Source organism: Pan paniscus, chromosome 1, assembly GCF_029289425.2.
Source record: "Pan paniscus chromosome 1, NHGRI_mPanPan1-v2.0_pri, whole genome shotgun sequence".
In the NCBI taxonomy this organism is placed as follows: domain Eukaryota; kingdom Metazoa; phylum Chordata; class Mammalia; order Primates; family Hominidae; genus Pan; species Pan paniscus.
In genome coordinates, this window is record NC_073249.2 from 79,199,562 (window position 1) to 79,343,740 (window position 144,179).

Genomic DNA, 144,179 nt, shown 5'->3' on the forward strand with positions numbered 1-144,179 from the left:
TCAAGTTTAAAAAGCTGAGCTTCAGGCTTCAGACAAAAAAGATTTGGAAGAAGAAGATTTGATTAATTTGAGCCAATTTTTTTTCCCCTGCCCTCGTATGATAAAAATTCCCCTGGCTGGGATACAAGAGGCGATTCTAAGGCAAAGCAAGATGGTTAGATGCCGCTGAGTTCCTGGGAAGGGGCTCCTGCACTCTTCTGCTGCCCCTCCCCTTGCTGAGCCCTGGCCTGTGTGTGGGTTTTTCAGGTTCTGAGAATCAGGAGACCTGTGGCTTATTTCCTTGTTGGAATCTAGGAGATGGCAAACCTCAGAGAAATCCTCTATACTCAGCATTGGATCAGAGGAGCTGCCTGGTACATCTAGAGCAGAAGCGTCTAGGGTTTCCTCAGAGAGTTTTCTGTAATCTCAGAGTGGTAAGGGAGGTGAGCCTATTATTTTCTGGGACCTTGAGATGAGTGTAGAAGTGGCTGAGAGAGACCCAGACCTAGAGGAATCCTGCAGTCTGGTCTAAGGGATAATGAAGATGTAATCCACATGGGAATGGACTGAGTACTGGGTACCAGTGGTACCATCTACAGCTTAAAGGATGCAAGCCTGGAAAGATAACAACCAACAACCAAACCTGAGACACACCAAGGACCTTGAGTCATTCTGGGAAAGCAGCTTGGATACCCTCCGGGTAGCAATCTGAGCATGTTAGGCCCACAGCTCTCTACTCTTTGCACTGAATACTTCCCCAAATGGAGACTCTGATTAGATAGTTTAGACATCATTTAGATATGGCACACACCTCTATGGGGCAGAGTTCCTGCTAATCACTCTAAGGATGGCTGGCCTCCCTTTTGGGTCAGCCTATATTTCACTGCCTGAAAGAACTTGCTGGAGTTCCTGATTCAACCCACTATGGCATATCAGTTTTTTTTTTTCTTTTAATTATTTTTTTGAGTCAGAGTCTCTCTCTGTCACCCAGGCTGGAGTGCGGTGGCATGATCTGGGTTTACTGCAACCTCCGCCTGTAGGGTTCAAGCAATTCTTGTGTCTCAGCCTTCTGAGTAGCTGGGATTACAGAGGCACACCACCACACTTGGCTAAATTTTTTGTGTTTTTAGTAGAGACAGGGTTTCACCATGTTGGCCAGGCTGGTCTCGAACTCCTGACCTCAGGTGATCCACCTGCCTCAGCCTCCCAAAGTGCTGGGACTATAGGCATGAACAACTGTGACTGCCCAGCATGTCAGTTATTTATTGCTGCATTAAAAAACACCCAACACTTAATGTCTTTAAACAACAACCATTTTATTTGCTTCTGATCGTGGGGATAGAACAGAAGAACTGCCCATTTGATCCTAGCCCAATTCGCTGACGCACAGAATGGTGAGAAAATAAAATGGTTGTTGTTTTAAGCAACTCTTTTTCCTCAAAGTCATGCTGAGACATGGTTTTTATAGAGTGAAGTCATGCTTTTTAGGTGTATAGTTTTATGTAAGCCGTTGAGTTTTGGGGAAGAATTGGTACCTAGAACTGAGATGCTATTGTAACAAAAATCTAAAACATATGTCTTTGGCTTTGGGACCAGGTAGCAGATAGAGGCTGCAAAAGCTGTGGGGAAACCGCTTACAGAAAGATGGAAAGTGGGCAGCCCATATTATCCAATGGTGGAACAACTGGCAAAAAATAACGCCCATGATAACTCAGAAAATAGAAAATATGCCTAATGAATTTCTGGCAAAGGAGATTTCTAGACGGAATATTGATCATTTGAGTGCTTCTAGATGCATATCATAAGGTACCATGAGAAAGATACTACAAAAACAGACAAAAATGTTTCAGTTTGCAAGCAGAATTTAAAGAAAATAGAGAGGGCTAAGACTTACTGGGTTGGAAAATAAAACTGTTTCTCATCCTTAGCCTTGCCAGCTGCTAGAAGATTGTGAAAGTAAGAAACAGGCTCAGGGTAAATTACACCAAGGGTGTGACTATAAGATCTTTTGTTAAGACCTCAAAAATATTTAAGGTGGTGATGCCTTGAACTTCTCAGCCAGACAAAAGGGCTTCTAAGAAGCTTAGTGGCTATATTAGTCAGCTTAGGCTACCATAATAAAATACCACAGGCTGGGTGGCTTAAACAACAAAAATTCATTTCTCACAGTGCTGGAGGCTAGAAAAATCTAAGATCAAGGTTCTGGCCAATTTGATTTCTGTTGAGCGCCCTCTTCCTGGCTTGCAGATGGCCATCCTTTCACTATGTCCTCATGTGGGGAGGTGTGTGTGAGCTCTCTGGTGTCTCTTTTTATAAGGATACTAATCCTATAGATCAACGCCCAGCCCTTATGACCGCATTTAAACTTAATTACCTCCTTACAGGCTCTATCTCCAAATATAGTCACATTGGGGATTAGGGATTCAACATGTGAATTTTGGTGGAACACAGCTCAGTCTACAGTGGAGGTATTGTTTCACAGCTGCCTAAAATAAATATGTCTTTGGGGTTATGAATGAACCCCACCAAGACTCTCTTTTAGTCCATTTTCTTTTCTTTTCTTTTTTGTTTAAGATGAAGTCTTACTCTGTCGCCCAGGTTGGAGTGCAGTGGTGCGATCTCGGTTCACTGCAAACTCCGTCTCCTGGGTTCAAGTGATTCCCTTGCCTCAGCCTCCTGAGTAGCTGGGATTACAGGCATGTGCCACCACGCCCAACTAATCTTTTGTATTTTTAGTAGAGATGGGGTTTCATCATCTTGGTCAGGCTAGTCTCGAACTCCTGACCTCATGATCCGCCTGCCTTGGCCTCCCAAAGTGCTGGGATTACAGGTGTGAGCCACCATGCCCAGCCATAGTCTGTTCACATACTACTATAAAGAACTGACTAAGACTGGGCAATTTATAAAAGAAAGAGGTTTAATTGACTCACAATTCAGCATAGTTGGGGAGGCCTCAGGAAACTGACAATCATGGCAGAAGGTAAAGGGGAAGCAAGGCACCTTCTTCACAAGGCAGCAGGAAGGAGATGTGCCAAGCGAAAGGGGAAGAGCCCCTTATAAAACCATCAGATCTCATGAGAACTCACTCATTGTCACAAGAACAGTATGGGAGGAACTGCCCCCATGATCCAGTTACTGCCAACTGGTCTCTCCCTTGACACATGGGGAAAATAAGGATTATAATTCAAGATGAGATTTGGATGGAGACATAATGCCTAACCATATCAGATTCAAAGACAATCTACCAAATTTTAAAAGAGTTGTATTGACAAAGCACCACCTGCTTGAACTAAAAGAGGAGACTTTACAAAATGAAAAGAGGCCTCAGGACCATCAAAAGTTTTTATGGTCAGGAAGCTGGCTGAGAAAGTTACTAAGTTGCAAACATGGATCATTCCTTGAGGAAAAAACAAAAACAAAAACAAAAAACAGATAGCTCAGAGTGCAGAGCCAAGAATTGCGGAAAACCTAGAACTAGGTAACCACTCCCAGAAAGCAGAATTAAACCCAAATTACACTCACTGTCTCCAGAAAAGAGAGTCCTGACAATATGTCCCAGGCTAGATTTCAGGATGCTTCCCATTTGCTTCCTGTTCCTCTTCTTCTTTTTGTTGTTGCTATTTTATTTTTTCAGACTGCATCTTAGTCTGTTGCCCAGGCTGGAGTGCAGTGGTGCAATCATAGCTCACTGCAACCTTAAATTATGGGCTCAAGCAATACTCTTGCTTCAGCCTCTTGAATATCTAGGACTACGTGTGTGCCACTATGCCCGGATAGTTTTATTATTTTAAAAACTTTCTGTAGAGATGAGTTCTCACTATGTTGCCCAGGCAAATTCATGGCCCCAAGTAATTCTTCTGCCTCAGCCTCCCAAAGTGCAAGTAATACAAGTGTGAGCCACCATGCCCAACTACCTTTCCTTTTAAAAAGGGACTGTCTCCTGACGCTATCCTATTCCCCTCACCACTGTATATTGAAGTGTGGTGAGGACAGGTAAATTTTCATTTTAGTTCACAAGTTTTTAGACTAAGAGGAGTCACGTTGGCAGTTCGAAACCTGAGGTGCCTCATTCACATCTGGACTTGATTAGATGATGAAATCCTGGACTCCACATCTGAAACCAGAATGGGATGGATGAGACTTTTTGGGGAGGCGGTGAATACATTTTTGTATTTGTAATGGATGTAAATGATTGTAACAAGGCAGCTGACTGTGGTAAATTGTTTGCAAAGATCACAACAATCCCTCTCATTCCTATATGAATGCCCCTTTGCAATGTGACTTTCCTACTCCTCCCATCAAGTTGTCAAGACTGTTTGTTCACCACTTGAATCTTGGCCAGTCCTATGACTTGCTTTCATCAGTGGACTGCAGCAAGTAATGTGATATGACTTCAAGAAGCCCTGCATCTCCTACTGTTGCCATCTTGGAACCCTGGGACCTCCATGAATAGAAGCCTGAGCTAGCTCCTTGAGACTGGGAGACTAAATGGAAAAAAAGATCTAGGTGACAGGCATCACCAACAGCCAGAATGTGAATGAGGCTGCCTTGGATCATCCAGCCCTAGGAAAGCCACCTGACTACTGCAATCACATGAGTGATCCCCAGCAAGATCAGCAGAACTTTCCAGCTGAATCTAGACCAAATTGCTGACCCACAGAACCATGAGCAAATAAAAGTGGTTATTGTGTCAAGACACTAAGTTATGAAGTGGTTTGTTATGCAGCCATAAACAACAGATATATGTGGCTAGAATGGCATAGTTGGTTTCCCTTCTCTAACAGCATGTTGCACCAGCAATAGGAACAGGACAGGTTGGGGTAATTTTCCTCAAATGGAGATTATCATGGTATAGGCAAAGGCTTCAGGAACTCATTTCTCAGCTCATGCACTAGGATATGATTTCAGGATGTCCTCAAGTCCTCTCCAGGCACACCATTCCCCAGTTCTCTCACCTGCTCTCTGATGCTTGGCATTTCTTTAGCTAGGGGCTAAAAGTTATACTACACAAATTAAAATACATTACTTTAAAATATTCCACTACATTAAAATGCAAACACTCTTGGGAGAAGTGATCTACTAACTTAAAATTTCCCCAAGATTCAAGTAACTGTCTTCAGATCTTCTCCAAAGAGCATATTTTGAAAGAAAGAGCACTGGTGCCCTGAAAGAGGGCTTAGGCTAAGAGAAGCCATTGTTTGCCTAGACTTTTGTCTAGAATACAGACCTGTCTTGTGCCATGGGAGACTAGTAGGACCACAGGAGACCTTGCCGTCTTCATTTCGTATCTTCTGAAGTGGTCAGACAGACACATGGAGAGGAATACAGCAATAAGACACCTGCTTCTATCTGCAGGGCTTTCCAGTGTCTCTGTCAGAGTTGGGTACTTCTTGTCCCATCTTATGGCTACTGGGAATCTCATTTTTCATCCTGTTGAAACACCTGGCACCACCATAGTGTGCAGTTTAGTTGATCACTAGTTCTAGGGTCCTCCCTCTCTTCCACCAACAGCCATGCCTACTGGTAATTTCTGAGGGAAATGCACATGAGGTGAATGAACCACAATATGGGAAATGACCCAACATGCTTCAGGGCTAAGCAACTGTAATCATAATTCTACCAGACTGTACTTCCATATTTATGGCTACTGATTTTTCAAGTTTGTGTCTGGACTGCCTGGTTTTTGCTTGGTTACAGATATGAGATAGTTAATTCTGCAATTTTAAATTTAGTGAAAGCTCTGGCATAAATACACAGCTTCAGAATGCTGGATACAACTAATGGCCACATGTACTATACACATGGTAATATTACCCAACGACTGAAATAATGGCTCATGAAATGACTCTTCTAACTCCAATTGTTCATTTCCTTCTCATTCTCCCTCTAACAGCAGTGACACTGTACATTGCAGGGTTATTTCACTCCTCAGCTGAACCTTTGGCCTAGTGACTTATCCCTTGAGGCATGCTATAATCACTAAGAAATGTTATCCCTGTCACATCTTATTGCTTAATTATGGTTCTATTTTAGGCTCATGGAATCATTTGGCTTGGAAAGACCTCCCTTATATGTGATCTTTGAACAAGCCTCCATGTTGAGTTATCCTTGAGCTCACATTGTCTGTTCCATTTACATCTTGTTCTGACTTAAGCAATACTTATTGCCCCTTGGTTCCACAACACCCTGAAAAATTGTAATGAGTGCTAACATTTATGCTGTTTTTCATCTAAAGAGATACCATCAACCCTCAGTCAGAAAGGTCTGTTCTTAAAGTAATTTTTCCCAATACTTGATGGAGTTTTGCACTGATGAATCCCAATGGGTCCCCTATTTTAAATCAGTGACAGTCTAAAACCTTCCCTCTTTCCAATTCACTCTTGTCCTGGGGACTGTTCTTTTCAAACTCAAAATCTGCACATATTGTCTTTTTTTTTCTTTTTTTGACAGGGTCTCACTGTGTTGCCCAGGCTGGAGTGCAGTGGCATGATTTTGGCTCACTGCAACCTCTGCCTCCCAGGCTCAATTGATCCTCTACCCCAGCCTCCCAAGTAGCCGGGACCACAAGTGCACACCATCATGTTTGGCTAATTTTTTGTATTTTTGGTAGAGATGGGATTTTGCCACATTGTCCAGGCTGGGCTTGACCTCCTGAGCTCAAGTTATTCGCCCACTTCAGCCTCCCAAAGCGCTGGGATTACATACACTGTGTTAACATAGATATTTTTGTTTTTTGTTTTGGTTGTATATGTGTTGCTCCATAGTACTAAAGGCGAACTGAAAGATATGGTAGGTCCTAGGCACATGCATAGATTGCAAAACTGGATAGAATAAAATTAAGAGTGTTTTACAAATTTGGGACTTCTGGAGGATACATCCATGTTCAATGTTCCAATCACTTAGTTTGCTTTCCATTAAGACATTGTTTCATATCAACCTGTTTTATGAGTGTAAATCCTATTGCTTCAATTAAAGTATAAGCTTCTGAAGAACAAAAGGCAGAGATCATATGCCTCTTACATAGCTCTGTCCCTATAGATAGCTATACTCAGTTGTTTGATCAATTGCATAAATAAATGATATTGTATTTTCAAGACAGCTGTTTGGCTTTAGAAGCTTGCACAAATAGCCTGACATTAAGATAAAGCCAGATTGGAGAACAGTGTCCTGCTTCATCCCACCAGAGAATAGTTCAAATCAGGCCTAGGATAGATCTATGTTGAGAAAGGGTATAATTACCCTGATCCAGAGTGGCCCCAGGTCTTGCCTGGCAGACTGAGTTACATCTATCAGGGCCTTTTAAAGGCTGACTTGGTTCCTTAGAAATATAAAACTCAAAACATCATTTATAAAGGTCACTGGGAATGGCCTGGGTCAGAATAACTTGAGTTCATTTTGTGCCAATGCCATGAAGAGGAAGTTGCTGAATATTTAGATAAGTTCCTTGAGAGTACTATGTTGCTAAATGCAAACAAAGAATGAGAAGTTTATAGCTGAATTTTTACTCTATAATTCAAATGCCAATCCAGCAATGAAATATGCTGTAGGAATTCCAGTAAGAGATTATCATCTGACTTGGAAACCAGCTGTCCTCAGTGAGTACAAAGATTTACCACCTGCAAGTGCTGTAATTCAGCAGAACTATGCGGAGGTGAAAAACTCAAGTTTTTATTTAAGTGCAATGAGGACTGTGCTTTAAGAAATTTTGCTTCTCTGAAACCCCCCAAAAATGGCCCTAAAGAAAGGAATAGAAAATCAAAGTATAAAAACCCTTCTATTCAGGAATTTAAGTTTACCCAAGTAAATGTATACTTTAAGTGAGAATTACTACAATTTGGTAAAGATTATCTTTTAAATAGAACAAGTGTGATAACACAAAGGAATTGGCCCCTAGGTTACTTTTCACATCATTAGGAATCCTGATACACCTTTGCTCTAACAATTTGAGAAGTGGAAGCAAGGAGAGTAGTTTAACCCGAGGAGGGACAGCTCTATAAAATGCTGCAATAAACTCATGGCAGTAATTTTGAACCAGTAATTTCCTTCACAGAAATTAACAATTATTGTGTATTTGTGAATTTATATATCAAAGCCCTTCAAATGTACTGTATTTTATTTTAAATATGTCTGTGTCAGGGCGATCCTGGAAAAGCCAGTGCATATGGTCTTCATACCAATGAACCCTCACTTCTCATTCGCTCTTGTTCCTCCCACAGATGGGATACAGCTGCCTTTGTATAAAACTGATGCAATATGATTTTGTCACTTATATCATCACCTGAGCACTCTGATACCACCCTAGGAAAGCCAAGCAAGATAACATTTTTTCAAAATAATGGGTTCAGTGGACCTTTTACAGCCACATTTGAAAGCACTTTTCTCTCCCTCTCCCTCTCTCTCTCACACACACACACACACACACACACACACACACACACTCTTCCTCAATGGGTTATAGAGCAAAGTTTGCAAGTGGAGGGATGCAGTGCAGTGAACTTCACAGCCTGAAATATGTAAGTGACACATCTGTAATATGGAACTGCAACTTTACTAGCACTTTAAATTTCAAATGAGCCAGCTGGCCAAGCTGCTACTGAAATCTTTGGCTCTCAAATTCTTCACTATAAAATAAAACGAGGCTGGGCGAGGGGGCTCACGCCTGTAATCCCAGCATTTTGGGATGCTGAGGAGGATCACCTGAGGTCAGGAGTTTGAGACCAGCCTCGCCAACACGGTGAAGCCTCGTCTCTACTAAAAATAGAAAAATTAGCCAGGTGTGGTGGCAGGCACCTGTAATCCCAGTTACTTGGGAGGCTGAGGCAGAAGAATTGCTTGAACCTGGGAGGTGGAAGTTGCGGTGAGCCGAGATCGTGCCACTGCACTCCAACCTGGGCGGCAGAGTGAGACTCCATCTCAAAAAAATAAAAGATTAAATTAGATTATCTCTGAGGTCTCATCTAACTTATATTTTTTTCATGGTTCTCATTTCTTCATATATCTTTGAAGGGTTTAGACTGAGAATTAAGATTGCACATGCCTGCATTTAACCAATATTATAAAACCTCACTGATAATGAATTTTCCTTAACAGAGGCTTAATAAAAGTAAATAACTGTATGTACCACAAGGAGATCCAAGATGCATTATTGTCACACAATGCTTAATACATACTAAACTGTTTGAAATTTTTTTAAGGTAAATGAAAGACACTATAAGTACATCAGACTTGTTTATTCCTTAGAAAAAGAAGTGTGTTAGACAATGAAACTGTTGGCTTTTATGTATTTCATAAATAAAAGCACAACTATCTAGAAATGCTTCTGTTTAGAGAAGTCAGTAGTAAAATGTTATACTTTCAACTCAAATTACATAATATAAAAATATAAAGCTCATCTATATTACCAGAAGATAATACCCTCAAACAAACCCATTTAAAAACAGGATGTCCCTAAGTTTTTCAGAAACTTTTATGGATACAATCTTATACTTGTGCTTATGTTCTCTGATAATAATTCTTTTTTAAAAAAAAAAAGTCCTCAAAGGTAATATTTTTACTTTTTGGAATTTCTGATAAATCATAATGTGATATTCACAGACTTTGTGAGAAAATTACAATATTTATTTACACATTTACATATAGCACAATGTATTGGTCAAGTACTAGTAACAGGCAATTAACAAACTAATAAGAAAATCAGCATTTTAACAATTTAAATGCTTCATGACAGGGTAATTCATGTCCAACATATCAAACACATATTTATAGATAACTTTAGAAAGAAAATACATAATTTTTTTGAGAATCACAAGTAGCAATGATATTTTCTATATTATTTTCAGCCTCACTTTAGAAATGTTTTAATTGTCTAAATTTAATCAATTCATCAATTAAAGGAAAGACAATAAAATAGTAAAATTATGTGTTTATATATGTGTGTGTGTGTTTCAAATAACAAAACGCAGGTTGTAAACTAAAATCATTGGAAGGCAAATTGAAGACAAAAGTGATGCTGGTTTAAGTTGTCTGGTTCTTCACATAAATTCCAGTTTCCAAGTTGTGTTTTACAACTCTAGTAATATCCAGATAGATAATTCAACCCGCAACTTTTTTCTTCTATTCCTGTTTTTCTCTTGTTCACACTGTAATTTTTGTCTTTTTACTGATACTGATTAAATAAAATAGGACTTCCAGTCTTAATACGTCTCCCAGGAGAAGTGAAATGAGTTTAACTAGGTATTGAGTATCATTTTCCATTTTACTTTTCTATATTTATCTGATCTAAAAACACTCCAACCATGTAGTTTTTCTTCCATCCTTTTAAGTCACTTACTTTCAGTAAAAAGGGTAAGCGGAAGACTGAAAGAACTGGGCCAAAATCAAGGTGAAACATACCCCTAGAAATACAGTTATCATAATTTTGGATTTTAGAATGGCCAAACATATTAATTTACTAAAACTAATCATGAATTCAAAAATCAGCATTGTTTTAAAGAGGTTTTTATTGGAGGTCAGGGCATGATCTACTGCAAAAAGTATACTTTACTCAATACCATATTAGCTCAAAAGAATACCAGAACTTCATGTGGCCAAAGCAGCTGAAATGTCATTACCTTCTTGATTTGGGCAGTTTGGACTAAGAAAGGGGATGCTACTGGAATTTCCACACTGTTCATCTACCTTTGGGGAAACAGCTTGTTCTTGACACTTTTTGTTCTCTTTAGCAAATTCTAATGTCACACTCTCCTCCGCAGGCTGAAATGGCCTCTCTAAACGAACCACTGGTCTCCTTGATTCTACTTCTTGTTCGTGTAGCAATCTCTCGACCTCCACCTCAAGCTCCAAAATCTCTTCATCGGCTTCTACATCTAGTTGTTGCATCAACTCCTCCAACTTCTTGGCCTTTCGGAGCTCATTTTGCTGTATGATCGTACAAAGGTGTTCAGTGAGTTGCTCTTTTATCTCAGTCTTGCGCTGTATATCTAGCTTTGCTGCAATGTACTCTGCTTCAGCCCTGTCAAACCGCTTCCTGTAAGGATGTGTATAAAGATAGGTCCATCAGTTTTCCATTGAAGAAGATATTCAAAAGAGGATCTAGAAACAATAACTCAACTCCAAAATTGGGAAAAAATATATAATGAAGATACGGATATTACTACTTTACAAACACTTGTCTACATGTTGGCCAGACTAGGCTATGGCTGCTGAAACTTTCACAGTATCCTTACTTGAATTCACCTAATGAAAACATGTTATTCTGCACGAATGTTTTCTTTACAAAGCTGTTTTTGAGTGAAGGCAGGCTAAAAGGTTAATTCAGTGGTATGCTAGTTCTGGGGTGGGAGGATGGGGAGCCCTGATTTGTAGCGTTCACATTTCCATGGGATAATTACTACCACCCTGTCCAATTTCAAGCCACCAACGTGATATTACTGAATGCAGAACTGGGAAGAGATACACAAAATCCACATGAACCAGGGTAAGCTAGCTTCAGCACACAGCTGGTTAAATTTATGAGAAGACAGACAAGAGATGGAGAAAGTGGAAAATTGTTCTCTTGATTAATAAATTAGAAAAAAAGAAAAATTCTGATGGAGAAAGATACGGACAGTGGTCGGGAGATGAATATAAATGGAACAGAGCACACCCAGCAAAATGATACTGGGTGAGGGCAAGAAGTAAACATCAAGTAGAAAACCTCAGGATAGCTATATGCAGGATTTCTCAACCTTGGTGCTACTGACAATTTGGGCCATATAATTATTTGTTGTGAGAAGCTGTCCTGCACTGTAAGATGCTAAACAGCATCACTGGCTTCTACCCATTAGTTGCCAGTAATTCCCAAAATTTATGACAACCAAAAATGTCCCCAGGCATTGCCAAATGTCCCTTATTGGACAAAAATGCTCCCAGTTGAGAATCCTTGGGTTAAGTTGTTCTCACTCTCTCCACTACTCCTCTTACACTCTTACTAGGAAATTTTACATAGTTACACATGTATAAACTCTGTTGACAGGTAATCTTATGTGAAGTCTTATGTGAAATAGGGCAATTCTACTAGAGAAGTCACCTTGCAATCTCACTTTTTTTCTTCTGCATTAGGTCAGTACAAAAAGAAGAGTTATCGTGTCTTAATTTATTGTCTTTTGCCTTTTCTATAAAATTTGTTTTCTTTTTGCAACAAGAGGGTCCTTCCTCTCTTGCAAGAAAAAAGATTGATTTCCAACTAGTTCTTTAATTTCATTACCATTAGCAGTTGTGAAGGCCATGCTGCTTTACCTGTTATGAGTGCCTACCATCAACTTAGTGTAATAAGTAGCTTCTAGTACAAGAGTTATAGCAAAAAAGAAACAGGTATATCTCCTAATTTAGGATTCTCTGTCTTGGAAGAAAATACAGTGAAAATAATAAATGGCTTTCATTTTAGAAAACCCAGGGTTCAAAACCTTCCTGACATTTACCATGTGTACCCGTTTCGGTCAAGGCTTCTTGTGGATACAAAGAACAGATATCCAGTCAAACTAGCTCAGGTAAAAATTGGGTTTTATTGTAGGATACACGAGGCAATTTCATAGACATGTCATCAGAATCAAAGGCTATTCTTTTCAATGCTTAGAAGCAACACATTTTCTCTCATTTCAGCTTTCCTATCATATTCACAGGCCAATATGGCCACCACCTGCACTCTGTATCAAATTCACTCCACCCAATCTCTCAGTGATCCAATTCCACACTCTCAGAGGAGAACATAGGTTTGCCCGGCTCATCTCAGTTTAAACAGAACTCTTAGTGTCAGGCCATGCCGTGAACCACTATTTAGCCTATGGATTAAATGTACTGGAGTCGGTAGCCCATCACTATTCTAATTAGGTATGCCCCAGGTCAGCATCCTGAGTCCAAAACACAGCCAGGTTCCTCTGGAAGGGGTTGGGGAAGAGGCATGCAATAACTGAAAATTCCAGCAGAGTGACTCTGAGCAGTTACTTAAGCTGAGTCTTGGTCTACCTGTAAAACAATGATGATAATAATACCTCATAGGAGTTTTGAGGATTAAACAGTATAAATGGGGCAAGCTTCCAGTTTTGTGCCTGGTAGGTGCTCAAGAAACAGAACTTCTCATTTAGAACACCAGAATCAAAAAGTACTGTTAATATATTAGTAAGCATGAATCTAAAATTAAGATTACGGAAAATTTAGGGACCTGGTATTTATACTTGAAAACTCATTTACATAATGTTAATTTATCCTATTTCCTTTTTTAACTGTAAATATAGTAAATGTAAAAATGAGAGCACCCATTATCTTTCAATAACCCTCTATGTTAAAAGAATTGTTCTAAAGGAACTCTACTGGATACCTAGTTCCCTTATCTCCATACTTTATAACATATCCTGTTCATGTAATGTTCTTGCAACAAGACAAGAGTTCTGACATTCTCTATAGGTGTATGAATACCCTGCCCTGACCCTGCCTCAAACCTCCCTTTTCTGCAAGTCTGTGGTCTCCTTCAGCCAGTCAAAGTCAATCAGTAGAGATTTACAGTCTGGATTCATGAATACTGAATTGAAATTAACATTTGCAAACAGGTCCCTTGGTTTCCATTGATCTATCACCCTGGATAAATCACTGAAGATTTGTATTTTGTTTATTTATTTAAAGTCCTTCTGGCCAGAAATACGAATATATATTCTCCTACAGAGTGATTTAATGTTTAAAATATTGATTAGTTTCACAAACTGCACTACCAGCCTATGGTCAGGTGGGTAATACCAAATTAGTGTATGATGACATTCTGGAACAAAATAATAAGAGCATTATACATAACACAGTAAGACAGAGTGAACTGGAAATGTAATTATAGAACTGTTTTGTTATTTTAAAGGGGGATGGAATGAATTAATGAATGTTATTTTTAAAGGATTCTAGAAATTGTCTCTTTGTTTTGGTATCCCCTGAAATGTTTAAAAACTCAACCATTAACCCTCAGTATACCACTGGGTTCCACGGGTCCATTTTTAGTTTTTCAGTTCCTTTTCTGAGCAGTTCTCACTATTTGTATAAATTAGCATTTCACAATTTTTATCTTTTCTTAAGTCTTTCAAATAATGAGAAAATTTACTTATTTAAAAAAACAGAATAAAATAAATTATATTTTGCAATTACCAGAGAGGTCCAAAGAACCCTTTCATAAATCTAAGATATATTATAGGATTATTGCAGTATTTTCATATTTCCTGTATCTTGAAACATTTTGCCATTTCATCATCCTAGGAATTATTTCATCATTACTTATCAATTATTCCCTTTTGTAATAAAAAGAAATTAAAATAAGAAAACGATCTGAAAGGATGATGCAATAACTTATCATTGTTGAGCTTCTTTACTGTGCTGTACAAAGTATCATGTCACCTCCAGAAAGTATAAAAGAAGACTGAAAACACCATTTTTGTAACCTGTTTTTAGTTTTCATTTTCTGCCTATCCAGTATTTGCAAATAGAGACGACTGACAGAGGAAGACATTTTGCCACTGTTAAAGAAATCAAAAGATGAATGGTGTGGTAGGCTAAAAAATGGCCTCCCAAAGATATTCACTTCCTAATTCCTGGGACCTGTGAATATTACTTTCTATGACAAATGAGTGAAAATTACCTTATATGGAAAAAGATGTGATTAAGATAAAGGTTTTGAGAGGAGTTTATTCCAGATTATCCAGCTGGACCCTAAGTGTAATCACATGCATCTTTTTAAGAGAAAGGCAGAGGAAGTTTAGAGAGAGAAGAAAAAGTAACATAACTATGGAGGCACAGAATGGCATGGCGTGGCCACAAGCCAAGGGATGCCCACAGCCACCAGAAGCTGGAAGAGGCAAGAAATGGATACCTAGAGTCTCTGAAGAAATCACAAATCTGACACCTTGATTTTGGATATGTGGCCTCCAGAAATGAAAGAGAAGTAATTTCTGTTGTTTTAAGTCACCCAGTTTGGATTACTTGTTATGGTAGTCTTAGGAAACTAATACAAATGCAGAGACACATTCTAGAGTCTAGATGATAAAATCGATCATATGTGAAATCTCAGATGAGTCTTCAGCAAAACATATCCTAGGTGAATTTTCTCAAACTTAAGAATCAGTCAGTAAAAAATATATTTCTAAGCATAGAAAGGAAAAATGATTTTATCATAGAGTTAATCATTTCAGCAGGGAGAACATACACCCAATATTTTACAAGTATCTAGACTATCCTGTGTTGCTACAAGGATGTAACTATACTCTCTCAGCTTTTTATGTTTGTGAGTCAAACATTACTTGATACAAAGACGGTTACCATGCTTACATTCTTATTAAAATTTTAAAGTTGTTTTACACAATCCCTTTTAATCTTACTTTTAAAAATTACTCATAAAGTGATTTAAAAATATTCGTCTGTGGGTGTATGTTTGCATGTATGAGGGTGTCTATGAAACCTAGATGGTCAATAGTGATTTAAAAAAATGTTCTACATGCAGCCACTCTGGATTTTATAAACTGGTCTGCACAGCATATGGCAACATTGTAATCCCAGTGGTGAACAGTAGCAGTAGCAGCAGTAGCAGCAGTAGCAGCAGTAGCAGCAGTAGCAGCAGTAGCAGCAGTAGCAGCAGTAGCAGCAGTAGCAGCAGCAGCAGCAGCAGCAGCAGCAACTCTCTCAAATTGGCTCAAAGTGCTAGTCTTCTCAGAGGTGTCTACCCAAACACTGCTCTACAGAAGCCAATTTTAAAGCAAGTTCTGGCCTATTCACTATCCAAGAACCTTTTGTGGACATAGCACTGTACCAAATACTATAGAACTAAGATATCATTTTTATTAAAAAAAGAAAAAACAAGGAAATCTCCCATAAAAACTGACTGTCCTAGGGATTATCTTTCACTTCAAATCTGGACCATAATATTATTTTACCAATCTGTAATTTCTCAATAACCACAAATGCAAGTTTAGAAAATAATACCTTAATCTTACACATGAACAAGACACACTACGGTTCTAGTCACCAAAGTCTTTGTTTCCCTTTGACTCAATGCAAGAGCTTCGGCTTTTGAAAATAGCAGCACATGGCCAGGCGTGGTGGCTCACACCTGTAATCCCAGAACTTTGGGAGGCCGAGGCAGGCGGATCACCTGAGGTCAAGAGTTGGAGACCAACCTGGCCAACATGGTGAAACCCCGTCTCTATTAAAAATACAAAAAATTAGCCAGGTGTGGTGGCGGGCACCTATAGTTGGGCTACTCAGGAGGCTGAGGCAGGAGGATCGCTTGAATCTGGGAGGCGGAGGTTGGAGTGAGCCAAAATCGCACCACTGCACTCCAGCCTGGGCAATAAGAGTGATACTCCGTCTCAAAAACCTAAAAATAAAAACAAAAATAGTGGCACACAACATCTACTTACATTCAACTACATCAATATTAGTACCATGAGAAACTGTCATCTGTAACTTACTAAAGATTTAAAAATTTACTAAAATTTCATTTAGGATACTTATAGACTATAGGATGTTTTCTCCTTTAGTAATCCCACCTTCTTTGTTGTGGTTCTTAGAAGGCTAAAACTATGACATTTCTTATATAATACTGAATATGAAAAGGCATCTTCCTCCAGTTTCCACTAGGACAAAATTAAAATCAAATTACTTTTCTTTCTTTTTTTTTTTTTGAGATGGAGTCTCGCTCTGTTGCCCAGGCTGGAGTGCAGTGGCGCAATCTTAGCTCACTGCAAGATCCACCTCCCGGGTTCACGCCATTCTCCTGCTTCAGCCTCCTGAGTAGCTGGGACTATAGGCGCCCACCACCACGCCCAGCTAATTTTTTGTATTTTTAGTAGAGATGAAGTTTCACCGTGTCAGCCAGGATGGTCTTGAACTCCTGACCTCGTGATCCACCTGCCTTGGCCTCCCAAAATGCTGAGATTACAGGCGTGAGCCACCGTGCCCGGCCTCAAATTTCAACTGAGGTACCTAGTACTTCTACCTTATAATATGAATTATTCATATAAAAGGCTACAAAGGCATAAAAATGTTCCTCTGGCAAACTTATGTTACAGAGAATAAAATGTGCTACAAAACAAGGCTTAGTTTAATCTTAAATAAAATCTCTGTTACCTCCCTTAATGACCTTATTAATGGAAATCCGGAACCTCTGGTTATCAGCTACTGACGGCATTCTTTTAAGTAGTTAATTAATAAAGACAACTCTAAGTCTAATAGCATATGGTCCAACAACAATTACAAAAGTCACAAGGACAACCACAAGACTCTTTCTTAAACACTCAACAGTTTATTAAAAACCACCATCAAGCATTTCCACTTTAATAAATTGTTATATAAACATTCTGATGTTGTGGTTTACCCTGGCCTAATGAGGCATTCTGATTGATTTCTAGTGTAACAGAGAAAGATAGAAAACTGAGTCATTAACACAGCATTCCCTTGTGAAAAAAGACAAACCAGGATGATTAAAGCAATGTTGAAAGGGCTGAAAACCCTGAAATTGGACATATTTTTTTGCCCTTTTATCTGTCTGCAAAGTCCATGTAATTCATTACATGTGTTAGTTCATTTTAAAAACACTCCATGGTATTTTTTCTCTTTTAAAAAATGCCAATGGTTGAAACCAAGGAAACATATATTAAACCATTTCATACAGAGTATAATTGAAAAGAAAAAAAAGAGAAAATATTTCAAATTTCCAAGACAGAGGATATGCTTAAAATATTCATAAGCTTTTAAAAACTAAACTAGATCCTCTTACTCTGATGAAAGCTAAAGTGAGGACTAGACTTCAATCCTATAGGACCATATCAGATATCAAAAATTTTAATGGAAAGAACACAGACTTGGTGTCAGAGTAACAGTTTTGGGCAAACCACTCAGATATTTACTTTGCTAGATGCTGAAAGATGAGCAAAAACACTTCCAAACATTAAATAGCTGAGGGTTCCGCAGCAAAGACTAAAACGTAAATAAATAATGCAAGAACTGCTCTAATGGCACACGAACAAGGTTAACTAGTAGGGCAGAGTTAAGGAAGACTTCACTGAAGAGGAGACACTTGAATTAGCACAAAAGAGGAATAAATACAGCACTGAATGGGGTTGTTTTGAGGCTTCAATGATGATATACATAAAAGCCCCTGGAACACCTGGCAATAAACATTAATTAAATCATACTCCTTGTTCAGATTCAATTTCCCCAACTCACCGAGCGTATGAATAGTCTAAGCTGGCCTGATCAATCCGGTTCCTGAGAATTCCAATGTCAGCTGATACCATGTCATCTAAAGCCTGCAACTCCTTCTGGATCCGCTTTAGTTTCATGGTCTCTGCCTGAGTTCTTCTGGATCTAGAAAATCAGGTATGTGAGTGGGAAAATAAGAACATTTTAAAACCATGTGTCCATATACAATGTAAGTGAAAAAGCAAGATACTGCATATACATTTATAATTTATATTTTAAAAGTTAGAAAAAAATCTGAAAAATTGAAATAAAGTAAAAGCTGGTTAACATTTGAGTTTTTGAAATTTTATATTTGCATGTTTCATAAAGTAACAAATAAGTCTAAAAAAACTCAGCAAATAGTTCATTTTAGATTGCTATTCATTCTGTAAAGAGAACAAACACTAAAGGAATATATCTGTATTCCCTTTACATTGAAACATTCAACAGAGCTTTCCAAATTTCTAGTCTTTAATTCTTCTTCTTGCTAAGCCCATTTTCATTTGTCTGATACTTACCTGACATTAAGAACAGATAGATGTCTATACTAAACCACACCTCTTTATATATCTGAGAACATCCACTTAGTTTTAACTTTCTTGGGACCCATTTCCCCAAACTTTTATTGCTTTGATTCTTGTTCTCTAGGAAAACTACTAGTTACCAAAATTCTTTATGGAGCTGAACATCAAAACACTCATTTTCCTTATTTAAAAGCACATCCAACCTCATCATTTCTCAATCCCCTCTCCCAAGTACAATATATACTTAAGAAAGGGAACAAGCAAGTAAAAAAGCAACCCTTTAATCATGATTTCACTCATTTCAAATTTTCACACACATTGTGAAGGAAGAAGAAAAATCCCCACATAAATCCACCATGTTACATAGCATATTCTCTTGATTTCTACTCTTAGGCATTTACCCTTCCTTTCTGCCTACAAAACTTCACTTAACAGTATGATTCTTTTACGTCAAGTACTTCATTGTCCATTTATTAATAGTTCAAACATGTTGTATTTCCTTACACTTCTGTTTATACTGGTGCTGTCTAAAATCAAAAGCACTTATGAGAAGAACTGCTGAGCCTGTACATCTTTTTGTAAAACCACAGAAAACAGCCTTCCCATCTCTTAGAAATTGAAGACTACTAAAATGCTTTAACTATTTTTAAATAATCACTTACCAAAAAAAAAAAAAGAGGGCACTACTCTTTTATCTGCTGGTTTTTTCCTTTGAAACATAGTAACTCAGTGAGTTGCATTATTTCCCATGCTTCAAGAAAGATCAAGGTGTACCAGTAGTAGAAAAAGAAAAATCACCATTTCTCAACTACACTCACTCCTCTGGCAGACAAAATTCTGAACTACTCTTATACCCATCACCTTCTTCCCTCTTCTCCTGCCCCTACACATACTCCAGCTTCAAGCAGTAACAGTTTGACAGACTTTTCTGGAAGTCTAAAAAGAAAATATACTTCCTTGCATTTAGTTTTCACTATTCACAACCACTGATTTATTGACTAAGTTTAGTTTCCTAAGGCCACAGGAGATTAGACAGAAACTACAAAATCAGCAAGAGTGGTGGGGGATGGGAAGAATGATTCCAATGGGAATGTTGTTGTGTGGGGCTGGTACAATGCAGTAAATGTGAAGGGGCTGCTGATAGACACTGGAAGGTGAAAGAAAAATTGAATCTCATACAGTGCTCATAATAATGACCCTGAGTCATCAATAAAAAGTTAAACTATATCATGTATCTTCTACTTGTGAAGGCGGGGCAAATTATTTAAGAAAAATGCCCACAGGAAATACAATTAAGATTCATGGGAGTATGTCACTTATGTAGAAAACCTTATTCCTCTCTACACATCAAATGATTAAGGCCTCCCCACATAAAAATTAAAACTTGCATTTGTTGCTAATTTACATATACTGATAGCTATTTACTGCTTCCCTTATGAATGTGTAGATGGTTAAAACTGGGAGCACTAATGAAGGTCTTTAAGTTTTAACTGCAACTATATTTACAAATTTAATATGCTCTATGCTTAAAAAGTTCTCTTTAATAAATTATAACTAGTATTTCAGTATCACTTATAAAGCATAATTTGTTTAGTTAGTCTTAAAAGTAATGGTTGAAGAAAAAATATCAGTTTATTAAAAGAGACATGGGAAAACAAATATAACGCATGACACAACTGGTTACAGGTTACAAACAGCCTCTCCTGGTTCAGGTGCCTCACCTTTCTGCAATAGCTTTAGCCAAAAGAGCTTTTTTACGTTTATTTTTCTCTTCCATTAGCCGTTGTTCTTGTTGGAGGACTTCCCAACGAGATTTTTCTTGCCTAGGGGGCAAAAAAAGCATAAAAATGAGTTTATGAAAGAAAAAGAAACTGCTACCCTATCCAACACCTTACCAGTCTCAGACCTCTAAGTATAAAATTTAATCAAGAAGATTTATGTATATGTTCTTTCAAAAGTCCTCTTAAAAGAAACCCATCTGCAGTTCATTATTTTGCTCTAATGGGAACAAAGACTACGATCTAAAGTAAAGAGGCTTACATAAATTGGACCTCTGAAATCCATTATATATATAATCTAGGAATCCACAAACTGGAAGCCAGAATACTGTGGCATGTGTTTAGGAGTACAAAGAAATTTGTGTAAGTTAATTATGTATTATATGCAGAATGGAGATTAATAAAAATTGGTCTGTAGCTGATGTCATATTATTTATACCTTTTAGAGTTTTCTATAGTCTCCACCACCTTAACATGTTTCAGACAATAACCAATGTTTATTTCATATATTAATATTTTCTTTCAATTTGCTCACTTTTTCCCAACTCTTAAGACTTTTTTTTTGTCTTTCTTTTTTCCTTTTTGTGGAGAACAGGGTGTCGCTATATTACCCAGTCAGGTCTCGAACTCCTAGGCTCAAGCTATCCTCCCGCCTCTGCCTCCCTAAGTGCTGGGATTACAGGTGTGAGCCACTGTGCCCAGCCCAACTTGGACATTTTTAAACAAAGTAAAACACTAAGAGCTAAGACTGGAATGCTGGGCTAAAGAAAAAAATTCAAAGATGTGAAAACATGTATTGTCCTACAATCTGTCCAATTCTAAAATAAATACATTAAAATTTCCCATAAAGTCATGAGCTTGATGTCAACTCAAATTAAACAAGGTATTGGCAAAGCTATTTATTCCTATTACTGTCACTTCTTACAGCCATTATATCACATACCTCTATTCCCAAATCTAGTAGCCACTTCCAAAATTGTCCTTCTCTCTCCATTTCTACACCTTCCACCTTAGTGCTGGGACTGGTCATTTCTCACTTTTACTATTGCAGGCATCTCCTCACCAGGCGCCTTAGTTCCACAGCTCACCCTGCACTCTCTTGCATATGATCTACAATATTGACACCTGGGATTTCTCTAACCTTTATTTTGATTGCGGCCTTTAGCCCTCAGAGAGCTTCATGGTAACTTGCTGCATTAGTGAACTTGCTAGGAAGGAAGGCATCCCCTGCTTCCGATCCTTTCTCATTTCTTTAATTCTCTACTTATTCATCCCCTGCTTCTGCTTCTGATCCTTCCTCAGTTCTGCTTTTTTTTTTTTTTTTTTTTTTTTTTGGGACAGAATCTTGCTCTGTTGCCCAGGCTGGAATGCAGTGGCATGATCTTGGCTCACTGCAACGTCCACCTCCCAGGTTCAAGCAATTCTTGTGCCTCAGTCTCCCAAGTAGCTGGGACTACAGGCATGCACCACCATGCCCAGCTAATTTTTTTGTATTTTTGGTAGAGACAGGGTTTCCCCATGTTGGCCAAGCTGGTTTCAACTCTTGGCCTCAAGTGATGTGCCTGCCTCAGCCTCCCAAAGTGCTGGGATTATAAGTGTGGGCCACCGCGCCTGTCCTCCTTCCTCATTTCTTTAATTCTCTACTGTTCTCTGGCTTATCCTTTGCCACCTCTCCCAGAGAAATGAGGTATCATCTCTGAACATTCTCTAGGACACAGCTTTCCTTTCTCCTCCTTAAAACCTCAAAATTTCTCCTTTACGTGAATGGTTTGAGGTTACAGGTCTTTTATGAAAATTCTTCCAAGTATCCAAAAAAAGAATAAGTTTCCCTATAACATCCAATCCAAATTGTCCAGCTCAATGTAAACTTACCTCCTATTTGTCTCAGGCCTTTGTTAGTAAACTACACTTAGAGACACTTTAATGTATGCACTTGTTCAATATAGGTTTCATAATTCATGTGGTTTTATAACTCTTGTCAAAATGATTTCTTAGTTGTAAACCCCTAGTGGACAGGAAACATTTTAAATTCACAGGATAGAATCTGGATCAGCAGAGATTAAAAAGATGTCAGAGATTAGAAAAAAAAAAAGATACTTTGAAAAGAACTCAGAAAAGAGAAAACAGAGAAAAATGTCATTCCTTCTCTGTGAGAGATAAATCAGGAGCAAACAAAGAAATAAGAGTATATATTAAAACACAAGCTATCAAATAAAAAATTCTAAGATTTGCAAATCAAAAAATGGCATCTTCCACAAGAACAGTGTAGCTAAATTATGAAGGTTGTTTCTAATACAAAGACAGTAAAGAATAAATAAAAAGAAATCTAATGATGAACTGAGTTATATCATTAGTCCCCTAAATTTCCTACACTCTCTCCTTTGACCATCCCTTCTCGTCTCTCCACAAGTTCCAATTTCTGGGCCAATGGAAATAGTCTGGAAGTTGAAAAAAGGGGTCAATTTGGGCAGAGGCACTATGCATATAAGAACTGCTTCTGAGCTGTGATTGCGCCATTGCACTCCAGCCTGGGCAACAGAGCGAGACTCCATCTCAAAAAAAAAAAGAAAAGAAAAAAAGAACTGCTTCTGCTCAGTGTAAAAGGCATAAACTTTGGATCCAGACAGACTTATATGTAAATCTCAACTCTACTATTTACTAGCAGTGTATTAGCTTTAGGAAGGTTCATCTTTTCTGAGTCCCAAATACCTCATGTATAAAGTTTAAATAATAAACAGGCATTGTAAGGCTGTTATGAAGACTAAAGAACATAAAACATACAGAATGCCTGTGTCCAGCTTATATTTAGGCGGTAGCTATTTTTCAATAGTTTATACATCACATTCCTATGATTGAATGAATATAAAGGAGAGAAAATGTTAAAATAAACAAATTATATTTCCTTAAAGCCCATTGGGAAAAAACGGGTTAAATGAAAAGTCTCATGGACTTTTCATAAAGACTTACTAACAATTCCACTTTCTTTTTCTCCAATTTGCAATCTGGCTTTGGAGGTAGAATCTCAACATTGTTGTGACCATCATGGGAATTCTCAAGTCCCAGTTCCTTTGGCTGACTTTCAATGCCCTGTGGTTGTCCATCACCAACAGGGGAGGTGAGAGTGAAATGACTCGGAAGAGTAGGGGAAGAAAAAGGTGGTTTTTGAACGTTAACTCTCTGTTTTGGTGCTGAAAGCAGCTGCTCTGGAAGTAATGAGGTTGATCCATCTTGAAGCCCAAGTTTTTGGCTTTGCTCTACAAGGGCTTTTTCTCGCTGAAGTTGTTGTCGACTTTTCTTCGCAGGGAGACGTCGCTGTGGTTCAAATGGATCTATGTAAAAGAAAATAGAGGAAAATTGCTTTGTGTGGGCAGCAAATAATTATAATTCCTCTAAGAAAATAAAAAATTAACATTAAACTTTGATAATTCTAGTGGTTCTCCTACCCCATTCTCTATCTTGAAAGTCTAGGGGAAAAACAGCCATCTTCCTGTAGAGTTTCAATAGTTTTCAGATCATAATGTTAATATTTAACAGAAACTGCCCCATCTCTTAATTTATCTTCAGAGAAAGTCCATCAGTGAGTTAGGCCTTAGGTCACAAAGTGAAGTTTCTTTTTCAACTTGATTTCATAGTTGTCAAAAGAAAGCAACTAATTTTGACCAAATCAGGGAGATGACTGAATTATCTGGTTTTAAATTTGATTTATGGTTCTGTCTGCTCTCCTGAAACAAAATGGTGGTTGCATTTTCAAATGGGATTACCCTCTCTTAAATTTTAACAGCTTTTAGGGCAATTTGGTACATATGTGATACATATTCAGATGCTATAACAGGCATGTAATTGAGTGAAGTCTCTTATTTCTAGGAATGCTAGTTAACCTTAAATTGTTGTCTTTCATCCTACAGAACAATCCAAGGTTGTACTCCCCGAAGCCTAGTCAGGCTCTAATCAATGCATTCAAACTGATTTTAATAGTAGCCTCAGTAAAGCAATAGAAGATAAAACAACTGGGGGGAAATATCTTTAAAGTTATAAATAATAACACTTCTATTATACTTTTTGGACTGTCCACGCCAGTGTTAACATCTTAGGGCAGACAATTGGAGAATCTGACTCACATTCATACTATATTTAATAAGATCTATAAATAGCATTCTCTCTTAAATGCCTGGGAAGTGAAGTTATGAGTTCTTGTAAACGAACAACTCAAATGGGACTTTCAAATTTGGCATATTGACTTTTGACGCAAAACAAGCTTATTATTTGAATTTCCCAAAGTATAGTTAAAAGCTCTAGAGTCACAATTCCAGCTTTGCTTCTGCCCAGCTCAGTGACCTCAGGTAAGTCAATTATTTATTCAATACCTTAGTTTCCTCATCTATCAAGCTGGTTGAAAATTAACCTGCTCTACTTAATGCATGAAGTTGGTGTAAGAATTAAATGAGATATGTACAGAAAATATTTTTTAAAAGACTGAAGTACTATCAAAAGCAAATGTTATTGTTGACTTTAGCCAGAAACACAAAGTATCCTGTATCTTGCAACAGGAACACATTCTTGGCTCTGATCTTTATTCACACCATCAAAAAATGTCACTTAGCCTGCTTATCTCCCTGTTGAACTCATTAGCTGAATTATTAATAGTTCCTCTGAAATTCAGGTAGTAACTTCTATTTTATTTTGCATTTTTACAGAACCTACCTATAAGACTGAAAATGCTAATTTTAAACAATAAACAATAAGCAAATCAGGCCACTTAAACACAGAACATACTGCTTCCCACACTCTGTATTAGGGGCTGCAAATATCAAGGAGACTGTGGTGAACTGAAAAGCGTAAGTCTAGTGTAAAGGGGGCAAATTCCGAGTCACCTTTAGTCAACTGCTATCATTAAAAAATGTAGGTCACCATAGCCAGATATTTAGATTTTTATGATTACAATTTAGACTTTTATGTAAAATATCTTGATTTTTAAATGTAGGGAACTGTATCAATCAGGAAAATCTAGATTACGCTGTAGGGGCAAATCTTAGTGGTTTTAAACCACAAAGGTTTATTTTTCATTAATGCCATGTGCCAACTAAAGGCTAACAGAGAGGTTCTGCTGATTAGTCTCTCAAGGCTCTAGGCTGACTGTACAGTCAGTATTCAGTGTTGCTGGCCACCACAACACAGGGAGAAGAGAGAGGTCAGGAAGGTCTTGCTACAGCAATCAACTGCTGACCCAGTAGTGACATAACACTTCTGCTCACAATGCAATGGCTCACCTAGTACACGGACCTACCCCCAAACAAAGGCAACAGGTATAGCTGGCTTAGCAAATAACACAATGATTATCACCATTATTAACTAAAAGAAATGTAAAGATTGGATAAAAGAAAGAGAGACAAAGAAGAAAGAAAGGAATGAAAGAGGGAGGGAGGGAAGAAGGGAAAGAAAGGAAGGCAGGCAGGAAGAAAGGAGGGAAAAAAGAAAGAAGGGGAAAGAAAGGAGGCAAAGCTGAAAAGCCACATACATTTTTGGGTTAAATTAAGCTAATGGGCTACCAGTTTGTGATATATACTCCATATCCTTTATTTAAGCCCTGCTCCCTCCACCTCAGAAAACTATCATTTGAATCATATGTTGATTATTCTCTTCCTTCTCTAATAGTCATATTGCATCTACAAATATTTCTAAAAAGTATTTACTTAGTTGTTTAACTTTACAAGAAGGGTTTTGTGCTGTACGTCTGTTTTACTTAATATTACACTGTCAATAGTCATTCATATTGTCTATGTTGCAGCAGTCATTCATTTTGTTGTATAACATTTCATTGTGTGAATAAACCAGAGTCTATTGATCTTCTTCCACTGATAGACATTTAGGTTGGTTACAGGTTTTTGCTTTTGCAAATTTCAATACTGTGTCTCTTATTTTACATGTACAAGAATTTGCTTTGGATATTATCTAAGAACTACTGAGTCACAAAATATAACTTTAGAAGAAATGTGAAAATGCTTTCCAAAGTGTGCTCCCTCTAGTAATGTATAAGATCCTGTGGATGCACTTTCTCTTCAATATACAATATTGTCAGATGTTTTAATTTTTGTCAATCAAATGGGTATAAAATAGTACCTCACTGTATTCTTGATTTGTAATTCTCTGCTCCTTGGTGGTGATGAGCATCTCTTCATATTTCCTTTTCTAGGAAATATCTATTCATGTCTTTTGTTGACTTTTCTTTTGGCTTGTATTTTTTATATATCAGCAGAAAACAATTAGAAAATACAATTAAAGAGAATATATTTCAATACCAGAAATTATTACTTATCTAGGAACAAATCTAACAAAAAGATGTTTAGTACCTCTATAGGGAAAACTCTAAAATTTTATTGAGAATTTAAACAAGTACTAAATAAATGGAGACATATACCATGTTAGTGGCAATGTTAATAATATGAAGATGAAATTGATCTAAAGATTCAATGCAATTACAATCAAAATTCCAAATGGGTTTTCCATTAAATTTGGTAAAATTATTAAAATTTTTATATGAAAAGATAGAAGGTCAAGAATACTGGCTGGGTGCAGTGGCTCACACCTGTAACTACTATACTAAGTATAGTAAGAAATTAATTTCTTAAGACGTGGAAATGTTGGCTATTAAAAAAAGGTTGACATATTTGAATACATTAAAATTAAGGCCTGGAGTGGTGGCTCATGCCTGTAATCTCAGCACTTGGGAGGCTGAGGGAGAATTTCTTGAACCCAGGAGTTTGAGACCAACCTAGGCAAAATAGCAAGATCCTATCCCTACAGAAAAAAAAAAGAAGAAAAAAAAAAGAAAGAAAACTAGCGTGGTGTAATGGCATACATCTGTAATCCCAGCTACTTGGGAGGCTGAGGCAGGAGGATCGCTTGAGCCCAGGAGTTCAAGGTTATAGTGAGCTATGATCGTGCTACCGCACTTCAGCCTGGGCAACAGAGTGAAAGCCAGTCTCCAAAAATAAAATACTTTGTTCATCAAAAAGATAAAAGTGAAAAGATAACTTAAAAACTGGGAGAAGATATTCATAATGTAACTGGCAAAGAATCAGTATGAAGAATAACTCTTCTGAATAAATAATTTAATTAAAAATTGACAGCATGTGGCTGTACTGTTTTCTTCCAATTTTTCATTATGAAATAGACCATACGTCAAATATATGCATGTGTTACACTCATAAACACACACACTCAGTCTTCCGACCTATATGATTAAAAAGAAAGTTTAAGAAATAAAATATGACCGTAGTAGAAGTAACTACTCTTTAAGGATAGACATAATCCTCCTTTTAGAAGAGAGAATTTATTTCCTGTCTCCCGAGTTATATGACTTGCTTTTGGTAAATAAAAGTAGGAGTGTCACATGTCATTTACTGGTGAAAGGATTTAATTGCCAATGTTCAATTTTCAATCTTCTTTTCTTCCTACTATGGTAAACTCCTACAAGACAGCATCAAAAAACGGAGTGACTGTGCAACACAGTCACCTGCCAAACCCACATTAAACATGAAACTAGAGTGAAAACCAAATCTTTATTTTAAACAATTGACTTATTAGGGCTATTTGTTACTTTAGCTTAACTTGTCTTGACCTGATTTCGTAAATACCAATACCTCTGAAATTCCCTCTCCCTGATCACATTCCCACGCCTCCCCACTATATACAATCATACATCACTTAACAAAGGGATACATTCTAAGAAATGTGTTGTAAGGCAATTTTGTCCTTGTACAAACATCACAGAGTATATTTACACAAACCTAGATGGTACAGCCTACTATATACTTAGGCTATATGGTACAGCCTATTATATACTTAGGCTATATGGTACAGCCTTTTGCTCCTAAGCTCCAAACCTGTACAGTATGTCACTATACTGAAGACTGTAGGCAACTGTAACAATGGTATTTGTGTATCTAAACATAGAAAAAGCATAGTAAAAACAGGGTATTATAATATTACCAGACCATCACCATATATGTGGTCCGCTGCTAACTGAAATACTGTTATTGAGTGCGTGACTGTATATATTATATATACGCTAGCTGATCCTTGGTATATGAGGATAATTGGTTCCGGGATCCCCATGTATACCAAAATCTGTGCATACTCAAGTCCCACAGTTGGCGCTGTGAAGACCACATACACCAAAAGTTGGCCCTCCATATACTCAGGTTTCGCATTCCCCAAATACTGTATTTTTTAAATGCACATTTGTGTATAAGTGAACCATCACAGTTCAAACTGTTGTTCAAGAGCCAAGTGTAATTACATATACTGTATTAACAAACATTTTAATGCATGTGGCTACAGTTAATACTAATATATTCCCACCAGCTGTACAGTAGCCCGCTAGATGAGTATACCACAATTTATTTATCCATTCCCTTGTTAATGGACACTTTGGTTGTTTCCAACTTCTTAATATTATAAACAAGACTATTAACAACGTTCTTGACCATGTTCCTCAATGCCCATACAGGGGTCTCCAGAGTACTACTGTCCTTATTTTTCCTGGCAACCAACTCCATCTTCCTAAATTATTCAATAAATTTTTAAGGATAGAGAACAGCTAGAAATGGCTTTAAAATTAAAGGGCCAAATCCTCTAATTTTACAAATAAGGAATCCAAGGAGAAAAGATTTAGAAGAAGAGCTGGAGTTCTATATGCCAATCACTGTGTTTAGCTACGGGTATACAAGGAGGTTAAGATATTTTCCGTCCTCGAGGTGGTCACGGACTAGCGATTTGGTTTCCACACTACAGTGGGCCTTGAAGTTCAGGTCCTTACCATCCTCTATCTACCCCCGGTTGCAAAGATATTTCAAAATATACTTCTACATAATGAATATGTTGTTTAATTTAGATTTTTATATTAAGTCGTCTTTACCCTGGAAAATGCGCCTCTGCTAACACACAACCTTTGTGAAATCTTCCCAAGCTCCATCCAATCCCCGGCAGAGTGAGGTTCCTCTTGTCTCTGAAGCAAGTTCTTGCAATATCTACTATCACATAACTTTGTGGTTTGTCTCCTCATGAGTCTACTGGAGTCAGACCAGAGGCCAGGGCACTTGTACCCTGTATATCAAAGTATGTGAATGGATGTTAAAAAAACAGAGCAAAAGAATTTGAGTATATCAAGCAACACAGAGTCAGTTAACCACACAGCGTAGCATAACCTTTATGATAGAGTTTTTAAAGTCCCCTGGACCAGTCAAAATGTCCCCAATCGATATAATCTACATTGGCCCTATCTTACTAATTTACTTCTTTTCCCACTTGTCTGCCCTAGATTATTCTCATATTTATGCTAAAAATGCACAAGCTACCAGAGCAACATCCAATTTCCCCACAAACGCTAATAAAAGGTTTACTTCATTTGCTACCGAAATAAAGTATTTGAATTAAGGTACCAAGAGTGATGTACACTTCTTACAGAAATTGTGTGTACTACCACGATAACCATACAGATCACTGCGAAATTTCAACCACAAGCAAAGTGCAATTAATATTACTAAGTTTTCCACCAACAATCAGCAAACTTAATTCAACAAAAAAAAAATTGTACAAACCCATTCAATGATTACTCTATAAAGCCAGAGAGAGAAGCACAAGGTTAGCTTACTCCAAAGTCAGTAAGACTGTATGTATATAAACATATAAAGTCTTCACATCTACCCTCTCAAAGACCCTTTTGGTTTGCTGATTCTCAAAAATTGGGAAGTACTGCAAAAATCATCTGGCAACCAGAAGTGAATGCAACACTCCAGATGAATTGTGAAAAGTACCGAATTTTCGCCTTTATTCAGACGCCTGTGCTCCTTTTTTCCAACCATCTGCTTCTATAAATTCATCACAATTCTAATACGGTGTGCGCCCCTCCTCCTTCCCTTACCCTGACCCTAACCTTCCAACCATTGATTCCTGCAGCAATCTTCCCTAAGGGAGACACCCCGGCTGTAGGCTCACTTCCTCTCCCAAGTCCCATTCCTTTCACAAGAGTCAAATCCCTACAGTGGATTCCTGGACCGTTTTTTCTAAAAGAAGATCCCAGTCCTCTGGCTTGCCCCTCCCGTCGTGACTCCCAGTAAGTCCTCCTCTGAAACCCCCTAATCCAGTCCACATACTTACAGCGCCTTCCGCTAACACAAACGCAGCCGCTTCCACGCCCCCTTCCCCAGCCAAAGCTGCATCTCCGCCTCTTCCCCTTAAGACCCAAGAATTAAACCACTGTAAACCCATCTTGTTACCTTTAGTCTGCTTTAGTCTCCTCAGTTCCTCCTCAGAGAAGCCTGCCCAACCTTGCGCCATCGGCCCGGGCCACCGGCACCCCCAAAAGTGCCCAAATCTTGCAGCCGCGACTGCCAACACTGCTGCCCAGCGCATCCGGGTTTTTCCCCGGCCGCGGCCAATCAGTGCATCGGGCTCCAAACACAAGGCCCTCTATCCCCGGCCTCAGGGTCCGGCTTCCTTCCAGGCTGCCTTCAGCAGTGCCTGACAAACTGCCTAAGGAAACCCTGCCACGCAGACATTCGTTTCCTCTGGCTTGCTTCTACTCTCTCTGTCTCTCTCATTGTTTCTCACTGTTGCTGGTTAATCGCTTCAGGAGCTAAGGGGGGAAATGGCGATGGGGATAAGGGTGGAGATAAACAGGTATTTGGGAAGGAGCTACAAGTCGGTGGCGGAAACGGGAGATCTAAGTGCCTTTGGGGTCCTGTACCTGTGGGGCGGGAGCGGTGCCCTCTGTGGCTCTTAGTGTGCCCTAAAATCCTTGTGTTTTGCTGGGAGTGTGCACAGCGCTGGAGGCCTCCTTCAGATTAACTCAGGAAATGATCAGATTTAGGATTTTGATGATGAAGAAACATTTAAAAGGGGTGGGGTATAATTGATGAAAAGGGAACAGGCATAACCAGGTCTCTCGCAGGCCGGAGCGGCTCTCAGATTTCTTTTGCTTTGGGTTGTTTCCTTTGTGAATAATTACAATATGTAACTTTCCTCCTAAGGGATTTCTTTTTCTTTTTTTCTTACTTTTTTTTTTTTTTTTTTGAGACATAGTTTCGCTCTTGTTGCACAAGCGGGAGTGCAATAGCACGATCTCGGCTCACTGCAACCTCCGCCTCCCGGGTTCAAGCGATTCTCCCGCCTCAGCCTCCCGAGTAGCTGGGATTACAGGCGCCGGCCACCACACCCGGCTAATTTTCTGTATTTTTAGTAGACACGGGGTTTCACCATGTTAGCCAGGCTGGTCTCGAACTCCTGACCTTAGGGGATCCGCCCGCCTCGGCCTTCCAAAGTGTTGGGATTACAAGCGTGAGCCACTGCGCCCGGCCGGGATTTCTTAAAAGTCTCCCCTTTAAATCTGTTTTTCAGAGAAGACATTGTAAAACGTCGGTGCTGGGGGATGGGAAAGCATTTCTTAGGATCCTGCCTGGAGTCCTAATACCGTAATTCGGGTTCTGCCTTGAACACTAACCTGAGATCCCGTTTCCTCATTTGAAATATGGTTGCAAAGATAAAAAGATGCAAGCGTTGTCAAAATACACATAGATAAGGATGATTCAAGAGAGACCTAGTTATACTATTTTTCATGGTTCTCTTTCACTATTTTTGCAGTAAGAACAAAACACCTCATCTTGGCTTACATTTTAAAATACTTTGGCTTTAGTGTGTTGATATTTTTAAACAAAATGAAAGAAAGGAGTAAAGTACAAAATAAAACAAGTCAAGAAAAGTTGAAATGAGTACTTCAGATTTAGTAAGTGATGAAAAGTGAAGGATGTTTGGAATTTCCCATGTAAATCCGAGCTTTTAAAACTTAAAGTGGTTTCTGAAATTTGGGGATGCTGCAGATGCGTCATTTTAAATATGTACTCATTTGTTATAATATTAAACAATCAAAATGCCTGGAGGAGACAGTTACCACCAGTTTCTGAATATAGACTGAATATAGACTACGTACATTCAAGTTATAGATTAACTAGCTCCAAAGTAGACGGGGATCAGTGGCAATCTGGTAGTTAATTCAGTTTCCTAGTTGCAGGCAATCGCCATCTAGTTCATCTAATAACAGTAAACCACCTTGTGTGCCCCATGTTGAATTTTATACATAAATGTTCTTTAGTTCACTCTGGGGGAATTTCAAAAATTATCCGTAATCTTAATAAAGATGTCAATTAGGATATTTTGAAAGGTTTTGCATTGGCCTTTAATGAGAACCAAAGCAAAAGTGACACGTAGTAAAAGATAATAAAATCCGTCTGTATAAAAGTTATAATTTCCAGTTTGCTAGGTTCTAAATCTCCTGTTTGTTGTTTCTGTTGGCTCTCCCTCATGGTGGCTAGTTTCTTCAAATGATGTGTAATATTTAAGTGGGAATTTATCTTCAAAGTTCTCTGTTCTGCAGAAGTCTTCTCTTCCTTGAGTTAAGAAAGTGTCTCTACAGATTGGTTTTATTGGTCCTAAAGTTTCAGTTGTTTTAATCCAGATTTAAGGTAATTTTTTCAGCTTCTACTGTAAATTTGGTTCTTGGGTCCCACCCCCATATATGATATAAGACTCAGGTCTCAGTATTTTTTTAATTGCCTTTATATGTATACAAATTATACACAACTTTATTTCAACAATCTTGTCTTCAAATATGTGAAGGAATCCCAATCCCTAGGATCTATATTTACATAGAATCCCCCTTTCTATATCTCTTTAGCTTTCTTTTAAGTTCTATGATGTATTTTTTGATTATGTAAATAAAAACATGTTATATGTTTTTATGTAAACAAAAAACATAGTAATATTACTCACAGATAGCAAGCCTCCTTACTGCTTTTCCAAAGCAACAGTCTTAAGTTTTTGTGTTTTTTTTTTTTTTTTTTTTAAAGACAGGGTCTCACCCTGTCACCTAGGCTGGAGTGCAGTGGCATGATCTTGGCTCACTGCAACCTCTGTCTCCAGGACTCAAGCGATCCTTCCATGTCTTTGTCTCCAGAGTAGCTGGGGCTATAGGTGCCCACTACCATGCATGGATAATTTTTATATTTTTTTGTGGAGACGAGGTTTGCCATGTTGCTCAGGCTGCTCTCCAACTCCTGAGCTCAAGCGGTCTGCCCAACTGGGCCTCCCACTTGCTGGGATCACAGGCATGAGCCACTGTGCCTGGAGTTTTTCTAACCCTCTGTGATCATATGGTCTGTCTTTTCTAGACTCAGCTTTATTTCAGCAATCTTGTCTTCAAATTATGTGTAGGAATCCCAATCCCCAGGACCTATATCTAGGTAGAGGCCCCCGCTTTCAACATCTTCTTTGCTTTCTTTTAGGCTCTGTGATATATATTTTTTGTTTACATAAATAAGAACATGTTATACAGTATTTAGCATCTTTATGTGTTTATAGAAGGGGACCACCTATGACAATTTAGACAATATCTCCAGTTGATTCTCCATCAGAGCGCCTAGAATATAAAAATGAAGACTAATTGTGTCTGTAGCCTGGTCAAAACAGTAAAATGCTTTCCCAGCACACTTTGAATAAAATCCCAGTTCCTGTATGATCCTACATGATCTCACCCCTGTCTACCTCTCTTATGTGATCATTAGGCTGTCTTTCCCTTTACTCTGCACTCACTATAATCCAGCCAAAATTGGCATTTGTTGGGGTTTTGGAATACACCAGACTCTCTTTTCTACTATCCTCTACTACCTACCCAGGGCTTTCCCAAATGCTGTCCTTTAATTATTATCTTTCCCTTGTCTGGCTGGTTCTTCCTGCTTCTTTACGCTTTGGCCTTAAATATTCACATAGACGTTCTATGACCACCCTATCTAAGTAGCACCCGCCCACTTCTATGTTTTTTATAACTTTTTACAGCACTAATTAAAATTTCTCATCTCTTCTGTCTACAGACTGAGCTCCTTGCTTTACCATCATTTATCCTCGAATGTAAAGTGACCCATCCAATTCCCTTTTTTATACTGCCAGTTGCCTCTCTTCCTTTCCTGTCCCTGCTCCTTTGCCTGACTCTTCATTTCTACCTACGACTTGGGGATATAGGACTGCCTTTCTAACCCTTATGCCTTCCTTACTCAGGATCTGTAAGTAAAAAATCTTTGAATTTACTTCCTATTGTGGTTGTGTATTGAATTTGTGCCTTCCATCTGGAGAACATGGGGCTACCCCAGACCAAGTTTTGCCCTGGAGAAACACAGGTTGGACTCCCAGTGCCAGAGCAGTGGTCAGAAAGGCATTGAGTGGATGTGGGTCAGACAAGAGCCACAAGGGTGTCTGCCAGTATAAAAGAGATCCCCCTGTGAGGGACCCCCTGGTTGTGGGTCAGACAACTAGGATGTCTACCAGGTAAAAGAAGTATCCCATGAAAGGCACTCTGTAAACACCCATATCTAGTTCCCCTTCATTTCCTGTAAGGTCAGGGTTGCTATGGTACTACAACCCCAGTTTAGCTCTGGGCTCTCAAAACAGTAAGTCTTGCACACCTGTCAGATTTACTTTAAAATACGATGCTATTATAAGTAGCGTTATTTTTAATTTCAATTTTTAATTAGTTTGTTATTTATACCTGCTACAGTCTTAATTTTGGTATGCCTTACAAAATTCATATTCTGGAACTTAATCTTCATGTGACAGTATTAAGAGGTGGGGCCTTTAGGAGGTAATTTGATCACGAGGTCAGGGCCCTCATGTATGGGATTAGTCTCCTTATAAAAGAAGCTTGAGGGAGTCAGATTGCCTCTTCCATGTGAATATGGAGCAACAAGATTCCATCTATGAAGCAGAGAGCAAGCCGTTACCAGACACCAAATCTGCCAACACCTTGGTCTTGGACTCCCCAGCCTCTAGAACTGAACAATAAATTTCTGTTGTTTGTAAATTATCTAGTCTAAGGTTTTTTTTATAGTAGCCAAATGAGCTAAGACAATATAGAAATAAAATGGACTCATTGTTGATCTTGTATCCTCTGACCACAATAAACACATATATTAGTTGTAATCGCATTTTTTGGTAGATTTCATTGGATTGTCTACAAAGACAATCATGTCTGCAAATAAACAGTTTTACATCTTTTTTTTTTCTAATCTAGTTGCTTTTTATTTCCTTTTTTGCCTTATTGCACTGGCTAGACCCACCAGTACAATGTTGAATAGAAAAAGCGAGATTGTATACCCTGACTTGATTCTGATCACAAGGGAAAAACATAAAGCCTTTCACCATTAAGCATGATGTTAACTTTAGGTTTTTCATTAATGCCCTTTAACAGCTTATGAAATTCCTTTCTGTTTCTAGTTTTCCGAGAACCTTTCTCAGAATGGATAGTGGATTTTGATGCATGCTTTTTCTGAGTCTATTGAGATGATCATATGATTTTTCTCTTTCATATTGTTAATATAGTCAATTGCATTGAGTGGCCAGTGTTACACTAATCTTGTATTTCTGGGATAAACTCCATTTAGGTATGATATATTATCCTTTTTATATGTTGGGTTTAATTGTTAATATATTTTATTTAGAAATTTTACATATGTTCATGAGGGATATCTGTCTGTAGTTCTGTTTCTTGTAATGTCTTTGTCTGATCTGGGATCAGGGTAATATTCTGACACAATGAGTTGAGAAATAGTCTCTCAAATTTTTTGGCTGACTGTGCTACTGATATTCATTATATACTTGATAGAATTTACCAGTGAAGTCATTTGGAGTTTCCTTTGTGGGAAAGTTTTTAACTTCAAATTTAATAACTTTAATAGATACAGGGCTATTCACATAATCTTCTTGAGTGACTGTGGTGTTTTTTCTCTCAAGATATTTGTCCATTTTATCCAAGTTTTTCAATGTATTGGCATAAAGTTGTTTATAATACTCTTTTATTGCGCAGTAAAGAGTTAACTTAGTGGACTTGGGATGCTCAAACCCTGCACTTGCCCAAGAAAAGACTAGCCTTTGACTGGCTCCTAGGAGATAAGCTCCAAGCTTTTAGAATATCCCACCTAATAAGATCATCTTTATGTACATGGGGCTTTTGGCCTTACCAGATAGTTTATGCTAACAACGTGATTCAGTAAATGGCTGTTTTTGTTTGTTTGTCTTCCTGCGCCATGCTGTATCAGTTTGATGCCTGGAGGGGCTGGAGATTGGGTAGCTAAAGTCAGTTATATGAGTGCTCTCTGCCTATGTGATTGACTCCCAATAAGAATCCTACACGTCAAAGTGAGCTTCCTGGTTAGCAATCAATACTTTGTATGCATTGTCACACATAATTGCTGGGAGAATTAAGTGCTGTCCACACAAATATACTAGGAAAGGACAGCTGTAAGCTCACACCTGATTTCTCCTGGACTCTTCCCTACGTGTCTTTTAATTTTGCTGATTTTAATCTGAATCCTTTCATTGTGATAAACTGTAACTGTGAGTACGACTGCTTTTCTCAGTTCTATGAGTCTTTCTGGCAAATCTTCAAACCTGAGGGTGGCATGGAGACCTCTCATATACTTATCATTCTTTTAATATCTGTAGACTTTGTAGTGATTTCGCTTCTCTACTGATATTGGTAATTTGTGTCTTCTCTCTTTAAAATTTTTTTTGTCACTGTCATTAGAGGTTTATCAGTTTTATTAATTTTTCTCCAAAAAGTTTTTGGTTTTGTTGAACTTTTCTATTGTTTATTGGCTTTCTATTTTATTGATTTCTGTTCTAATCTTTACTGTTGTATTTCTTCCGCTTTCTTTGGATTTCATTTGCTTTTCTTTTCCTAGTTTCTTAGGGTGGAAACTGAGTTCATTAATTTAAAACTTTTCTTCCTTTCTAAATAAGTGCTTAATACAATAAAATTTTCCCTAACTATCACTGTAGCAACATCCCATGAATTTTGATATACTGTGTTTTTATTTTCATTCAATTCAAAATTCCTTTTTATTTCCTCTTGATTTTTTGATTCATGGATTATTTGAGATTTTGTTATTTGGTTTCCAAATATTTTGGAGATTTTCTGGAGAACTTTCTCTTATTGATTCCTATTTTTAGTTCCATGTCATCAAAATTTAATTTGTATAATTTAAATCCTTTTAAATTTATTAAGACTTCTTAAATGTCTCATAATATAGTTTCCCTTTAATTTTTTTTTTTTTTTTTTTTGGAGTTGCGCTCTTGTTGCCCAGGCTAGAGTGCAATGGCATGATCTCAGCTCACCGCAACCTCTGCCTCCCAGGTTCAAGTGATTCTCCTGCCTCAGCCTCCTGAGTAGCTGGGATTACAGGCATGCACCACCATGCCCAGCTAATTTTTGTATTTTTAGTAGAGACGGGGTTTCTCCATGTTGGTCAGGTTGGTCTTGAACCCCCGACCTCAGGTGATCCGCCTGCCTCAGCCTCCCAAGATTAGGTTTTTAAGTCCTCTATAGCCTTACTCATTTTCTGACTCCTTGTACTATTATTTATTGAGAGATGAGAAATATCCTATTATAACTGTAGATTTGTTCATTAATCCTTGCAGTTATCTCAGTTTTGTTTCATGTATCTTGAAACTCTGTTATAATAATAACAGGTGAATAAATGTTTGTGTTTGTATGTCTTCTTGATTCTTAGACTCATTTATCATAATGAAATGATCTTTTTCTTCCCCCTAATTTTGGTCTGAAATCTACTTTATCTGATACTAATATAGCCACTGTAACTTTCTTTTGCTAAATATTAGCCTTGGTATATCTTTTTCCTCTTTCCTTTTTCTAATGACTGTATCTATTTCCTTTATAAACTTATTAGCTATATTCTTTGTTTTGTTATTTTAGTAATTGCTCTAGGGTTTGGTATGTATTTTTAACTTATCATAGTCTATCTTCAGGTAGTATCATACCACATGTACTATAAGAACCTTATAAATATACACCTCTGCTCTTTCTCTCCTGGCCTTTATGCTATTGTTTCATACCTTTCATTTATACGTATGTCTTAAAATCCACACTGCAATGTTATCATTTTTGCTAAAATAGTAAGTTAACTTTTAAACAGATTTAAATAAAAATATATATTTACACATGTAGATAAAATTTCCTGTGTTCTTCACTTCTTTGTGTAGATTCATATTTCCACCAGGCATCATTTTCATTCTACCTGATGGGCTTTTTTTTTTTTTTCTTTTTTAGTATTTCTTGCAGTGTAGGTCTGCTGCTGATTAATTCTTTCAGCTTTCGTCTGTAGGAAAAGTCTTTATTTTGCCTTAGTTTTCGAAAGACATTTCACTAGATATAAAATTCTAGTTTAACTTTTTTTAAAAAATTACTTTATACTCTTCCACTCTTCTAGTTTGCATTGTTTCTGATGAGAAATTTGTATCATCATCACCTTTGCTCCTTCTTACATAATGGGTGTTTTTTCTCTCTCTTTTAAGATTATTACTTTATCACTATTTTTGATCAATTTGAATATGATGTACCATGGTATAGTGTGTAGCTTGCTTGCTTTCTCTTTTTTTTTCTTCTTTTTCTTTCTCTTTCTTTCTGTCTTCCTTTTTTTCTCTCCTTGTCTTTCTTTCCTTTTTTCTTTCTTTCTTTCTTTTTCTCTTCTTTCTTTCATTCTTTCTTTTTGTACTTCGGGTTCTTTGAGATACTTGAATGTCTGGGTTTATAGTTTTCATCAAATTTGAAAGTTTTCTGACCATTATTTCCTTAAAAATATTATTGTTCTCCCTTCCTTTTTCCTCTTCTTTTGGGGCTTCCATTACATGTTAGCTACTTGAAGTTTTCCTGTAGCTCACTGATGGTCATTTCATTTTTAACATCTTTTTCTCTCTCTTTACTTCATTTTGTATAGTTTCTATTGCTACATCTTTAAGTTCACTAATATTTTTAATAATTTTTTCTCTAATGTCTAATCTTTTATTAATTGCATCTAGTATATTTTTTTATTACAGACGTTGTAGTTCTCATCTCAAGATATTCAATTTAGATAGTTTTTATATCTTTGATTATTTAAGGTATTTTTATATCTTTTCAACATATGGAATACAGGAATGACAAATATTAATATCCATGTCTGCTGATTCTAATAACTATGTTAGTTCTAGGTAAGTTTCAATTGATTAATCTTTTTACTCATTATTTTTATTTTCCTACTTCTTTGCATGACTGGCAATCTTTTGTTTGGTTCAAGACATTGTCAGTTTTACCTTGTTGGGTGCTAGCTATTTTTGTTTTCCTATAAATATTTTTGAGCTTTGTTCTGAGATACACTTAAGTTACTTGAAAATAGGCTTATCTTTTTGAGCCTTGATTTTGGAATTTGTGACATAACCAAAGCAATGGTTAGTCAAGGACTAATTATTCGATGATTAGTCAGGGACTAATTATTTCCTGCTACTAATGCAAGAATCTTCTGAATACTCTACCAAATGCTCTGGGAATTGTGAAGGTTTCCAGTCTGATTGATGGGAACAGGCACTATGCCTGGTCTGGTGTTTTTGCATAGTTCTTTCCCTGGTGTTTTATCCCATTTTGTGCTGCCATATCAGAATACTACAGACTGGGTAATTTATAAATAATAGAAATTTATTTCACAGTTCTGGAGGCTGGGAAGTATAAGGTCAAGGTGCCAACAGGTTTGGTGTTGGTAATGGCCTGGTGTTCACTTCCAAGATGGCTGTTAAACATGACGTCCTTTGAAGGGGAGGAACACTGTTCTTCACATGATAGAAGAGTGGAAGGGCCAAGCAAGGGAGAACCCACTCCTGGAAGCCCTTTTATAAAGGCATTAAACCCGCCCATGCAGATGGAGCCCTTGTGACATAATCACCTCTTAAAGGCTGTACCTTCCAAAACCATTTTGTTGGCAATTAAATGTTAACATGTGTTTTGGAAGGGACAAACAGTCAAATCATAGCCTCTGGCTCATGTAGTTTCCTCACTTATATGTGCTGATCACCTTGAGGGAGACTGTCTACTGGTCTCCATGATTCTTCTTCTATGCAGCTCACTCCTTTCTGATACCTCGTCATACAAATTCTAGTTTCCTTGTTCTTTTTGCAGTCTGAGCTTCACCTCCTCAAGTAGGAGTCCTCTAGGATTTGTCCAGTCCCTCCCCTGCCACATGCTTGTGGCCTGAGGACTCTCAAGGCAGTCAACTGGGGAAATCATAGGTCTTGCCTCAATTTTTTTCTCATCTCTTAGAGATCACTGTCCTTGGTTGCCTGATATCCTGTGTCTTGAAAACTATTGTTATTCTATTTGTTTGTTTATTTTGGGTTTAGAAGGAAACATAAATTAAGTCCCTGTTACTTACTCTGTTTTTGTCAAAAGGGCAAGTCCCAGCAAAGTTTCAACTATTATTCCATTTTGTAGATGAGGAAACTGAGGCACCAAGAGATTAAGTTAGTTGTCCAAGCTTTCACAGCTTGTTAGTCATAGAGCTAGAATTCAAATATTAGCTCTTGAATACTTGAGCAGTATAACTTCAGAATTTACAATTTTAACTACTACTATCTACTTTCATATTACTTCTAAGCTTGCTAAGAACTGGGCAAACATTTCATTAAATGTTTATATAGCTCATATGAACAGAATGTGGATGACTAATGGTCCTTAACTCCACATCCCCATGATATTTGCATTTTCAAAAGAATATGCTTATTTATTCAGTATGCTTATTTTTCTATCACATACTATTAAATATATGATAGAAATATGTATTCTAACAAAAATGAGAAATATTTATGAAGTGTAGTAGAAGCTGTTTTTAGTTATTAACTCTCCCAGTTTCCCTCTACCTTGGAATTTTCTGGCTTGGTTTTCCTAAGTTATTCTTAATTTTTGCCAATTTCTCTTAATCCATTCTCAGACTATTACCAATGGATTAAAAGTTTCCCTTTTTTAAACCTTTGTATCCATTCATCAAAGACTGGGAAAATGGTGGTTATTTGTATGTAAATCACTTAAAATGAAGAGCTACAAGTAATTTAACAGCTTGCATTTTCCTTTGGGAAGCATTCAGAGATCTTTTCCATTAGCTTTTGGATTCCAATTTGTTCTTTTTTGTTAGAACTTTTGTCTGTCTCTGAGTGCATAACTATTAGGTAGCCAGGAGAGATATGTGGGAAAGTACTTTTTTTTTTTTTTTTTTTTTTTTTACTGCTGCATTACAGGTAACTAGAAACAGTGCTGGAGATGGTGGCTGAATATTGTTGAATGAATGAGTGGATGGATGGATGAATCAAGCTGGTGGCCAGCTAGAGGAGCCTAAGGGAGACTAGACTAGACTGGGCAAACATACGCTGTAGACAGCATATTCAGACTGAAGTGAATACCCAGCACCCAGGCAATTGAGTCTTGACTATATTGTGTTCTGGCTTTGGGATATGGTTATGTTCTACTTACATTTAAATACAGTTGCATTTTGATTTCATCTAAAATAAGGAAATCATACTGACGACTCAGAAGATACGAGAAAATTGAATTTCTCCTGTCTTTTACTTATGCTGTCTTCACTGGAACATTTCAAATATGTATTTCAATGAAGAGGCAATTCCATTTAAGTGAACTAGTATTTCAAGCATTTTTAAAAAACAAAAACACATAAAAAGGATTAACTAGAACTGCCAGGCAAAATAGCCCTCCTGTTTAATAGTTTCCATCAGTCCTCAGTTTAATTACCACATTATTCTGCCAGCTTTCTCCAGAAATAATTGACTGAATGAAGTCATTTCATTTGATATTTACAAACACTAGACTTGTAAAGGGGGTATCTGTCAATTCCCCCTTGGCTTGGAAATGACTAAGGCTGACCAGGCAGTACACAACTGCTATTTTGGGCTCAGCATATTTTCATAGTCACCAACTCAGTAAGATGATGGGAAGGAAAGAGAGGCAGGTAAAACTTTTGGCATTTGTGCTCAGTTTTCTAATTTTGTAATTTTTGCTGTGAAAAAATGAGGGAGTAAAACCCTGATTTGCTCTAAGACACAAACAGGTTGGAAGTGATGTTTTTGTGTGTGGTTGTTAGAATATCCTGTTAAATTCTGAATAGTCTAGAAGGAATCTGCAAAGCTTTGGGTAGCTATAGTGAAAGCTTAAACTGGCTTATCAATCATGATAAAAATGAATTACAAAGGTCAGTCTGTTAATGTTATTGATTTAATGTTCTGGAATCAAGTGTTCTTCATTTAGATTAAATAATAAAATATTATTTTGAAGGCATAATGTCAAATGGATAGGAGATAAGATGAAGATTAGGCTGGAAATTATTTTATCTCAGGCAGCCAACAGGAAATTTCAAAAGACAAGGCTAATATAAGTGAAGTTTTTAAAGAATTGAAGTAGAACACCAAATCGCGGCACTATAGATTCAGGTTTATAAGTGTCAGTCACTACTACATAGAAAAAAATGATTCAGAAGCTTCTGGTGGTCTTCAGAAGGAATTGCAGTAATATTTACAATGTGATGTTTTCATAGTGACTATTTATAGTCTTAAAATATTGAAGGGTGGGGAGATTGGAAGAAAGACTATTTTGGGTAAGGTGCTAATTTAAGAAAACAACAGAATAGTAGAAGTGATAAACATCTTAAGAGGCATATAAGAAGTGAGATGGGCCAGGTGCGGTGGCTTTTGACTGTAATCCCAGTACTTTGGGAGGCCAAGGCAGGCAATCAACTGAGGTGAGGAGTTCGATACCAGCCTGGCCAACACGGCAAAACCCCATCTCTACTAAAATTAGCCGGGCATGGCAGCGCATGCCTGTAGTACCAGCTAATTGGGAGGCTGAGGCAGGAGAATCGCTTGAACTGGGAGGTGGATGTTGCAGTGAGCCGAGATTGTGCCACTGCATTCTAGCCTGGGCGGCAGAGTGAGACCCTGTCTCAAAAAAAAAAGAGATGGTTGAAGCTAATATAATTATGAAGAGTATGGAAAGAATGAACTCAGATTTATTTCTTATTCGAATCTACATTTCAGCTACACAGGAGTATGAAATCTCTTAAAGAAGAGCCTGAGTAATCCAGAGTATATTTTCATCCATAATATCATCAATAATTTCAGTTCAGTCATCTCAGTGACAACTTAGACATTTGGTGAAAACTCATTTTCATTTTATATGGTAGCAGCAGGTTGTGCAGGACATGAAGGCTATACAGTTTTGTGAGGCCTCCTTAAGTAAAAAGTAAATGCAGCACTGTAAATATACACTGAGTTATTGGGACTAGGAAGCCTGATGAGAGGCCCACAAGCTTGAGCTTTAGTAGCTTCAGGTCAGTCTGCTTCTGGTTAACAAATTCAATTTCATTTATATAGAGTGAAAAGATTCATTGTAAGTAAAGCGTAACTAGAATATGAATGTGGTGGAAAGAGGAGTAGATTGGGATTTAAGACCTGTGTTCTAGCCTAGGTTGACTCATTCATTTTCATTGCTCATTTACTGAATGCAGCATTGTAAAAGGTATTATGGAAGTGGCTGTGAATACAGTGAATACAAAGGTCCGTGCTTCTGGAATAAAGCACTCCATGCCCAATCTGAATTTAGGAAATAGTGTACACTCTACCCTTCTTAGTGACACACTATAGGCTTCGGCATATTAATGGCTCTGAGGGGTTTTACTGTTAATAAAAACAAACACATCATAAACACACAAGGTTTAACTTCATTTATTCCAGTTTTTAGGTTCTTTTCTTTTTTGATTTGTATAACACATACTGACATCACCTAGAAGACATTTTGGAAAATGCTGTTATAAGAAATTTTCTCACTCTGCTTTCTTGACGATTATACCTGTTCTTAGGTTTTCCTCTTTGGTCAAGTAGAAACTCTTGTCAGGTAATGGAATCCATATTCCCAGCAGTGTATTTGAGACAGACCTGTATACTTTGGACTCAGCCAGCAGTTCTTATTAAATGATACCACCCATCAAGCAGATATTGGCTGTGTGGGGTGTGATAGGTGCTTAACTGGGATGTAGGGACTGGCTTTTCACAACCCAGGCTTATTCTTCCTGATTCCTGGGAAGACTTTCCTTTAAGCATTCTTCAGTCGTCTTAAATGAGCTTTCTGCGTTAGTGGTGTTGCCTTCTGTGCTTGTTTATAGAGGTTACTACACTTGGCATGTGGATACCACCCAAGCAGCCTGTGCAGGGGTTGGAGGCTCAAGCAAAAGTAAGATTCTACTCCTTCTTCAGAGTATTTCTGAATGTGGAGGCTGCCTGAAAGAAGGCCTCTTGCCAAATATGGCTTGGAATTTAAACTTAATGCCAGTCATCACACCTTTTTTAGGGTAATTACCACTTAACCAAACATTTCTGAGTTCCTTATAAATTGGCCCCCTCAGTCATTTAACCATTTTAGTAGCTCTTCTCTGAACTCGGTCCAAGTTTTCCACAATTCTGGTAACAAGGGACTCTGCAGGGAATTCCATGTCCAGGTGCGGCAACCTTGCCAGGGCATTTGGTGGAGGGGGGCGAGGGAACAAGAGAAAGATGACAATCATCTAATATCCCTTAGGCTCTCATAAATGTATGGCAGCTTTCCAAATAACAGAGTTGAGCTCACAGTAAATGAGTAGGTGAGTAGACTGGAAATGGCTCCTTCTTTCGTTTAGGTGAAAGAAAAGCCAATGGCCACTGGCCTGCAAACAAGTAGTGATGGTGTGTGTGTGAATTTGAAGAAATCCTTCACTTTTAGGATTAACATTATAGCCGTACTTAATGGTAGGAAATCATTCTAAAGCAAAGGTTGAGAGGTTCTTAACAGGGATATTCCAAGGAAAGGCAATGGCCTAATCCAATGTTACCATTGCCCTTTATTCATCATTGGCGCTGTTTTTATGTAAATAAGGTCAGGAAAGTCTTGTCTATTATTTTTGTTTTTTCAGTATTTGATGAGTCTGAATGAAAATCTGATGAAACAGATGTTACTTGAAGCTGAGTGACTTTCTCAGGGTCAAGCAAATAAGTAAATGGAGGAGCCAGAATTATACCCCAGGTATGTATAGTTTCAAGCCCTGTACTTTTTACTTGACTGTAAACAAACAAAGCAAACAAAACAAAAATATTCCTGCTCGTACATCCTGTGTCTAACACTGGTTCAAAAAGTGAAATGTTAACATTTATTGGCAAGTCTTTTTTTTTTTTTTTCTTAACTTAGTTACTGTCTTACTGTGTCCACATTTAAAAAAAAATTGTGGTCATTAGCTTACCTTTTTTTTTTTTTTTTGATAACTCCCTTTTATACCAAAAAATAAGATTCCAAAGACATCAGCATCTGGTACTCAGGTGAAAGTACATTATGTCTGTTTGTTGGGGTTCTGGGTGACCCTAACAAGGATACTGGTAAAAGATTAAGATTTAAGTTCAAAATCAATAATAAATTCTTGAAAAATATCGGGTACTTTTATTTGTTGATGTTTGGGACATTAAAACAAATATTTAACATCTGATTCCAAAGCTAATTAAATATATGTATAATGGACCACCCTACAAAATACATTAATAAGTTACTTATGCATGGAGCTATGTATCTTTGTGGCCACTAATGTTTAAACCATATTTAAAATGCATAAATATTGTTATAAAACAAAACTAGGCAAGGAGAACCATACCAGAAGGAGTATAATAGTTAACAACAAATATGCTTATGGTTGTAGTATTTTAAAGATACTTTTTGTAATTATGAGAGTTTAAGATTTCAACTGAAATGCAATTATTTCCCACAACCTAGAAAATTACTTGATACTAAGATTCTCAATTCACCATTGCTGGCATGGGATCACATGGCTAGTACTGCTGGAATTGGGCTTTTGTTCTAAGCTCCTTGCTCTATCATAGATTTCTCCCTGATCATCACGGGATGATTGTTTCCTTAACAATAATCCTGTAATCAAGTGAGGCTTTTCAGGGAGTCGAATGCTAATATCAAACTCAGAATTCTTCTTTTCTTCTCTGGTCTAACAACTGTTTGTGCCAGCCTTATCCCACTGTAAAGGTTGAGTTCTGTAGATCCGTATCTACTTTGAACACAGCTGGACTCTCAGATAGTTTGGTCTTTGGGGGCTGATATACCTAAAATAACTATGAATAGTTAAATCTGACCACGTGTGATATGGCAGTTGCCTTTTAATTTTAATGGAATATTTTAGAGCATTTTTATGGAAAAGCTCTTAAAGTTCTTTTTTTCACTACCTTAATGAAAGGGGAAAATGTGTTGCTGTAGCTGTTATTTTTTATAATAAATTTAAAGGAGTTCCTACAAATCTTAACAAGTAAAATCAAATATTTAATGCTTTTGGCAAAATGCCTTTATAAGATTTCCAGAACAAAATAAAATGTTCTGTAGTTAAACTTCTTTGAATAAATTAGACTGAATTTCTAAGGGTACTTACATCATGTATCAATATTTTCAAGTTAATTTGATATAAGGAATCATCAAACAGCATCATTACAGTAGTTACTGTTGCAACTGAAAAGACTTATGCTCACATTTTAAACCAGAACAAAAAGCTAGATTCACAAATATGAATATTCCAGATAGAAACCCAATTGTTTTGCTGTTTTTTTAAACACCACATTTCTTTGATATATGCAAATCAGGATAGCCTCTAATACTAGCTGTTGATATGGGCTACGATTATAAAAGATATTGTGGGCATTCTAACTCTGAGACTTTGTGAAGGCTGGTTCTTTTAGACTAGGGGCAGTGATGTGCTGGTAACGTTTAATAAAAACCTCTCCAGAAAGAAAACAAAAAATTTGATTGTTGGTTTCCATAGTGTAAACGTGAATTGTGGAGTTAAGAAGAGATATGTACAATCACCCCTTACCAGCTGATGCCAATGGCATCAACCAGCTCCAGGAGACTACTGAAGAGGAATGACTTTATATTTGTTAAACATGCAATATGGGAGCAATCAGTTATAAAGGCCCAAATTTAACAGGAAAAAATGTTTAACTGAGTACTCTGGGCATAGACCTTCTGAGACAGTTTTGACAAGATTTAGTCACCTTATCAAATGGAGCATTTTGAAAAAATGCCTAGTCATAAACTTAAGTAGCTGTAGAATCAGTGGCTTGACAAAATGAATAGAAATAGAAAAAATTAAAGGGGTAACTTTATGTTTCTTGTTATTCATAAAGAATTTTTACCATTGCTTTGCTCTGAATGAGGTTTGAGTTGGATCCTTGAAAATCATCATCATTTGTATGATAGTTCTGGGAAAGATGTTTTCCAGGAAAAGTATTTTATTAAAATAATTGTAAATAATATTTATTTTGACAGTTTCTGTTCTTCTGTATTATCTCATTGAATCTGCACAACAACTTTCTTATTATCTGTCCCATTTTTCAGATGAGGAAACTGAGGAACAAATAATTTAAGTAACTTAAATTCCACATCTAGTAATTGGGTTAACCCAGACAGTCTGACTCAAGGGTTTGTGCTGTTAGTCAATACACATTTTTTTTTTTTTTTTTTTTTTTTTTTTTGAGATGGAGTCTCGCTCTGTCACCCAGGCTGGAGGCAGTGGCACGATCTCTGCTCACTGCAAGCTCTGCCACCTCCCGGGTTCACGCCATTCTGCCTCAGCCTCCCGAGTAGCTGGGACTACAGGCGCCTGCCACCATGCCCGGCTAATTTTTTTGTATTTTTCGTAGAGATGGGGTTTCACTGTGTTAGCCAGGATGGTCTCGATCTCCTGACCTCGTGATCCATCCACCTCGGCCTCCCAAAGTGCTGGGATTACAGGCGTGAGCCACGGCACCTGGCCAGTCAATACACTCTTATGCCTCAAATATATTTTTTTAAAGAAACCTAGTCATTACTATAGTTAGCCAATGATTTCATATATTTTAATGTTCTTTACAGTAATTGAAATTATGTAAGATTCTTTCAACATATGTGGATAAGAGACATATTCAGAGGGGTGGACAGTTTGTAAAGGGCACACATTTTAAGGTTAGAATAGTTCTGGGCCAGATAATCTTTAGATTACATTAACAAAATGGAGATTAAATAGTAATGTGGCTAAACTATACTTTGCCTTTAGTTAATAGAAATCATCTGTCAAGAAACTATAAATTTGTACTCTTTATATTGCTGCTTAGGCCAGAAAGAATTTAAGGTGCCTTAAAAATACACAGGCACAAATATATATATATATATTATATATATATATGTATATATACACACGTAAATATATATGCATATGTGTGCAACTATATTATATATATGAAAATAAAGAAATGTAATTTAAGGGAAAATAAGACTAGGAAAAAGAAAACATGGCAGAGAATGAGGGTAGTACACAAACACTATGTTTCTAGGTCTCATATACTTTCTAGAGCTGGATCATAATTTTGCCCTGAATCTTTTCAGAACCAAAACAGAGGGGGGAAATGATATGCAGTGTCATATATATATATATATATATATACACACACATACATACATATATACATATATATACACATACATACATATATATACATATATATGTATATATGTATGTATGTGTATATATATATATTAAAAGTACTTAAGCATAGAAGTTTCTCCCATAAGTGATAATAAAGGTTATATTATGAAATTTAGTAAGCAATGCCCTCAACATATTTAGAGTACAATGCCTGTTTTGCCATTTAAAAAAAATATATAGAGACTGATTGATTAGCATAATTCTATGGCCAAACAGAATGGTCAAATACTGCAGTCCAGGTATGCAAGTAGCAATGGCTTTGTCTGGCTACCTAATGCTAAAATGGATGGGTAGACAGATAATTATGTGCTACACTTGATGGCATATACTTTTAGTCTGGGAATTAATTTCTACTTTTTAATCTGACAGGCTTTTGTTAAAGATTCCAAAAGAAAGATCTTTTTGATTAAAATTGTGGAGCACCTAGAGTTAGCGAGGTATTAGCATGTAATGTAAAAAGAAACAAACTCAAATTGGATAATTTGAGAAAAATTTAATGAAGGGACCATTTACAAAGGTGTGGGCTATGTTAAAGGAAATTAACAAGGAATGATAGCAGCTGCTAGGAACCATGACCACCAAGGCCACAGGAACAAGGAAAGGAAGTGGTAACCAGAATCCAAGAACTTGGTGGCTGTTGCTTCCTGAAGTTGTAGTTGTAGAAGGTACCTTGACAGGAGCTGTGGCCCTCTGTAGAGAAAGTCAGCCACTGCTATCCTGTGGCCTGCCAGGGAGGGAGCTGGAGGAATAAATACCTCATCCTTTTTCTCTTCCTACCTACTTACTCCTGCTGGTGCCTCCCACTAGCCTAACCCAACAGGAAGTCAGAGGGCAAAGCGCCTGATTGAGGTAGCTCATAGAAGTCAGCCTCGCAGGGCACAAAACAGAAAAAAGAAAGATTGTGAATTTATCTGGATGGGCAAATGGAGATTACCTAGCACAATGTATACATTTCTTCATTTTCTTAAAAAAATTTATTTGGAGGAAATTTTAAAAAATAAACAGAAGTACAGGAAATAAAACATAAACCTGTATTGCCAGCACACAGAATATAAACAACTATTAACATTTTTCCCCAATCCCAGCCTCTGGCAACCACTAATTTGATTATTGTTGCTGTAGTTTTGAACTCCCACCAGGAATATATGAGAGTTCTAGTTGCTCCACATCTTTGTCAGCACTTGGTATTATCATTAAAAAGAAATTTAGGCATTTAATAGGTGTATAGTTGTATCTCATTGTGATTTTAATTTGCATTTCCCTAATGGCATCTAATGTTGAGCATCTTTTCATGTGTTTATTTGCCATCTGTATCATTTCTTTGGTGACATGTCTATTCAAATCTTTTTGCCCATTTTTATGCTGGATTGTATATTTTCTTATTATTGAGTTTTGAGGGTTCACTTTTACTTCACAAAAAAGTTACTGACCATCCTTCTTTGAACAAAGTTCAAAGCATGGGCAGGGGCAAGACATATGGGGTACCTACCTCAAGCATTATAACTTTGTAAGCAACAGATGGAGCTTTAGCTATGGAGAAACCTTCAGGGGCCTGAGAGGTCAATAACACCTAAACAATTTGTTTCCAGAGTGAGCCCATTAGGACAGAATTAAAAACAAATAATTCTTTAAGGATAGTATCTTATTCTCTTCGGGCTACTGAAACAAAATACTATAGCCTGGGTGGCTTAAATAACTAACATTTATTCTCACAGTTCTGAAGGTTGGAAGACTGAGATCAGGGTGCCTGTATGGTTGGGATCTTAATAAGCGCCCTCTTCCTGGTTTACAGATGGCTGTCTTCTCCTAGTGTACTCACATGGCAGAGAGAAAGAGAGAGAATCTCCTGTCTCCTGTCTCTTCTTATAAGGGCACTAATCTCATGATTTATTACTCCCAAAGGCCCCCTCTCCAAATCCTATCACACTGAGGACTGGAGTTACAACATATGAGTTTTGGTGGTGGGGGGGTGGGTGGGGGGCACTGAAACATTCAGCCCATAGCAGGTGGCCTTACATTATCTTTTAGATGGCTTCTAGCCAGGCCCTAAAACAACTGTCACAATGGAAGTGAGACGAATAAGTCTCTCCTGGAAAAACATGTCATCCACCCTTTTCCTTTTCTCTCCAAATACATACCACTTTCCCACCGCCATCTAAAATATTCTAATTTACATTTTATTGAAATTTGTACCAAGGCTTTTGTTAATGAACCATTTTCTATTATGAAGGGGCCTTAAAAGGGATGTGATGTACAAAGTACCAAAGCATAGGTCAAATTATTTTTTGACTACGTACCAAACCAGGAAAATTGTATATTTTTAAACAGAAGAAAAAAGAAGAGGAGGAGAAGAGAGGATGAGTTAAGAGGAGAAAATAAACATTTCAAAATCTTATTTCAGTGGTACTTAAAGGATCTCTGTTACTTTCAGAAACTTTTGAGACAGCTTAGGTATTATTTATTTATTTATTTATTTAGTAGCCTGAAGCAACTTTCCTGTCAATGACCTATCTAACCTCTGTCACTAGAAAGCTATGTGCTGGCAAACTGGCCTCTACAGTTCAAGGTTGGAGAACCCCAGCCAATGCCCCGAGGGTGGGACAGAACCTAGGCGCCAAGCAGTATCCTCAGGCTGCAATTTGCTGGACACACAGAGTCCTGTTCTGCAACCTCCCCCTACGTTGTGGGTGAGTGGAACCCATTAACATTTAAAAATATTTGCAGAAATCAGAGGGGGGAAAAGGTATTTCTGGAGGGCCAGTACTCAGTGCACTTTCATGCGTGCCAAAGTTTGCTGGCATGGGTCAGGCTTTGATAGAGAACATCTGGGCGACTGCTGCTGCAGCATGTAGATGGGGCGGAGGGCAGGGAACAAAGGGGGCCTGTGAGAGAATGTTCAAGTGGGGGAAATGCTCTCCACGAAGGAGGCCTTACTTAATGTCTATTCCATGCTCAGCTAGGGGAGGGGAATGAGGAGAGGAATGGAAGGTTTTGCCCTCATGTGGCCTCAATAATGAACACTGGAGACTGAGTGGCAGCATAGAACTGGCTGGTTGGGCTACAGAGACCCTTATTTCCACCACTAGACAGACATGCATCTTAGGGTGAAGATGCAGCCAACAGCAGTCACCACCACCAGTGGCATCCTAATGCTGCTGCTTCTCCTAGAGCCTCTTTGTTGGAACCCAAGGGAACAGAAGACGGATTGGGGAGGATGGAGGATTCTATTTTCAGTGGACACAGATTTGTCATTGTTTCCCCTACTGCCAATTCCATTCATATAAACAAGATTGCATATTTTGAATAGGTATATTTCAAACACAAAAGTGCTTTTATTAACTGAAAGTTAAAGTCAGACTGTTGGAAATTTATCATTTATGAGTAGGATTTTGTATCGGATTCTTATTTATGTATGTCTTACCTTACTCAGTATCCACGTATATGTAAGAAAAGCCATCTTTAGACATTTATCAAATCATACCAATGCTGATGTATGATGGGAACCACTGTAGTTCTTTATAAGAATGAATAAACTAGTACCCCCTTTACTCAGATAATGATTGTGTTATAAGCTAGCCTGTGTTCTCACAAACATGATGTATATATTTCATTTATAATATCTTTCCTTACCTCTTCCCTTTCCTCCCAGCTCATTGCTTACCTTCTGACTCAGCTCTGAAAAACTAGCTCCACATTTTTAATGCTGCCAAGAGCTCCGTTCTCTGTGGATTCATCTAAGACAACAGATATTAACACTAGGATTGTGATGGCAGTGGAGTCAGTACCAACTGACCTAAGTATTCCTAGCCTGTGGAATCTTTAGACTCACTTAATTCATTCAACATATACTTATTAAGTGCCTACTGTGTCATGAACTTCAGGGATATGAAATTCTGCAAGATAGTCTCTGCTTTTCAGTACCAGGAGCTCCAGATATTATACTTGATGTTTCAAATAGTGGATTCTGGGTTGCTTGAAAATCAGTAGGCAGCCTTTTTGTCATTAAATTTCCTTTATTGCTCTGATGCATTTTATTTTATAGTGACTCTGACTACTTCAGATTGTTCACAATATTTTAAAACTTACGTTATTAAGATTGCTCAATTCTGCTATTCAAAAACTGTTAGTAAAATGATAAGGTTACCTTATGGCTTTGAATTTTAGGTGCTTTGGTATCCATGATACATATGTGTATATATAGTCATGCACCGTGCCACGACGTTGCAGTCAACTACAGACCACATGTATGATAGTGCTCTCATGAGATTATAATGCCATATTTTTACTGTCCTTTTTCTATGTTTAGATATATTTAGATATACAAATAATTACCATTGTGTTACAGTTGCCTACAGTATTCAATACAGTCACATGTTGTACAGATTTATAGCCTAAAAGCAATAGGCTATACCATATAGCCTAGGTGTGTAGTAGGCTATACCACTGTTTAAGTCCACTCTATGATGTTCACAAAACAACAAAGCCATCTAATGACATATTTCTGAGAATGTATCCCCATTGCTAAGCAGCTCCTGATTGTGTGTGTGTATATATACATGTGTGTGTGTATATGTGTTCCAAAATCAATTTTATAATTAATATTGGTCCTAAGTTCAGAATTCATTTCAGCTGTTTATGTTAAGAATTACATTTTGCTAGATCATATGGTAGTTTTATTTTTACTTTTTAATTTTACTTTCTCATAATGGCTATACTAAGTTAAATTCCTGCCAACTGTGTGTAACAGTTCTCCTTTCTCTGTATCCTTACCAGTGTTTGTTCTTTTTGTCTCTTTGATAGTAGCCATTCTAACTGGGATAAGTTGATATTTCCCAATGGTTTTGATATGCATTTCCCTGATGATTAGTGATGCTGAACATTTTTTCATATACCTGTTGGTCATTTATATGTCTTCTGATCCAATAATCCCACTACCAGGTATATATCCAAAGGAAAATAAATCTGAATGTTTAAAAAAGATCTGCTTTCCCATATTTATTGCAGCACTATTCATGATAGCCAAAATATGAAATGAACTTATGTGTCCATCAGTAGATCAATGGATAAAGAAAATGTGGCATATGTACAATGGAATCCCATTTAGCCATAAAAATGAACAAAATTGTGCCATTTGCAGCAACGTGCATGAGCTTGGAGGACATTATGTTAAGTGAAATAAGCCAGGCATGGAAAGATAAATACTGTACATTCTCACTTATATCTAGAGGCTTAAAAAGTTGATAAGAAGTCTGGAGTAGAATAGTCATTACTTAGAGGGGGAGAAGGGTAAGGGGGTGGGAAGATAGAAAGAGGTTGGTTAACATGCAAAAACTAGATAGGAGCAATATAGTTCACAGCGCTGTAGGGTGACATAACAACAACTTGTTCTATACTTTCAAATAGTAAGAGAGAAGATTTTGGATGTTCCCAACACAAATGATACATGTTTGAGATGATGGATATGCTAATTACCTCAATTTGGTCATTATACATTGTATACATATGTTGAAGTATCACACTGTACCCCATAAATGTATACAATTATCTGTCAATTAAAATAATAATTTTTTAAAAGAAAAAAATTACATTTTCCCGCTAGTACTTTCACATTCCTAATTATTATTTTTTAATATATTAAGACATTACTTTTAAATTGTTCAAAGACTTTCCCTTTTCCTTTCCCTCCTTTCCACAAGCAGTAAACCAGATCTATCTGAATGACAAATTTATGGTCAGTTACTCCAAGAAAAGCAGTTTTTCAAACTAAAATAGTTGAATATTTCTTAAGATCTATCAAGTATTCTCTCTATACAGTTTGTAATTATAACAAACTATCAGCCTCCTTATTTCAGAAGTAATAGACATCTGGTACTATATATAAATAGAGTCTACAACTCAAACACCAAAATAATGATCTTGACCAATTTTTAGGCTGATAAAAGCGATGATTCCTTTTCTGCAGAAAAGAAATACACATTAAAGCCAACTTTTACCTTCATCCTCAAACAACTATGTATGTGTTAGTCTCTCAGACCACAGTGCAATCAAATGAAAACTCAGGATTGAGAAACTCACTCAAAACCACACAACTACATGGAAACTGAACAACCTGCTCCTGAATGACTACTGGGCAAGTAACAAAATGAAGGCAGAAATAAAGATGTTCTTTGAAACCAATGAGAACAAAGACACAATGTACCAGAATCTCTGGGACATATTTAAAGCAGTGTGTAGAGGGAAATTTATAGCACTAAATGCCCACAGAGAAAGCAGGAAAGATCTAAAATTGACACCTAACATCAAAATTAAAAGAACTAGAGAAGCAAGAGCAAACAAATTCTAAAGCTAGCAGAAGACAAGAAATAACTAAGATTAGAGCAGAACTGAAAGGGATAGAGACACGAAACACCCTTCAAAAAATCAATGAATCCAGGAGCTGGTATTTTGAAAAGATCAACAAAATAGATAGACCACTAGCCAGACTAATAAAGAAGAAAAGAGAGAAGAATGAAATAGATGCAATAAAAAATGATAAAGGGGATATCACCACCGATCCCACAGATATACAAACTACCATCAGAGAATACTATAAACACCTCTACGCAAATAAACTAGAAAATCTAGAAGAAATGGATAAATTCCTGTAAACATACATCCTCCCAAGACAAAACCAGGAAGAATACGAATCCCTGAATAGACCAATAACAAGTTCTGAAATTGAGGCAGTAATTAATAGCCTACCAACAAAAAAACGCCCAGGACCAGATGGACTCACATTGAATTCTACGAGAGGTACAAAGAGGAGCTTGTACCATTCCTTCTGAAACTATTCCAAACAATAGAAAAAGAGGGACACCTCCCTAACTCATTTTATGAGGCCAACATCATGCTGATACCAAAACCTGGCAGAGACAAAACAAAAAAAGAAAATTTCAGGCCAACCTCCTAGATGAACGTTGATGTGAAAATCCCCAATAAAATACTGGCAAATTGAATCCAGCAGCACATCAAAAAGCTTATCCACAATGATCAAGTTGGCTTCATCCCTGGGATGCAAGGCTAGTTCAACATATGCAAATCAATAAACGTAATCTGTCACATAAACAGAACCAATGACAAAACCACATAATTATCTCAATAGATGCAGAAAAGGCCTTTGACAAAATTCAACAGCCCTCATGCTAAAAACTCTCAATAAACAAGTTATTGATGGAATGTATCTCAAAATAATAAGAGCTATTTATGATAAACCCACAGTCAATATCACACTGAATGGGCAGAAACTGGAAGCATTCCCTTTGAAAACTGGCACAAGACAAGGATGCCCTCTCTCACTACTCCTATTCAACATAGTATTGGAAGTTCTGGCCAGGGCAATCAGGCAAGAGAAAGAAATAAAGGGTATTCAAATAGGAAAAGAGGAAGTCAAATTGTCTCTGTTTGCAGATGACATGATTGTATATTTAGAAAACCCCATCGTCTCAGCCCAAAATCTCCTTAAGCTGATAAGCAACTTCAGCAAAGTCTCAGGATACAAGATTAATATGCAAAATTCACAAGCATTCCTACACACCAATAACAGACTAACAGCCAAATCATGAGTGAACTCCCATTCACAACTGCTACAAAGAGAATAAAATATCTAGGAATACAACTTACAAGGGATGTTAAGGACCTCTTCAAGGAGAATTACAAACCACTGCTCAATGAAATAAGAGAGGACACAAACAAATGGAAAAACATTCCATGCTCATGAATAGGAAGAATCAATATCATGAAAATGGCCATACTGCCCAAAGTAATTTATTGATTCAATGCTGTTCCCATCAAGCTACCATTGATTCTCTTCACAGAATTGGAAAAAAAATACTTTAAATTTCATGTGGAACCAAAAAAGGGCCTGCATAGCCAAGACAATCCTAAGCAAAAAGAACAAAGCTGGAGGCATCACGCTACCTGACTTCAAACTCTACTACAATGCTACAGTAACAAAAACAGCATGGTACTAAAACCAAAACAGATATACAGACCAATGGAACAGAATAGAGGCATCAGAAATAATGCCACACATTTTCAATCATCTGATCTTTGAAAAACCTGATAAAAACAAGAAATAGGGAAAGGATTCCCTATTTAATCAATGGTGTTGGGAAAGCTGGCTAGCCATACGCAGAAAGGTGAAACTGGATCCCTTCCTCACACTGTATACAAAAATTAGCTCAAGATGGATTAAAGACTTAAATGTAAGACCTAAAACCATAAAAACCCTAGAAGAAAACCTAGGCAATACCATTCAGGACGTAGGCATGGGCGAAGACTTCATGACTAAAACACCAAAAGCAATGACAATGAAAGCCAAAATTGACAAATGGGATTTAATTAAACTAAAGAGCTTTTGCACAGCAAAAGAAACTATCTTCAGAGTGAACAGGCAACCTACAAAATGGGAGAAATTTTTGCAATCTACCCATCTGACAAAGGGCTAATATCCAGAATTTACAAACAACTTAAACAAATTTAGAAGAAAAAACCCCATCAAAAAGTGTGCAAAGGATATGAACAGACACTTCTCAAAAGAAAACATTTATGCGGCCAAAAAACATATGAATAAAAGCTCGTCATCACTGGTCATTAGAGAAATGCAAATCAAAACCACAATGAGATACCGTCTCATGCCAGTTAGAATGGCGATCATTAAAAAGTCAGAAACAACAAATGCTGGAGAGGATGTGGAGAAATAGGAATGCTTTTACATTGTTGGCGGGAGTGTAAATTAGTTCAACCATTGTGGAAGACAGTGTGACAATTCCTTAAGGATCTAGAACTAGAAATACCATTTGACCCAGCCATCCCTTTACTGGGTATATACCCAAAGGATTATAAATCATTCTGCTATAAAGACACATGCACACGTATTATACCCAAAGGATTATAAATCATTCTGCTATAAAGATACATGCACACGTATGTTTATTGCGGCACTGTTCACAATAGCAAAGACTTGGAACCAACCCAAATGCCCATCAATGATATACTGGATAAAGAAAATATGACACGTATACACCATGGAATACTATGCAGCCATAAAAAGGATGAGCTCATGTCCTTTGCAGGGACATGGATGAAGCTGCAAACCATCATTCTCTGCAAGCGAACACAAGAACAGAAAACCAAACACTGCATATTTCTCACTCATAAGTGGGAGCTGAACAATGAGAACACATGGACACAAGGAGGGGAACATCACACATAGGGGCTTGTCAGGAGGTGGTGGGCTAGGGGAGGGATAGCATTAGGAGAAATACCTAATGTATATGACGGGTTGATGGGTGCAGCAAACCACCATGGTATGTGTATACCTATGTAACAAAACTGCACATTCTGCACTTATATCCCAGAAATTAAAGTATTTTAAAAAGCCATTAAAAAAAAGGAAACTGTACCCTGGGTGACAAGCTCAATTTCTTTTTGAGGTTAAGTTACATTTTTATGAGATGCCTGTCTTTTGGACAAAGACCATTCCTAATATATCTAAATATCAGTATTTTGAGTATTGTAGATACTTAAATGTTAAATAGAACTTGCATTTCTGAAATCAAAACATCATACAAAATGAGAAAATGGGATATTAGTCTTTTATGCCAATAGGTACAGAAATTGACGTCAAAATCCTGAAAATAGTCTCGCAATTTTCTAGCCTATATTGATTGAGAGCAAACCTATATGTAGAATGTTTGTTTCACCTGTCTCAAAAAGTGTTGGGTCCCTTTTATGTTATGTAAAGACTTAAATGCCAGATATAATTCATTAGATTCAAAAGAAAATCTAGAAATTATCATTAAATTCAAGAGTGATTCTCTGAATTCACTCTCCTGAAGCAAATAATTAAGTCTGGACTAAAGCCTTAGAAGATGCTACTCCTATTATATTTTCTTCACCAAGCTAACCATATGAGTCCTTTCAAATTATTTCTCCATTTAAGAGTAGTTCCAGTGCTTTGGATCCATATTATAATTTCTTCCTTAATCTGTATGCAATCTCTAATGACATCTAATATTTGATGTTTTTTTTCCTTCCTTCATTTACTAGAAAAGCACATGGGAACCTGTCCTGGCTTGCAAGGCAATTGAAATGACAAAAACATCCAGTGGTCAGTCTTACAAATGCAATGACTTATTTAAATAGCCAACAGTTACACAGTTGATTTTTAAAGAGGTCTTCTGAGTTTGATGTAGGGACCTGGTGCCAATGAATTCAGCATCTCAAGAGTTAAGTACACCTCATGCAGTTGTTGTCTAGTCATGAGCTGTTCACGGGATAAAACATCTGCATACAGAAAAGGAGTTTAAAGTTGCCCAGCTGGACATGAGGGGAAGACTGTCCTAGCTGCTATAGATGATCCAAAAGCTCTCTTTTCCATGACAGATTTTATAGTCTTATTTTAGCCTATCTCTGGATGAGCTCAGCTGTCTCGTTCAATACTTTATCTGCAGAGCAGCCTTGCTCCGCAGTTTCAGCCAGTCAGTCCTAGCTTTGGCACATATATATTGAGGCTTTATCAATGGCAGTAAACACTGTCTTTATATATCCCTCATGCAAGGTGATGTAACATGTTTACTGAACTGGGCTGCATAAGCATTTCTGCTACACAACTCCACAAACAACCTCCACTGCTGTTTGAGATTCTGAACTGATTATTTGCCACCTACTTGGCCTCGAGGTCACCCTTATTTGAACTATTTTATCAACCAGGACCCAAGAATAGCAAAACCCCAAATTTTTGTCACAACCCACTCAACAATAACCCAGAGCCTAACATCGATGCCATTCAGTTGTTTCATTTGAATCATTCTGCATTCCCATTATATTAATAATATAGGCTGGGCACGGTGGCTTACACCTGTAATCCCAGCACTTTGGGAAGCCGAGGTGGGTGGATCACAAGGTCAGGAGATTGAGACCATCCTGGCCAACATGGTGAAACCCCGTCTCTACTAAAAATACAAAAATAAGCTGGGCGTGGTGGTGCGTCCTGTAGTCCCAGATACTCGGGAGGCTGAGGCAGGAGAATCACTTGAACCAAGGAGGCAGAGGTTGCAGTGAGCTGAGATCATGCCACTGCACTCCAGCCCGGTGACAGAGTGAGACTCCGTCTCAAAAAATAGAATAAAATAAAAAAAATAATATAAACACCGCAGTGGTTCTATTGATGTAAGCTCGAGTATCAGCTGATAATTTTGACAATTTGAATTTGCACTTATAACCATGATCTATCTAAAAGCTTTCCGGAGTCATTCAGAAATTTCGTAGCAGATGAGATATCCAGACTTGCCATTATATAGTTGTTGAGATCTGTACAAATGATCTTGGACTAGTCATTTTGCCCAAAGAAAGGCGACTTTTTCTTTTCTGTAAAGTATTATTTTAATTTAAAAATCTAACATTGATGAAGAAACACATCTAAGAAATTAGATTGAAAACACCTGAGCAGATGTCACAATGATGCAAAGAAATAAAAATCTAATAGAAGGTGCTGAAGTCATATACTTCATAACACAAGGCAACCATACTTTTAATATAATAAAAAACCCTCTGCTTTTATAGTAAAATTGGGCATATCAATACTAGTCTCATTTAAGTGAAAGGTCATTTTAAAAATAGTAATATGTATTAAGTTTACATAAAATTGACAGTAATCAGGGCAATATTTATTTTTCCTTTTAAAATGAATGTAGGATTAGCAGTTATGTAAAGCAGTGAATCCCCCTTTCAGGGATCTCGTTCATCCAAACTAAAGCTATTGCTCCTAATAGAACCAATAACAACAAAGGTCTAATACAGTTACTGCAATAAAGTCTTTGGTGGAACCACTCAAGCTAGTATTCCAATGTTTACAATCTGATTTTTGGGGCTCCATTGACCACAGAGGAGATTAAAGACTACAATTCATCTCCTTCCTGCAACATGCCTCATGGGGAGAATATGTTGTCCCTAGTGATGTTTAAATAGTTCTCCAGCTGATATGTTTCTATAGGTGTTTTTCGACCTTTTTATAACCTCTGCCCTTTTTGGAAAAAGAAAAATCTCCTATTTCTCTGGAAATTATTTTATGCTCTGCCTGCAAAAAGAGAAAACCAAAAAGAGATAAGGAGTGATCATTGCTCTATTTGTTTTCTGGGTTCCTTTACCAGTCGAGAAAATTAACTGAGCCTTTTTCTTTCTGTACCTTTGGGAAAATCCTTTATCATTCTTTTGTTTCTAAATAGTAAAAAAATAGAATGTTGAACATGTTTTATTCAAACTGTATACATTTCCTTCTTAGGTTCTATTGCCTCCCTCTGGACATGCAGCTTGTCCTGAAAAATGGAAATAGCAGTTTCTCAAATGTTTAGGAATAACTAAATTTTGGGAGGCCAGGATATGTTTTTAGCCCTTTCAAGGATAAAAATATGGATTTGGCTTATGTATATGTGAAAATTATAACCTAGTTTCTTATCTATTGAACAAATAGTTTTCAGATAAGATGGGCAACAACTGACTTCAGAAGACAATGAAAAGACTATTGTATCATTCTCCACTTATCCAGCCAAGTACACATGAAGGAATTCCTAAGGGGTATATTGAAACCATTAGTTAGAAATATTCTGAAGGCTATTGTACTTTCACCTTTATTGCCAGAAGACAGACTTTGGGCAGTAACAACTGGTTTGAGATGATTTGCACAGCAACTATATAAATGGAAAGTCCTGGTATCTCATTTGCTACCAAATTTCTGAATGCTTCAGGAAAGTTTATTAATGGAAGATCATGATTACAAGTAACAATTCATATATTAAAAATTATCAGCGATACTTGAGCTTACATCAGTGGAATCACTTGAGTGTTTATGTTGTGCATTGTTCTTTTTGTCTTCTTTAGCTGATAAACTTCTTCATTGTCAGATGATAATACAGTTTGATATCTTTACCCATATTGTTCTTAAAATCATCCCCAGTTATTACTTAAATCTTTTTTTTAAATTCTAGTCCTAACTCCATTTACGTGGTTACTAATAATCATTTACTTAGAAAAAGAGAAGATTTAAATGGAGTTTCTGGACTTGTCATGCCCTCTCACTTATAACGATAGCACACTACTCCTCTGTGCTTAGTACATATAACCTTTTGTAAAACCTTTTGGTCACATCTCCAATCCCCTGAATTAGACGTTTTCTCAACTCTTGCTGTGTGCCAGGCACTAGGTTAAGCATTCACATTCGCCTGCCACTTAATTCCCATAGTAGCCCACTGTCCCACGTACAGAATGTTATCCCCACGTACAGTCAATGTTATCCCCACTTCCCACGTACAGAAACAGGTTCAGAAAGGTTAAGTGACTTGTCCAAAGTCACTCAATTAGTGAGGGATGGAGCCAGAATTCAAACTCAGATCTGTCTGACTAGAAAGCGTCTGGTCTGCAATGTGACTCCATATAGCCTTCAGCAGTAATATCAGACCCTTTATCTTACAGGATCCTGAGGATCCTCACTGAACTACTTCTAGAGCCAATCAATTTATTTCGCCTATCTGGTCTGACTTTTGATAAAGAAATAGTTCACACCCCGTTGAACAATACACAGGTCACATGTTGATGCTCTCATTCATCTCGTTTCCTCTTATCACCCTGATGTAGAGACTATTGCTAAGAAAATCCCTGTTATAGTTTGCTCAGGCCAAACTATGTGGGATGTTGGGATGTCTTCTTTGATCCTGTAGAAGCAGTTTCTCTCCTCTGGAACTTCTGTGGGTAAAATAAGAATAAGATTTCCCTGAACTTAAATATTCAGGGAGCTGCTAATAGACATTAAAATATTGCTATCTGTTATGTGTAAACAAAGTTTACCCATGACCATAATTAACACATCAAAATTCTTGGGTGAGAACAACCTAGAGAGAGCATTGCTGTCACAAGATATGGGGATGATGACCATGTCTCTGGGAGCATTTTTCCACCTTTGAGAATTGAAAAATGTCAGTTGACAGAAATGTAAGACCCCAAGAAAGTTTTGATCATGGCAGGGGAAGCTGTGTATATTAAAATGCACTATCAGGAATTTCTTCAGTGAGGGAAACCAAATTTGAAGATCATCTGGTTTCTCTCAGGTATCTCATTTCCTTTGCACTAGTACCATTTTATCTGGTAGAATTTGGTTCTGGAACTTTCTAATGATGAAATTAACTAGTGTTGCTATGCTCCAGAGCTGAGCGGTAAAATCAAGTTTGTTAATTTGGACCAGTTTCTTTCCTGACAGTACTGGTGGCAAGTTGGTTGAATTTCACAAAATATTAATATATTGAGATTCAGCCAATTTCACAATGAAGGAAGGTATCATTCTTATGTACCGAATGATAAATGTTCTCTGAGAAGATGCAACAGAATAGACATTAGCATAAGACATTTGATGTCCTGGTTTACAGGAAAGACATTTTAAAATGTACAGAGACAAATAGAAACCAAAAGCCAACATTTTATGAATTTAAAATAACTTGTATGTTCTCCCACTTAAAACTAGGTAGCAAATTAAATATTGTCAGCTTGTATCAACAGAGTAGATTCTATTTTTAGAAAGTTCAAATGCTTAGCTTAAACTGAATTATTATTTGAGATATTTAATGAATGAGTTGGTTCATAAAGACTGATAGTATTTTTAAGTAGATGTCAATTATATTGAATCATTACCCGATTGAGTGGTCCTATATTTTTAAATTTATTTGGTTTGCTAATATAGGAAAGATTAGTTTCAGTAGAAGTCTCCTCTACTGAAATAGAGAAATAAGGAAAAGAAGTTGCATAATAATTAGAAATTATTTGTTGGGTTCCAAAGTCTGGAAATGTAATAATTTTTTTTTCCCACCCAGCTCTATATCACTGAATTCTTACTAGATGTGATCACCAGATCTAAGACTACATTGCAGATGGGTATTGCTTTTCCCCAAAGAGTACATTTATTGTTTTGAGTATTCAATATAGCCTTCTTGGAAGTCGTTCTGCTGGACTGTTTCCCTGTTGTACACAATTGGGTTATTTTGAGTTCATAAAAATTGAAGATAGTTCAGTTCATTTCACTGATATTTATGTAATGTCTGTGCTAGAACCTGGGAAAGATACAAAGTTAATACCCATCCTTAAACTTCAAGAAGATACCATCTGGTAAAAATATTTTATTTTTGAATAGTACTATTTGTCTTTTATAATGAATGCTACATGCCGCATCTTCATTTTACTCTAACCATGAAACAGAGCAGATGAGAAAACTGGGCATAGAGAGATTATAGAGTCTTTTTAATGTATCATAGCTCGTTGGTTTAGGAACCAGGGCTAAATCCAGTCTTCTAATTTCTAAACCAGAGAACACAAAAAGTCTGAAAGATGGGCTCTAGTTCTGGGTGTCCTGTTACTAGCTGTGCAACCTTGAATTAATCACTACCTGTGGTGCCTCAGTTTCCCCAGCTATATTATAAGGAGTTGGCATAGATTATTTCTAATATTCATTATGGTTCTAATGTTCCAAGACTGTTTTCCCTAAGAGAGGAAGTGTGACAACCTGAAAGAGAGACCATGCTGTTAAGGCATAGTCTTCTCAACTTTCTCATCCTGGGCTAATCCCCTTCTGCGTCTTTCTGTGAATCGAGAAATAATGATTTTTTTCTAAAAGCATCTGCTTTATCCTCTTTCGTGACATCACTTAATTATGTAGGTCAGTGCTTTTGGCATCTTCTTTAAGACTTCACTGCTATGGTTCCCATTTTTAGGGTCTCTTTTTCAAAACTATATTTGGCCCCTTTGTACATGTTAGAGTTCTATGTATTAGCAAACCCTTTGGACTCTCCTCAGTAGCAGCAACACTTGCTCTCTAAGGACTCATTGTAAAGATTTAATGCCACTTCCACATCATCTTCCATGACCTCATTAAGACTATCCAGTTGTATAAACCATGGAGTGTTGGGAATTTGAGGCCTATCAAGTTCAAGACTAAGGAAATCATGTCCTTTCTCAAATTAGACTCCTTTCCACACACTGTCCATATCACTTCCCACCATCATTTTTCAATATTTTTCTTAACCTGGTGGCAGGGGATTGTACCAAAATCCCTGACACATTCCACCCTCAGCCTCAGTATCCTTGATGAGCTATAAAAGTGGGTGTTACATCCAGTGCATCCTGGATACACATTTACTTTCTGCTTTATCAGCTGCTGTATCATTTTGTGTTGCATGGAAGAAATTTAAAATGTAATGTTTTCTTCCAAGGGCATGTAGTATTTGAATACCATATTCAAATACTATATTCAAATTTGAATACTATAATACAGCAAATTTGATTTATTTTTAGCTTGTTTGTACTGTATGGTTATCTGTGTGATGAACAAGCTGGAGTTTTAATTTTAAATTCTCTGTTGAGTTTCTGCTAAGGAAGAGAGTAAGATGGTCCATGACTGCCTTAAAGCCAGACACAGTTTTTTTCACATGCAATAAATGTGAAGGAAGGTATCTGTTTCCATGAGAGACTGATTCCATCTGCATTAAGAGCAAATTGTCGAAGACATTCACCAATTTCCATTATGAACTTGAGAAGTCCAGGAAATTTCTCTACTGTTGCCTAGTCTGTATTTACTCCCTATTCTAAAAGTTTGGTGCAGGCTACTCACTGCAGCATTTAAGGCAGCTAAATTGACCATGTCTGGAATTTAAAATTCCTTTAGCTACACTCTTATATTTACATAAACTGAGTACCTTATCTATTAATGGTCAGAGACAGCAAGTGTAGTAGAAAAAGCATTGAGGCAATTTATTTAGTCATGGCAATGGGACGTATATGGTGGTGATAGTTGCTCTCTCTCTCTTTCTGTATGTGTGTCTGTGTGTGCATGTAGGGTGAGGGGGTGGAGTTGAAGGGGTACTCACATAGCAAGCAAGCAAAATCTGATAAAAATCCCACTGAAATTATTGCATATCAACTTAGGTGTGTCCCCAGCCTAATTGGGACATATTATGCCCCAATGAGAAAATCTGGCAGCATTGAGTTCTTGGACTCCTTCCTCTGAGAAACTCTTTTGGTTGAGTCTGGTTGATTCCACCTGACAATCACCTTCACAACTCATGTCAGGAGGCACCTCTTTGGTAAAACCTTTCATGACATTTCCAAACTCCAGGAAGAACTAACAGCTTGCATCTCTGTGCTTAGTGTGTTTTACATACTGGTGATAAATACTATAAAGGATGTTTCCAAATCTATCTCTCCAGCTAGATTGTGTGTCATTTGAGGGTAGCAATTCTGTTTATATTTTTTAATAGAGGCAGTGTAGCCAGTTAGGAAGAACCTGATCTTCAAAGCCAAACCCAATTTCAAATTAATTTCACTGCGGTGTGTTGTGTTGCCTTGAATAAAGTACTTAAAGCTTAGCCTCAGTTACCTCATATGTGAAATGTGTCTAGTAATGCCTTTTTTTTTTTTTAATGGAATCTTGCTCTGTCACCCAGGCTAGAGTGCAGTGGCACAATCTCAGCTCACTGTAACCTCCGCCTCCTGGGTTCAAGCGATTCTCCTGCCTCAGCCTCCCAGGTAGCTTGGATTACAGGCATGTGCCACCATACCCGGCTATTTTCGTATTTTTAGTAGAGGTGGGGTTTCACCGTGTTGGGCAGTCTGGTCTCGAACTCCTGACCTCAGGTTATCCGCCCGCCTTGGCCTCCCGAAGTACTGGAATTACAGGTCTGAGCCACTGCGCCTGGCCAGTAATGCCTAATTCTATAGAGCTTTTTGAATAAGTACAAAAAGGTCCTCACATATTTCATTTCCTTGTATCTTAATTAAACACTAGTGCCTACCAGAAACATAGAAACATTCAATATTCTGATGTTCTTGGACCTAGACTGTCCAGGTAACTTAAAGTCTGTTCTCCCTCTTCCAAAAGAAGTTACCGCCTTCTCAGTAAGGATGGCCTGACAGGGGCCTTGGTGATAGCCAGACTTCATCACTGAGTATTTTCAGAGAGACCACAGAGAGTCAACTGTTCAGGAAACTATAAGAAAGGATGCCATCTCTATGTAGAAAGCTAACTCAGATGATCTCATTCATTCAACAGATAGTTTTGGAGTACTTACTGTATGCCTGTCAACTGTGCCAGATGCTATGAAGATTACAAACTAGTGAATGACAAAGATTTTAAAGTTAAATTAATACAAAATTACAACTAAATAAAGTATTATGAAGGAAAGAAATAAGAGCTGAGATCCTGAGTTCTTTTCCAAATCTAACCTATATGATTCAATGTCTACATTTTCATGAAAGTAGAACATTGACCCACAAATTGCAAATGGAAATTCCAACGTCCTTTGTAAATGTGTTCAACTCTACTTATTTAATCTTTTGTTCTGTTCTTCCTGATAGCCCATCTAGTCAAAGTCTTCCTCTGGTGGCACAATCCGCATCCCTGTGTCTATGCAGATGTTGTTTCTTTTACCTGGAACTTACTCCATTCCACAACCTAAAATGTTGTTCATCACCCAGAGCCTAGTTCCCCCACTTGTAAAATGAGCTGGTGAGACTAAATGGTCTTTAAAATTTCTTAGTTCTAGAATACTTTGGTTCATTTAACCTTGCCAGTGAAGGAAGAGGGAAGATTTTGTTCCCTTCATTTTTACTTCTAAATTGCATTTTCTGTGCTTGGTCATCATGATGTATTGTTTTTAGCTTTTCCTCGTATCAGAACTCCAAACAAAAGAAGCTGGAATGTAGGGCATGCATTACATGAAAAGTGAAATGTTTTGAAAGGGCTTTGAAGTGTTGAATAGGAATATTGTATTAAGAACATTCCACTAAATGGAAGAAACCTGGAAACTGGACAAGCTGTGGATGTGCAGATGGTATTACTAACCATCAGTCAAATAGAGAACACAGGCTATTTGTATAGATCGATATGTCATGTCTCTCTATACATTGGGAGGTACCAAGAAGTTGTCAGCAGTTGTTATTTCTGTATGTATTGCCTCCAAGGAGAATAATCAAATTGCCTGTGTTATACAGCCTAGAAATTTCAGTTTAGTCTGTACCAATATGAATGAATCTATTTAAGATGTCTTGTATGAGAAAGGATGCTTTTATAAATGCAAACGGACATAAATGGGTTTGTTTGTGGATGGGTCAGTGAGGGGAGGTGGGAGCAGAGAGGAAGACCCCCTAGCTTAATAGTTCTTTAAAAAATCTTCTTTATTCTAATATTAGACAGTCTACAAACTATAATTATCCAGTGTGCTCCATATCACCCCACGACATTTTACGATTAGAATGTGGGTGAATTGCTCTGCCTCAGCCAACACTAATATTAAAGAACAGCAGAGAGTCCTTTAGGTAAGTCTAAGCATGAATCAGTCAGCTATTGGAGTATTTCAGAGGGGTGTTATTTCTCAGAGATAAGGGAACAAAGAGGTCTTAATATCCGGCTCAGCCAAGGCAGGAAATTGCCTACTTCCTGAGCCAGTGTGGTAGAGGCTGTGGGATGGGAGCCAGATATATTGGAGGGAGGAGGCAAGTAAGTGCTGGAGACCTCAGGATTTTATTGTAGGGCACATGGACTTTGTATGAGAATGTCAAAAACTCATTTTGTCTTTAGCACAGGAAGATGCTTGGCAAAGAGTTAATGACACTAAAGAATTCTTACAAATGTTATGGATGGGTGTTAATTTTCACAGATAGGCATTCATTGTCAGATGTTTATGCTCTCCATTCCTGAAACTCCTCCTGTCTGTGGTATGTGCCAATTTTTTAATTTTAAAGACTATCAATTATCCTGTTAATCTTAAATTCTATTATAAAAGTGTAAAGTACCGGGTTGACCTTACATCCTAGTCCTAATTACATACATATGTTTTTATAGACCCCTATCCAACCCCATTGACACTAACAAACTAGTTTGCAAAGCTCTTAACCTCTCCTGCTTTCTTTCCCTCATTTGTCAATCGAGAGTGTCAAACTAGATGATCTCAAAGGTTCGGATTCTAAAGAAATGTGGCAGAAATTCCATCAAGTACAAGGCTGTATAGTCAGAAAAGGATTTAGAATCCTAGATACTTGAGTTTAAACCTCTGTACCTCCTATTATCAGATGTGTGACATTGTGAACATTCTCTAATCTTCTCAAACTGGTAACAACATTTGTTACTGGGATAATACCTGAATTAAAAAGTTGTCTAGAATTAAATATCATAGGACATTAAAGTGTCTGGCAGACATGTATTTAGTAGTTGTTCCTTTTCCCTTCCTTCTCTTCCTTTAGTGTTACTGGAATTAATGGATTTTACTAGTTTTTATTAGAAAAAGAACCTAGATTCAGATAGTTGTATTAAAAGAACAGAAGAGAAAGGTTAATTTACAGGATCCAAAGATGAGTTGAATTTTAGCAAGCAAAAATCAAGATGAAAGTCTATCTATGCAGGGAATAATGTAATCAAAAGTATAATAGCACTAACAAAAAGGTGTATATGGGGAATACACCATGGTGTCTGTTGATATTGAAATGTAGTGGCTGGAGTTAAAATATGTATTTTATCTATCTTTCTATCAGTTAATTTTTACTCAAATGTTTGTATATTATACACAATGTTCTACATCATTTTCTCTTTTAAAAACATTTTGGTGATCATCTCATATCTATATATGAAAATCTTTTTTATTTCTTATTTACTATTCATAATATACCACTATATGTATACATTATAATTTCTATAAGCAGTATTCTGTTGATGGATATTTAGAAGACTACTATATTTTGCTTTTATAAACAAAGTTGCAATAAATAATCTTGTATACATTTCATTTTTTATATGCATGAGTAAATCTGTAGAGTATATTCTAAATGTGGAATTGCTGGTTAAAGGGTATGTGCACTTATAATTTTGATAGGCATGGTCAGAATGCCCTGCAAACAGATTTTATTTGTTTAAATGTTCACAATCTATGTATAAAAGTGTTTCCTTCAAATCTGAATTTATTTTAATACATTTAAGAGATGTTTATATTTTCTTTCCTATGATCAGTTTGCTCACATTCTCTGCTCATTAATTTACTGAATGGTTGGGTTTTTTCTTATTGATAAGTAGGAGTTCTTTATGTATTAGAGAAATTATATCTTTATTTCTTGTGCAAATATTTTCTCACCATTTTTTCTTGATTTCAATTTTATTGTGAGTGTTGCCATGTAGAATGTTTTCTTTAAATTTTTTGTACCAAGTTTATCAATTTTTCAGTGACCTCTGGATTTTGTTTCTACTTAAATTTTCTCACTTGAAAGAATAAAATATTTTTCATGGCTTTTTTTCTACTACTTTTATGATTGTATTTCTTATACTTCAATATTTGATCAATTTCAGATTTATTCTGGTAAACAATATAAATCTAAATTTATTTTTTTTTCAGGTAGTTACCCAGATTTCCCATAATGTTAGTATATAATCCAAATTTTCAATGCTATTTTGAAATGTTCCTGTATCTTTTACTATGTAATTATATGTATTTGAATCTATTTCTGGAATTTCTTTTCTCTCTCATAAGCTTATCTGTCTATTCATGTACAAGTATCTTTTTTTAAAAAAATCTGTTAAATTTTTAATATATTTATAATATGTATTAAAATGTGATAGAATAGCTTCCTTTTCTTGATTCAGTTTTTCAGAAATTTTCTGGCAATTTTTACTTGCTTATTTTTCTGATGATCTTTAGAGATTAGCTTAGTCTTATCAACCCTCTCAAACAAATATATCAAATTTATAAATTAAGTGAAATTGACACTTTCATATTTTGGGGGTATTTCTTTGCGAATACATGGTATTCCTTCCCAGTTGTTTAAATGTGTATGTGTTCATGTGTGTTCATGCTATGTGTATATGTGAATATATGTGTATATTTTGTGACTCAGGAGCATTTAAAAATTTTCTTCACTTCTTCTTATTTATTTCTGGTTAAGTGTCTTCCTACGTTTTTGTTGTTTTCAGATTTGATCTAATAAGAACACAGCTTCATGCCCAGGAATTACATATAAAACAGGTGTCTTAGTAGAGTTGAAATGAATAGTTTGTAATAAAGGAAGGAAACAAATCTAGTTTAAACAGGTAGAAAGATACTTAAACAGACCCATACAAGACAAACACAAAAATTACATTTGATACTCATGAAAAGGGGTAATACTAAAATACCCCAGGTCACCCACTAGATTGGCAAAGATCATAAAGTTAATAGCATACTGTGCCGATGAGGGTAAGTGACAGGCATTCTTATACATAATTAGTAGGTGGGTACATTGTTAAACCTCACTGGAGGGCAATATTGTGATAGCTACCGCAGGAGACCAGAATATGCCACCTAAAAAAATGTTTCTTAAGAATTAGATGGTATCTCACTCTGTTCCCCAGGCTAAACTGCAGTGGCATGGCAGTTCACTGTGGCCTTGAACTCCTGGGCTCAAGGGATCCTTCCACCTCAGCCTCCCAGGTAGCAGGGACTATAGGGGTAAACCACCACACCTCGCCTTTTAAAGAAATCTTACACACAGGAGGAGCTCTGTAAACAGAGTAGAAGTTTACCTGTATGCTTTTGTTAGGGAAATTGACATGTATATAGGAAATGCCCGTTGGTAAAAGCATCTCCTCTCTGTACCAGGAAGAGAAAGATGAAATCACTAGAAACCATCATCAGTGGAGAAGGCACTAACTTAAATCTGCACAGTAACCTTACTCTTGTTTTACCAAGTTTTTTTTCTGTGCATCTCCCCATAATAGGCCTTCCCCCATACCCTTCTTTCTTTGTTTCAGTTGAAGATGATGCCTGAACTTAAAGCTACTTCTTAGGAAAATTATTCATTCACTGAGTGGCTCCCACTTATACATGAGGTATACATGTTAATAAACTTCAGTTTATTTTTCTCTTGTAAATCTGTCTTTTGTTAAGGGGTCTGTTTCAACTAAGAACCTTAGAGGGGTGAAGAAAAAAGTTATTTTTCTTCCCTACCCAACTCTTTGAGTTTAAATGGCCTAATGTTCAGAGGCTTAAATCAAGTCTGAAGTCCTCCCTCCCTGTCTTACACTTGTTTAATAAAAAGAAAGCTACTGTTGCATTAAGGGCCAAATACTTTAGGCTATTATTTTTATTAATGTTTTAAAAATTTCTTCTCATGCAGTCACCCTGCAGTAAGCTATTGAGTTTCTGTCAAATAAACAGCAGTAGGAAAAAACTGTAAAGAAAACTGAAATGAGAATAGTCTGTGTTGGTGTTGCTGGTTTTCAACTTTGTTTTCTAAAACGTAACCTGTAGCAAAATGGGAATATTGGGCTTTTACCATTACTTTCTCTTTGCTGATTAAATGCAAGAATGACTGGATGCTGCATAAAAATATGCTTACGTTTATGTAAGCTGTTTATGTTTACATTTAGGAAATCCTGGAAGAAGGCTTTTTAGGAAAGGTGGAGGATGCAAACAGTGGGTTAAGAGTAGCTTTAGGTACCTGGGAATATTAACACAAAATTCCATTAAAAAATAAATATTGGTAGGGGTAAAGGGTGAGCTGCTTTTAATATTTTGAATTAATATAAAGGATACATTATTATTGACGACAAATAACAATTACAAAGCATTTTTTTTCAACTTTTATCTTAGGTTCGGGGGTACATGTACTGGTTTGTTATACGGGTAAATTGAGTGTTGTGGGGGTTTGGTATACAGGTTATTTAGTCACTCAGATAATAAGCATAGTACCTGGTAAGTAGTTTTTGGATCCTCACCCACCTCCCACCCTCCACACTCAGTAGGTTCCAGTGTCTATTGTTCCTTTCTTTACGCCCATGTCTACTCAGTGTTTACCTCCCACTTACAAGTGATAACATGCAGTATTTGGTTTTCTGTTCCTGCATTAATTTGCTTATGATAATGGCCTCTAGCTCCATCCATGTTGCTGCAAAGGACATGATCTCTTTCTTTTTTTATGGTTGTATAGTATTTGATAGTGTATAGGTACCACATTTTCTTTATCCAGTTCTCTGTTGATGGGCATCTAGGTTGATTCCATGTCTTTGCTATTGTGAATAGTGCAGTGTTGAACGTATATGTGCATGTGTCTTTATGGTAGAATGATTTATATTCCTTTGGGCATATACCCAGTAATGGGATGGGTGGGTCAAATGGTTGTTCTGTTTTTAGTTCTTTGAGAAATCTCCAGACTGCTTTCCACAGTGGCTGAGCTAATTTACATTCCCACCAACAGTGTATAAATTTTCCCTTTTCTCTGCAACCTCGACTGCATCTATTATTTGTTGTTTTTTTAATAATAGCCATAATTCTGACGGGTATGAGATGGCATCTCATTTGTTTTTGATATTTATTTCTCTACTGATTAGTGATGTTGAACATTTTTTCATATACTTGTTGGACATGTGTATGTCTTCTTTTTTTGTTGTTTGTTTGTTTCTTTGAGATGGAGTTTCACTGTTGCCCAGGCTGGAGTGCAATGGTGCAATCTCAGCTCACTGCAACCTCTGCCTCCTGGGTTCAAGTGATTCTCCTGTCTCAGCCTTCCGAATAGCCGGGATTACAGGTGCCTGCCACCATGCCCAGCTCATTTTTTCTATTTTTATTAGAGAAGGGGTTTCACTATGTTGGCCAGGCTGGTTTCAAGTTCCTGACCTCAGGTGATCCACCTGCCTCGGCATCCCAAAGTGCTGGGATTATAGGCGTGAGCCACCACGCTCAGTCTTATGTCTTCTTTTTAGAAGTTTAGAAGTGTCTGTTCATGTTCTTCACTCCTTTATTCCCCCCGTCTTTTTTCTTTCTTTCTTTTTTGAGACAGAGTCTCCCTCTGTCACTGAGGCTGGAGTGCAGTGGCATGATCTCGGCTCACCACAACCTCCACCTCCCGGGTTCAAGCAATTCTTCTCCCTCACCCTCCCGAGTAGCTGGAATTAGAGGCACACACCACCACGTCCAGCTAAATTTTTTTTTTTTTTTTTGAGACAGAGTCTCGCTCTTTCACCCAGGCCGGACTGCAGTGGCGCTATCTTGGTTCACTGCAAGCTCTGCCTCCCGGGTTCACACCATTCTCCTGCCTCAGCCTCCTGAGTAGCTGGGACTACAGGTGGCTGACACTGCGCCTGGCTATTTTTTTTTTTTTTTTTTAGTAGAGACGGTTTCACCAGCTATTTTTTTTTTTTTTTTAATTTTTTGTAGAGATGGGGTTTCACCATGTTGGCCAGGCTGGTCTTGAACTCCTGACCTCAAGTGATCTGCCTGCCTCGGCCTTCCAAAGTGCTGGGATTACCAGCATGAGGCACCATACAAAGGAACTATAGTGGCAGCCACCAGGAAGCACCCTAGTTGGGCATCTGAGACTGTGCTGAAAGTAGGCATGGCCAGGCAGGGACTCTGCGAGAGGGCGACAGACAAGAGGGTGCTCAGATCAGACTGGCTGCATCCCACAGGCAAGAAAGCCTTTTTCTGTCGAAGTCTGACAGTCAACAAAGACCAAAGCCACCTAGAGGAGTGCGATGAGCCTTAGGGGATAGGCCTCCCTGGCCATGTCCCACTGCAGCTATTCCCACACCAAACCCTCTGGGCTCCCTGTAGGCTGGAGTTCTGTCCCTGCCATCTCTCCAAACAGCTCTCCCTGTCAGCTCAAATGTCCATGGGGGTCTCAGGGTCTCTGCAGCTAGGATTCCAGAGGTCTGTGGCAAGAGTGGGTCACTCCTCATCTGTTCAACTCACTTCTGCCCCAGAAGCTGCTGGGGGCCAGAAAGGAGTCATGGTGCTCAGCAGCCCGATGCAGGGTTCCCAGCTTCCTCCCACTTCAACCCAGGGTCTGCATCCTCCCTCTGTCCACTCCAAATGCCTTCCCTCCAAAGATCTGCTTGGAGTGTGCCAGTCTTCTTGATGGTCTTGTCATTCCATGGTAGATGCTCTTCCTGGCAGCATCTAGTTGGCCACCTTGGCTAGAATCCCTACAAAGCTATTTTATTAGGTGAGTTGGGTGAGAACCTATTTAAAGATGTTGTTGAAAGATACCAGAATATGCCACCTCAAAATATGACTCTGTTACATAGAATATTCTGAGCTAAAGACAGTTGAGAATCTGCAGGTATAGGAAGAGCTCTTACCTTCCCCTAAATGCCTAACAATAGAATATAAATCTCCCCTTTTGTGAAGGATGTTTACATTTATAAAAGAAGTTTCCATTTGTAAAGATGTCTTCCTACCAGGAAGAAAGCTAATCCTGGAGACAACTGTTATCACCAGAGAGATCTTATCTGCATAACAAGACAAACCTTATTTACCATAATATCCTCCTCTCACCTTCCCTGCACAGAGCCCCAAACACCTTTTGTTTTGGTTAGCCTAAGATGGTACATAAGCCTCAATCATCTGGTTGTGTAGCAACCTGATGGGTTCTTGCCTACTGCCCAGAAAAGCCAATTCACTGAGAACAGCAGTATTGCAGCAAGGAAAGAGTTTAATAATCACAGGGCCAGCCAAGTCAGAGGAGGAGAGGTATTTCTTAAATCCATCTCCCTAAAACTTCAGAGGCTAGGGTTTTTAAGGATATTTTAGCAAGCAGGGGGCTGGGGGAATTGAAACAATAATTGGCTAGGGATGAAATCACAGCGGTGTCTAAACTGTCTTTGTGTGGCTGAGTCACTTCCAAAAACGGGCCTCAGGACCAAGTTTTGTCTCTTGGTCTGTCAAAATGCTAAATCTGAAAAATGTCTCAAAGACCAGTTTTTTAGTTTTCACAATAATGACGTTATTTATAGAGTAGTTGGAGAAGTTATAATTTCTTTCTTTTTTTTTTTTTTTGAGATGAAGTCTCACTCTGTCGCCAGGCTGGAGTGCAGTGGCATGATCTCGGCACACTGCAACCTCCGCCTCCCAGCCTCCTGAGTAGCTAGGACTATAGGCGCACGCCACCATGCCCAGCTAATTTTTGTATTTTTGGTAGAGACGGGGTTTCACCATATTGGCCAGGATGGTCTCAATCTCTTGACCTCATGATCCACCCGCTTCGGCCTCCCAAAGTGCTGGGATTACAGGCATAAGTCACTGCGCCCGGCCATTATAAACTTTTTGACTTCCAGTTATGTGACTCTGGGGTCATAAGCAACTTATAGAAAAGTAAACTAAGGAATGGCAGGTTATTGTTTAACAACATATATATATATATATAATAATGATATATATATATAACAATGATATATATATATAAAATAATGATATATACATATATACAGTGTCTTGCTGGAGTGTAGTGGCACAGTCAGCTCACTGCAGCCTCAAACTCCCAGGCTCAAGTGATCCTTCTGCCTCAGCCTCCTAAGTAGCTGAGACTACAGATGTGTGCCATCATGCCTGGCTAATTGTGTTTTTAATCTTTATTTTTGTAGAGATAGGGACTTAAGCAAAGTTTAAGTGCCTACAATAATTCTAACCTAGTCTTATGAAGTCAGCTTTAATCTCCAAACAAGGAGGGTGTACAGATTATTCAGGACTTTGTGTTCTTGTGAATATATGGTTCTTTTAATATTATGAAATATCACTCTTTATTGCTCTATATTTTTCTCATCTTAAACTCTACTTTGATATCACTTTAGTCACACCAGCTCTCTTTTGGCTAATGTTCACTTAGCATGTCTTTTTTACATTCTTTAAAATACTATATATTTTTATATTTATGGTGTGCTTTTTATAAGCAGCCATAATTGTATTTTTTTAAAAATGTGAACTGGAAGTCTTGTTAACTGAAGTGTTTCATCCATTTACGTAAAATGCAATTACTGATGTAGTTGGGTTTAGTCTCCCATATTGCTGTTTGTTTTCTATTTTTCCCTTGTTTTTGTTCCTTTATTATACTTGCTTTGTAATAATAAAATACTTTTTATATTTCATTTTTTCTCCTCTGGTAGGCTTTTGTTATGCTTTTTAATATAATTGCTTTAGTGGATACGCTAAAAATTATAAGACACATGCTAACTTATTATGGTCTATCTTAATACCTTTTTGGCTTTTCCAACAATGTAAAACATCTAGAACAGTATATATCTATTACCCTCTACTCCACCTTTGCCATTTTTGCTATTGTCATATGCTTCTACATGTGATAATCCCCATAAAATACTGCAATTGTTCTTGCTTTAAACAGTCAATACTTTATATTTATCTACATATTTACCTTTCACAAAGATGTTCATTGCTTCTTGCACTTTCAAATTTTATTATTTTCTTTCAGTCTAGAACATGTTCTTTTATATTTCTTGCAGTGAAGATCTGTTGGTTGTGAATTGTGTCAGCCTTGGGTGTGTGTGTGTTTCAGCACTTCATTAGTTTTATCTTCTATTAGTTATTTTTTCTTCATACTAGAACTAAATATGTCTTCTTCAATCTAAGCTCTTTTCCATAATAAGTCTTTATAAGCTAGAAAACTTTCTACTGGAAAACTGATATAACTTATGTGGCTATTTTCAGATTGAGGTATCCATTCTTTGCTTTTCCTTCCACCCTAAGCATGGTCTTGCCCATTATTCCACAGGTAGGCAGGGAAGAGAAACAAATCAAAGACATATGAAAGTGCTGAGGAATATACAAGCATTCTCCAAAAACAAAGTGAAGTTATTAGAATCATATTAGTACTAGAAATCAGTCTCTTTGAGACATTAATACCTTTTTCAATCTTACTTTTGTACTCTGCATTTTTTCTTCCAATGTTCCTGTCTTATAATTTTATTCTATATGATTCATTTGGTGCTGTGGCAGTTTTCAAGTCTAAATTGGAAAATAGCCTCTTCTGGGTTTCTAGTTACAGTTACAAAAGCCAAATTTAAAACATGTGATTAGTGGAACCATGTCATATGCATATTTAACTCAGTCAACCATACATGCTGTACCAACTTAAAATGAAGAACACTTTGAACAGGGTGGAAGATTTTACCCACCATTTTCCTCAATGAACACATGAACCAGACAGTGTGAATTAGGACACATGAATCTGTCCTTGGTTCAGATGATCTGGGTTCCTATATGCCTCTGCTGATGTGAGTATCTTACCTCTCTGATTTCAGAGCCTGACCCCCGACAGAGCACAACACCATCATAAAAACACATTTACAGTTAGGTAGGTACTCTTTTAAATCCTACTATAAAATCCCCCAATTACCCAGTAGCATTTGCTGCCATATCATTTGGCCATCACAAATAATTTTCTCATAGAAGTGTGATTTAATTGGAGGCTATCTGCAACAACATGAAATGTATCCTTAAGACTTTATTATTAAATGGGCTGGGCGTGGTGGCTCATGCTTGTAATCCGAGCACTTTTGGAGGCTGAGGCGGGTGGATCACTTGAGGTCTGGAGTTCGAGACCAGCTTGGCCAACATGGTGAACCCTCATCTCTACTAAAAAACAAATAAATAAATTAGCCAGGCATTGTGGCACACACCTGTAATCCCAACTATTCAGGAGGCTGAGACAGGAGAATCGCTTGAACGTGGGAGGGGGAGGTTGCAGTGAGCTGAGATGATGCCACTGCGCTCCAGCCTGGGTGACAGAGCGAGACACTAGCTCAAAAAAATAAGACTTTATTATTAAGTGCCCCTAATGATTACCACCTTTTCTTTCACAGATATCATGAAGTAGGGTCACCGTTTAGCCAAGGAGAAAGACACAGAAAATAATGGGCAATATATAATACTCCATAAAAAGTACTATGCTAGAGACATGCACAAGTGCTTTATAAAGAAGGAATCTTAGTGCAAAGTGCCCAGAAATTAATAAGTAGGCAAATGGATTGAAGAAAATATTATAACCAATAGGAATAACAAGGACAAAGACTGTAAAACATCAAATTATGTGGCAGGTTTTTAAGGTGCAAGATATTTGTTATAGTTTAAAACCCAGAATATGCTGATGATAACAAAGGTTGGGAAGGAAGGTTATATTACAAAGTGAATTAAAATACTATTCCAGGAAATTTGGACCTGATCCTCTTGTTACAAAAAGTCATCTTCTGGTTTTGTTCTTGTACATCCCTTGTGAGAAAATATGACCCAGTTAATTTTGGACTTCTGCACACGTACCAGAGATAGGGCTTGAGTTTAGATGTCCCAACTGAAATTCTGCACTCTTTCTACTTCATTCTATTGCTTTTCATGGATAGGATACCAAGTCACTTTTTATATCTACGGATAAGGCTAGTCTTGTTATTATTTGCTCACTACTGCTCTGGTAGTGATCATCTGTCCTCCCCCATTTTATGGGATAGTCTGAACTCTGACAGTGAATCTGGGCCTTTCTTTCATTTGGAGCTTAAGATGGTGGCAAGTCTACAAAGTTGTCAAAAGCAGACACTTGGAATGTAGAATTACAGGGCTGCGAAACTGATGTGGAAAATTCAAAACACCCTGCACTTAACACAATGCCAGAGCTGATTAGTGCAGTTTATTGCTAAACCCCAAGGGACACCTGAAGGCTTTTACCTTCAGTCTAGAACCCCTGGCCTGAGTGAAGGTGTAATGCTGCGTTAGTTCCACACTCTTTCTATTAGAGCTTACTCAAAGCTGCCGACACCAGATGTGTTACAAACAAACGTTAATTCTCCTCCGGCATCTGGATCGTATGTACAATAAGGGGCAAGATTTATGCCCTGCTGAAGCATTCCCCGGTTTTTAGCACAGAAGTGATTGAACTCCAGATGTTAACAAGATGCAGCGACCTTTTAGTATTATTAAAAACATGATTTCTTGTTTTGCTCATGACAAAAACCATTGGATTAACTTATTAGAAGTGGAGCTGCTGTCCTGCTCATTGGAAGCTGTGTCTACTTTAGCTATTGGAGCTTGTCGTCAAAGATTTTATGAAGAAAGAATGACTCATCAACTCCTAAAATCATCAACTTTTAAAGTTTCTTTCAAAATCGTGGGTTACAAAGATAGAAATTCTCTGAGAACTGCAAATAGATTCAGAAAAGAATGTAAGTTAAAACAAGTGTTTGTATGAATTAATCAAATGAGCATCTGTTCCCTTTCAATAATTTTATTGTTATTGAGAAACATGGAACTGTAACCTAAAAGCCTTAGAGCTAGAATTGTTCTTCAAATGTTATCTCTTCTGCCCTGTCCTCCTTTAGCCCTTCTCTTTCTCTACTTTCAGAAAGGCAGAGAATAATCTCATTTTAAAGTCAAGCAAATGGGAGCAAAAAAGATCCAATACTTTGATATTTACTGTCTCAAAATTACTAGTGAACTCACTGAATTCAGATCAGCTATTTTAAAAGTACGGTATCCTCAATGATAAAATGCACTTTGCCCATAGTTTATTCTTCCATAGTTGGAATGAGTCTTAAATTCAATGTGAATGTTTAATGTTTGCTTATTTATTGTGCCTAAAGTTGTTATTTATAGTGCATATGACAGTCAATGGCATCTTAAAATAAGAAAGTATGTTAACTTTTGATTTCATTAAACAAAAAATAATAAACAATCATCTAGAATTTTTACTACTATCATAATCAGGGAATCTATGAAAAGTGTTATCCTGATCAGAAAATGCCTTCTTTTGGAGATACTCATGTTATGGTGTTCTCAGCCTTACCTATTCAGGATGAAGGAGGCACTAAGATGATTTTAATATAAAACTTTAGCATAGAAAATGTAATTATGTTAAATAGTTTTTATTAATCATAAATTTAGCCTACTATTTACAATATAGCTTTCAAGAATTTGTGGACTTAATATCTAAATGGTTTATGAATTGTAAGACCTTAAGTTTTCACTCTGCTTCAATTTCTTTGGTTATTTATTCTGTTCTGTTGTTTGCCATGATACACTTCATTATTTCCTTATGTCTCTTGGGGTGACTTTGGACAGTATAATAAATATACCTGTAACATATGTAAATAAAGAATAGTGAGCACCAGTATTTGTTCCTGCTCCCAAGTGGCTCCTGAGGGAGGATGAGCTAAATAGGTGTGCAGCGGACCACTCTCTCCATGGACCTCCAGAATCCTGGCTGCAGGAGACCTGCCAGCAACCCCCATGGACATTTAAGCTGGCAGAGAGAATGGCTTGGAGAGTTAGCAGGGACAGGATTACAGTCTGCAAGGAACCCACAGGGTTTGGCATGGGAATGGCTGCAGTGGAGCATGGCCAGAGATGCCCACGCCTCAAGGCTTGCCATGTTCCTCTAGGAGGCTTTGGTCTTTGTTGACTGCTGTACCTGGACAGAGCGGGGATATTTTGCCTGTGGGACAGGGCCAATCTGATCTGACGACTCTCCTGTCTGCCACCAGCCTCTCCCGGAGTTCCTGCCTGGCTGAACTTGTTTGCAGTGCAGCTTCAGATTCCCAAACAGGGTGCTTCTTGGTGGCCACTGACATAGTGAGATGACCCTGCCTAATCATCAGAGAGCTTTTGAAGATGTGCCTCTGCCAGCATGCACCTGCCTGCAGCTGCACTCTACTGATTTGCCATAACACACTTGTCTGTAGCCTCCCATGACTGCTTTGCTGGCATGCACCCTGGTGCCACTGCCCTAAGTGCTTTGTCTGACACTCCCCATCGGAGTGCTATTGCCAGTAGACAGGGAGTACCTCAGTCCCTCCAGCAGAGCAGTTGCTTAACTTTGAGGAGTCTGAGAAAAAAAGCTGTGGGCCTGATCCCAGGCCCCCAGGTATACAGCATGCAGCTCAGAAGTGCTGAGCTGAGGCTTGGCCCCCTGAAATCATTCAGAAATGAAGCCAGTTGACTAAACCCAGCTTAAAACCACAGTCAAACCCTCAAGGGCATCAGAGAATATAAAAGCAAAAAGCCCTATTGAAAAGAAAGCAATGCAAAGATTAAAGGAATATCAGCCCACAGAGATGAGAAAGAATCAACATAAAAGCTCTGGTAACTGTAAAAGCCAGAATGTCTTCTTACCTCCACATGACTGCACTAGCTCCCTAGCAATGGTTCTTAACCTGATTTAAATGGCTGAATAGACTGACATAGAATTCAGAATCTGGATGGCATTGAAGCTTGTTGAGATTCAGGAGAAAGTTGAAACCCAATCCAAGGAATCTAAGGAATCCAGTAAAACTATTCAAGAACTGAAAGACAAAATAGCCATCTTAAGAAAGAACCAAACTAATTGAATAGAGCTGAAAAACTCACACAAGAATTTTGTAATACAATTGGAAGTATTAATAGTAGAATACAGCAAGCTGAGGAAAGAATCTCAGAGCTTGAAGATTGGGTCCTCCAATCAACTCAGTCATATAAAAATAAAGAAAAAATAATTTAAAAAATGAACAAAACCTCAGAGAAATATGGGATTATATAAAGAGACCAAACCTATGATTCATTGGTATCCCTGAAAGAGAGGGATACAGAGGAAGCAACTTGGAAAGCATGTTTGAGGACATTTTCCATGAAAATTTTCCCAGCCTTGCTGGAGAGAATGATATTAAAATTCAAGAAAAAGATCCAAAGAAACACAATCAGAAATGACAAAGGGGACAATCCTACTGATCCTACAGAAATAAAAAAAAAACCCTCAGAGATATGAACATCTCTGTGCACACAAACTAGAAAACCTAGAAGAAATGGATGAATTACTGGACACATACAACCTCCCAAGATTGAACCAGGAAGAAATTGAAACCCTGAACAGATCAATAGAGTTCAGAAATTAAATCAGTAATAAAAAACCTATCAACCAAAAAGAGTCCCTAACCAGATAGCTTCATAGATGAATTCTGTTAGATGTATAAAGAGCTGATACCAATCCCACTGAAACTATTTCAAAAATTGGAGTAGGATACACTCCTCCCTAACTCATTCTATGAAGCCAGCATCATTCTGATACCAAAACCTGGTAGAGACACAACAAAAAAAGAAAACTTCAGGCCAATATCCCTGATGAATGCAGATGCAAAAATTCTCAACAAAATACTAGCAAACCACATCCAGCAGCATATCAAAAAGCTAATCCACCATGATCAAGTAGACTTTATTCCTGGGATGCAAGGTTGGGTCAACATATGTAAATCAATAAATGTGATATATCACATAAACAGCTAAAAACAAAAACCACATGATCATCTCAATAGAATGTTGAATTTCAATAAAATTCAACATCCCTTTATGTTAAAAACCCTCAACAAACTAGGCATTGAAGATACATATCTCAAAATAATAAGAGCCATCTATGACAAACCTACAAGCAATATCATACTGATAGGGCAAAAGCTGGAAGCATTCCCTTTGAGAACATGAAGAAGACAAAGATGCCCACTCTCATCACTCTTGCTTGACATAGTTCTGGAAATCCTAACCAGAGTGATCAGGCAAGAGATGAATAAAAGGCATCCAAATAGGAAGAGAAGTCAAACTGTCTTTGCAGATGATATGATTTTATAAGTAGGAAACTTGATAGTTTCTGCCCAAAAGCTTCTATATCTGATAAACAACTTTGGCAATGTTTCAGAATACAAAATCAATGTACAAAAATCAGTAGCATTTCTATACATCAACAATGTCCAAGCTGAGAACCAAATCAAGAATGCAATCCCATTCACAATGGCCACAAAAGTAATAAAATACCTTGGAATACAGTTAACAAGGGAAATGAAAGATCTCCATAATGAGAATTTTAAAACTGCTGAAAGAAGTCAGAGATGACACAAACAAATGGAAAAACATTCTATGCTCACAGATAGGAAGAGTCACTATTGTTAAAATGGGCATACTGCCCAAAGCAATCTACACATTTAATGCTATTCTTATCAAACTACCAAAAACATTTGCCTCGAATTAGAAAAAACTATTCAAAAATTCATATGGAATCAAAATAAAGCCTGAATAACCAAAGCAACCCTAAGTGAAAAGAATAAAGCTGGAGGCATCACATTGCCTGACTTCAAACTAAACTACAAGACTATGGTAACAAAAACAGCATGGTACTGGTACAAAAACAGACACACAGACAAGTGGAACAGCTTAGAGAACCCAGAAATAAAGCTGCACATCTATAATACAGCCATCTGATCTTTGACAAAGGTTACAATAACAAGAAATGGGGAAAGGACTCCTTATTTAATAATGGGTGTTGGGATAACTGGCTAGCCATGTCAGGAGATTGAAACTAGACCCTGTCCTTTTACTATGTACAGAAATCACTCAAGATGGATTAAAGATTTAAATGTAAAACCTAAAGCCACAAACCCTGGAAGAAAATGTAGGAAATACTATTCTGGACATAGGCCCTGGCAGAGATTTCATGATGAAAACTACAAAAACTATTGTAACAAAAACAAAAATTGACAATGGGACCTAACTAAACTAAAGAGTTTCTGTACAGCAAAAGACACTATCAACAGACTAAACAGACAGCCTACAGAATAGGACAAAATATTTGCAAACTTTGCATCTGACAATGATGCAAAGTGCTTGGATTACAGGCGTGAGCCACTGTGCCCAGACATCTTGCCCCAATTTGTAATGGGCTAATTAATTAAAATATATCTTCCAAGCAAATCATCTTGAAATAAGAATCATAGTATTAGTTTGTCCTTGTGACTCATCTTTCAAGCAGAATTTTTATAAGTAAAATTCCAGAAAAGTAGGGGCTGCATATAAATAACTTCTTCCTGTATCCTGTAACCTAAGCCAATATTGCTTTCTAGAAATCTTTCACAAGGAACTGATACAAGTGTGGACAAAGCTTTATGTATAGAGGTGATGACTGGAATGTTATTTCTAAAAATGATAAACTGAAAATCTAAATACCAAACTATAAGACAAATTTTTATTAAAATAATAAAGGATCATAGGGATCATTAAGCTAGTAAATTTCTGCAAATAATTACTGATGGTATGCATCAAGTGCTTATAAATGGTACAGGTAGAGAAATAGGCATCAAATAATACATAGAATAGAATCTTGAATGTGAATTAGAAATTTGATAAAATTAGGAGTAATTATAACAAAATTGGATGACAGATTTATAGACTTTTAAATAGATTTTTCTTTAAAATCAGCATTATTGGAATATAAATTACATACAATAAAATGCACATATATTAGGTGAACAATTAATAAGTATTGGCAAACATATAAACTCATATAACAATCACTTGAATTGATAAAGAATATTTTCATCACCCCCAAAAGTTCCCTTATGCCCATTTGCTGTCAGCATCCCTTCCTTTACTCAGTAAAGTATCTACTGACCTTCTTTCTGTCACTATGTATGTCTTGCCTATTCTAGATGTCATATAATGCAATGTGTAACAGTATAATGGAATGCAAATACAGTATAACAGTATGTACTGTTTTGTTTTTAACTTTCTTCAGTCAACATAATATTGTTGAACCTTAACCTTGCTGTTGCATATGTCAGCAGTTCATTTCTTTCTTTCTTTTTTTTTTTTTTTTCCTTTGGCTAAGTAGCATTCGTAGTTTGTTTAGCCTTTTATCTGTTAATGGAACTTTAGGTTTTTTCCAGGTTGGAACCATCATGAATAAAGCCGTTATGAGCATTGGTATACAGATTTTTTTTGTGAATATATGTTTTCCGTTTTCATGGGTAAATACCAAGAAATGAAATCACTGGGCCAAACGGTAAGCATACTTTAATTTGACACAAATTGCTAAACTCTTTTCCAAAATGGTGTATCTTTTACACTTCCATCATCAATGTATAAAAATTTCCCTTACTTTTTATTCATAACAACAATGAATACTGACAGTTTAAATACCTTTAGCCATTCTAAATGCCTGTCTAGTAATATCTCATTGTGGGCTTGATTTTTGTATTTCCTTGATTACAGATTATATGGACCATCTTTCCCCCTATTTATTTACTATTTATACATTTTCTTTTGCAAGAAATTGGTCAAATCTTTTGCCCATTTTCAAAAAATTGGGTTGCTTCTTTTCTTATTATAGAGTAGCAAAAATTTTATATGTATATATTTTGGATACAAGCCTTTTATCAAATATATGTATTACAGATATCCCCCCACATCCCTGTCTATGGCTTGCATTTTAATTTCCTAATTTTCTCTTTTGGAGAGTTAAAAAATTTTTTTTGATAAAGTCAAATGTATTGTTTTTTCCCTGTTATGTTTTAAAAAGTTTGTCTTCTTGGTCAATCTAGCCAGATGTCTATATTTTATTGATCTTTTAAAAGTAAGTATCTTTTAGATATTTGGTTTTTCTCTGATTTTTTTCTTCTCTATTCCATTGAGTTTTGCTCTTGCCTTTATTATTTTCTTTTTTCTATTTTATGCTTAATAGTGTAATTGATTTCTAGCTTCTTAGAATGAAAACTCAGATCACTGATATTACATATTCTTTTTTAATACAAGCATTAAAACTATAAATTTATCTTCAGGCAATCACTTAGCTGTATCCCATAAATTTTGATATGTTGTGTTTTCGTTTTCATACAATTTGAAATATTATCTTATTTGCCTTCAGATTTTTTTCTTTCATTCATGGGTTATTGAGAAGTATATTGTTTAATTTCTAAGAATATGGAGATTTTTCATATATCTTTGTGTTATTAGTTTCTTATTTAAATTTGTTGAGGTCAGAGGGCATACTACATATGATTTGAATCCATTCAACTTATTTAGACTTGTTTTATGTCTCAGTATATGGTCTATCTTGGTAAATGTCCAATTTGCATGTGAAAAAAGTCTATCCTGCCATTGTTGGTATATGTCAATTAGGTGTCACATTGGTTGATAGTGTTCAAGTTTTCTAGACTGATTTTCTGTCAACCTGTTTTATTACTAGGAGAGATGTGTTATTACATCCAACTATAATTGTGGGCTTTTCCATTTCTCCTGTCATTTTTATTAGTTTTTATTTTATGTATTTTTGAAGCTGTATTATAAAGTGCATACACATTTAGGATTGTTACATCTTTTCGATGAATTGGCTCTTTTGTCATTATGAAATGGCCTTGTTATTCCTGATAGTATTTCTTGTTCTCAACTACATTTTGCCTGATATTAATATAGCCATATAAGCTTTCTCTTTAGTGTTTCTGTGGTATCTTTTTCTATTCTTTCAATCTTAACCTCTGTATATTCTTATATTTAAAGTGTTTTTTTTTTTAGACAACATAGAGTTGTGTTTTGCTTTTTTATCCAATGTGACAATCTCTGCCTTTTAATTGAGATGTTTAGGTCATCTAAACAGTGTAATTATCAATTGATAATTGATAATTATTGAGTGTAATTATCAATACAGTTAAGTTTAATCCTTTCATCATATTTGTTTACTATCCTAAATATTTCTTCATTTTTCCTGTTTATATATTTTTACCATTTTCATGGCTTTTTTGGTCTTAATTGAGTATATTTAAATATTCTATTTCCTTTTTTTTGCTTATTATCAATGTGGTCTTTTTTTGTAGTGATTACTCAAGTTTTATAATAAGCATCTTTAACTTCTTTAAGTCTGCCTTCAAATAATATACTACTTCATGTATAATGTAAGACTCTTACTACCATACAACTTTATTTGCATAAAATTATGTCATAATTGTGCTAATATTGTCATAGATTATATTTTTACACACATTAGCCTTCAATACATTGTTGTTACTGTTCTAAACAGATTTTAAAAAGTAAAGTAAGTTACAGTTAAATAAAGATTTCTCATATTTATCCACATATACCATTTTCAGGGCTTTTCATTTTTGTTATAAATCCAAGTTTCCATCTGATATTCCTTTGGTCCTAAAGAACTTCCAAAGACATTTCTTTTAATTAATGTTTTCTAGTGACAAATTCTCTCAGCTTTTGTTTGTATTTAAATGCTTTTAGGTCATGTCCATGTTTGAAGGATATTTTTTCTGTATATTAGCTTCTAGGTTGACACTTTTTATATCCAGCACTTTAAAGGCGCTGTTTCATTGTATTCTTGCTTTTTTATTTCTGAGAAGCCATTAATCATTCCTACATTTGTTTCTCTGAATTTAATGGGTCTCTTTATTTCTGGCTGCTTTTAATATTTTCTTTTTATTACAGATTTTCAGTAATTTGATAATGATAGGACTTCCTGTGGTTCTGTTTGTTTTTATTTTGCTTCTTGAATGCATGGGCATTTTCGATATATGGGTTATAGTTTTCATCAAATTGGGAAACTTCTGATTTTACGTATTCAAATAGTTTTTCTCCTGGGAATCCATTTACATGTATGTTAAACTATGTGATATTGTTCCACAGTCACTGAGTCTCATCTTTTTCTTTAGCTTTTTTTCTCTGTGTGCTATAGTTTGGATAGTTTCTCTTGCTATGTCTTCAAATTCATTGATCTTTTCTTCTGTAATGTCTAATTGGCTGCTATTCCAGTCTAGTGAAGTTCTGGACATGAACTTCAGTTTTAGAAGTTCAGTTTCACTCTTCTTTAGTTTAGATTTCTCTTGTTCTTATGTTCATGCTTTACTAACTTCATGATCCTATTTATTATAGCTGCTTGAATATCCTTGTATACTAATTCTACCATCTCTATCATTGCTGCATCTGTTTCTATCAATTCATTGTTATTTTGGTTATGGTCATAATTCCTGGCCTATTGCATATTTAGTATTTTTTGATTGGTTGCTGACCAATGTGAATATTACATTGAAGAGTCTGTGTATTTTGTTTACTTCCTTTTGAAGAGTGTTAACTCTTGTTTTGAGTGCCAGCTAGATAAATTGAGGTTTCATTTAATTTTTTCAGGCTTATTTTTAAACTTTCTCAGTGCAGGTCTAGAGTTGCCTGTCTTCTGGAGCTAGTTTAGTCCTACAACTAAGGTGCAATATTTCTTGAGTCTCTGTTGTATGGTACAGATGTTCTAAAAAGTCTCTTCCCTCTGGATGACTGGAATTTCAAATGTGGTCTCAAAAGTGTTTTCACGGAGACAGCTGGGGAATTGTAGAGCTCACTTCACTTTCCTACTCTCTTGTAGAGAATATAGTCATGTATCTGAAAAGAATTGTTTCTTATATTTTGTCGAGTTTCTAGTTGTTTATAAGAAGACAAATCAGGTAAATGTTATTCTGTCACTGCCAGGAAAGTAAATTTGGTCATAATATTATTAAAAAGATACTTTTTTATAGACTTTTAATTTTCAACAATTAACATGTATTATTCAACAAATATACACAATATTATTGTGTGAATTTCCTTATTTTTTCTGTAACAATTGAGGCTTTGAAGAATACAAATTTATTACCTTAGAATTCTGTAGGTCAGAAGTCCAGCAAAGTCCTACTGGACTAAAATTAAGGTGTTGAATGGGCTGCATATCTTTTAGGGGTTCTAGGGGAGAATCTGTTTATTTGCTTTTACAGGTTGCCTGCATTCCTTGGCTCATAGCCACTTTTTAAATCTTCAAATTAAGAGGCATAGCATCTTCAAATCTCTAACTCTGACTTTCTTGTCGTCTTTCACTTAAAAGAACCTGTGATTATAGTAAGCTCAACTGGATAATCCAGTGTCATCTTCCATCGCAAGATCCTTAAATTTATCATCTTTGCAGACCCTTTTACAATGTAAAGTAGCATATTCAAGGTCCCAGGGGCTAGGAAATAGACATCTTTGGGGAACCATTATTCTGCTGACCACAATTATTAAAGTTTTTGTTGTGAATTATTGGGAGAATACATCATCATTCTTAGAATGTACTATAAGAAGAGATAATCTATTGATATACACCCCACATGATCTGAAAGACACTACAACACTTAGGCTTTGATAACACCTAAGCAAATTTAACTATTCACTTTTCTAAGGCCGTGTAAACTTGATATGCCTGCTTATGTCACAGTGGATAATGCCTAGTCCACAAGGTAGATAGCATATTTGCAGACTGTTGGAATTTGCTAAATATAGCCCTAACTTTTGTTTCCAGGTCTCTGAATTTCTCTAACCTACCCTTGATTTATTGAGACATCTCTAAGTATATCTGACAGTAGTAATTTTTAGAGCTATTACTACTCCCCAAGTACTGTGCTGAAAATTTTATTCTTAAAAGTTATAATAGCAAAATATTCTTCTTGTGACATTCTATATCTGTAGGTAGGACCATGTTTTTCTGAACTGAGGCTTAAAACCGTAGTCTCTTTTGTCTGATTTTTATCCTGATTTTTACTTTATCCACTGAATCAATTGTCAGATTTTGTAGACTTTTTCCCTAAGAAATCTCCCTAAAAATTTCTCATACGCTTGTTTCATTTTAATTCCCACAGCCATAACTGTATTTCAGGCTCTTGTTCCTGTATTTGAATGATCACAAATGTCTCCTAATGAGCCTCCTTGCTTTTATTCTTTTTCCAAACCACCATTGCTAGATGAGTCTTCCAAAAGATGCATTCTTACTAAAATATTTTTTAGACTTTCCTCAATTTCTATTGGATGAAAATTTAACTTTTCATTATGATATAAAAAAAACCACACTTTCATTTTAACAATTTAATTCCTCCATGTCTTATCACAAACTCAACTTCCTTTTATTTTGCTCCCTTTAACCATTCTAGTTTTCATCAACATTAATAAATTTTTATGGTGGTCTTTTGTGGAAATCTTTTAGCAATTTATTAAACTATGATTTATCTTTATCAAATGATTTATCTTTCTGTAATTATATACCTTCTATGTTTTATACTCCAACTAAATTTTTGAAGGGCAGAATTCATGTTTTGTAGGTCTTTGAATCCTTTACAATATCTGGAACTAGTATTTAATACACGTCTACTTGTGGGTAAAGGAGAATGGGATTCAAGTCTACATTTTTTTCCAGGGTTTCTTCTGGTGGAGACAGGGGTGGTCATATGAAATAATCAATGTTTCCTAATAAGTAAGTTTCAATAATACCTAGTGTGCATATTGTTTTTAATTTTTAAAAAAACTAGCATTTTGTTTTTGTATCTTCATAACCATTCTTTAGGGTTAGGATAGATATCCCCATTTTAGCAACTATGTGATCTCCATAAAGCAGTTCAATTCATGATGAACAGAGCCAGGTCTCCTTACTCCCACTTCTATGTTCTTCTATTCTACTCTCTGATCTCTCAGAATTTCTTATTTTATTTAAATATTTTAAGTCTCCATGCAACAACCTTAGTAACCACACAGACTATGTTGATCATTTTTCTCTAAAACTTACCTCATTCTTTTGGTTCTCTTTTGGCAGAATAATCTTCCTGTAGCTTATGAATCAAATCTACTTTGTTTTTACAGTAGAATCTAAAAGACTCCTTACTATTTTTACTACACAGCCTTGTATTCTCCATTCCTCTGTTTCAGTTTACTTTTTTTTTTTTGTATAATACAAACCAAGAAATGCAAAGTATATTTGGATTGTCTTAAAATTCTCCCAGATACCTCCGTAGTTGACTCATTGTTAAACCCCATGGTAACTCCAGTTTGTTTGGCTAAACTCAGGACTGGGATTTGGGGAATTATAATTATTATGGCTCATCTTAGGATCCCAGGCCAAGTATTTCACTTTTCTTTGCTTTAGTTGCTTAATCAGCAAAAGGTAAAATCTATTGTGTGTAACCAGAAGGTCGAATACAAAGGATAGAAAAAGTTGCATGCAGTTTGTGAGCATAGGATACATATAAAAGCTAAGTATAGTCATCTCAACTGCCACAGGGGAATAGCGTTTTAGATCTTTCTCCCAGGAGCTCCAGCAGTAAATACATATCGCAGCCCCATTTTCCACACCAACTCACATAATACATTTTTAAATAATAAAACTGAGAGATTTCAGGATCTCACATATTGAGATATTTCAAGATGTCAATAATATTAGTGATGATGATGATGGTGATGATGAAAATGGTAGTTACAAATTGTTGGGCCTTGTGTACCATGTTTTGGGATTTATTGTCAAAAGTGTCTTTATACAAATCGGTGAGGTATATATTCTTATATCCCTTCTACAAAAAAACAAAAACAACTGAGGCTCAGTCAGCATAAGTAGTTTCTTTGAAGTCACAGAACTAGTGAGAGGCAGAGCCAATCTTCATCTCTATGACCCCAAGTTTGAGCTCATAACCAGCATGCTGTACCACTTCTACTACCAAGGCACTAGGTACACAGCAGTGAGCTGTGAAGAGGGAACTACTCTTGTTCTTGTGACAGTCTGACTCATTTTATAGTGACTAATTTAACTCGTTAAGGTAATGATATGTTAAGAGAATATGCGTTAGAAAATAACGGTAAGTTTTAGCTTACTTATATTTTGGTTTAAGTATATGATCCTATACTCTCTTTGCTGGTCTTCCTTCCTTCCTTTTTCCTTCTTTCATTCCTTCCTTCTTTCTCCTTACCTTTCCCTTCTTCCCTCCTCACTTTTTTCTGCCAATTTAATGGCTTTGGACTTCATCTGTAATACAAGAAGTATTTATTAAATTATGGTTTACTTCCAACACCTTTTCACCAAGTCTCCATTATATTGTAGCAATGTTTTGGAAATGTTCAGGACAAACTCATGACTTTCTTGACGTGGCATCTGATTTGAGATAATCTCAAGTATTAGGCAATTGGTTACTAATATTAGAACTTTTATCTAAGCAGGTGTTCCCCAAGTTCATTGGTATTGAAGCAGAGTTTAAGACATTTTAGCAACACAACAGGGAATCTGCTTTGCTCTTACAACAGAACCTAACCTTCATCTCTTGGCTGTAGGGAAGAGACTTGGCACACACAACTGCACACAGGATAGGCAGTCACCCAGATGGCTCAGAGATATTTATATATTCATTACATATTAATTGGCCTCCTCTCTTGTTGAGGTATCAAGACTTTTGGCTCTTTTTAGATCCTACCAACCTATTCATTCATTCCATAACTAAGCAGAAGGCATGGGAGTGAACAAACATATAAAACTCCCTAATTTCATGGGGCTTATACAATATGTGTATGTTATCCATATTTGACAATCTTCTTTTTTTTTCTTCTTTTTAATCTTATTTTTATTGCCCTTTTCCTTTCCCCAAATTTTTTCTTTTTTTTTTAATTATACTTTAAGTTTTAGGGTACATGTGCACAATGTGCAGGTTTGTTACATATGTATACATGTGCCATGTTGGTGTGCTGCACCCATTAACTCGTCATTTAACATTAGGTATATCTCCTAATGCTATCCCTCCCCACTCCCCCCACTCCAAAACAGGCCCCGGTGTGTGATGTTCCCCTTCCTGTGTCCATGTGTTCTCATTGTTCAATTCCCACCTATGAGTGAGAACATGCGGTGTTTGGTTTTTTGTCCTTGCGATAGTTTGCTGAGAATGATAGTTTCCAGCTTCATCCATGTCCCTACAAAGGACAGGAACTTATCATTTTTTATGGTTGCATAGTATTCCATGGTGTATATGTGCCACATTTTCTTAATCCAGTATATCATTGTTGGACATTTGGGTTGGTTCCAAGTCTGCTATTGTGAATAGTGCCACAATAAACATACATGTGCATGTGTCTTTATAGCAGCATGATTTATAATTCTTTGGGTATATACCAAGTAATGGGATGGCTGGGTCAAATGGTATTTCTAGTTCTAGATCTCTAAGGAATCGCCACACTGACTTCTACAATGGTTGAACTAGTTTACAGTCCCACCAACAGTGTAAAAGTGTTCCTATTTCTCCATATCCTCTCCAGCACCTGTTGTTCCCTGACTTTTTAATGATCGCCATTCTAACTGGTGTGAGATGGTATCTCATTGTGGCTTTGATTTGCATTTCTCTGATGGCCAGTGATGATGAGCATTTTTTCATGTGTCTTTTGGCTGCATAAATATCTTCTTTTGAGAAGTGTCTGTTCCTATGCTTCACCCACTTTTTGATGGGGTTGTTTGTTTTTTTTCTTGTAAATTTGTTTGAGTTCCTTGTAGATTCTGGATATTAGCCCTTTGTCAGATGAGTTGATTGCAAAAATTTTCTCCCATTCTGTAGGTTGCCTGTTCACTCTGATGGTAGTTTCTTTTGCTGTGCAGAAGCTCTTTAGTTTAACTAGATCCCATTTGTCAATTTTGGCTGTTGTTGCCATTGCTTTTGGTGTTTTAGACATGAAGTCCTTGCCTATGCCTATGTCCTGAATGGTATTGCCTAGGTTTTCTTCTAGGGTTTTTATGGTTTTAGGTCTAACATTTAAGTCTTTAATCCATCTTGAATTAATTTTGTATAAGGTGTAAGGAAGGGATCCAGTTTCAACTTCCTACATATAGCTAGCTAGTTTTCCCAGCACCATTTATTAAATAGGGAATCATTTCCCCATTTCCTGTTTTTGTCAGGTTTGTCAAAGATCAGATGGTTGTAGATATGTGGCATTATTTCTGAGGGCTCTGTTCTGTTCCATCAGTCTATATCTCTGTTTTGGTACCAGAACCATGCTGTTTTGGTTACTGTAGCCTTGTAGTATAGTTTGAAGTCAGGTAGCGTGATGCCTCCAGCTTTGTTCTTTTGGCTTAGGATTGACTTGGCAATGCAGGCTCTTTTTTGGTTCCATATGAACTTTAAAGTAGTTTTTTCCAATTCTGTGAAGAAAGTCATTGGTAGCTTGATGGGGATGGCATTGAATCTATAAATTACCTTGGGCAGTATGGCCATTTTCACGATATTGATTCTTCCTACCCATGAGCATGGAATGTTCTTCCATTTGTTTGTAACCTCTTTTATTTCCTTGAGCAGTGGTTTGTAGTTCTCCTTGAAGAGGTCCTTCACATCCCTTGTAAGTCAGATTCAAAGGTATTTTATTCTCTTTGAAGCAATTGTGAATGGGAGTTCACTCATGATTTGGCTTTCTGTTTGTCTGTTATTGGTGTATAAGAATGTTTGTGATTTTTGCACATTGATTTTGTATCCTGAGACTTTGCTGAAGTTGCTTATCAGCTTAAGGAGATTTTGGGCTGAGACAATGGGGTTTTCTAGATATACAATCATGTCATCTGCAAACAGGGACAATTTGACTTCCTCTTTTCCTACTTGAATACCCTTTATTTCCTTCTCCTGCCTGACTGCCCTGGCCAGAACTTCCAACACTATGTTGAATAGGAGTGGTGAGAGAGGGCATCCCTGTCTTGTGCCAGTTTTCAAAGGGAATGCTTCCAGTTTTTGCCCATTCGGTATCATATTAGCTGTGGGTTTGTCATAGATAGCTCTTATTATTTTGAGATACGTCCCATCAATACCTAATTTATTGAGAGTCTTTAGCATGAAGCGTTGTTGAATTTTGTCAAAGGCCTTTTCTGCATCTATTGAGATAATCATGTGGTTTTTGTCTTTGGTTCTGTTTATATGCTGGATTACGTTTATTGCTTTGCATATGTTGAACCAGCCTTGCATCCCAGGGATGAAGTCCACTTGATCGTGGTGGATAAGCTTTTTGATGTGCTGCTGGATTTGGTTTGCCAGTATTTTATTGAAGATTTTTGCATCGATGTTCATCAGGGATATTGGTCTAAAATTCTCTTTTTTTGTTGTGTCTCTGCCAGGCTTTGGTATCAGGATGATGCTGGCCTCATAAAATGAGTTAGGGAGGAGTCCCTCTTTTTCTGTTGATTGGAATAGTTTCAGAAGGAATGGTACCAGCTCCTCCTTGTACCTCTGGTAGAATTCGGCTGTCAATCCATCTGGTTCTGGACTTTTTTTTGGTTGGTAAGCTATTACTTATTGCCTCAATTTCAGAGCCTGTTATTGTTCTATTCAGAGATTCAACTTCTTCCTGGTTTAGTCTTGGGAGGATGTATGTGTCGAGGAATTTATCCATTTCTTCTAGATTTTCTAGTTTATTTGTGTAGAGGTGTTTATAGTATTCTCTGATGGTAGTTTGTATTTCTGTGGGATCGGTGGTGATATCCCCTTTTTCATTTTTTATTGTGTCTATTTGATTCTTCTCTCTCTCTTTTCTTCTTTATTAGTCTTGCTAGTGGTCTATCAATTTTGTTGATCTTTTCAAAATACCAGCTCCTGGATTCATTGATTTTTTGAAGGGTTTTTCGTGTCTCTATTTCCTTCAGTTCTGCTCTGATCTTAGTTATTTCTTGCCTTCTGCTAGCTTTTGAATGTGTTTGCTCTTGCTTCTCTAGTTCTTTTAATCGTGATGTTAGGGTGTCAATTTTAGAACTTTCCTGTTTTCTTTTGTGGGCATTTAGTGCTATAAATTTCCCTCTACAAACTGCTTTGAATGTGTCCCAGAGATTATGGTATGTTGTGTCTTTGTTCTCATTGGTTTCAAAGAACATCTTTATTTCTGCTTTCATTTTGTTATGTACCCAGTAGTCATTCAGGAGCAGGTTGTTCAGTTTCCATGTAGTTGAGCCGTTTTGAGTGAGTTTCTTAATCCTCCATTCTAGTTTGATTGCACTGTGGTCTGAGAGACAGTTGGTTATCATTTCTGTTCTTTTACATTTGCTGAGGAGTGCTTTATTTCCAACTGTGTGGTCAATTTTGGAATAAGTGCAATGTGGTGCTGAGAAGAATGTATATTCTGTTGATATGGGGTGGAGAGTTCTGTAGATGTCTATTAGGTCTGCTTGGTGCGAGCTGAGTTCAATTCCTGGATATCCTTGTTAACTTTATGTCTTGTTGACCTGTCTAATGTTGGCTGTGGGGTGTTAAAGTCTCCCATTATTTTTGTGTGGGAGTCTAAGTCTCTTTGTAGGTCTCTAAGGACTTGCTTTATGAATCTGGGTGCTCCTGTATTGGGTGCATATATATTTAGGATGGTTAGCTCTTCTTGTTGAATTGATCCCTTTACCATTATGTAATGGCCTTCTTTGTCTCTTTTGATCTTTGTTGGTTTAAAGTCTGTTTTATCAGAGTCTAGGATTGAAACCCCTGCCTTTTTTTGTTTTCCATTTGCTTGGTTGATCTTCCTCTATCCCTTTATTTTGAGCCTATGTGTGTCTCTGCATGTGAGATGGGTTTCCTGAATACAGCACACTGATGGGTCTTGACTCTATCCAACTTGCCAGTCTGTGTCTTTTAATTGGAGCATTTAGCCCATTTACATTTAAGGTTAATATTGCTATGTGTGAATTTGATCATGTCATTATGATGTTAGCTGGTTATTTTGCTCATTAGTTGATGCAGTTTCTTCCTAGCCTCGATGGTCTTTACAATTTGGCATGTTTTTGCAGTGACTGGTACTGGTTGTTCCTTTCCATGTTTAGTGCTTCCTTCAGGAGCTCTTTTAGGGCAGGCCTGGTGGTGACAAAAATCTCTCAGCATTTGCTTGTCTGTAAAGGATTTTATTTCTCCTTCACTTATGAAGCTTAGTTTGGCTGGATATGAAATTCTGAGTTGAAAATTCTTTTCTTTAAGAATGTTGAATATTGGCCCCCACTCTCTTCTGGCTTGTAGAGTTTCTGCTGAGAGATCAGCTGTTAGTCTGATTGGCTTCCCTTTGTGGGTAACCTGACCTTTCTCTCTGGCTGCCCTTAACATTTTTTCCTTCATTTCAACTTTGGTGAATCTGACAATTATGTGTCTTGGAGTTGCTCTTCTCGAGGAGTATCTTTGTGGCATTCTCTGTATTTCCTGAATTTGAATGTTGGCCTGCCTTGCTAGATTGGGGAAGTTCTCCTGGATAATATTCTGCAGAGTGTTTTCCAACTTGGTTCCATTCTCCCCGTCACTTTCAGGTACACCAATCAGACATAGATTTGGTCTTTTCACATAGTCCCATATTTCTTGGAGGCTTTGTTCATTTCTTTTTATTCTTTTTTCTCTAAACTTCTCTTCTCACTTCATTTCATTCATTTGATCTTCCATCACTGATACCGTTTCTTCCAGTTGATTGAATTGGCTACTGAGGCTTGTGCATTCATCATGTAGATCTCGTGCTGTGGTTTTCAGCTCCATCAGGTCCTTTAAGGACTTCTCTGCATTGGTTATTCTAGTTAGCCGTTCGTCTAATCTTTTTTCAACGTTTTTAACTTCTTTGCCATGGGTTCGAACTTCCTCCTTTAGCTCAGAGAAGTTTGATCGTCTGAAGCCTTCTTCTTGCAACTTGTCAAAGTCATTCTCCGTCCAGCTTTGTTCCATTGCTGGTGAGGAGCTGCATTCCTTTGGAGGAGGAGAGGCACTCTGATTTTTAGAATTTTCAGTTTTTCTGCTCTGTTTTTTCCCCATCTTTGCGGTTTTATCTACCTTTGGTCTTTGATGATGGTGACGTACAGATGGGGTTTTGGCATGGATGTCCTTTCTGTTTGTTAGTTTTCCTTCTAACAGTCAGGACCCTCAGCTGCAGGTCTGTTGGAGTTTGCCGGAGGTCCACTCCAGACCCTGTTTGCCTGGGTATCAGCAGCAGTGGCTGCAGAACAGCGAATATTGGTGAACAGCAAATGTTGCTGCCTGATTGTTCCTCTAGAACTTTTGTCTCAGAGGAGTACCTGGCCATGTGAGGTGTCAATCTGCCCCTACTAGGGGATGCCTCCCAGTTAGGCTACTCAGTGGTCAGGGACCCACTTGAGGAGGCAGTCTATCCATTCTCAGATGTCAAGCTGCATGCTGGGAGAAACACTCCTCTCTTCAAAGCTGTCAGACAGGGACATTTAAGTCTGCAGAGGTTTCTGCTGCCTTTTGTTTGACTATGCCCTGCCCCCAGAGGTGGAATCTGCAGAGGCAGGCAAGCCTACTTGAGATGTGGTGGGTTCCACCCAGTTCGAGCTTCCTTGCCGCTTTGTTTACCTGCTCAAGCCTCAGCAATGGTGGGCGACCCTCCCCCAGCCTCACTGCCGCCTTGCAGTTTGAGCTCAGACTGCTGTGCTAGCAATGAGCGATGCTCCGTGAGTGTAGGACCCTCTCAACCAGGCGTGGGATCTAATCTCCTGGTGTGCCGTTTCTAAGACTGTTGGAAAAGTGCAGTATTAGGGTGGGAGTGACCTGATTTTCCAGGTGCCGTCTGTCACCCCTTTCTTTGGCTAGGAAAGGGAATTCCCTGACCCCTTGTGCTTCCTGGGTGAGGCGATGCCTCACCTTGCTTCGGCTCACACTCAGTGTGCTGCACCCACTGTCCTGCACCCACTGTCCAACAATCCCCCATGAGATGAACCCTGTACCTCAGTTGGAAATGCAGAAATCATTCGTCTTCTGTGTCGCTCACGGTGGGAGCTGTATACTGGAGCTGTTCCTAATCGGCCATGTTGGCTAGACCCTGACAATCTTTACATATGCTAATGTAGGCACAGGACTCATGGGATTTGGTGACAAAACTCACATTGATATTTTAGGTTAATTGACATACAAATATTTTTAGTTTGTTACTCTTTGGATAACTTTGTATTTCTCCTTAGATAACTTTGGTTTACCTATGTTTCTCACTTTTACTGTTGTTTTCTTCAAAAACCCAGCACCCCTCCCCAGTTCATTCTTCCCACTCTCATGCTTTAATATTCTTGAGAACCCTCTCAGGTTTCATTTTATAGATGAGGAAATTAAGACTTAAAGAAATTAAATAACTTCCTCAAGTCTACACAGCTGGTAAGTAGTAGATCTGGGATTTTGATTCAGATATATCTGACTCCAAAAATTGCACTGTCAACCACAATTTTATTCTTGCATTATTTTAAAAGTTTCCTCTATGCATATACCATTAAGTACTTAATTACATGGTATTATGACTTCTCTGAGCTAGTCTGTGACTCCTGGCACAGTTCATACTCTGGTCTATAAGCATGGGAATGATGAAGCATATATCATCCTTAATGCTCCTTTCAGTTTATGATGGTTCTGATCCATTGCAAAATTTACAGTTTCTAATACCATTAAGTTTCTAGAGAAAAATAAGCCATTTTTACTGGAGAATCTTTTGGTCTTCTGCTTAACCGTTTCTACTTTGTAGCATACTCAAGCCATCCTGCAGAAACTTTGTTCTGTAAATAACCCTGAAAACTTTGAATGACTGTATATAATTATCACTTGCTAAAGTGAATTTGAAAAATTCTGAAGAATTCCTTTTTCTTGGTGGGGTGGGGAGGGCATATGTGAGCTATCCAAACTGCCAGTGTCCCTGGTCACATCATATATACCTTCTCGCCAGGAACAGATGAATACAAATATTACCATTTCTAATAGCTGTTCTGAACTTACACATATGCTTAATACTGCCTGAGTTGAGGGTAGTGGGATTTGAAAGTGACCTTACATAAACAGACTGAGTTATTTTCAGAGAAATACATGGGGTCAAAGCACACAGGAAGAGTGCATGGTTAGGAAGCATGAGACCCAAGCCTGATTACAGAATCACAAGAAAGAAGAGTGAAGAACAATGTGGTACAATAGAAAGAGCACAACATGAGATTTAGGCCACCTGTTTTACCTTGACAAAGTTAATTAATGTTTCTGTGCCTAGGTTTCCTAATTTATAAAATTTGGTAAATTATACTGTACAGTGACTACATAAGAATTGCCAAGGAGATTCTTGAAAACACAGATTCCCAGTTTCTACTTAAAGATTCTCATTTAGAATATCTGAGGTTGGACTAGGAATCTCTGTATTTTAACCAGTTGCCCAGGTGACTCTATTGCATACTATATTGGAAAAGAGATTGTATGCTAACCACTCATTGATTCTAAAATTCTATGCTTCTATGGACTTTTGATTTTACCCTTATTTTTTTCCTTTTAGGATCCCCATCACAAGGAGGGGAGGGCTACCATCCCAGCTGCAAACTCTCATTCAAGGTTTATGCTGCAGCCAGCAGTGTCCTTGGAGTCTAGTTCAAAGCTGAAGAGAGTGAACCATGGAACTGGGAGCCATTGGCGGAGAGGCTGGCCTGAAGGAAGGGAAGTGTTTCAGCCAGAATGCACTGACGCACAACCAGGAAACCACAAGACTGGTGAGAACCTTTCCAAAACTGAGCTTTATGATCAAAAGAGGTACAGGAAACAGCTCTGCCAAGAGTCCTTTCTGCTCCTGGCTGGAACCCTGAGCTTCTGAGGCTCTCTGAGTCAACTCCCTGAACAGATGCTGTCACCCAAGGAACCATCACTAAAGCATTTTTTTGCTTTGCTCTGAGGTGGCCTCACTGGTGGGTGCAAGTGAGTTACTGTCTCTTTTTCTCTTTCTTGTTTCTTTCTTTTGACAGAAGTTGCCATATGATTACTCAATTCTGAATTTTCAGGGGCCATAGGTTACTGGATTTATGCCCTTTGCCAACTGACTATTGTTTGGTGCTGGGCCTGTATACAAACACGACATCCCCAAACTCTTATCAATACCTAGATCACCTGACGTGAATCTATCAATACCCTGGACTTAACAGGGTGCTGAAGGAAAGAGAACCGGCAATTCCTTCATTTCTTACATCCCAGCCAGTAGTCCTTCTCCCAGGCTAGTCTTCCTTTTGTTTCCCCTAAGAATGACTCAACTAGGAATTGCATTCAGATCCCTGTCACAGATATAAATCTTGTCTGGATACAAGGTCAAAATAATTGTGTTCCTGTGGATTCTTTTTCTTTTTTCAACCAGAGTAACTACCAGTTGCCATGAAATAAATCACATCATCATATGGCAGATCCAGCTAATAGCTGAGACTGGCAGGATAACTGAACCGTGTCCTCAGAGCTAAATGATGGAGAAATTGGACTGGCCATGGAGCACTTCAAATTGATTGCTTAGTAATGGGATATTTTTCCTGGAAAGACAACAGAATACTTCTGAATTGTTGGTTCTGTCATGGGTACAGGCTCCCATGTACAGGAAAATAAAGAAAGTGTGATGAATTTTTCATCTGGCCTTCTGCCTACTTTCTTGCTTTCTGCATGTCTCCATTTTTAGTCTGTAAGCCCTGCCTAGATGACCAATCACTATTGCCCATGTGGCATAAAACCTACAATTTAACTATACTTCTTACGAAACTCTCAGCAAGTATGAGGTAGCCAACAGCTTTTTCAAGATAATGACTGAGTCTTAGCTTAGGTTTCAGTCATTTTAGGAAACATAAAAAATTCAATGGTGGGAGATCATACACCCTCTTCAAAGATGTCAGAGATCAAGTTTTGGGAGAGTCCACACACAAACTCAGCAGTGATGGTAAAATGTATTTTTGAAATATTTCTCCTCTGTGACTGTTATGTGAAGTAAAGCAAACACATTGTGCTGCAGTGTTCTTTGGGACATGCCTTTTTTGGGAAGTGCTAACTTTATACTCTGCTGACACCAAACATTTGAATATAAAACCTTATTTTTTTCTCTCACTCTGCTCCACTTTTGGCTCAGCTTATTCTACCAAAACACACTTCAAAAGACTTCTTTATAGAAAGAATGTTTCAAAAATATAATATTTCCATCTGTTATTTCAATAATACATGCTCTGGGACTCTCTTTATGAACCATTTTCCTTTCTTTGCTCCCATTTAGATGTATAAATATTTGATTCTAAAGCTCTAAGGAATAGTCAGCCAATCGGGTCACTGAATTGTGAACATTCCTAACCCTATAATTTTGTCTGTAGCAGGCACCTCCTGCTGTGGAACTAACTGCTAAGGGATTATAGCAATGTAATCCTCAGACTGTTCCATCTCAAGGTTACTCTGAAGTGGAGGGAAGGAAGCCGTTTTAATTTTGATAAAATAAACTTTATTTTGTAACTTTATTATTTGTTTTTCTTTTTCCTTTCAACACTTCATAATAGATGTGTCTGGTAATTTGAAGTTAGCCTCTCTGGTTGAGGTGCCCTAAACCACCTCGTATTCTTGTAGCTTTCTTAAGAGGCCACACAGCATTTGTTTCTGTCATTACAAAGTGTAGAACTTGAGTTTTTCTACCTCTCATGAGCTGAACCAAGCCACATATGGACTCTTATTAACATGGTCAATTAGGTGCATTCCTAATGGGTGGCAACAGAAGATGCATGGAAAGTGTCATGCCACCCATGTGTGTTTGAAATGTTGGACCATGTGCAAAACTTTAAGTTACTTTTCTGCTTGCTAGGCTTTGCCCACCAGACCTTTATTACAGCAATTATTGAAGCAATTGCATTTAAGGTTACAACATGAATTTCATGGGAACTCCCTGTTCGATATAAATGGAAACATGTTCCTTGGAATAAAATATCTTTATGAGTGAAGTTTAATATATTTTGAATCAGGCCCAAAGAGATCTTTTGCTGTGAGTGAAGAATAAAGTAAAAATTCCATTAATAAAATTTTATGGCTGGATAGGTGGAGAAAAATCTTTTCCACATAAAAATATTTTCATGTTTTTCTCAAATTAAAAAAATGTAAAGTTATTGATAGTCACTTAAAACTACACCTAATTATTAGAATATAGATAGCCAAATATTTCTGGAGACAATAGGGCAAAAAAGTTTTAGAGTTTTAAAATGTCTGTAACTTTGACCAAGAAATTATGCTTTTAGAAGTCTACTCAGGAAATACAACTTGAAATGCTGGATACATTTTAAAAATCATTTTGATGACATTGGAGAGGTATAAGCCAGTCAAAAATTGAGAGTTCAAGATTGTCAAGATGATAAAAGAACCAGGAGAGGAGCCTGAAAATTGGTGCTACCTTTCCTATCCAGGTCAACAAAATTGAGAAACTGAGGGCTGCTGTTGGCAGTTCCATGGGACCGAGGGGAAAAAAATTAGATATTAGAATTGCTGAATGTGTCAGGGACCTGGTAAACAACCAGGTTTTCAGTTGGGATCCCTAAAGGGATACAAATTGGAATTAGTAATGAACAGAATAAGTCCTTCCAGTGACTGAAACAAACTGTCATGTCAGTTTAATCCCTTGTTATATTAAAGCAATCTTCCTAGGCTAATAATACACTGAAAGCAAAATAAATACTCTATGGAGGGAGATAACATCATCAAAAGCATGAAGGTATTGCTAAAATATTTCATATACAATGTTAGCATTTAATAAAATATTACCACACCTTCTAGGAGGCAATGGCAAATGATAAAAACTGAAGAGAAAAAAAAACAGGAAAAAATAAAATAAAACAGACTTATAGGAGAGACATTTATTAGAGTTATCAGACATGGACCTTTAAATAACTTTGATAAATATTCTAACTAAAAGGACAACGTGAAGAGAATTGTATAGAACTGGAATCTAGAAAAACAATGAAATTGGAATTCTAGAGTAGAAATGCAATAACTGAATTTAAAAGTCAATTTAAAAATCAGTGTGTGGGTTTAAGAGCCAATTAGACACAGCCAAAAATAGAATTAGTAAATTAGAAGATAAGTCAGTGAAAATATTCAGAAAAAAGTATAGAGAAACAAAGTAAAGGAAAGCACAGAGGATAAGAGACATATAGGAAATAATGAAAATATCTATCAAATGTGTAATCACAATCTTAGAAGAAGAAAAAGAGAGAGAATGGGGAAGAAGCAATATTGGAAGAGACAATGGCTGATAATTTTCCAAAACTGTTGAAAAACATCAACACATAGATTCAAGAAGAGTTATGAATTCCACATAGAAAACTATGAAGTAAACCACACCATAATAAAGGAACATCATAATAAAGCTCCTAAAAAACAAAGAGAGAGGGTGGCTGGCAAGATGGCTGAATAGGCACAACTCTGGTCTGCAGCTCCCAGCGAGATCAATGCAGAAGGCGGGTGATTTCTGCATTTCCAACTGAGGCACCCAGCTTATCTCATTGGGACTGATTAGACAGTGGGTGCAGCCCATGGAGGGTGAGATGAAGCAGGGTGGGGTGTCACCTCACCCGGGAAGTGCAAGGGGTTGGAGAACTCCCTCCCCTAGCCAAGGGAGCCATGAGGGACCGTGTCATGAGGAATGATGCACTCTGGCCCAGATACTGTGCTTTTCCCATGCTCTTTGTTACCAGCAGACCAGGATATTCCCTTGGGTGCCTATGCCACCAGGGCTCTGGGTTTCAAGCACAAAATTGTGCAGCCGTTTGGGCAAACACCGAGCTAGCTGCAGGAGTTTTTTTTTTTTTTTTTTATGCCCCAGTGGTGCCTGGAATAGCAGCTAGACAGAACTGTTCACTCTCCTGGAAAGGGGGCTGAAGCCAGGGAGATGGGTGGTCTAGCTCAGTGGATCCCACCCCCATGGAGCCCAGCAAGCTAAGATCCACTGGCTTGAAATTCTTGCTGCCAGCACAGCAGTCTGAAGTAGACCTGGGATGCTCAAGCTTGGTGGGGGGCAGGGTGTCGAACATTACTGAGGCTTGAGTAGGCGGTTTACCCCTCACAGTGTAAACAAAGCTGCCTGGAAGTTAGAACTGCAAACAACTTGAAATGCTGAATAAATTTCAGCAGCGCGTCAAAGCTGCTGTAGCCAGACTGCCTCTCTAGATTCCTCCTCTCTGGGCAGAGCACCTCTGAAAGAAAGGCAGTAGCCCCACTCAGGGGTTTATAGTTAAACTCCCATCTCCCTGGGACAGAGCACCTGGGGGAAGGGGTGGCTATGGGCACAGTTTCAGCAGACTTAAACATTCCTGCCTGCAAGCTCTAGAGAGAGAAGCGGATCTCTTAGCACAGTGCTCAAGCTCTGCTAAGAGATAGACTGCCTCCTTAAGTGGGTCCCTGATCCCCATGCCTCCTGACTGGGAGACACCTACCAGCAGGGGTCAGCGGACACCTTATACAGGAGAGCTCTGGCTGGCATCTGGCAGGTACCCCTCTAGGATGAAGTTTCCAGAGGAAGGAACAGACAGCAGTCTTTGCTGTTCTGCAGCCTCCGCTGGTGATACCCAGGCAAACAGGGTATGGAGTGGACCTCCAGCAAACTCCAGCAGACCTGCAGCAGAGAGTCCTGACTGTTAGAAGGAAAACTAACAAACAGAAAGGAATAGCATGAACATCAACAGAAAGGATGTCCAAACAAAAATCCCATCCGAAGGTCACCAACATCAAAGACCAAAGCTAGATAAATCCACAAAGATGAAGAAAAACCAGCGTAAAAAGGTTGAAAATTCCAAAAACCAGAATGCCTCTTCTCCTCCAAAGGATCACAACTCCTCCCCAGCAAGAGAGCAAAGCTGGATGGAGAATGAGTTTGATGAACTGACAGAAGTAGGCTTCAGAAGGTGGGTAATAAGAAGTTCCTCCAAGCTAAAGAAGCATGTTCTAACCAAATGCAAGGAAGCTAAGAACCTTGAAAAAAGGTTAGAGGAATTTTTAACCAGAATAACCAGTTTAGAGAAGAACATAAATGACCTGATGGAGCTGAAAACCTCAGCATGAGAACTTTGTGAAGCATACACAAGTATCAATAGCCAAATTGATCATGCAAAAGAAAGAATATCAGAGATTGAAGATCAACTTAATGAAATAAAGCATGAAGACAAGATTAGAGAAAAAAGAATGAAAAGGAATGAACAAAGCCTCCAAGAAATATGGGATTATGTAAAAAGACCAAATCTACGTATTATTGTTGTACCTGAAAGTGACTGGGAGAATGGAACCAAGTTGGAAAACACTCTTCAGGATATTATTCAGGAGAACTTCTTCAACCTAGCAAGACAGGCCAACATCCAAATTCAGGAAATACAAAAAACACCACTAAGGTTGAAATGAAGGAAAAAAATCAGTGAGTTTCTTAATCCTGAGTTCTGATTTGATTGCATTATGGTCTAACAGCAGATCTCTCAGCAGAAACCCTACAAGCCAGAAGAGAGTGGGGGCCAATATTCAACATTTTTCTTTCTTCCTTTTTTTTTTTTTTTTTTTGAGATGGAGTCTCGCTCTGTCACCCAGGCTGGAGTGCAGTGGTGCAATCTCGGCTCACTGCAAGCTCTGCCTCCTGGGTTCATGCCATTCTCCTGCCTCAGCCTCCTGAGTAGCTGGGACTACAGGCACCCGCCACCAAGCCTGGCTAATTTTTTTTGTATTTTTAGTAGAGACGGGGTTTCACCATGTTAGCCAGGATGGTCTCGATCTCCTGACCTCGTAATCCTCCCACCTGGGCCTCCCAGAGTGCTGGAATTACAGGCGTGAGCCACTGTGCCTGGCCAATATTCAACATTCTTAAAGAAAAGAATTTTCAACCTAGAATTTCATGTCCAGCCAAACTAAGCTTCATAAGTGAAGGAGAAATAAAATCCTTTACAGACAAGCAAATGCTGAGAGATTTTGTAACAATCACGCCTACCTTACAAGAGCTCCTGCAGGAAGCACGAAATATGGAAAGGAAAATCTGGTACCAGCCACTGCAAAAACATACCAAATTAGAAAGACCATCGACACTATGAAGAAACTGCATCAACTAATAGGCAAAACAACCAGTAGCATCACAATGACAGGATCAAATTCACACATAATAATATTAACCTTAAATGTAAACGGGCTAAATGCCCCCCAATTAAAAGACCCAGACTGGCAAATTGGATAGAGTCAAGACCCATCACTGTGCTGTATTCAGGAGACCCATCTCATGTGCAAAGACACAAATAGGCTCAAAATAAAGGGATGGAGGAATATTTACCAAGCAAATGGAAAGCAAAAAAAAAAGCAGGGGTTGCAATCGTAGTCTCTGATAAAACAGACGTTAAACCAGCAAAGATCCAAAAAGACAAAAAAGGGCACTACATAATGGTAAAGGGACCAATGAAACAAGAAGAACTAACTATCCTAAATATATATGCACCCAATACAGGAGCACCCAGATTCATAAAGCAAGTTCTTAGAGACCTACAAAGAGACTTAGACTCCCATACAATAATAATGGGAAATTTTAATACCCCACTGTCAATATTAGACAGATCAATGAGAGAAAATTAACAAGGATATTCAGGAGTTGAACTCAGCTCTCGACCAAGTGGACCTAATAGACATCTGCAGAACTCTCTACCCCAAATCAACAGAATATACATTCTTCTCAGCAACACATAGCACTTATTCCAAAATCAACCACATAACTGGAAGTAAAACACTCCTCAGCAAATGCAAAAGAACAGAAATCATAACAAACAGTCTCTCAGACCACAGTGCAATCAAATTAGAACTCAGGATTAAGAAACTCACTCAAAACCACAGAACAACATGGAAACTGAACAACTTGCTCCTGAATGACTACTGGGTAAATAACGAAATTAAGACAGAAAAAAATAAGTTCTTTGAAACCAATGAAAACAAAGACACAACGTACCAGAATCTCTGGGACCCAGCTAAAGCAGTGTTGAGAGGTAAATTTATAGAACTAAATGCCGACAGGAGAAAGTGGGAAAGATCTAAAATAGACTTCCTAACATTAAAATTAAAAGAACTAGAGAAGCCAGAGCAAACACATTCAAAAGCTAGCAGAAGACAAGAAATAACTCAGATCAGAGCAGAACTGAAGGAGATAGAGACACGAAAAACTCTTCAAAAATCATTGAATCCAGTAGCTGTGTTTTTGAAAAGATTAACAAGATAGACTGCTAGCCAGAATAATAAATAAGAAAGAGAAGAATCAAATAGACACAATAAAAAATGATAAATGGGATATCACCACTGATCCCACAGAAATACAAACTACCATCAGAGAATACTATAAACACGTCTATGCAAATAAACTAGACAATCTAGAAGAAATGGATACATTACCAGACACATATACCCTCCCAAGACTAAACCAGGAAGAAGTTGAATGCCTGAATAGACTAATAACACTTTCTGAATTTGAGGCAATAATTAACAGCTTACCAACCAAAAAAAGCCCAGGCCCAGATGGATTCACAGCCAAATTCTACCAGAGGCACAAAGAGGAGCTGGTACCATTCCTTCTGAAACTATTCCAAACAATAGAAAAAGAGGGACACCTCCCTAACTCATTTTATGAGGCAAGCATCATCATGGCAGAGACACAACAATAAAAGAAAATTTCAGGCCAATATGCCTGATGAACATTGATGCAAAAATACTCAATATAATACTGGCAAACTGAACCCAGCAGCACATCAAAAAGCTTATCCACCATGATCAAGTGGGCTTCATCTCTGGGATGCAAGGCTGGTTCAACATATGCAAATCAATAAATGTAATTCATCACATAAGCAGAACCAATGACAAAAACCATATAATTATCTCAATAGATGCAGAAAAGGCCTTTGACAAAATTCAACATCCCTTCATGCTAAAAAATCTCAATAAACTAGATATTGATAGCATGTATCTCAAAATAATAAGAGCTATTTATGATAAACCCACAGCCAACTTCATACTGAATGGGCAAAAGCTGGAAGCATTCCCTTTGAAAACCGGCACAAGACAAGGATGGCCTCTCTCACCACTCCTATTCAACATAGTATTGGAAGTTTTGGCCTGGACAATCAGGAAAGAGAAAGAAATAAAGAGTATTCATATAGGAAGAGAGAAAGTCAAATTGTCTCTGTTTGCAGATGACATGATTGTGTATTTAGAAAACCCCATCATCTCAGCCAAAAATCTTAAGTTGATAAGCAACTTTGACAAAGTCTCAAGATACAAAGTCAATGTGCAAAAACCACAGGCATTCCTATACACCAATAATAGAGAGCCAAATCTCGAGTGAACTCCCATTCACAATTGATACAAAGAGAATAAAATATCTAGGAATACAACTTACAAAGGATGTGAAGGACCTCTTCAAGGAGAACTACAAACCACTGCTCAAGGAAATAAGAGAGGACACAAACAAATGGAAAAGCATTCCATGCTCATGGATAAGAAGAATCAGTTTCATGAAAATGGCCATACTGCAGCCCAATGTAATTGATAGACTCAATGCTATTCCCATGAAGCTACCATTGACTCTTCACAGAATTAGAAAAAAACTACCTTAAATTTCATATGGAACCAAAAAAGAGCTCATATAGTCAAGACAATCCTAAACAAAAAGAACAAAGCTGGAGGCATCACACCACCTGACTTCAAACTATACTACAAGGCTACAGTAACCAAAACAGCATGGTACTGGTACCAAAACAGAGATATAGACCAATGGAACAGAACAGAGGCCTCAGAAATAACACTACACATCTACAACCATCTGATCTTTGAAAAACCTGAACAAAACAAGTAATAGGGAAAGGATTCCCTATTTAATAAATGGTATTGGGAAAACTGGCTAGCCATATGCAGAAAACTGAATCTGGACCCCTCCCTTACACCTTATACAAAAAATAACTCAAGATGGATGAAATACTTAAACATAAGACCTAAAACCATAAAAACCCTAGAAGAAAACCGTGGCAACACCATTCAGGACAAAGGCATGGGCAAGGACTTCATGGCTAAAACACTTAAAGCAATGGCAACAAAAGCCAAAATTGACAAATGGGATCTAATTAAATGAAAGAGCTTCTGCACAGCAAAAAAAAAAAACTATTATCAGAGTGAACAGGCAACCTACAGAATGGGAGAAAATTTTTGCAATCTATCCATCTGACAAAGGGCTAACATCCAGAATCTACAAGGAACTTCAACAAATTTACAAGAAAAAAGCAATCCCATGAAAAAATGTGCGAAGGATATGAACAGACACTTCTCAAAAGAAGACATTTGTGCAGCCAACAAACATATGAATAAAGGCTCATCATCACTGGTCATTAGAGAAATGCAAATCAAAATTGCAATGAGATACCATCCCACACTAGTTAGAATGGCGATTATTAAAAAGTCAGGAAACAACAGATGCTGAAGAGGATGTGGTGAAATAGGAACAGTTTTACACTGTTGGTGGGAGTGCAAATTATTTCAACCATTGTAGAAGACAGTGTGGCAATTCCTCAAGGATTTAGATCTAGAAATTTCATTTGACCCAGCAATCCCTTTACTGGGTATATACCCAAAGGATTATAAATCATTCTACTATAAAGACACACACACACACACACGTATATTTATTGCAGCACTGTTCACAATAGCAAAGACTTAGAACCAACCCAAATGCCCATCAACAATAGACTGGATAAAGAAAATGTGACACACATACACCATGGAATACTATGCAGCCATAAAAAAGAATGAGTTCATGTCCTTTGCAGGGACATGGATGAAGCTGGAAACCATCATTCTCAGCAAACTAACACAGGAAGAGAGAACCAAACACCGCATGTTCTCACTAGTAAGTGGGAGTTGAACAATGAGAACATATGGACACAGGGAGGGGAGCATCACACACTGCGGCCTGTTGGGGGTGGGGGGCTAGGGGAGGGATAGCATTAGAAGAAATACCTAATGTATATGGTGGGTTGATGGGTGTAGCAAACCACCATGGCACGTGTATACCTATGTAACAAACCCGCACATTCCGCACATGTATCCCAGAACTTAAAGTGTAAAAAGAAAAGAAAAAAAAAAGAAAAAGATGGTTACAATATTCATCAAGGTCATAATGCCCACTTTTGTTGTTGTTGTTGTTGTTGTTTTGAGATGGAGTTTCACTCTTTTTGCCTATGTTGGAGTGCAATGGCACGATCTCGGCTCACTGCAACCTCCACCTCCTGGGTTCAAGCGATTGTCCTTCCTCAGCCTCCCACTAATGCCCACCTTTTAAAGAAATACAATCAAACCCCACATTTAAATACAAGTTATTTACCAAGCAATATAGAGCTCTCTAAAATACACGTACTTCCATTAAAAAAAGAAAAATAACAACAACAAAAAATAAAAAGTATGTATTAGTTTGCTAGTACTGTTATACCAAAGTATCACAGACCTGGAAGCTTGAACAACAGAAATTTATTTTCTCAGATTTCTGGAGGCTAGAAGTTCCAGATCAAGGTTTCAGCAAGGTTTGTCTTTTTTTTGAAGCTTCTGTCTTTTGTTTGTAGTGGCTATCTGCTCCTCCCTGTATCTCCATGTCCTTATCCTTCTATGTGTGTCTATATTCTACTGTCTGATAAGAACACTAGTTATATTGAATTAAGACCCACCCTCATGGCCTCCTTTTAACACAATTACTTCTTAAAGACTTGTGTCTCTAAATAGTCATATTCTGAGATACTGGGGATCAGGATTTCAACATGTAAATTTGGGGGTGGGAGGAGGCAGAGCACAATTCTGCCTATAACCATGTATAAGTGTGATTTTTATGATTCCATGCTTTTATGAATTTTATAAGTGGGATCTAAGTTATGTGTACACATGGGTGTCAAGTGGAATGATAGACACTGCAGACCTGGAAGGGTAGGGAATGGAAGCGGGTTGGATGATGAGAAATTACTTAATGGGTACAGTGTGCATTAACCAGGTGATAGACACACAAAAGCTCTGACTTTACCACTATACAATATATATCCATGTAAAAGAACTGTGCTTTTCCCCTACATATTTATACAAATAAAATTTTTAAGATAGAGGAATTAAAAAATATGTGTCTCAAATGTTTTAACAGTAAGCATTTTGAAAGATTCTGCTAATAGTGTGGCAGGGTTCCCTGGTGAGAGCAAACCGAGATTCATAGTCTGGTGGCTTGTGATGGACCTGTGATCTCTGCAAGTATCTGTTTGCATGAACTGATGTGAGTATAGTCGTCCCTCAGTATTTGTGGGGAATTGGCTCCAGGACCCCTTATAGATACCAAAATCATAGATGCTCAAGTCCCTTATATAAAATGGAATAGTATTTACATATAACCTATGCACATCCTCTTCTATACTTTAAATCATTTCTAGATTACTTATACCCAATAAAAGGTAAGTGCTATATAAAAGTTGTCATACTGTATTTTAAAATTTGCATTATTTTTATTATCGTAGTTATTTTTTATTGTTTTTCCTCAATATATTTTATCTGTGGTTATTTGAATCCAGGTATGCAGAATCCATGAATATGGAGGGCCCATATGTATAGGCTTTTGTGTAGGAGGCAGAGAGAGGAGTTAGGAGTGAGAGCAAAAGTCAGGGTGAACAACAATGGCCAGGACAATGGCATGATGTTTTTTCTTTTCCGTCTGGGCTAATTAACAGTTTTTAGCCTTTTTGTGGAGATACTATAGACCAAACTTCAGGATCTATTTCCCAGAAAGGCTTTTGGGGACTCTGCACACAAGCAGAGCTGCTGTGGGGCCCAGTGACAAAAGGCAACATAGAATAGGAAAGAAGACCTCTCTCTGTGCTTCGTATTATAATGTAGGTCTAGCAGTCTGTGGGACAAAATGTTCATCAGCACAGACTGGTTTGCCTGGTAGGACAGGGCACTGTCAGAACACGCAAATGCGGAGTGCCTTGACAAAGATACTGTCAAAGAAATGTATGAACCTACTGATGTCTCACACACAGAAAAACTTCTCTTGGGATTTTACAGAAACAACTGAGAGAAATTGTGAGGCTTAAAGTACCCAGGAGCAGAAAAAGAAAAGTTCTTTAAAAATTGAGGTTTTTTTTTTTTTTTTGGAGACGAAGTTTCACTCTTGTTGCCCAGGCTGGAGTGCAATGGTGTGATCTCGGCTCACTGAAGCCTCCACCTCCCAGCTTTGAGTGATTCTCCTGTCTCAGCCTCCTGAGTAGCTGGGATTGCAGACACCCGCCACCACACCCAGCTAATTTTTGTGTTTTTAGTAGAGACGAGGTCTCACCATGTAGGCCAGGCTGGTCTCAAAATGCTGACTTCAGGTGATCTGCCTGCCTCAGCCTCCCAAAGGCATGAGGGACTGGGATTACAGGCATGAGCCACCATGCCCAAAGGTGTTGGGATTACAGGCATGAGCCACCACCCCCAGTCAAAAACTGAGTTTTAAAATATCGATGACTTCATTTATGCCTACTATCATTTGGGTTACAATTAGAAACTTATTCTATAAAGGTTTCTAGTTGTCCCTTTGGTAAGTTTTTTTTTCACCATAATATGATGGAGACATGTGACCTCATAATTTTGGCAAATGTTGACTTAAGAATTTTCTTGGAAATCTTTGTGTGTTTGGAAAGGATTTTTAGTGCATTCTGTGCTACATGGCCAGACTTCACTTTCATACCCCGCTTTGAGGTGGAAAGGCTAATTATTTCTCTAGCTGCTAGGAGTGCTGCTAGATAAAAGCATTTATTTGTCTGTCTTCTCTTGGAATTCCTTCATTGATGTCACACCACCTTTCCAAGGAAGCCTTTCTCTAATGAATGGAGGTTATAAAAGCCCTACTTTTAGCTCCAACTTGTAAAACTCTGAAGGAACATTCAGTTTCAGAGCTGCCACTGAGTTCAGATAAACCCTTTGTTGTGACAGCACTTACAGTTCAACAAAAAATAAGCCAAATGTACATAATAACAGAATGAATAAATAAATAGTCCTTCAGTATATAATGGAGTACTAAATAACAATGACAGTAATCAAACTGCAGTTAGATGAATCACCATGGATAAAAATCACTCAATGTAATGTTGAGTAAAAGAAGCAAGACACAAAATGGTATATATTGAATAGGGATGTACTTTTTAAAAACAGATATATATCAACAGATACATAATTAGTTATACATCTGTTGATATATAAGAGTAGAATTGCTAGGTCATAGAGAATATATATGTTCATCTTTAATACATAGTATCAGTTTTCTAAATTTGCTGTACCAATGAAGTACTAAAATGAAGTAGTAAATAGCAATGACGATCAAACTACAGTTGCATGCATCAACATAGATGCATCTCACTCAACGAAATGTTGAGCGAAAGACGCAAGTCACAAAAGGGTATATGTTGAACAGGAGTATACATTTCAAAAACAAGCCTAAATTATCTTTGGTCAGAATTGTTGTTCCCCTTTGTTGGGAGTTGGGGTATAGCATAATAACTAGAAAGACATGCAAGGGAGCTTCTGGGAGTTGTGATGAGTTCTCATTGTTTATCTGTTTCCCCATTGACATGGATGCATTTACTTTGAGAACATTTAAGTTGTACAGTCATACTTCATGTATACTTCTTTCTTTTTTATGAGACGATCTATGAATGCACATGTATACTTCAGTAAAGGAAGGGGGAAAATACTCTGAAGGGACTTTTGCTCACATTATGGGAAAACTACTTTTTTTCCTGTGAAGGGATGAGAAAGGAGTTTGGAAATAGCTCATTTGAGCTTGACTCCCTTAAAAAGAATTTTTAATAATCTGGAGGCTACTCCATGGAAATTGGAGATTTTTAAAAATCAATGTCTACTAGTTATTTCCCTTTTCAATCTTTCTAGATCTAGTTTCCAATCATGACTTCTGATTCTTGAGGCTTTTAGGCTTGAATACTTTTCTTAAATGAGACATTCATTTTATTCATGTTGACTAATGAAGAAAAATGTGGCCATTTACATGTTGCTCAGTGTAGTCTGTGATTTAGAGCACTGGAGAGTCCCAAGGATGGATCATTGTTTGATATATGGAGTAGTTATTTAACACCGCATCTGTCTCCTGGTGCAAAGACCCAGAGGGAAAAGATGCAGGTGGTGGGTAGGCATTAAACTTTCTTAGAAACTAACAAAGTTGAAAGCTCTGAATAGAAAACTTTGAAAACTCTGGGTTACTGAGATAATAAAGGGAGCCAGATTGAGAAACCTCTGAAAGTAGACCCCAAAGAGGAATGCTAAACACCAAAGTAATCCATTCCTGGGAGACCCATTCAGGTAAGAGTAAACCCATAACAGATAATTCCCCCCAGCCTGTTTTTACTTTGAACATGTGTCTAGAGGCTGGAAAACTATCTCAACTGACAAACTGATGTTTATAGCACAGTTAAAAATGTAATAATTTAGCGTGAGCTAGAGATTCTATCCAGGAAACCAAGAAGCAGAGTAACAGACAATACAGGGGCTCTATAGTATAGCTAAGATGCTTCTTCAAAGCAGAGTGGGTCCCCAATGAAGTGCAAGACAGAATTTCCTAGTTGCTTTTTTCTTGTATATACTTATAAACAAACATAATCAGATGCCCATTTTTCAGATACAAATTACAGAGATGAACTTATAGTTGTATTAATGTTCTCAGCAATGATATTCAATCAGTTGGGAATGATTTTTATCTTTGCAAAAAGAAATTTGAAAAACAGAACTATCTTAGTATTTTGTGAAGAAATTTATACTTTCTCTAGAATTTCTGCCGTCTTTTAATGTGATGGTGGCAACAAGTTTTTCAGGAAATGAGAACAAAAAATAAGACTGTTCCCTGGATTTACCTTTATATTTTCTCCAGCAGATGTGAAATCAGTGTGACAAATCAAAGGGAATGGTGCCCCTATGATGCTTGTTTCCTTAGTGCTCTTCATGTGACCTGCATGTCGGTTCTGTAGGACTTATAGCACCTTCAAGGTAGTGACATATATTTCTTTCTGGAATCATCCTGATAACCTGTTGTCAGGCATCACTAACAAAATTACTTCACCTTGTTCCTTAATAGGTTTGGATTCTAGGGGTTTCAGGATAACTTAGAGACTCACCTGGCTCACAGAATCTTGGGAAATTTTATTGTCTTCAACATGGAGGTGACATCCAGGAAGAGAGCAGTGCAATGTCCCCAGCCTGGCTCAAAGGAGAACATTTTGATAAAGGCTTATATAAGTAAAAGTGCTTCCTTCACTTCAACGATTTCACAAATCCCTCTCAATTTGAACTCTCTTACCTATCATCCAACAACACATGCCACATTCAGAGCGAACTGTGAAAATTATTATTTTTCTTGGAATAATAAACTTTCTATTCCTCCTTTCCTGTTACAAATATTGTTCCCTGGCTAAAGGGTGGAAAGGTGGGTAGCTCAAGTCTACCTACAGTATTCCATTTCATTAGTTACAGTGAATGGATCCAGGATGGGTACATGACCTAAGAAAAATCACTCATAATCCTTCCTTGGAACTAAACATATTCTCTAAGATTTCCAAGACAGGAGGATAGGAACCTGGGGCTGCTAGCAGAAGTGTGGAGAGAATTTGCTTGCAGAGTGAAGCCAAGTGGAGACAATTGTTAGACAGAGACAGAAGAAATCTTGTGGCTTTGAGTGTCTGGCTAAAAGTCCTGAGGCTCTGATTCTTGTATCTCTCATTTCAGTTGTGTGAATTGCTCATGTATGCTCCAGAGCTTTGTGAATGAAGGAATTTTCTTTTTCCGCAAGCCAGTTAGAGGTTCTGTTGCTACCAACTAAAGAAAGTCCTAATGAATAAAAGAACATTATCAAGAATAATAGGAAGGCCAAAGTCAGTGGCTTCTAGTTTGGAGATACTGTAGTCCCTTCTAATCTGTGGAGGATATTCCAAGACCTCCAATGAGTGTCTGAAGCCAGGGATGGTACCAAACCCTATACAGTCGCCCCTCAGTATCTGCAAGGGATTGCTTTCAGGACCCCTGTGGATAACAAAATCCACAGATGCTCAAGTTTCTTATGTAAAGTTGTGTAGTATTTGCATATAGCCTATGCTCATCCTCCCATATATTTTAAATCCTCTCTAGATTACTTATAATACCTGATACAATATAAATGCTATATAAATAGTTGTCATACTGTATTTTAGCATTAGGAGATATACCTAATGTAATGATGGGTTAATGGGTGCAGCACACCAACATGGCACATGTATACATATGTAACAAACCTGCACATTGTGCACATGTACCCTAGAACTTAAAGTATAATAAAAATATATATATTTTCAATCTGCTGTTGGTTAAATCCATGGATGCAGAACCTGTGGATATGCAGGGCTAATTGTAGATACTGGTTTTTCCATCTGCTGACCGAGATGGTTATTAAGTGACTAATGGGTGGGTAGGTGTGGATATGCTGAGCAAAAGGATGATTCACATCTGGAGTGGGACAAAGTGGAACAATGTGAGATTTCATCATGTTACACAGAATGACATGTGATTTAAACCTCATGAATTGTTTATTTCCGGAATTTTCCCTTTACTATTTTCAGACCTCGTTGACCATGGGTCCTGAAACTGTGAAAAGGGCCACAGGAGATAAGGGGGTACTGCTGTATTTATTTCCACCATCGACCCCAAATGGCCTCTTTCTGTATGCCTTTGGTAATTGGATATTAAATACCTGGCATGAATCTTGTGATAATTTCCAAATAGCTGGGGCATACCATAAAGCTTTTCTCTGAGAGCTGTGCTTCTCAAACTTCAGTGTGTTCTCTGGGGCTAAGGATTTGCTATTTTTTTTAAAGTCTCACATATGACAAGATATCTACATTATGCCCTTAATTGGCATAAAGAAGACAGTCACACATCTGCTGTATTCTAACTACTGTGTGAGGCAAGAGAAGTTTAGTGTGTTTAGTAAAGATAGCTCAGACCTCAAGTTACTGATTGCTAGGATTATATAAAAATAATATCATTTACTGCATTTATTATTAGTTAAAAAACAATGGTTGATACAAACTATGAGCAAATTGGGAATAAAGAAGAAACAATTATTATGGGCTGAGAAAACTAAAGAAATATGGAATTTGAGCAGAGTCCTGAAGGATAGGTAAGCTCAGATTGTGCAGAAGAAGTAGGGACAGGCTTTCAGAGAATAGAAATTGTAGGGACAAAGGCTCTAAAAAGAGAGAATGTAGGTCTGTGTGCCAAGGAAGGAAACCTGATGAAGAGGACATTCACTCCATCCATTAACCATTGTTTATTTGTCTCTTTACTGACCACTCATTCCAATTGCAATGTCTTGATGAATTTTGATCTAAGGGTGAGAAGAAGGAACTAACCATCTCATCTCATCTGGAGCTCTTCTTGACACATGGTACCCTAAAAACATTTTGTATTTTCCTGTTTTCTATGGCATCCATGGACTTCCTTTCTGATCATTCATCAAAGGGCCATCTGCTCTGTGCTCAGTCTGTTCCATGAATGAAATTAAGGCATATATTATGTGGCTCCAGTCCAGCTTCCCCTTCTTCATAGCTGCTGTGTCCCTTTGAACAGCCCATGAGGCAAAACTGATGTCTCACCTTACTGCAAGGTGCATGACCCCTTTGCTTCCAATCTTATTTTACTTTGAAAAATACCTGCACCTCATGCTGTTCAGGTGTTATGTTAGTGTATAGTGTTATTTACCATACACTAAACCACTAGTTGTTTAGACCCTTTGGCAGTAACCCATTTTACCAATGAAAGGTTTTAATGAAAATTCAACATTTCAGTCCAATTCTTCTATTACAGGAAGAATAACAACTTTCAATTTCCTTTTATATCCCAATTCCTTTTAAGTGCATTACTGACATTTGCTAACCAGGCTCCTTTATATTTTTGGGACCTTCACTTCACAGGGGAAGGTTGGAAGCTAGACACAACCTTAAAACTACAGAGTCTCAAATGAATGAAAATAGTCCTGGTGAATGGGAATAAAGTAACAAAACTAAAAATATTTCAAACGCCTTACAAAAACTGAGTGTGAGTGTGTGTGTGTTTGTGTGTGTGTGTGTGAATATGTAATTGACAAATACTCATCTCTACCAAACCAGAGAACCAGAGAAATACCTGTGGATGACTAGGAGGAAGAGATTTTTTTATTATATATTTTTTGTTAAAAAAGTCACTGTTCCAAGATTTCCAGTGTCCTAGGTAGTATAAAATTTGGCATGTTTTTAACCTCTGTGATTCTCACTTTGCTAATCAATAAATTGGTAATAATAAACACCTACATGCAAGAGTTTTAAGGACTAAATATTGAGCATAGTACCTATCTAGTATGTAGTAGGCACTCAACAATACCACAGTGTCTAGCATGTAGTAGGCATTCAATAATTATCCCTTGTTTGAATTTATGAATAATGGGTGAATGGAAATAATATACAGAAAGTTTTTGTCTTCCAGGAAAAATTAGTGTAATTTGGTGCCTTTTATGCCCAAGGAAGATATATATCTACCATAATTTCTGTAATAATCAACTTATAGTTCTTTGCTTAGCTTGATATGAAAAGTCAGTGAAACATAAAACTGAGAGTTGGAAATACTATTAATCAACAGCTAAGTGGCACTGGTAACATCCCCAAGATCTTTGTGAGCTGGAGTCATTCTTTTTTTTAGAATTTTAAACAAAAGGTAAGTTTCTGGGAGAAATAGGGGACAGAAAGCAAATATTTAATTAAGGTTCAATTTTCAGCAGTGAAAAAGGCAGGTAAACAATTGAGAAAAATGGATCATTTTTAAAGCTGTATTGAAGTTTAATTGACACACAATAAACATCAGGTATTTAAAGTACACAATTTAATAGACTTTGATAAATGTATATATGTTTGAAACCACCAACATAATCAACAGAGTGGAGTACGTCAGTCACCCACAAGTGTTCTCTCACCCATGCAGTCTCTTCTCCCTCTTCCTTTTCCCCTTGCAACCACTGATCTTTTACTATAGATTAGTTTGGATTTTCTTGAGTTTTATATAAATATAATTATACAGTACATGTTCTCTTATTGTTGGCTTCTTTCATTCATTATAATTATTTTGAGATACATCCTTATTTTTGAATTTATCAAGACTTCATTTCTTTTTATTCCTGAGTAGTAGCCCATTGTATGGCTATAACGCACATTGCTTGTCCATTCTCCTGTTGATGGATGTTTGGATTGTTTCCTGGTTTTTGGTTATTACAAATAAACCTGCTATGAATATTTGTGTACAAGTCTCTGTATGCATATATGCTTTCATTTCTATGAAGGAGTAGAAATAACATGGTAGGTGTATATTTAACTTTTTAAGGAACTGCCAGACTGTCTTCTAAAATGGTTGCATCATTTTGCACTTCCATCAGCTATTCCAGTTCCTCCACATCCTCACCAATCCTGGGTATGGTCAGTCTATTTAATGTTATACATTCTAATAGGTGTCTAGTGATGTGGTTTTAATTTGGATTTCCTTAATGACTAATGATATTGAGTATCTTTTTGTGTTCTTATTTGCCACACAGATATCTTTGATGAAGTGTGTGTTCAAATCTTTCCTCATTTTTAAAATTAGGTTGTTTGTTTTCTTACTACCGAGTTTTACATGTTCTTTATAGATACTGGATACTAATTCTTTTTTAGATGTATGATTTGCAAATATTTTCTCCCATTCCATGACTTGTCTTTTCATGTTCTTAACAGTGTCTTTCAAAGAGCAGAAATATTTAATTCTCATGAAGTACAATCTATCACTTTTGGGGGCCTGTTTTATGGATCATGATTTTGGTTTCCTACCTAAGAAATCTTAGCATAATCCAAGGTCACAAAGATTTTCACCTACTTTTTTCTTCAGAAAGTTTTATAGTTTTAGTATTTACATTTAGGTCTGTGATCATTTTTGAGTTTATACATATGATAAAAAGTGTGATAACAGTCATACTTTGCATTTGAATATTCTACTGCTCCTGAACCAGTTGTTGAACAGTATCCCTTCTCTGCAGAATTGCCTTGGAAATCTTTGTAGAAAATCAGTTGTCTATATATGTGTGTATCTATTTTTGAACTCTATTATTTTTCATTCATTTATTTTTATATCTTTATGAGAATACCACACTGTCATGATTTATGTAGCTGTAAATAAGTCCTGACTTTAAAACTTTATTCTCTTCCAAAGATGTTTTATTTTATGTTCTTTGCAATTTCATATGAATTTTATACTCAGCTTGTCTATTTTTTTAAAAGGGTCTGCTGGCAGTTTGAATCTATTGAATCTATAGATCAATTTGGGGAGATTTGATGTCTTAACTATATTGATTTTCTCTACTCACAAATACAATATCTCTCTCCATTTCCTCAGGTCTTCTTTAATTTCAGCAATATTTTATAGCTTTTAGTGTATAGGTTTTGTAAATCTTTTGTCAGCTTTATCCTCCAATAGTTCATATTTTCTGATGCAATTGTAAATGATATTTTTATTTCAATTTATTTTTTGTTTCTAGTATATAGAAATACCATTTATTTTTGTTTATTAATCTTGTATACTATAATCTTGCTAAACTCACTTATTAGTTCTAGTAGGATTTTCATAAATTCTATATGACTTCTTCATAGACTGCCATATTATCTGTGAACAAATACAGTTTTATTTTTTCCTTTCCAATCTGGATAACTTTCATTTATTTTTCTTACCAGATTTCATGGACTAGGTACAGCCTCCAGTATAATAATAGAGAGAAGTGGTAGAGTGGGCATTTTTATTATCTTCTGTTACTTGAGGGGAAGACATTTAATTTTTCACCATTAAGGATGATATTAGCAATATATCTTTCATAGATTCCCTTTTTCAAGTAAAGAAAGTTTCCTTCTGTTCCTAGTTTATTGAGAGTTTTGATTATTAATGGATGTGGATATTGTCATGTGCTTTTCCTGAATCTATTCAGGTGATATATGGTTTAGTTTTTATAGTTGAATATGGTGAACTACATAAATTGATTTTTTATGTTAAACAAACCTTGCATTCATGGAGCAAACCTCACTTGTTCATGATATATTATTTCTTGTGTTGTATTGTTGCATTTGTTTGGATAAAGCATTGTTTAGAATTTTTGCATCTTTGTTTATAAATATTAGATTTATCATTATCTTTCTTTATGTATTTTTTTCTGGATTGGAATCCTAATAATACTAAAACCAAATAATAAATTGGGAAATATTCTTTCCTCTTCAATTTTTCTAAAAGTGTTTGTACAGAATTGGTATTACTTCTTCCTTTCATGTTTGGTAGAATCCAACAGATCAACAACTTAAATAAAATGGACCAATTTTTTGATTGATAGACACAAATTACTAAAACTCCCTCCAGAAGAAACAAACAATTTAGATAGTTCTAGTCTTTATATCTATATGATCTTATATCACTGAATTAGTAGTTAAAAATCTTCACAAAGATTATGATTTGCCTTTGTAGGTACAGTTTTTTTCCTCATATTTGTTGTACTTGGAATTAATTGAGCTTCTTGGATATTTGGGTTTACATTTTTCATCAGTTATTTAAATGACCATTATTTCTTCAAGTATCTCTTTTGCATTTTCTTTTCTCTCTTTCAGATACATCTACATTAGGCTGATTGAAGTTGCTCCATAGCTCACTGATGTGTATTCAAATTCACTTGTATTTCTTTCTGTAAGGTCCTATCTGCTGCTAATTTCATCCAGTGTATTTATTATCAGACATTTTTGTTTTCACCACTAGAAGTTTGATTAGGTTTTTAAAAATTTCTTTTATGTTTTTACATAATTCTCTGAACATATGGAATGCAGTTACAGTAAATGTTTTCATATCCTTGTCTGCTAACTCAAACATGTGTGTCAGTTCTGTGTCAATTTCAATATACTGCTTTTTCTCCTTACCATGGACTGAATTTTCCTGCTTCTTTGCATTCCTGATAATTTTTGATTGGGTGCCAGACATTGTGAATTTTACTTTTCTGGGTACTGGATATTTTTTGAATTCTTCTAAGTATATTTGAGCTTTCTTTTGGCATGCAGTTATGTTACTTAGAAACAGTTTATCTTCTTGCATACGACTTTTAAGATTTGTTACATGGGACCAGAGTATTATTTGATCTATTACTAATTATTCCACAGAGGCAAGACTATCCTGTGTACTCTTCTCAATTCATTGTGAACTTTCACATTTTCCTATGGTGATAAGGGCAGATACTCTTCCAGGTCCTGTGTAATTGCCACGTACTATTCTAATTAAACTTTTCCAGTAGTTGTTTCCCTAGCTTGGTTAGTTTCTTTACATGCATGCACTGATCAGTACTCTAATGAATACTCAAGGGGGACACTTTGCTAGTCCTTGGACTTCTTCCTTTGTGCAGCTGTGTACTTCCTGGTTCTCTGTCCTGTGAACTGTAGCTACGTTGGTCTCCCTGGACTCTTAGCTTTGTCTCTTCAACTCAGGGAGTCCCCTGAACTCTACCTGGATTTTCTCTTCATGTGCTATGGACTGGCAATTCTCACAAGGCAGAAATCTGAGGTAATTGTAGGGCTCACCTTACTCATTTTCTGTATCTGTGGGACCCTTTTTCTCTGTTCCTTAATATCCAGTATCTTAAAAAATATTGTTTCATATATTTTGACTGGTTATATTGGTTTTTCCATAGAAAATGGTAAATATTGTCCTTATTATTCTGCCTAGGTAGGAAGTGCAAGTGTTGTTACACATTATATTTAAAAGCAATATAGCAGATGCTGAGAGGGTTTGAACAACTTATAATGACTCCAAATATTTGTCCTACTCTAGCGTATACACCAGATTAGACATCATCCCTTAAACACAGGCTTACTAGAGCAATGAAGCAAATGATTCTTATTCACCAGCCTCACCCATGAAACAGATTGAATAGAGAAGGAAAATTTCTTAAAGAGGTGCTAAGAAGAATTAAAGAAACACCGCTCCCCACCAAAAAAGTTCAGGTCAATATTCCTTCAGTTTTTGTAGTTTCTACAGAATTACAGAATGTTCATGACTTGATACCATGGAGTTGACCTGCATCTAAATTATTATAAAAGGAGTAACTTTCACTTTATCATTTCAAGGAACAGATAGCAAAAATTCTGCATGTTGTCTTTTTTACTTTCTATTGAGGCTTGTGGGTCCTTAATGTATTTGAAAGAGCTTATTGAAACCTCTCTGGTTGTCTCCTTGTGAGGGGTAAGTAGTCCTCACTGTATCCTAACCAGCTTAAGTGTTTACCACAGTAAGCAGGGGTTTTCAAAGCTACTTCACCATCCCAATCCATTTCCCAGTATAAGTGAGTTCTAGAGGGAAGCTCATACACTAGATGATGTCCTTGCTCTGGGATCCGTAGAGTGATTTGCAGTTCCTTACAGGAGAAGTTTCAGTGAAGAGTTCTGTCACCCTTAGGCATACATTTTAGGGGTTGGACTTCCTATTTAAGGGCAATTAAATAAGGGGCCTTACTGTTTTAATTGGATTTTAGGTAAGCAATTCCTGTGGACAGTTTGTCAGTGTTTGCTATGGCCAAAGCTTTTCATTTACATTTGATATTCTTGTAATCTTGTGCTAGTCCCTCACCCCTAAAATAATTATCTTTTAAGTTCTCTGCCTTCCCAGATGGCAAAGTCATTAGCAAAGCTCTTGAGACTAGCTCGGTCATTTTGAGCAACAACAATTTTGAATCACATACTTTAAATTGGGTCTATAGAGAGGACCTTGATTTTTTAGGCCTGGGGTGCTCTCTGATCACTTTTTCTGCTTCGGTTGGTTCATCATGTTTTCTTTCATTTATCTTCCACCAACTCAAGGATTTGTCTAGTGTTCAGTACAGAGGGGTAGGATTAAAAATGGCATAGTCCAGCAGAGTGGAACTGAATTAGAGGGGGCTGGGAGAACCTGATTAGTATGCTAAGTTGTGAAATGCTGTCTACTTACAAAGGTATAATTTGTATAACAAAATGGTCATTAATGTCCTTGCCACCTAAACAGTTTTGAGATGGCCTGTTAGAGAATAAGAGAATGTGTGAAGGATAAAGGAAAAGGCTTGTTGTCCCAAAGTGCACTGTAGGAGAGAATCACCTGATCCCATGAGGAGGTAGTGAAAAAAGGCAAGAAACTTTCTATTTGAGTGTGCCCTGGCGAGTTTTATCCATTACCTAATTATGTTTCCTCTACCCTAAAATATGAAGAATAATTTTTATTCCACTTCCAAAGTGTCTTCTCTCTCAAAATTATCCTCAGTCAAATAACTGCATTTGCTAAAACCAACTGGCATTTGTAGTACGCTGGCAAGAGAGTCACATATATTTATCTTTATTTTTAATGAAATTTTCATGATTTCTCTTTTAAATTCTATGTGAAAACATGCACGTTAGTTTCCTATTGCCATTGTAACAAATTACCACAAACACAATGAAGATTTATTATCGTTCTGGAAGCCAGAAGTTTGAAATACATTTTAATTGGGTTAAAGTCAAGGTGCCAGCAGGATTGGTTCTTTCTGGAGACTCTAGGGGAGAATTCATTTCTTGGTCTCTTCCACCTTCTAGAGGCCATTTACATCCTTGGGTTCATGGCCATGTTCCTGTGTCTTCAAAGCCAGCTGCATAGTATCTTCAAATCCCTTTCTCCCTATCCTTCTTCATCTGTTATCATATCACCTTTGGTCTCCCTCATCTCCTGCCTCCCTCTTAAAAGAATCCCTATGATTACACTGGGCCCACTTGGATAATCCAGCATAACATCTTTATCTCAAGATATTTAATTTAATCACACCTGCAAAGTCTCTTTTGCCATATAAGATAATATTCACAGGCACCAGAGATTAGGATGAAGGCATCTTGGGGGGCCATGGTTCAGCTTACCACACATGGTATTTGGAGAAATGGGAAATATACCCAGGAGTGTGCTGGCTCAATATGTACCTTCAGGTAGCACTCTAGCCTTTTCCCACATGACCTCATTCTTTTACCTTATAGTAAATGCCTCACAGAATCAATTGTATTCCCTCTCTAAAAATAGAGCTTGGAGTACCATTTGTTGCTTGACATTGTTTACTGTTTACTTCATTTGCATGTAGTTTTCCTACTTATTAAAATGCTTACATTTTTTCTGAGATTCTCATTCATTTAGTGACTTTTTTACAGTATTGAACATCTTTTATAATCCAAATACTACATTAGGCAATAGATATGCAAAAATATATAAAACATGGCCCTAACCTTTAGTAGGCTTATGGTCTAGAGGAAGAAGTAGTTTTAGGAAACTTCATTTTGCAAATGAGAAAACTGAGGCTCAGAGGGTAGTTAGGTGGCTTACCCAAGGTTTTTCATTCAGCAAATAGAAAACCTGGATCCAACTACAGATTTGATTTCAGAGAAATGACTCATTTAGTAAAGTAACTATTCGGAATATTGCTACATAAAAGATAGGAAGCATCTCAGCTCCGAGTGACTTCTGATGAGAAATTTGAATGTTTGTCAAACACTTTGTGAATCTGATTCCGACTTCTCAGAATCCTATTTACTCTTACACACAATTCAAATAATTCATTTTCTCATTCAATGGCCCACTGGAAGCAGAAAGTAAGACTAGGTATGTGATGAGGGTTGGGGAAGGAGGTAGGTGGAGAGAAGAGGGGTAGACAAAGGGAGAGCAGTGGCAGAATAGAGAAACCTGAAAGCTTAACAGTGAGTGAGAAAAAATGCTGCTGAAAACCAATAGAAGCAAGGATAGCATTTTCAGAGTTTTTATAGGTAATACCTCACCTACTGCCAAAAAATTAGAAACAACTCTATTAACTCGGTATTCTCTAGTGACATTTCTGGCTTAAAGCATAGTAATCTGATACTCATTGATTCTACCGCTTTTTCATTCCCCCTAACCTCTTCTGTCTTTACTTCCCTCTTAAACCAGCTTTAGTTACATCATTAAATTTTAATAATTCCCTGGCAAACATCCTCAATGCCCTTGTCTATCAACTACTTTCCTATATTTTCCTAGATTTAACTTAGAAAGTTGAACATAACTGTCTAGTCCCTGCCTGCCCCCCATACAACTGAATATGGCTGGAGAAAAACACACAGCCATATTGACTGGTCTCATTTCATATTTATATTCTTGTTCATTGACTTGCTTCCTATTTCACTGAGAAAACAGATGTAATCTGAATTGAAGCCCCAAAGTCTGGCAATTATATATTTATACACTATCTGCCGCTGTACTATAAATCCAACCTGCTCTCATATTGGTTTGGTTATATTGGTTTCTCTGCCTTTACCTTCTTGGTCTTTGTGGATTTTTCCTCATTTTTCCAATCTTTAAATATTGGAGTGCCCTAAGGGCTTGGTCCTTGTATTTCTTCTCCTCTCTACCTCTTCTCAGACTTTAGATAATGTAGTACAACAAAGGTCTTTAAATTATATTTACATCCTAATGACTTATACATTAATATCTCTAGTCTAGACTTTTCCCCTGAGCTCCAGATCAATATTCTCTAGCTCCTGCTTGTATTTTAACTTGGACACCTAATATACACCTCAAACTTAATATGTCTAGAATGAACTCTTGGTATCTGCCCTTCCCCTACCAAACCTACTCTTCCCACCATAGAAGTGAGCACTCATTGAAAAAAAATGGGTTCAAGTATGTCCTACATAGTCTATGTGAGGTCCAGAAGAATATAATACATTTTAGAAAGATTTTTATGCAGAATGGTTAAAATCATTTTTTGAGAAGTTAAAGACCTATCTTTAACTTTTGGAAACATTCATAGACCTCAAACGTTGTTGGGACCATGGGAGTCATGAGCACAGAGACTGGCTGAACAGAGTAATGTAGAATCAGCAAGCTCTGAGATGGGAGCAGAGAGCTTTTAGTTCTGCTTCATGGCCTCAAGCAATGTCACTTGGCTTCCTTAAACCATAGTGTCCAAATCTGCAAAATTACACTTGACTTCTGAGATCCATTCTGTGTCAAGAGAAACCAATGTGTCTATGATGTACAAGATCTCCCTAGTCCAGTGGTTCTCACGTGTGGTCTCTGGACCACCAGCAGCAGCAGAATCACCTGGAAACAGATTAGAAATATAAATGCTTAGGCTCCAGCCAGGTATGCTGAATTAGGAACTCTGAAGGTTGGTCAGTCCCAGCAATCCATATATAATAAGTCCTCCCAGGCAATTCTGATGCATGCTAAAGTTTGAGAACTACTGCTGTGTTCTATCACAAGTATTTCACAGAGCAGGGATCTGGTTCCAAGGGCCTTAGTTACCTCTTGATGATCCTGTATAAATGAAATGGAATTGTTCAGTTTCAAGACATATGACAATTTCTATTCATGACTCTTAACCCTGAAATTTTACTAGAAAAGTTTTTTAAAGTATTGTTCAGACTTTTTTTAGGCTTTGAAAAATGGGTTCAATTTTGTAAGTACATGAAAGAGGGTTTGGACCTATAAGGATGATGTAAAAAGTTGCAAAATGAGACATGAGGAAAGATGAAAGAGGATGGGACTTTCTAACCTAGAAAAATAATCAAAGGAGATTTAAGAGCATATAGACTTTATATTTTGATGTGAAACATCCAAACTGTTTTTCACCTTCCTTCAGGATGAAACAGAAGAAAAATCTTAAACTGTGACATACAGGATTCAAAATAGCTATAAGGAAGAATTTTCTATATTTAAAAGACGTAGTAGATTCTGTGTCCTTAATATCTAAACCAACCCAGAAAAAAATGGATTATAATCCACCTGAAGGCAAGAGAATTATTCCTGTGAATCTCAGGAGATATTCTTCCTTAGTATAGCAAGTCTTCTAGATGGAGGATTCTCAAACTTGCCTGAGCATCAGAATCACCTGGATTATTATTATTGATAGTGATTCTTGGGCAACACTTTCAAAAAGAATCTGTGTTCTATATTTTTTTTAAACTTATATTTTAGATTCAGGGGTACATGTGCAGGTTTGTTATATAGGTAAACTCATGTCACGAGGGTGTGATGTACAGATTATTCTGTCATGCAGGAAAGAAGCATAATACCTGATAGGTACTTTTTCAATCCTCACCCTCCTTTCACCCTCCATCCTCAAGTAGATTCTGGTGTCTGTTGTTCCCTTCTTTGTGACCATATACATTCAATGTTTAACTCCCACTTACAAATGCGAATACGTGGTATTTGGTTTTCTGTTCCTGTGTAAGTTTGGTTAGACGAATGCTCTCCAGCTCTATCCGTGTTGCTGCAAAAGACATGATCTCATTCATTTTTTATGGCTATGTAGTATTTCATGGTGTATATGCACTACATTTTCTTTGTCCAGTCCACCATTGATGGACCTTCAGGTTAACTCCATGTCTTTGCTATTGTGAATAGTGCCGCAATGAACATAGACATGCATGCGTCTTTAGAGCAGAATGATTTATATTGCTTTAGGTATATGCCCAGTAATGGGATTGCTGGATTGAATGGTAGTTCTGTTTTTAGCTCTTTGAGAAATTGCGACAGTGCCTTCCACAATGGTTGAATTAATTTACACTCCTACCAACAGTGTATAAATGTGCCCTTTTCTCCAAAAGCTTACCAGCATGTGTTATTTTTTGACTTGTTTTTTGTTTTTTTGTTTTTTTTTTAGACAGAGTCTGTCTCGGTTGGAGTGCAGTGGCGTGATCTTGGCTCACGGCAACCTCCGCATCCCAGGTTCAAGTGATTCTCCTGCCTCACCCTCCTGAGTAGCTGGGACTACAGGCATGCGCCACCATGCCCAGCTAATTTTTGTATTTTTAGTAGACCGTTTCACCACGTTGGCCAGGATGGTCTTGATCTTTTGACCTCATGATCCACCCGCCTTGGCCTCCCAAAGTGCTTGGATTACAGGTGTGAGCCACCACACCCAGCCTTGACTTTTTAATAGCCATTCTGACTGGTGTGAGATGGTATCTCATTGTGGTGTTGATGTGCATTTCTCTAATAATCAGTAATATTGAGCTTTTTTTCATATGCCTGCTGGCTGCATATAAGTCTTCTTTTAAAAAGTGTCTTTTCATGTCTTTTGCCTACTTTTTAAAAATTTTACTTTAAGTTCTGGGATATGTGGGAACAAAGTGCAGGTGTGTTGCATAGGTATACATGTGCCATGGTGGTTTGCTGCACCCATCAACCCGTCATCTTCATTTTAAGCCCCACATGCATTAGGTATTTGTCTTAATGCTCTCCCTCCCCTTGTCCCCCACCCCCCAACAGGCCCCAGTGTGCCATGTTCCCTCTCTGTGTCCATGTGTTCTCATTGTTCAACTCCCACTTACGAGTGAGAACATGCAGTGTTTGGTTCTTTGATCCTGTGTTAGTTTGTTGAGAATGATGGCTTCCAGCTTCATCCATGTCCCTGCAAAGGACATGAACTTATTCTTTTTAATGGCTGCATAGTATTCCATGGTGTATATGTGTCACATTTTCTTTATCCAGTCTATCATTGATGGGCATTTGGATTGGTTCCAAGTCTTTGCTATTGTAAATAGTGCTGCAATAAACATATGTGTACATGTGTCTTTACAGTAGAATGATTTATAATCCTTTGGGTATATACCCAGTAATGGGATTGCTGGGTCTAATGGTATTTCTGGTTCTAGATCCTTGAGGAATCACCACACTGTCTTCCACAATGGTTGAAATAATTTACACTCCCACCAACAGTGTAAAAGCTTTCCTATTTCACCACTTCCTCTCCAGCAACTGTTTCCTGACTTTTAAATAATCGCCATTCTAACTGGTGTGAGATGGTACCTCATTGCAATTTTGATTTGCATTTCTCTAATGACAAGTGATGGTGAGATTTTTTTTTCATGTTTGTTGGCCCCATAAATATCTTCTTTTGAGAAGTTCTGTCCTTGGCCACTTTTTGATGGGGTTATTTTTTCTTTTAAATTTGTTGAAGTTCCTTGTAGATTGTGGCGATTAGACCTTTGTCAGATGGGTAGATTGCAGAAATTTTCTCCAATTTTTTCGGTTGCCTGTTCACTCTGATTTTAGTTTCTTTTGCTATGTAGGAGTTCTTTAGTTTGATTAGGTCCCATTTGTCAATTTTGGATTTCGTTGCCATTGCTTTTGGTGTTTTAGTCGTGAAGTCTTTGACCATGCCTATATCCTGAATGGTATTGCCTAGGTGTTCTTCTAGAGTTTTCATGGTTTGGGGTTTTACATTTAAGACTTTAATCCATCTTGAGTTAATTTTTGTATAAGGCACAAGGAAGGGATCCGGTTTCTGTTTTCTGCATATGGCTAGCCAGTTTTCTCAGCACCATTTGTTAAATAGGGCATCCTTTCCCTATTGCTTGTTTTTGTCAGGTTTGTCAAAGATCAGATGGTTGTAGATGTGTGTGTTGTGTTATTTCTGAGGTCTCTGTTCTGTTCCATTGGTCTATATATTTGTTTTAGTATCAGTACCATGCTGTTTTGGTTACTGTAATCTTGTAGTATAGTTTGAAGTCAGGTAGTATGTTGCCTCCATCTTTGTTCTTTTTGCTTAGGATTGTCTTGACTATATAGGCTCTTTTTTGGTTGCATATGAAATTTAAAACATTTTTTTTCAAATTATCTGAAGAAAGTCAATGGTAGCTTGATGGGAATAGCATTGAGTCTATAAATTACTTTGGGCAGTATGGCCATTTTCACAATATTGATTCTTCCTATCCATGAGCATGGAATATTTTTCCATTTGTTTGTGTCCTTTCTTATTTCTTTGAGCAGTGGTTTGTAGTGCTCCTTGAAGAGGTCCTTCACATCCCTTGTAAGTTGTATTCCTAGGTATTTTATTCTCTTTGTAGCAATTGTGAATGGGAGTTCACTCATGATTTGGCTCTGTTTGTCTATTATTGGTGTATAGGAATGCTTGTGCTTTTTGCACATTGGTTTTGTATCCTGAGACTTTGCTGAAGCTGCTTATCAGCTTAAGGAGTTTTTGGGCTGATACAATGAGGTTTTCTAAATATACAATCATGTCATCTGCAAACAGAGACAATTTGACTTCCTCTCTTCCTATTTGAATACGCTTTATTTCTTTCTCTTGCCTGATTGCCCTGGCCAGAACTTCCAATACTATGTTGAATAGGAGTGGTGAGAGATGGCATCTTTGTCTTGTGCCAGTTTTCAAGGGGGAATGCTTCCAGCTTATGCCCATTCAATATGATATTGGCTATGGTTTGTCATAAATAGCTCGTATTATTTTGAGATATGTTCCATCAGTACCTAGTTAATAGAGAATTTTTAGCATGAAGCGATGTTGAATTTTATCCAAGACCTTTTCTGCATCTATTGAGATAATTGTGTGGTTTTTGTCATTGGTTCTGTTTATGTGATGGATTCCGTTTATTGATTTGTGTATGTTGAACCTGTCTTGTATCCCAGGGATGAAGCTGACTTGATCATGGTGGATAAGTTTTTGATGTGCTGCTGGGTTCAGTTTGCCAGTATTTTATTGCAGATTTTTGTATCAGTGTTCATCAGGGATATTGGCCTGAAATTTTCTTTTCTTGTTGTGTCTCTGCCATGTTTTAGTATCAAGATGATGCTGGTGTCATAAAATGAGTTAGGGAAGAGTCCTCTTTTTCTATTGTTTGGAATAGTTTCAGAAGGAATGGTATCAGCTCCTCTTTGTACCTCTGGTAGAATTTGGCTGTGAATCCATCTGGTCCTGGGCTTTTTTTGGTTGGTAGGCTATTAATTACTGCCTCAATTTCAATGCTTGTTATTGGTCTATTCAGGCATTCGACTTCTTCCTGGTTTAGTCATGGGAGGGTGTGTGTGTCCAGGAATTTATCCATTTCTCCTAGATTTTCTAGTGTATTTGTTTGGCAGTGTTTATAGTATTCTCTGATGGTAGTTTGTGTTACTGTAGAATCAGTGCTGATATCCCCTTAATCATTTTTTATTGTGTCTATTTGATTCTTCTCTCTTTTCTTATTTGTCTAGCTAGCAGTCTATTTTGTTAATCTTTTAAAAAAAACAGCTCCTGGATTAATTGATTTTTTGAAAGGGTTTTCATGTCTCTATCTCCTTCCTTTCTTCTCTGATCTTAGTTATTTCTTGTCTTCTGGTAGCTTTTGAATTTGTTTGCTCTTGTTTCTCTAGTTCTTTTCATTGTGATGTTAGGGTGTCGATTTTAGAGCTTTCCAGCTTTCTGATGTGGGCATTTAGTGCTATTAAATTTACCTCTTAACACTGCTGTAGCTGTGTCCCAGATGTTCTGTTATGTTGCCTCCTTGTTATCATCGGTTTCAAAGAACTCCTTTGTTTCTGTCTTAATTTCATTATTTACCCAGTAGTCATTCAGGACCAGGTTGTTCAGTTTCCATGTAGTTGTGTGGTTTTGAGTAAGTTTCTTAATCTTGAGTTCTAATTTGATTGCAGTGTGGTCTGAGAGACTGTTTGTTATGATTTCCGTTCTTTCGCATTTGCTGAGGAGTGTTTTACTTCCAATTATATGGTCAATTTTAGAATAAGTGCAATGTGGTGCTGAAAAGAATGTATATTCTGTTGATTTGAGGTGGAGAGTTTTGTAGATGTCTATTAGGTCCACTTGGTCCACAGCTGAGTTCAATTCCTGAATAGCCTTGTTAATTTTCTGTCTTGTTGAGCTGTCCAATATTGATAGTGGAGTGTTAAAGCCCCCATTATTATGGTTTGGAAGTCTAAGTCTCTTTGTAGGTCTCTAAGAACTTGCTTTATGAATTTAGGTGCTCCTGTATTTGGGAGGATATATATTTAGGATAGTTAGCTCTTCTTGTTAAATTCATCCCTTTACCATTACGTAATGCCCTTCTTTGTCTTTTTTGAATTTTGTTGGTTTAAAGTCTGTTTTATCAGAGACTAAGATTGCAATCCATGATTTTTTTTTTTTGCTTTCCATTTACTTGGTAAATATTCCTCCATCCCTTTATTTTGAGCCTATGTGTGTCTTTGCACGTGAGATTGGTCTCCTGAATACAGAACACCAATGGGTCTTGACTCTATCCAACTTTCCAGTCTGTGTCTTTTAATTGGGGTAATTTAGCCCATTTATATTTAAGGTTAATATTGTTATGTGTGAATTTGATCCTTTCATCATGATACTAGCTGGTTATTTTGCACATTAGTTGATGCAGTTTTTTCATAGTGTCACTGGTTTTTATATTTTTGTGTGTTTTTGCAGTGGCTGGTACCAGTTTTTCCTTTTCATATTTATTGCTTCCTTCAGGAGCTCTTGCAAGGCAGGCCTGGTGGTGACAAAATCCCTCAGCATTTGGTTGTCTATAAAGGATTTTATTTCTCCTTCACTTATGAAGCTTAGTTTGGCTGGATATAAAATTCTGGGTTGAAAATTCTTTTCTTTAAGAATGTTGAATATTGGCCCCCACTCTCTTCTGGCTCATTTCTGCAGAGATCTGCTGTCATTCTGATAGGCTTCCCTTTATGAGTAACCTGACCTTTCTCTCTGGCTGCCTTTAACATTTTTTCCTTCATTTCAGCCTTGGAGAATCTGATGATTAGGTGTCTTGGCATTGCTCTTCTCAAGGAGTATCTTAGTGGTGTTCTCTGTATTTCCTGAATTTGAATGTTGGTCTGTCTTGCTAGGTTGGGAAGTACTCCTGCATAATATCCTGAAGTGTGTTTTCCAACTTGGTTCCATTCTCTCTGTCACTTTCAGGTACACCAACAAACGTAGTTTCAGTCTTTTTACATAGTCCCATGTTTCTTGGAGGCTTTGTTCATTCCTTTTCATTCTTTTTTCTCTAATCTTGTCTTCATTCCTTATTTCAGTCAGTTGATCTTCAATCTCTGATATCCTTTCTTCTGCTTGATCAATTCTGCTACTGATACTTGGGTAAGCTTCACAAAGTTTTCATCCTGTGTTTTTTAGCTCCATCAGGTCATTTTTGTTCCTCTCTAAACCAGTTATTCTAGTTAGCAGTTCCTGTAATCTTTTACCAAGGTTCTTAGCTTCCTTGCATTGGGTTAGAACACAATCCTTTAGCTCAGAGAAGTTTGTTATTACCCACCTTCTGAAGCCTACTTCTGTCAATTCATCAATCTCATTCTGTCCAGTTTAATGCCCATGCTGGAGAGGAGTTGTGATCATTTGGAAGACAATATGCATTCTTGTTTTTGGAATTTTCTGCGTTTTTGCAGTGGTTTTTCCTCATCTTCATGGGTTTATCTACCTTTGATCTTTGAGGCTGATGATTTTTGAATGGGGTTTTTTTGTGGGGGTCCTTTATGTTGATGTTGATGTTGTTGCTTTCTGTTAGTTAGTTTTTCTTCTAACAGTCAGGCCCCTTTTCTGCAGGTCTGCTGCAGTTTGCTGGAGGTCCACTCCAGACCCTCTTCACCTGCCTATCACCAGTGCAAGCTGCAGAACAGCAAATATTGCTGCCCACTCCTTCCTCTGGAAGCTTCAACCCAGAGGAGCACTGGCCTGATGCCAGCCAGAGCTCTCCTGTATGAGGTGTCTGTCAACCCCTGCTGGGAGGTCTCTCCCAGTCAGGAGGCACGGGGGTCAGGGACACACTTGAGGAGGCAATCTGTCCCTTAGCAGAGCTGGTACCCTGTGCTGGGAGAATCCCTTTTGTCAGGATCAGCTGCTCTCTTCAGAGGTGGCAGAACAGGAAAGATTAAATCACCCCCCAGGTGCTCTGTCCCAGGAAGGTGGGGGTTTTCTCTGTAAGCCCCTGACTGGTGCTATTACCGTTACTTCAGATATGCCCTGCCCAGTGAGGAGGAATCTAGAGAAGCAGTCTGGCTACAGCCACTTTGCCGTGCTGTGATGAATTCCACCCAGTCCAGACCTTCCAGCCTCCTTAGCACTGTCAAACTGCCTACTAAAGCCTCAGTAATGGTGGACGCCCCTCCCCCCATCAAGCTTTATTGTCCCTGGTCGACTTCAGACTGCTGTGCTGGCAGTGAGAATTTCAAGCCAGTGGTTCTTAGCTTGCTGGGCTCCGTGGGAGTGGGACCTGCTGAGCGAGACCACTTGGCTCCCTTGCTTCAGCCCCTTTTCCAGGGGATTGAATGGTTCTGTCTCACTGGGGTTCCAGGCACCACTGGGTTATGGAAAAAACTCCTGCAGCTAGCTTGGTGTCTGCCCAAACAGCCACCTAGTTTTGTGCTTGAAACCCAGGGTCCTAGTAGTGTAGGCACATGAGGGAATCTCCTGATCTGCAGAATGTAAAATCCATGAGAAAATCATAGTAACACAGCTGGGTAGCACAGTCCCTCCATGCTTCTCTTGGCTGGAGGAGGGATGTCTCCCAGCTCCTTGCACTTCCTGGGTGAAGCAATGCCCCACCCTGCTTCTGCTCACCCATTGTGGATTGGACCCACTGCCTAACGAGTCTCAGTGAGATGAACTTGGTACCTCAGTTGGAAATGCAGAAATCACCTGCCTTCTGTGTTGGTCTCACTGGGAGCTGCAGACCAGAGCTGTTCCTATTCGGCCATCTTGGCTCCGCCTCTCCTTTTTTGCCCACTTTTTAATGGGATTTTTTTTTCTTGGAAATTTAAGTTCCTTATAGATGCTGGATATTAGATCTTTGTCAGATGCATAGTTTGCAAATAGTTTCTCCCATTCTGTTGTCTGTTTACTCTGTTGATAGTTTCTTTTGCTGTGCAGAAGCTCTTTAGTTTAATTAGAGCCCATTTGTCAATTTTTGGTTTTGTTGCAATTGCTTTTGGCATCTTGGTCATGAAATTTTTGCCCACTCCTATGTCTAGAATGGTATTTCCTAGGCTGTCTTCCAGGGTTTTTATAGTTTTAGGTTTTACATTTAGGTCTTTAATCTGTCTTGAGTTGATTTTTGTATATGCTGTAATGAAGGGATCCAGTTTCAATCTTCTGCATGTAGCTAGACAGTTATCCCAGTATCATTTATTGAATAGGGAGTTATTTTCCCATTGTTTGTTTTTGTTGGCTTTGTCGAAGATCAGACGGTTGTAGGTGTGCAGCCTTATGTCTAGGCTTTCTATTCTGTTCCATGGGTCTATGTGTCTGGGTTTTTTTTTTGTTCTTGCTTTTGGTTTTATTTTATTTTGAGACAGCGTTTCCCTCTGTCACCCAGCCTGGAATGCAGTGGCATGATCTGGGTTTGCTGCAACCTCTGCCCCACCAGGTTCAAGTGATCCCCCCACCTCAGTCTCCCAAGTAGCTGGGACCACAGGCACGTGTCACCATGCCCTGCTATTTTTTTGTAGTACAGGTGGGGTCTTGCCAGATTGTTCAGGCTGGTCTCGAACTCCTAAACTCAAGCAATCCACCTGCCCTTGACCTCCCAAAATGTTGCGATTACAAGCATGAGCCACTGCACCCAGACTATGTTTCTGTTTTTGTACCAGTTCCATGCTGTTTTAGCTATTGTAGCCCTGTAGTTTAAGTTATGTAGCATGATGCCTCCTGCTTTGCTCTTTTTGCTTAGGATTGCCTTGGCTATTTGGGTTCTTCTTCAGTTCCACATAAATTTTGAAATAGTTTTTTTCCAGTTCTGTGAAGAATGTCATTGGTAATTTGAAATAGCATTGAATCTGTAAATTGCTTTGGGAAGTATGGTGAAATCACCTTAGATCATTATAATGTGCACTCAGATTGGGAAAACACTGTCCTGAATATAGTTATCTGAAGTTTTAAATGGAGGCCTATTTTATATCTAAGGTATTGGAATACAAATGAATAGTGATAAACGCCAGTGTCTTAGCTATAAGTTTTAGAATTTATAACATTGTCTTTGAGAAAAATTTGTACTTCAAGTGTAATACAACTTTCAAAAACTGTCTTATTTTAGGCTATGTCCCCTCCAAAAGCAGAGTGTGTAAAAATTTCTGTAAAACATTTTATTTAGCATATAGTCTTAGGGAGCAAGGGTGAGAACCAAGAAAGTAAAACAAAAAAGACACAAAGCCAAAACAAAAATGCACACCAAGCTGGTCACTCTATGGGTAAATAAGGCTTGATGTCACCAGGATCTTTTGAGAAGCACATAGAATGTCCCTCAGAATTTTTCACCCAAAGGCCAACTGAAGAAGTATTTACATATGGTTTCTCATCCACCATTGTTTAAAGATCAGCTGTCCGTGGATGCCTGCTGACTGTATCATGCTGGCATCCTATGCTGGGACACCAGAGAAGCCCCAAGGCAGAGAGAAAAAGGAGAGCACACTTGAGTTGAGACACTGTCAGCCCAAGGATGTGGAAGCCTCCTGGGCTCAAATCTGGGGTAAGGCTGTAAAGATGTGAGGTGGAGAACAACAGACATCACAAGTTCTAATTTAATAAGATTACAATTGTAATACACATCAATTACTAAGTGGTATATCAAAATAATGTGTACATTAGAATTAACTGAGCAGAAAGTATTAGATAAATAATAATACCATCATGATTTTTAAATAACCACTTTAGCTGGAGATATATTTATAACAATGCCCTATAGCAATTTAGGTTATAGAGTTTAATGTTTTAAATTATTTTCCAAAAACTTTGTACTATGTTCAGGTAAGTAATCACCCCTTGCTAGCCAGACCAATAAAGCAGAAAAGAGAGAAGAATCAAATAGATGCAATAAATATTGATAAAGGGGATATCATCACTGATCCCACAGTAATACAAGCTACCATCAGAGAATACTATAAACACCTCTACGCAAATAAACTAGACAATCTAGAAGAAATGGATACATTCCTGGACACATACACCCTCCCAAGTCTAAATCAGGAAGAAGTCGAATCCCTGAATAGACCAGTAACAAGTTCTGAAATTGAGGCAGTAATTAATAGCCTATCAATCAAAAAAAGTCCAGGTCCAGAGGGATTCACAGCCGAATTCTACCAGAGGTGCAAAGAGGAGGCTTGTACCATTCCTTCTGAAACTATTCCAAACAACAGAAGAAGAGAGAATCCTCCCTAACTCATTTTATGAGGCCAGCATCATCCTGATACCAAAATCTGGCAGAGACACAACAAAAAAAGAAAATTTTAGGCCAATATCCCTGATGAACATTGATGCGAAAATCCTCAGTAAAATACTGGCAAACCGAATCCAGCAGCACATCAAAAAGCTTATCCATCATGATCAAGTCGGCTTCATCCTTGGGATGCAAGGCTGGTTCAACATACGCAAATCAATAAATGGAATCCATCACATAAACAGAACCAATGACAAAAACCAATTGATTATCTCAATAGATGCAGAAAAGGACTTCGACAAAATTCAACACCCCTTCATGCTAAAAACTCTCAATAAACTAGGTATTGATGGAACATATCTCAAAATAATAAGAGCTATTTGTGACAAACCCACAGCCAATATCATACCGAATGTGCAAAAACTGGAAGCATTCCCTTCGAAAACCAGCACAAGACAAGGATGCCCTCTCTCACCACTCCTATTCAACATAGTATTGGAAGTAATCACCCCTATAAGGATTGTGTTCCAAGACCCCTAATGGATGCCTGAACCCATGGATGTCATCAAACCCTATATGTACTGTGTTCCTTCCTGTACATAGGAAATTATCATAAAGTATAATTTATAAATTAGGCATGGTAAGAAATTAATAACAATAATGGATAACAAAATACTAAATTAAAATAATATACTATAATAAAAGTTACATGAATGTGGTCTCTTTCAAAATATCTTATTGTACTATACTCATCTTTTTTCCTGTTATGAAGAAGGGATGAAGTGGGATGCTACACTATTTCATCATGCTAGTCAGAATGGCCGCTATTTAAAACTTGTGTATTGTTTATTCCTAGAATTTTTCATTTCATATTTTCTGACTATGGTTGACTGCAGGTAAATGAAACCACAGGAAGTGAAACCATGGATAAGGGAGATTTTCGTATGTTAAAAAACATTTTTAATGTTTTAGTATGAATAATTTTAACATGTACAAAAGTAGAGAGGCTAACACAATGAGCCTCCCCGCTCCTACCCCAGCTTCACTAATCATCAACTCAAGTTACTTTTGTTTCATCTGTATTCTTACCTCCTGTCATCCAATTATCATGAAGCAAACCAGACATCATGTCATCTCATTAAAAAAAAGTTTTCTTGGCCGGGCGCAGTGGTTCACACCTGTAATCCCAGCACTTTGGGAGGCCGAGGTGGGTGGATCACTTGAGGTCAGGAGTTCAAGACCAGCCTGGCCAACCTGGTGAAACCCCATCTCCACTAAAAATACAAATATTAGCTGGGAGTGGTGGCGGGCACCTGTAATCCCAGCTACTTGGGAGGCTAAGGCAGGAGAATCACTTGAACCCGGGGGGTGGAGGTTGCAGTGAGCCAAGATTACACCATTGCACTCCTGCCTGGGTGACAGAGTGAGACTGTCTCAAAAAAAAAAAAAAAAGTTTTCTTAAGTATCTTTAAAACGTAAGTATCATTAACAAAATTCATAAGTAAAATATTTTTACATCCATGAAGAGTAAGAAAATTTCCTCAATATAATCAAACCTCTTTATGTTTTTCTGATTATCTTATGTATTTTTTTAATAGTTGATCAATTGTTTTGTCTGAATCAGGATCCAAACAAGGTTCACATATTGAATGCAGTGATTATGTTTCATATCTCTTGTAAACTTTGGGTTTCTCCTTGTTCTCTTTCTTTGCCATTTATTCACTGAAGAAATCTGGTGTTTTGTCCTATGGAATTTTTCATGTTCTGGATTTTGTCCAAAAACTTTATAAGGTTTTAAATAATCAACCCTTCAGAAGAAAAAGTCTAGCAGAATAGATAAGGAAATGGCTAACTTAGGACCACAGTTGTCCTTTTTTTCCCCGTTTGTCACTAGCAAAACCCAACAGAAGCAGATGGTTGATTCATTTCGGTGGTCATCCAGATTGGTGCTGACTTTCAGAATCTAAATGGTTAACATTGTTTGGGGATCCAAAATTCAGGAATATATCAAGGCAAAGGTGTAGATTATGAAAATAATATATATACATTGTATACACATGATATGATTTGGCTCTGTGTCCCCATCCAAATCTCATCTTGAATTGTGATCCCCATGTGTCAAGGGAGGAACCTGGTTTCCCTCATGCTGTTCTCCTGAAAGTGAGTGAGTCTCACAAGATCTGATGGTGTTAAAAGTGGCAGATTCTCCTGTGCTCACACTTCATTTCTCTTTTCTGTTGCCATGTGAAGAAGGCATGGCAATCACCTTCCACCATGATTTTAAGTTTCCTGAGTTTTCCCCAGCCATGTGGTACTGTGAGTCATTTAAACCTCTTTCCTTTATAAATTACCCAGTCTCAAATATATATGCATGAAATACAAATACGTGTATATATACAAAATATATATACACAAATAGATATATTTTGTATATATACAGATATATACACATATTTGTATTTCATGCATATATATTTATATTTGTGTGTGTTTTAAACATGTTTAAATATATGAATTAAAGGCTTGTTTTCATTTTTCTTGAAAAGTTTACCCAGTCAATAAATGAAAGCTTTCAGCCCACATTTCTGCTGGTAAACAAGATAGAAAACCATATATTCCAAACTTCTTTTGCTGTTAAAGGGATTTCTTTCAACCCTAAAATATATATTCATGCTTTGCCTGCATTACAACTATTTTGGATATAGACCTAATTTCTTGATTTATGATAAATAAACATTTCATCCTGTCATAACCATCTTGCTTATATTCAAAATAAACAGTGTGCATTATTTGGAAATAGTGTAAATGTTGGAGTTATTCAGAGCCATAGAAGCAAGACACAATTGCTTCTCTACTACCCTAGTAACCTCCCAACTAATCTTCCCGCTTCTATTTCCACCACTCTCCCTAACTTATTCTCCATATGGCTGACAAAATGATGTTTTTATGCTTAATTCTGGTTAGCAGAATAAGCATTTTTTAAACTTACAAATACAGAAATACATTTTAGAAAGAAAAGTCAATAAAATGGTTCAAAGTAGTTCTTTGGAGTTGAAATCAGGATGGGATTTTTTTCCTAATTATTAAAATATAATTGCTGTAATATCATTTGATGTTTTGTACACATGTATTATACATGTGTTATTTTGGCAAAATAACTTTTTTTGTCAAGGAACACAGTTGTAACTTCTGCATCCCTGATGAGGCTATCCACCACCATCCTGCCATCTCCGTCTTGGGGCTGCTTTAAATTATCCTTCCCAAGTCCTGTTTCTTCATCTTTTCCTTCAATTCTAAAAATTCCTTTTTAGTTGGGGTTGATTTCAGCTGTTTGCAACCGAAGAGCTCTGATTGATATACATGGACAAATGTGCGTCTCATCTTACATCTCTCCAGTGGATCCCCACTGCCTACAGAGCAGTAAAGGGCCTTGGCTGGCCATCTGAGGACCTTCAGGACCAGGCCCCTCTTCTCGCCATCAGGTCTCTGTCACCATTTTTGTTTCTAGGGGAGCCAGTCACAGAAACTGACTGTGCATCTATGGGTGTGCTAGGCTCTCCCTTTTTTCTGGAGTGATGCTTCTTCTTTCTTTGGCAGATGGTTATTCACTTTCAATCCTTGGCTCAGGTATCAGCTCCACCACAAAAACACCACTGAGTCCTTCATTTGTGCTCCTATAGAGCCCATATATACCTCTACTTACTATTCCCTGCCAAAGATTGATACTATTTCCTATGTATCTGTCTTCTCCATCAGACTCTAAGATAATCAAGAGCACAGCTTCGTTTATTTTTATACTTCCAATGCCTCCTACATCCCATCACACTCAAATTTAAATTTTTTGTGAGCTGAAATGGATACTTCCGAATCATAAAAGGGGTTAAATTATATATTACATAATTTGCATGTTAGTTTTTTTAAAACCTCTATCCAAAAAGGTACTTTAAAAAATACTAATGTTAACAACACTCAAAAATCAAGTCAGCTCTCCTATGTATGATGGTTGGTCTTTAATGGATAAAGAGTAAAGCTCTATTGACCTTTTGGGGAGAAATCATCAGGCTCTCCTTGATTGCACTGCCATGACGACATGGCAACATCAGTATGATCTATTTAAACATATACTAAAATCTAAATGTCTAGGGATCTGTCCTTGTTCGCATTCATTTGCTAGGGCTGCTGTAACACAGTACCACAAACTGAGTGACTAGCTTACAGTTCTGGAGACTAGAAGTTCTAAATCACGGTTTCAGTAGGGTTAGTTTCTTCTGAGGGCAATGTGGGAGAATATGTTCCATGCCTCTCCGCAGCTTCTGGTGGTTGCTGGCAATCTTTGCAGTTCCTTGGCTTATAGATGCATCACCCCAATATCCTCCTTCATCTTCACGCTGCATTCTCCCTGTGTATGTGTCTGAGTCCAACTTTTTTCCTTTTATAAGGATACCAATCATACTGGGTTAGGGCATGTCCTAATGAACTCATCTTAACTGGATCATCTGCAAAGACTCTATTTCCAAATGAAATCACACTCACAGGGGATAGGGCTTCAACATCTTTTTGAAGGACAAAATTCAACTCATAATAAGTGTCTACTGTGATCTCTTGCCACTTTCCCTTCCCTGGTTACACTGGCCTTCTTCTGTTCCTAGAACAGATCAATGGATTGCCCTTCTCACTCTCATGGATTTGGTACTTCCTATTCTTTATACTTGGAAAACTCTTTACCTGTCCACTATAATCTTCTTTAGATCTGAGGGCCAAGCCAGAGAGTCTGGCCCTGACCACTCTATCAAGGGATGTCCCTCCAGCTACCTGCTGTTAGTCTATTTATTTCTGTATAACCCTTACCACTCCCTGAAATCATCTTGTTCTTTTATGTGTTTGCCTCTCCTATCTAGAATGGAAGTTCCAGGACCACAAAGATCTCACCTTTCTTCTTAATGATG

At 37.4% G+C, this 144,179-nt stretch overlaps 1 protein-coding gene and 2 long non-coding RNA genes across 6 annotated transcripts; 2 read left to right on the forward strand and 1 right to left on the reverse strand.

Moving 5' to 3' along the window:
• Positions 1 to 9,194: 9,194 nt before the first annotated feature.
• Positions 9,195 to 30,949, reverse strand: GORAB (golgin, RAB6 interacting). Of its 2 annotated transcripts, XM_057302112.2 has the most exons (6): positions 29,442 to 29,628; positions 26,642 to 26,753; positions 23,496 to 23,853; positions 20,468 to 20,569; positions 18,208 to 18,348; positions 9,195 to 11,005 (listed from the first exon to the last, which is right to left on the reverse strand). In XM_057302112.2, the coding sequence occupies exons 4-6, from the start codon at positions 20,521 to 20,523 to the stop codon at positions 10,558 to 10,560; spliced, it is 645 nt and encodes a 214-aa protein (XP_057158095.1). In that variant the 5' UTR covers positions 20,524 to 20,569; positions 23,496 to 23,853; positions 26,642 to 26,753; positions 29,442 to 29,628; the 3' UTR covers positions 9,195 to 10,557. The 2 variants fall into 2 exon arrangements, with proteins under 2 accessions (XP_057158095.1, XP_003824689.1); XM_003824641.5 differs by lacking the exons at positions 26,642 to 26,753; positions 29,442 to 29,628 and adding an exon at positions 30,802 to 30,949.
• On the forward strand, positions 24,618 to 102,636 carry LOC130541446 (uncharacterized). The gene is made up of 3 exons (XR_008955502.2): positions 24,618 to 24,864; positions 100,668 to 100,878; positions 101,511 to 102,636. It is a non-coding gene; the product is annotated as an uncharacterized LOC130541446 (long non-coding RNA).
• LOC117976238 (uncharacterized) lies at positions 31,074 to 54,112 on the forward strand. Of its 3 annotated transcripts, XR_004666861.3 has the most exons (5): positions 31,074 to 31,204; positions 34,447 to 34,635; positions 45,397 to 45,506; positions 51,519 to 51,677; positions 52,640 to 53,964. It is a non-coding gene; the product is annotated as an uncharacterized LOC117976238 (long non-coding RNA). The 3 variants fall into 3 exon arrangements; XR_004666862.3 differs by lacking the exon at positions 34,447 to 34,635 and having other exon boundaries at positions 31,086 to 31,204; positions 52,640 to 53,963; XR_010112071.1 differs by lacking the exons at positions 31,074 to 31,204; positions 34,447 to 34,635 and adding an exon at positions 44,502 to 44,681 and having other exon boundaries at positions 52,640 to 54,112.
• Positions 102,637 to 144,179: the final 41,543 nt, after the last annotated feature.

What these genes read in the sequence shown, in the direction of transcription:
- GORAB (XM_003824641.5), bottom strand. Translation starts at nt 30,937, where the DNA reads ATGCGCTGGGCAGCAGTGTTGGCAGTCGCGGCTGCAAGATTTGGGCAC. An exon ending in GAGACTAAAGCAGACTAAAG is followed by an intron (nt 23,854 to 30,801) that starts GTAACAAGATGG and finishes TCTTTTACATAG; the next exon opens with ATCCATTTGAACCACAGCGA. An exon ending in TTAGACTATTCATACGCTCG is followed by an intron (nt 11,006 to 18,207) that starts GTGAGTTGGGGA and finishes ACATCCTTACAG; the next exon opens with GAAGCGGTTTGACAGGGCTG.